Source organism: Cetorhinus maximus, chromosome 30 (assembly GCF_964194155.1).
Source record: "Cetorhinus maximus chromosome 30, sCetMax3.hap1.1, whole genome shotgun sequence".
Lineage (NCBI taxonomy): Eukaryota > Metazoa > Chordata > Chondrichthyes > Lamniformes > Cetorhinidae > Cetorhinus > Cetorhinus maximus.
In genome coordinates, this window is record NC_135908.1 from 4,388,906 (window position 1) to 4,512,018 (window position 123,113).

General features: G+C 46.7%; 1 protein-coding gene across 1 annotated transcript; it reads right to left on the reverse strand.

Annotated features, from left to right (window-relative positions):
* Positions 1 to 3,357: 3,357 nt before the first annotated feature.
* Positions 3,358 to 94,979, reverse strand: LOC144669932 (coiled-coil domain-containing protein 33-like). Its single transcript, XM_078532215.1, has 11 exons — positions 94,959 to 94,979; positions 81,122 to 81,285; positions 48,908 to 49,041; positions 26,808 to 26,917; positions 24,250 to 24,351; positions 21,173 to 21,264; positions 18,526 to 18,646; positions 8,295 to 8,424; positions 5,583 to 5,716; positions 3,919 to 3,990; positions 3,358 to 3,471 (listed from the first exon to the last, which is right to left on the reverse strand). Exons 1-11 carry the CDS (start codon positions 94,977 to 94,979, stop codon positions 3,358 to 3,360), a joined length of 1,194 nt encoding a protein of 397 aa, XP_078388341.1.
* Between the last annotated feature and the right edge of the window lie 28,134 nt (positions 94,980 to 123,113).

A 123,113-nucleotide genomic window follows, 5' to 3' on the forward strand; every position in this document is an offset into this window, starting at 1 on the left:
GTGCAAGGTTACAGAGATAAGGCAGGGGAATAGAAATAGGTAGAATGCACTTTCAGAGAGCCAGTGCAGACTCAATGGGCTGAATGGCCTTCTGTACTATAAAGATACTGTGATACTGTGAGATTTCTTTCTAGTATAAACACCCCCAGTACACCTTCACTTTATGCAGGTTAAAGGAACAAGTGGGTTACTCTTCACTGGATTATCCAACATTTTAACTATTGGCCTTAAGAGCTCCTGTAATTCTTTGCGTTCAAACAAAAGCCAAGTGTTGGGCAACTAAGCAAACCAGATAAGTCGAAAGGTGATTTTGAAAATTGCCTGCTGCAATCCTTCTCCATTCTGCACACCATGGCTGAGCAACATACTGAGCAATTCTCCACAAGGAGGAGGTAGTTAAATATCAGGCCTCAGTCCAATCAGCTCATTATGTATCAGCCAGAAGAAAAAGACACACCTCGGACCAGACGCCTTGGCTGAAAGGCACCAAAATGCAATAACGGGACAATAATGACTTCAAAACAAAAGGAGCAAGAGGCTGGGAATGAAAATGAAACACAGATCATGAGGTCGATCCTCGACTTCGCCGTCCGGGAAGTCTGGCGAAGGGCATCTTATAGAACCCACCAGATTTTTATTCCATTGATTGTTAGCCCGAGGCCAATTCATTGATTGTTAGTCGGAGACCAATTCAACGTGTGCAGTGTCAGCCGCGCCCAATGGGTTGCAATCCTGCCTCTGAGTCAGAAGGTTGAGGGTTCAGGCCCCACTTGAGCATAAAGGTTTTGGCTGACACTCCCTGTGCAGTACAGAACGCTGTGTTCTCGGAGGTGACGTCCTTCGGATGAGGGTTTAATCCGGATCCCGAGGTGCCCCTTCAGCTGGATGTAAAAGATCCCATGGCATCCTTGGCAACATTTATCTCTCAACCAACGTTCTTAAGCAACAACAACTTGCACTCATGTTAACATTGCAAAATGTTTTAATGCACTTAGTAATGGAACTTCTGAGAATAATAAAAAATTTAACACCAACTCATGTGAGGAAGCATTTGGACAGGTGACCCAAAGCTTGGTCAAGGAGGTAGGTTTTAAGGAGAGGTCTTAAACGAGGAGAGAGGGTAGAGAGGCAGATAGGTTTAGGGAGGGAAATGCAGAGCTTAGGAACTAAAGCACAGCCACCAATGATAGAACAATGAAAACAGATGATGTGTAAAATGCCAGAATCGGAGGCTAAAAGTAGACAACCGGTCATTATCATATTGCTGTTAGTGGGAGTTTGCTGTGCACAGTAGGACTGTTAAAATGTAAAACATTTCTAAATGAGAAACTTAGACTACCACATTGTCCCTCGGCTTACATTTAAATGTGCAAAAGCACAGTATAACTTCCTTAATTAACTATTATAATCAGTAGTCAAAAGGTTCCAAGTTCAAGTCCCACTCCAGGACTTCAGCACAAAAACCTAGGCTGAGAGTCAGTGCAGCACCCAGAGGTGCCGTCTTTCAGATGAGATATTAAAAGTGGGTCTTGCCAGTCCTCTCCCAGCACCAGTTGAAGAACCAGGGAATTCTCTCCCGGTGTCCTGACCAATATTTATCCCTTGATCAACATCACTTAAAAAATAATCAGATGACCTGGAATTTATCTTATTGCCGTTTCTGATCCCTTGCAAATTAGCTGTCATGCTGCAATAGTATTTACACTTCAGAGGTGTTTAATTAGCTCTCAAGCTGTTGGGACACTATATAAAAGCGAGTTCATTATTTTCTTTGGTTAGCTGTGGCACAGTTGGTAACACTCTTATCTTTAAGTCACAAGGTTCTGGGTTCAATTTTCACTCCATGGCTTGAGCCCAAAAATCAAGGCACTCTCAATGCAGTGCTGAGGGAGTGCTGCACCGTCAGAGGTGCTGTCTTTCTGATGATGTGCTAAAGGGAGGCCCCATCTGCCTGCTTGGGTGAATGTAAAAGATTCCATGGCATGATGAGGCCCAAATTGGCCGCCGTGTTTCTGACACTGTAACATTTCTAAGCTTCAAAAAAAAGTACTTCATTGGCTGTAAAGTGCTTTGGAACATCCTGTGAAAGGCGCTATATAAATATAAGTCTTTCTTTCTTTCTGCAGGTGTTCTGTCTTCAGCGATTTCTTGAGCCCTGGACTGTATGAGAAAAAACCAGCTGTTGCCTTTGTGCGTGTTCTGACAATTGCTCATCTGTTTTACTGAATGTTTTAAATTACATCATGTGGGAGTGATTGTTTTGTGCCACAAGTGTTTGAGAAATATGATTTTACTTCCTGTGTCAGTTACTCTGACATAGTTATTCTAATATAATTTCTTTTGCCAGTAACTGTGCAACTATCATAAAGGAAGCAAATCATTTTATGGTAGGACCGTCTTTGGCTGTAGCATTCATCCTTGTTCAGTGCAGGATCATTACTAAGATCTGAGACACGTACACAACCGGTTAAAGTGTAGCTGAAGATGTTATGAATTTCATCTATGTGTTTATTTTTTCAATTTTCTTCCTTTTTGGGGTTTTTGTAAATGGATAATTTAAGGATTAAGGCAAGTGCACTACTAGTGGAGTGCTGCACTGTCTGAGGTGCTGTCTTCTGAAGGAGGCATAAGCCCAGGCCCGGCCTGCCCTCCCGGGTTAAAGTAAAAGATCCTACAGTGCTAGTTTGAGATCCCAGTCTGAGGCAGGTACCTGCCTACACCAGATGCTACTCGTACTGTTGGACTGCTTTCACCAATCAGTGGAGTGGTGATTTGTGCCCCCAAAATGGTTAATGTTTTTTTCCTGTGAAGCTCTTCTTGAATAATTAGCAATTAATTGGTAACAGTCACTTGTTAGTACAGAATTTGAATATTGATGAAAAGGGAGATGTTGCCGAAGCTTTTCATCTTACACTCATCAGGACAAACAATTTATACTACAGGAGCAAAGGATGCTGAACAATCCTGAGTGCGCTAATAGCTACACTAACAATCAATTTAAGATCATCAATCGAGCTCGAAATGTGGCTCATTTATGCTTGCTGGAAGTGACATAAATTCATACGCATGGGTCTATTCTCTGCCATCAAAAAGAATATGTTCAAGCCTTGAGCCTTTTTTGAAATACCTGGAAACATGGTGGGGGGCTATAGTTCCACATTGCTTTCTCCATGGCAATGCCTCAGCCAATCAAAGTTGACTTGCCAACCAATCAGCATCCTAAATCATTATGATTGTTTGAAATTTGGTATTCTTGTGTTTGTCCTGATGAGTGCAAGACGAAAAGCTTCAGCAACATGTCTCGCTTTTCAGCAATAATTAATGAGTAATTATTTTCTAACTGAAGCCTTTTTTGGTTTACTTCATGCAGGGAAAGTCATGCACCTGAGATCTTGCTACACAAGACTTGATGGGCAGAACCGATGATGGACCAGCAGCCATGGTGGAAGATAACACCAAGGTTGAAGACATCTGGAGAGAAGGCAGTGAGACAAATTCAGGAGATCAAAGTCTGATGCACATAGGAGGAAGGAAAGACAAAGGAAGATGAGGAGTTCCACAGTCTCAAGATTATGGGAAAGAACAAACAAAAGTAAAAGACAAGTGGATCAACTTTTAACAACAACTTGCATTTGTATAGCTCCTTTCACCCAGAAAAAGCATCATCAGACAAAGCATGACACTGAAGCATTCAAGGATGTATTGAGACAGGTGACCAAAAGCTTGGTCAAAGGGGTAGGTTTCAAGAAATGCCTTTAAATGAAAAGGGAGAGGCCACAAGTGGTTTTGGAGGGAATTCCAGAGCTTTGGGCCCAGGCAGCTGGAGGCATGACCACCAATAGTGGAGCATTTCAAATCGGGGACGCAACCAAATGTAATGACCTTAATGCAAGCAAACTTGTTCTCATTCAAAATTACCTCCGAGCCAATTAGACGGAGAATGAGCCCCACGGTGGGATTGGTGTTGAACGTTGTTCTCAAGTTGCTGCCCTGTGAAGAGACAGAGAATAAACATTGGTATTTTTTGTTACCTGTAATATAAAGCAGTAGGTGACTCCCAAAAAGAGAATAGGCATAGTGTTTGATTAACTCCTTCAAAAAAAAAGGAGCTGGATAAATATCTGGTTGGAAGCAGGATTGAAAATTAAAAGGGAATTCCACAATCCTGGGTTTCAGTGGATAGCTGAGATCACAGGGTGTAGGGAGGACAATACTTTGGTCTAGGTCTAATCTCTGTGAGCTGAGCCCCTTGCTGTGCCTGCAAAATTACACAGGATAGGCATGAGAAAAAATACTTGTGTTTCTAAACAGCCTTATCATTGAAACACTTGAATTTCTTTGAAATGTGGTGACAACTATGTAGCAATTGTGAAGCTCTTGAGACAGAAACAGTTATATATTCAGCCAGAGACATTTAGAATTAGAACTGCACGAGCTGTTAAACATGGATCTTTTATTATCTCTTCTGAGCAGACTCCCTCTGCTGGTACATGTGTGTGTACGGTAGCCTCAAGTGGACAAAATGCACAATGCAACTTTCAATACACTACAGTAATGTGCCACAAAAAGCAGTGAGACAAATGCTCGATTTATCTGTTTTGGGTAGGGGTTTGTTGAGGGCAGGTTGTTGGCTTGGATACCAGGAGGAACTCCTGGTGCAAATATTAATTGTAGAGAACATGTGTTGAGAGTGACTGGTAAGTGTAGGGCAATAGTTACAGGAGAAAACTAGAAAACAGGAAAAGATGGCATCTACAAGTCTTATGAGAAAGTCCATGTTCACCTATAGTTTATACCTGGATAAACATTTTATCAGGTAAGTTCAGGAAGGGCATGGAGTCAGCTTAAAAGTAGTTTTCTCATAAATCCAACAGTTCTCTGCAAGCTGCTGAAAAAAAGAGACATGCTGTCAAAGCTTTTTGTCTTGTACTCATCAGGACAGATGCAAAAATATCAAATTTGAAAGGGAGCAACAATTTAAGGTGCATGAGACAGGTGATCTCATTGATTTTCTCATGAAATATAAACTGTTGCTCCCTTTGAAATTTGGCATTCTTGCATCTGTCCTGATGAGTGCAAGATGAAAAGCTTTGACAGGTTGTCTCTTTTTGCAGCAACACTCAAATTCTGCACTGCCAAACGAATAGTTCACTGCATCTTAACTTGGTTGTAAAAAGGGTGTGAGAGGTGCGTTAGAGTGTGATGCTAGACTCCTCATTCCCTTTCTTTTAACATATAGGCTTCCACCCCACCCACACACTGGTAAGTCCAGTTTTCAACCTTTTCCTGACACCCCCGCACCCTCCTAAAGTTGCTGGAATACAAACTCCACTCCAGGCTGCCCAAAAAGCCATCTCTCACATCCAAGAACAGAAATGAGAATTGATGGGCTATTTGACTGTGTAGGTCAGCATTGCTGAGGTGCTCCTTCTCTTACCTGGCACTTTCTGGGCGGTCCCTATATCAGAAATGACAGGGGTCGATAGATACCCTCCTTGTCTTTCTTTAACATTGCTCCACCTCTTGCACGATGCATTTCGGGACTCATGTCCAATTAACGTCCAAAGAGGAACGACACTCACCTGCACAGGTAGGCCATTGACCCACAATCCACGGCCTCCACTTTCTGCCATTAGCTTGTGGTAGGCGCCCTGGTCCAGAGGCACCACTGAGAACCCCAGTGGGCTACGGATGTACCAGCTGACGGTGTTCATCACTGTCATTGAGAACCATTGCAATAAAACATGTCAGTCACATTCCATTCGGTCACAGCACAAGGATTGTTTCCATGGCAACAAGAGCAGGCCATTCAACAACAACAATTCGCATTTTTATAGCATCTTTAACGCAGTGAAACCTCAGAAGGTCCTTCAAAGGAGTGTTATCAGGCAACATAAAGGGATAATAGAACAATTGACCAAAGACTTTGTCAAGGAGGAAAATTTTAAGGAGTGTATTAAAGGAGAAGAGAGGGACGGAGTGGGTTATGAAGGGAATTCCAGAGTTTAGGGCCTGGACACCAAAGGCAAGGCCAGTATTGTCTGTTCCACCATTCAGAAAACCAATCACCACCCCTGCCTCATTCAGTTAGACCATGGCTGATCTGTCTCTAAACTCCAATTATCTTGGTTCCATATCCCTTACCACTTGCCTAACAAAAATCTATCAATCCCAGTTTTGACATTTTCAGTTGACTCCAACCTCAACAGCCTTTCACAGGAGGGAGTTCCAAATTTCCACTTCTCTGTGTGATGAAGTGCTTATTGACATCATGCCTGAACAGCCTAGATCTAATTTTAAGGTTATGGTCCCCTTGATCTGGACTCTCCTCCCTCCCTCCCTCCCTCCCCCCGTTTCTCTTCCACCCACAGGAACGAAGAGTTTCTTGAAACACTGGTTCTGGGATCACAGGGAATGACTGAGATCTAAGGGTGAATTAATATTGCTTCCGCTTTGCAACTGTGACAGTATAACTCCAGGCTGAGGCTGAGGTACAGATCTCACTTTACAGCGCACTCTGGAGGAGACCTCCTGACATTGCATTAAGTAAACTCCCAGTGCACCATCAATCTGAGGGGGATCTGCCGGACTTTGGGGCCATTTTATAAAACTTTAAGCATAGTTTCTTTTAACAGCTGTGTGCTCAGTGCTGGGAACAAGTACCCACACACAGGACTCTATGCTGAGCGAGCGAATGGAACTTTGCAGCTAACAGTAAAACAAGGGGCCCTATCAGCTGGGAACTGTGTTCTGCAGTTAATGGCCTCAGACTATCTGAACCCTATCACCACTAAAACAGTCCAGGAACAACAATGAAATGAAGCAGCCCAGCTCCCCTCTGAGATCATCATCAAACAGGAAATATACTTTTCTATTAACCCAAGCAACTGCCGAATTCTAAAAATACATTTGTGAAGTTAATAGTTACAAACAGTCAGCTGGTTAGTTGTTTCACCATGTGTCACCACACCCCCGCCTCCCACACACACCCGCACATACACACAGACAGGATTATTCCCTGATGCTAACTTCATTACTCGGGGAATGAAATTGGTTCTGTCTCTGGGCTAATGGTTTCTGTCTAAGAGCTTCTATGAAGTGAGTGACTCACAGGGACCAATCAGGTCCTCACTAACCTGCTCAAACTGGGAATATGCTACGGAAAAGCTGCTTTAATTTGGTGCAAGTTCAAATTCCGGGGAACTGTGAGGCAGCTCTGGGCACTTACGTTGTTAAACCTGGCTCCCTCACATCACGGTGATAGCCACACACAGTTGGGAGCCTCAAGTCTGCCCTGCATTTAGCTGTCCAAATAAACAGGTTAGGTAAAACAGCACATCCACAAATTTAACTGGAAGTGGTATTGGGCACATTAACAAAATATTTGTGAGATTCCTCTCCTCACATGGTGAGATCACAGTGATGTCATGCCCAATGACATCATTATGATGCCATAGTTCAATGATGTAATTGTGATGTCATGCTATGGTAACATCATGGTGATATGATACTTTTGTAATGTCACTGTGAGGTGACATGTGATTGAGGCATTGTGTTTTGATTACATCATGGTGATGTCATGCTCTGATGACATCATCATGATGCCATAGTTCAATGATGTCACTGTGATGTCATGCCCCAGTGACGCCATGATGACATCTTGCCTCGGTGATGTTTTGGCAACGTCATACTCCAGTGGAGTCATTGTGATGCCATGATCCATTAACGTCTCAGTGATGTAATGCCCCAGTGATGTCACAAATTCAGGCATTTATGATGTCCCTAGAACATTGTCATACCCCAAAAAAATCATTTACACACAAAAAAGGCTACCTGACAACAGATGTTTCACAGCACTACAAAGTTCCAGTGACATCATGATTTGGTGACCCTGCCCATGAAGCACTCTGCCCAGTTGGTGATGTCACAGGAGCACAACATCTTGATGACATCACTGAATATTTGACATCGTCATGTCACCTGATCATGATATCACAGAGATGTCTGTGGAGTCGAATATCCAATAATGTCGCCACGCTGAACTAGCAACTGGACCCACTGTTCCCTGAGGCAGATTCAGAGGCATGTGAAGAACTGGACACATGATTCAGGCACAGTTTTCACAACGGCAGGAAAAGGGCAGGAGGGTGGCCCATGGAGGCTGCTCTGACTTGCCTTCCCCAGGGACCTAAACCTAAAGATCAAACTTCACTGAACATTAAGGTCACAAACTGCCTCTGTAAAAGCACAGCTTTACCATTCACAGCTTGTAGTGGACAAAACTGTGCACATACCTGTGGTAATGGAATAATACTCGAGCACGAGTGCCGCTCCTGCAGTGAAGAGGGTAGCACAGTCTCGGCCCTGGAAGAGGAAGGAATAATTCCAGACTGGTTGCTCCTGAGGGACACCTGCATGGGACACCTGCAAAAAAACAAGAAATAAGACACATCAATCATCATAAAAAGAAACTAAAGAGCTTGCATTTAAATAGCGCCTTTCATGACCTCGGGACGTCCAAAGCTCTTCTCAAGCAAATGAAGTACCTTTTCCAAATGTAATGTAGGAAACATGGCAGACTATTTCCACATAGTAAGCTCCTGCAAGCAGCAACGAGATGGCCACATAGATTATTTGGTGATGTTGGTGGATCACATACTGGAGTAAAACCTGGCCAAAAGATCATAAGATAACTACGGAGGAAGAAGAGCATTCAGACAAACTCCATCTGATTGCTTATTTAAATAACTGGAGCTTTTAACCCCATTACTCTGTGCGCAAAAGCACTCCAGTTGTTGATCACTCTCCCTAACACCAGTCCTGAAGTTGCCTTTTACTAGTTTGAACCTTTGTCTGTTTGTTGATATAGCGTTTAATTTTTGAGTGTTTGATTATTTATGTCTGTTCTATGTGCTGTTAGTCAAGCCTGGGTGTGGTTACTGAAAAAGAGCAACTAAACTGAGGGTAAGCTGGAAGCTTGTGTCTGTAGACATAAAGCACTGAATAAAACTCCTGTTCAGACATTGAAACAAGTGTCATCTCTGCACATCTCCAAGACACAAAACACAACAGCTCTATTTTCAAATTTAACTTGAAGTAGTTTTCTGCAGTTACCTTTAACCATCCCGTGTATAATCTTGTACGTCTCTATAATATAACCACCTCTGGGTCACTACAAAGCAAGTTATACCTTCACTTTGCACCAAAAGCCCTGAATCATCCCAGCTTTAGCTGATATTGAGATTGTGGTGTAACTATACTGAATGAGAGGATTTTCGCTACACTTTTTTTAAGAGCAGAAATCACCCCTTTAAAAGCTCTGAAGTCATTCTTCCCATTTTAACTGTGACCCTACAACAGCAATTAGAGAAAAGCAAACAAACGACAAAAAATGAAAAATCAATGTATTCACCGAGGAGAGGCTCAGGGTCGTCACTGCTGACCTTTCTCATCAAACTGCCATCAACTTTGCCGACTGGGACCCCTCTCGGACACTGGGAATGTGAGGCTGCTGCTGACAGCTCCAGAACACATCTCCCCTCAGGTACTGATGAGTGGCATGCCAAATTCTGTCAGCTACAGCTCGCAGGAAAGAGTATGGTTCAGGCCATCAATATACGAACACACGAATTAGGAGCAGGAGGAGGCCACTCGGCCCCTCGAGCCTGCTCTCCCATTCAATAAGATCGTGGCTGATCTGATGGTAACCTCAGCCCAACATTCCCAGGTACCACCCACACCCGCCTCGATAATCTTTCACCCCCTTGCTTATCAAGGTTCTATCCAGTTCCGCCTTAAAAACATTCGAAGGCTCTGCTTCCACCACCTTTTAAGGAAGAGCAAGAGAAAAAGAGGTTTTCCTCATCTCTGTCCTGCCAATATCTTGCCGTGTGCCAGAGATCAAAAACCCACAGGTAACATCTAGCATGAAGTCGGGATAATTTTCCTCAGTCTGGTGGAGCTTCCCTACGTGGGGCTGAATTATCCGGTCCTGTCGCGGAGGGGGTGGGGCAGGAAAATGTAGCGAGCCCTTCAAAAGCCCGTCGACTCTGACGGGACCGGAAAATCCCGCTAGCGGGACCGGCCATAAAATTCCACCTTTGGAGTCTCCCTTGCCGAAAAATTGCTTTGTTCCGCAGAGGGAATAGATTGGGACGTTTTGGATTTGACGAGAGGGGGACTGGTGTATCATCCATTTCAGCCCATAATAAACCTCAGAATGCACGGACAGGTGGAAAAAGGAGGCGCAGCTATTCCAACCCGCCTCTCTGAACATCCTGGAAGCCCCTCACATGCCGAAGTGTTCATAATTGTGCAATCCTTTTATTATTTTATACTTCATTGTTATTTTAATCGTCGTCTATAACTGTGTCGTGAATCATGATTACTTGCTGCATTTGTATCTTCATCGCGATTTGCTTCATGCCTCCATGATGACTTTCCAATAAAGCAATTATCTATCTTTCTATCCACCAATAGCTTGAATTATTTGGAAGTGCAGCCAGTGTTTCTGTGTGGACAGTTGCAGCCGTGCATTGTGCAGCAAGGATCCCACAATTGCCAATGGGGTGGATAGTCAGTTCAGCCTTTTTGTTAGTCATAGAAAATAGAAATTGCAGAAAATTTATGACATGGACCATTCGGCCCATCGTCGTGTTGTTGTTGAGAGCACACATTCCATGGTGAAGTGCCTGAACGTTGTGCGGATGGTGGAGTGTAGTGGTAATGTCTCCGGACTTGTAATCCGGAGGCCTGGATGAACTTGGGGAGGAAAGGGGTTCAAATCCCACTACGGCAGCTGGTGGAATTTGAATTCAATTAATAAATCTGGAATCAAAAAGCTAGTCTCAGTAATGGTGACCCAATTGTTGTAAAAACCCGCCTGGTTCACTAATGCCCTTTAGGGGAGCAAATCTGCCGTCCTTACCTGGTCTGGTCTACAGGTGACCGACTCCAGACCCACAGCACTGTGGTTGACTCTTAACTGCCCTCTGAAATGGCCAAGCAAGACACTCAGTTCAAGGGTAATTAGGGATGGGCAACAAATGCTGGCCTTGCCAGCGATGCCCACATCCCATGAAAGAATAAGAGGAAAAAAAATAAGGAAGATAGGATGAAGAGTTGATAAGGGAGAATAATTCATTCTGTTACACCTGCAAAATAATTCTGTCACATGGTGGTACAGACGCATCTTTGAAAGAATAAAGCCAGCCATTTCCTGACAGGAATTTTGTTTGGAGGGGAGGAGCTAGAGATGGACAAGCAGCTGCCAATCTCCGCAGAAAATACCCTCTAACTGACCTCAGGATGGGGATTGCTCGACATTGTCTCCCTACGTCTTTGCCTGCTTCCCTTTTACTGCACCCAGGGCAGGATTAACTCACTCACTGTACTGATTCAAAGTGATGGATTTGTGCCTCTACCCTCCAAAGTATCATAAATGTCACTTTGCTAGTGAACGAGTCTTTATCAGAGTCTCTGTGAATGACTCTGTGGGGAAACCCTTTGTCCATTCACAGCATCGATCACTATCTCAGCAATCACTGTTTATATCACAACTAGGGAGCTGCGGAACTGTACAAGAGTCACAAATTATTAATTCCTTTTAAAGCAATCCGGATAAATTCCAGAGGACACAATGAGTTGTTCCCATTCCTTTCAGAACCTCACACCAGGACTTTGGACAGCTCTGGAAATGGATCTCAATTCAGTTTAAAAGGGAGAGAGTTTCAGTACCAAACAGTCTGGGTAGATGGAGTTAAGATACAGATCAGCTATGTTCCAATTGAGAGGTGGCGCAGACCCCAAGGGGCTGAATGGTCTCCTCCTATCCCTATTGATGTTAGGCCAATTATTAAGTTTAAAGCTGAGATTAATAGATACTTGTTTACCTTTGGTGGGAAGAGGGGAAGCAGGGGAAGGGGGAGATAGACCAGGGGGAGGGGGAATGGGGGAGAGGAACAGGGGGATTGGGGTAGATGGAGCAAGAGGAAGGGGGGATAGAGCAGGGGGAAGGGGGAGATGGAGCGGGGGGGGGGGGTGGTAGGAGGGGAGATGGAACACAAGGAGGGGGAGAGGCTGCAGGGGGTGGGGGTAGATGGAGTGGGAGAGGGGGAAATGGAGCACGGGGAGAGGGTGCAGGGGGAGTTAAGCCACAGATAAGCCAGGCTCTCATTGCATGGTTGTAATAGGCTTGAGGGGCTGAATGGCCTCCTCCTGTCCCTAAAATCCCTATGAGATTGGTCATTGTAAACTCAGGGTGGTAAATCATCACGCTGAATGCATGACTGCCTGATCCCTAACCTCAGAAATGTTCTCTCTACAGCACCAAGGGGACATTTCACCACCTCCTTCCTGTGACCTCTTTACATGAGATGTGCTTTAAGCAAGAACACAATGATGATTTACCACAGTGCAGGAAAGTGATAAACGACAGTCCAGAAAGATTGACTTATTGAACAGCATCAGCTCTCCTATAGGGCAGGTTTACCAGCATGGAATTCCTGTAAGAAATGTGTAAACCTGAGATAATAAGTGGAATATTCATGAAATCCTTTTTTTGGAAAACAAATTACATATGGACTAGACCAATATCCTGAAAAAGCACGAGTAAGACAAAAATCAATCTTCCCCTAATAATAATTACCACTGGCCTCTTGGCCTCTCAAGCAATGTGTGCGTTTCACAAGAGTATAAATATTGGCCAGTCCTGGCAGTAAAAAAAAAAAGATCCATTTCTGAGACAAAAAGGCTTAGCTGTGTTGTTTTTTAATGAATAATTTGTTGCCGGGTGTCCCTTGGCTTCTCCTGTCCGCTTTCCTGACTGCTTGCCTCTAATCTAGTAACCGGAGGTGACGACTGAGCAGGGAATTACATCTTTCTGGAATGCTGCCATTAGGAGCTGACTGTGGTCGGAATATGAATTTCCTTCCCTCTCCCTCCTTCCACACACTGAGCAGCCGACCACCATCGACTCTAGCGCTGAAGACTGAATAACACAATAATCAATGGAGGTCTACAGTTTAGAGCTTTTACTGTTAAGACACAGATAAAGCAACAAGTAAAAGGAGTGAAAAAACAAAACAAAAACAGAATTACCTGGAAAAACTCAGCAAGTCTGGCAGCATCGACGGAGAAGAAATCAGTCAACGTTTCGAGCCTCCATGGCCCTTCGGCAGAACTGAAAGGAGTGCCTGAGTTAGCTGCTCTCAGCTTGGGTCTCGCAGTGAGCCACTGCTATCAGCCCCTGGGTCCCTCTATATTGACTAGGAGAGAATCAGCCAGAATTCCTGTTTCCGTGCACTGTTGCCTGTTGCCTGGAGGTGCCTCATGATAGCAATTCGCTTCCTGTATCGTTATGTGCTCCTTTTAATTGAAATGAGTTGGTGGTGAAAAGGAGCTGGCAATTCGCTATTGGCCTTTCCACACCACCACCCAAGAGAAATTTATACCCCCCCCCACCACCCCCCTCCCCTCCCACCCACCACCACCTACCCCCCAGCCTCCCCCATGCTCTTTTCAGCCTGGGAGCCTCTGATGTCTCAGTTCACCCTTGCGTTAATAATTCAATCTAGACAGGTCCAGTCATGATAACACAACAATGTTATTTATGAGTTCGCATCTCTGCTGGACACAGCTTACAAGAGTGGCCTGGTCAACATTTTTCCCTTGACCAAAAGCACCAAAACCAGATTCACCGGTCAGCCACAGACTCCCTTGTGTGAGACCATGGGGTACCATCATGCACGATGCAAATGGTAATATTTAAAATTTCAAACCCTCCTCTCCAGTGGATTTGGCCACATGTGTTCAGAGGTTTCAATGGGCAGGTGGAAATGGGAGCCATGTCCTCAGCTAGTGGCTAATCCTGGATCTGTGGTCAGGTGTGATGGATTGCCTGGGCATAGTGAAGAAGGGTGGTCACCCAGGGCAGAAGCACATGCCCATATAGGCCGGATACAATCATGGGCTGAAAGTCTGGAATTTCCAATCTGCATTTCCAGTGAGCGTTGGAGTTGGGCTGATAGTTTGCAAATAAGCAGACAGTTACAATGACATTCCTTTGTCTGCTATTTCAGAAAATTCACTGACCCGCTTGCTTTTAAATGGGTTAATGCCGCTGCTAAAATAGCAGGCACTAGATAGTGTCAGAGCAATGTGTTAAATAGTTGATAGGGCAAAACTTCAACATTGCTGAAAAGATGAAAAAAATGTTGCTGAAGCTTTTTGTCTTGAACTCACTGGGACAAACACAAGAATGTAAAATTTCAAACAATCACCACAATTTATACTAATTACTACACTTTATACTAATGTGCCATGCTGATTGGTTGGCAAGTCAACTCTGGCTTTTTGATTTTATTTATTTATTTTGTTTTGCCTCAGTCAAACAGAGCCGACAGGCCAACCAATCAGCACCCTTTTCTCCTGAAGTGTAAATTGTTGTGATGATTTGAAATTTGGCATTCTTGGGTCTGTCCTGATGAGTGCAAGGTGAAGAGCTTCGGCGGTCTGTCTCCCTTTTCGGCAATAATGTGTTAAATGCTAATATCAGTAATTTCAAGATTCTGTTGCTGAAGTTGGAACATAGCTGACAGGCTGAGGAGTCATTAGGGATTAAGCCTGATCCGGTGTGGAGATTTTTAAAAGGCAATGGCTGGCAACTTGACATAAATAAAATGCTGGAAATAATCAGTGGGTTCACCACCTCTAAAGGTGGGTTGATGTTTGGGATTGTAACTCCTTCCCTGGAACCCTCTGAACCATCATTTCGTTCAGGGAGGGGAGTTGCTATGCTACTTGCTTTGCTTCCAGTTAGCAATTCATCCTGTTGATAAAAGTGGAACATTTGATTCATGAATTCTTTTACACAACAAATTATGATCTGGAATGCACTGCCTGTAGCGTTCAATTGTTCTGTGTTTGATTGTGAGAGTCTGGTAACTGATCTATGCACACTGTGCTTGATTAGTCGAGGCTGGGTGTTGATTCAGAACTAAGTAAACAGGCACCAGAGGAGCTACTAAAGGTTGAGCTGTAAGCATGGGTGCAGACAGTTTGTGGCTGCAGAGATATCTTAAAGCAGTATAAACAAAACCTGTTGCACACTTAGAAACTGGTGTCATCTCTGCATGACTTTAAGACAAATCAAACATTTAAAATATGCAACACTGCCTGAAAGGGCAATGAAAGCAGATTCAATAACTTTCAAAAGGGGGTTGGATAAATACTTGAAAAGGAGGAATTTCCTGGGCTATGGGGAAGGGAAGAGGGGGCGAAATCGGTGGCTCTTTCAAAGAGATGGCACGGGCACGATGGACCGAATCGCCTCTTGTACTGTAAGAATCGACATCAGGATTTCTGTTCTGTCAACGATAAAGTGAAAAATGCTGCAAGACGTGTGTTCAGAGAGTGTCAAACTAAATGGAAACTGTTAAAGACACTCATGGTCTAGATTACTGACGGTTGTCAGTATGATTCTCCTGAAAGATGCACAGGGAAGCAAAGATAATGCTGCATTTTATAGTGACAGAGGGTGACAGTAAAGCCTTTAATTCCCCAAGCTTGCTGAGCAGACAGCAGCACTGTGAAAGTGCTTGGTAGGAGTGTGCCTGAAAAAGGGTAATACACAGGAACATCTGTGTTCAAATTACAGCAATGCAGCTGCAGTCCATAACCGAAACAAACTGGGGCTAAACTCAGGTTTCATTCCTCCACAACAATGCTAATGACATATTCAGATCTGCACCAACAGAATGATAATATCTCCAAACCTCCCTTGGGCAATAAAAGGACAGCATCTGAAGCCGTCCATTTAAAGTAAGAGCCTGTACAAACTGCAACTGGGAATAGTTGTGTCGGCCTACTGTATTGTGTAATGGTTCGATTGTAATGAAGGTGACGTCTGAAGCAGAGCTGTGATCCAGAATTGGCACATGAGCCATTTTATGTAGTTACGGTTGCAGGGTAGACCTTGTATGCAGTCACATTGCCCATGAGTGCAACACTTACCTCTTGTGGAACCACTATCACCCTCTTTTAAACTTGCCCTCTTCTCTGGCTAGACCCCTCCAGCTCTGTCTGCAAGGTAAGTGGTGGTGTGCTGTCATTCCCCAGCTTGCCAACCTCTCTGTGGCCTGCAGAACTCAAGTCTGGCTCCGGTGGCCCCTGCCCTTCTCCCTCCTTCTAATACCTCCCTCACTCCCCCACTGTTAATAAGTACACAACATAACAAGTTAAGAAACAGGAGTAGGCCACACGGCCCTTCAAGCCTGTGCCGCCATTCAGTAAGACCATGGCTGAACTTTGACCTCAACTTCACTTTCATGCCCAATCCCCATATCCCTAATTTCCCGTACTCCTCAAAATATCTATCGCTCCCTGTCTTGAATATACGGAATGATTCAGCATTGGCGTACGGAAGCAAAACATTTGCTGCTGCTAACTGGTCAGCTAACTCTCTCAGCTATCAGCTCTGAAGGAGAGTCATACGGACTCGAAACATTAACTCTGTTTCTCTCCCACCACAGATGCTGCCAGACCTGCTGAGTTTTTCCAGCATTTTCTGTTTTTATTTCAGGTTTCCAGCATCCGCAGTATTTTGCTTTTATGATCAGCTATCTCACTTGGCAGCAAATTAAGGATGGTATTGCCCTGGGAGTTGCCACCTAAAGGACAATATGTACAATCATAGCCCTCTAGGAAAGGGAATCCCAGGCCCCAAACCTCCTTCCACTCCCTTCCTGCCCAAATGGTGGTGCCATGCTAACATTCCAATCACCAATAACCCTTCTAAACCAAATAAGATTGAAGCAACCCAAAGACTTGCTGCACAGATCAATAAGGGAAATACACTAGTGTCGCACCCTTAATCAAAGATTTGAAATGGGAATCTAGAGTAAAGGAGGCAGAAAAAATAGACAAACCATGTTCTATAAAATGTCTAATGGGCCGGTGGGAATTGACAGAAACAATACCTGGTGCTCTCCGGCAATGACAATACATGAGGCCGCCACACACACAAACTACAAAGACCATCTGTTTCCAAGACAGTGTATCAACAATCCCTCTTGCCAAGGACCAATCCCACAATGGGACAAGCTGCCAAAGGAAATAGTCCCAGCCCCATCACTTGAAATCTTCAAGGCCCAGCTTTAGATTATTCCATTTATAAGTTTTCATTACCAGGACTCGTGCCAGCGGGTCATGTCTGGTTAACCAGCACCAGCCACATGAATGTTGCTGGAATACAAAATGTTAGTCTGTGATGCCAACGCATCCAAAGCAAAAATTAAAAACATAAAATCCACCTCTGGCTACTCCAACAACTCAATCTGTCTGGAGAAACCAGAAAGGTGGATTGTCCTCCCTAGAGCAGAGAAGGTTGGGGAGATTTTAAAGGAGTTCTCAAAATTGTGAAGAGCCTTGATAAGAGTAGATATGGAGAGACCGCTTCCAGTGACAGAATGGTCAGTAAACAGAGGAGACAGAGTTAAGATAATTGGCAAAAGGACCAGAGGGGAGGGGAGGAGAAATTTCTTCACACAGCGAGTTATGATGATCTGGAATACGCTGCCTGAAAGGGTAGTGGAAGCAGATTCAGCCATTTTCAAAAGGTAATTGGATAAATACTTAAAGGAAAATAAATAATGCAGAGCTGTGGGAAAAGAGCAGGGGAGAAAGATGAACTGACACAGGCACGATGGGTCCAATGACCACCTTCTGTGCTTAGCATTCAATGAAATTATATTAAAAGCCCATACGGTACTTTTAATGCCGGTACCATCTCCACAGTGTTCCTAACCTCAGATTCTCCAGCCCACCTGCCAACATGCCACTGTCTTCTACTAGCTCAATTCTGATTGGCTCCTTCAATTGCTACACAATAGGTTAACACAGGTCAGCTGACTGCAGTTCAGCCCAATGGACCGATTGGATTAGAGTGTCCATGATTGCAAAGCTCATGAGAAATGGGTTTATAAATTATTTCTATTTCTCTTTTACTCTTTCAGCACTTCAAGAGCTGGCCAATCTCTGCAGAGAATCACTTGCCAACAACAATGTGCATCTGCACAGCACCTTTAGTGTAGCAAAACATCCCAAGATGCTTTCAAAGGAGCTTTATAGGACAAAACTTTGACCCTGAGCCAACATAAGGCAATATTAGGACAGGTGACTAAAAGCCTGATCAAAGAAGAAAGTTTTAAAGAGTGTCTTAAAGAAAGAGAGCAAGAGGTGGAAAGGTTTGGAGAGGGAATTTCAGAGCTTAGGGCCCAGGCAGCCAAGTTGTTTCAACGAAGCAGGAAGAGAGAGTAACACAGTAATCAAAGTGAAATCAAAGGTTACAAAGATACTGGGTGAGAATTTCCATCGGGTTCTCCCATTTTCCCTGCATAACCTCAAGATTCCCCAGTGAGTCTTCGAACCCCCATGGAAATGCCCGACAATTGTGTTTGTATTTGAGCCAGAGTAGTGCCATCTCCACATCAGTCCCAGCCCATTGAGGCATCTTGACGTGAGTCCTACCTGTGGGTGACCTTGGCTGGCGTGATGAGGAACATCAAAAAAGGACCGGTACAGGCTTGGGTACTTTATCACGGTGGCATTAATACCAGCCAGCCAGGGAGACTTCATCAATATTGCGTCTCTGGTTAAAAAATGTACAGATAGATTAATATCTTTACATCTATCATACTTCAAAAAATTAAATGCCCCATTGTTATCCCTCTGGTGACGTACTCCTGTGTGGCTCACACTTCACCATCCAGTTCACCACTCCTAGAGAGGGACGCTTTACAAAATTGACCCTCGTTAACTCACCCCCAATTGTGGGGAAGGAACCTGTCTCTCCTGACACCTGGGTTTAAATCCAGGCTGGTGAACACCAAACTGTGCCGCCATTACTTATTGATCGACTCAAAGAGTTTCCACCAGTCTACTTGTCTTTGATGGGCCTTGGCCCTTCACCTAGTTTCCTCAATTAATATACATCAATCCACAAGAAGACATCATAAATAATATAACTGTGCTTTGCAAAGTAGGCTCCACTGCATTCATTGATTTTAATTGAGAAACTGAGGTGAAGGGCTAAGGCCCATCAAAGGTGTGAAGACTAACAAAGCACTTGGGATTGATTAATAAATAATGATGGAACAGTTTGGATCCTTGCCTGGTATTCAACTCATGGCAGGTTTCCCAATTTAGGTTCCACTATCAAAATCTATATATACAGAGAGAGAGAAAGAGGAACAGAGGGAGAGACAGGGAGAGAAAAACACAGAGAGAGAAGAGAGAGAGATATGTTCTGGATATGATACCTGATCCTGATAAATTACTAAAGTGAATGCTTTAACCAACTGGCGACAATCGTTAAAGTCCTGATTGCAGTTTCACCATCTCCATGGAAATCACTGGAAATATTAGTGTCGATGTGACTCTAATGTGCTCGGGTTCCATGACAACCACTGCCAGTCAGCTAAAACTGCAGACAGAGCAATCTTGAGAACTCTGGCTGTCAGAGATGGAGCTGGTCTCCAGCTGTAAGTGCTGATGGGTAAGTGACGGGCAGCACTTATTTCTTCGAAAGTGCGAATCTAGGTGGGGGTAAAGGGACAAAGGAACCTCAGAGCACAAATGCACCGATCACTAAAGGTTGCGCCACAGGTTAGCAAGGCCATAAAAAAAAAAGCAAACCAAGCACTAGGTTTTGTTTCTATTGGGATAGAATTGAAAAGTAGGGAAGTTATGCTAAACCAGTATCAAATCTTGGTTAGACCACACTTAAGGTACAGCGTGCGGTTCTGGTCACCATGGGCGGAATCTTATAGAGGGGACGGGGGTCTCAGCAACCGCTAGAGAGCAGGTGAGACCCCTGCATTGCCTCTTTTCGGGAAGGCCCGCCACTCAGGCACTCGACAGGCCAGCAGCGCTTCTTCCCCTGGGATCGAATACCCTGGGGGCAGAAGTCCCGCCCACTGAGAGTTGCAGGCCAATCAGAGGCCAGCAGCTCTTACCACACCAGGGGCCTCGGATCAAGGAGGGGCCCAGGTGAGTTACGGTGGGAAGTGGCTAACGGGGTGGGGGTTGTGGAGGGTGGGGCAGGCGGGTGGCAGAAAGGGCAGGGGCATGGCTCTCAGTAGCAACCCCCCCACCCTCCTCCTCGCCCCTTCCCGATGCCAGATCCCTTGATCAGTGCCTTTGAACAAGGGACCACCACCATCACCCCACCAAGCAAACACACCAGGGCTTGCTTGTCATGCTCCCTGCATGGTGAATCCTCCACCTACCAATGGGGCAATGCCAACAGCAGAGGGATAAGGCCCTGAATTAATTGTCCACTTAACAGCGTCAATTGGCGATGGGGCAGAAAGGCCCTCCCGCCATGAACTTAAACAAGGTGGAGGTGAGGAAGTGGCAGCATCTCCACCCACCACTCTCCGGCCTGATTACATGTCATCCCACCACCAAACTCACCAAGTGGTGGGGAGAGCAGGAGATTCTGCCTTATATTATAAATTGTACACAGAGGCAGTGGGGATGGTGCAGAGAGGATTTACAAGGATGATACCAGAAATGTGTGGGTATACAGATCGGGAAAGGATTGACAGCCTGGGCTCCTCCCTTGAAAAAAAGGAAGGCTGAGGGGTGACCTAATACAGACCTTTATAATGATGCAAGGTCTTGATAGAGTCGATACAGAGGGAATGTTTCCTCTTGTGGGGAAAAGCGGAACTAGAGGCCATCAATATAAGATAGTCACCAAGAAATCCACTAGGGAATTCAGAAGAAACTTCTTCAGCCAAAGGGCGGTGAGATGGTGGAACTTGCAATCACAGGGAGTGGTTGAAGTGAATAGAGTAGATACATTTAAGGGGACACTAGATAAGATATGAGGGAGAAGGGAATAGAGGGTTACGTTGGAAGATTCAAATCAGAAAAGATGGGAGGAGTGGAGCATAAACAATAGCATGGACTGGTTGGGCCGTATGGACTGTATCTGTGCTGCAGATCCTATGTAATCTAATGTAAATCACCCCACACTCCGATTTTGAGCATATTACACTTAACTTAGAATGAGCACTGCAGCATTTTTCAGTGTCCAATCCAACAATGCTTGAATGCTACAGTCAGATTGCATCATGTGGATAGAAATTATTGTAATGTAAATACTTACTTGTAGGATTCATAGTCAGGCACTATTCTGGCCACTGCAAGGAGTGGGCCCTTGGAGTCCTTCAATGGATTCTCCACAGCTCGAAGCAGAACCTGAAAGCAACATGAAACCACTTACTAACATTCACTCAGTGTCCTCTTTGTTTTGTTAACCCAGCCTAAACTCCAGAACACCATAGCCCTGTGAGCTCATCACTGCGGCAGTAAAAGCTGAAATTGTCAAAGTTTCACACAAGGTCATTCAACATAAGAGAAAGGTTAATATTCTCTTGCCCAAACCATGAGCCATGTCTCTTTGAGGGGAAGCTAAATGGGCACATGAGCGAGAGGAGAGTTGAGGATATGGTGGTGGAGTGAAATGAAGAAGGGAGAGAGAAGGCTCATGGATCATAAACGCTGGCACAGACCATGTGGGCTGAGTGGCCTGTTTCTGTGCTGTAAATTCTATCAGACCTTGACTGACTGATTGTGTGTTTTTGGCATTCTCTGTTAGATTCCCAGTTGCCCTTCAGCCCATCTACTTGATGGCTGGGATTGGACAGCCCCTGCCGCCGGCAGGATCTTCCGGTCCCGCTGAAGTCAACGGCCTTTTGAATGACTCACTGCTGCATTTCCCGGCCCCAGCCCCAGCCCCGGCCCCGCCACGATGGGGCCGGAAATCTGCGCCTCACCAGTCTCGAGGGAACCGGGTCGTTTGAGACCTGGGGGAGGGGGTCGTTTCTGTTTTTGCAAGTCTCCCCAGGCCCGTGCAGGTGAAGATCCCACGCTCAGGGTTAGGAGCCATGGCCAGTGGTGGAAACCAATGAATTTTTGGTGGTGACGGTGGAAGAGCGAGAACCTCGAGGGACAGCGGCTGAGGATCCTTCGGGAAGAGGACTTGCGTTTCCTTTAAGCACCCATGAGGAAGGCAACTGGAAACCACCTGTTGTATTCTTTTCCTTAGTCATATTGCTTATTGAAATTGGAAAGGGGAGGCTCCTAAGGGCAACTGAAGAGGAAAGCGCAGAACCGTGAGGTGGGGGGAAAGGAGCTGAAGACCTCCCCTTTGGCAATCACCATGACAACTGCATCAATCTATGTCCTTTATGAAGCCCTTGCATACGAGCCCCAATTTTAAGTTGAGGCGCTTTTGGAATGGGAGGGGTTCGGAGCAGATGGGAATTGTCCTCCTGTGCAGAGTCCAGGAATTATTTTAACTCTTTGGCCTCATTTAAATGATGCTGAACTGTCTCCCAAATGAGGCCCTTGGGAGTGGCGGCATCATCAGTGGAAGTGGGAATTGGGATAAGAAGGGATGCCACAGGGACCCATGGAAATAGTGCCAGTTTAAGGGTAGCTATGGGCAGGGGGATGGGTTACCCTCAGATGCAAGAGCTGGAGGGAGAGGGAAGGCAGCAGCTGGGAAGGACCCAAGGACTCTTTATGGGCTAGGGCATCCGGGAAATCCTCACTTAAGCTGTAAATAAAAGAAAATATAACTTGGCATCTCCTGGCCACCCCTCCAGCTTTTCCTGGTGGCACAACCCCTGTGATATCATCAAGCCATGCAATGATAAGTAAGGCCCTTTGCCCGTCTGGACAAACCTGTGTCTAAATTCTACCTAGTTAAACTGATGGAAATGCAGTTCGCTATCCCACCATCCCCCCTCAGCACAATTTGGAGGAATTGACTGTCCCATTCACCTCGGGTATAAAAACGAGCTTGACAGTATGTGTGCATTCAATAACAACTTATACACCTTTAATGAAACATCCCAAGGTGCATCAACACAGGAGCATTATAAAATAAAGTAGGACACCGATCCACATAATATTAGGTCAAATGATCAAAAGCTTGGTCGAAGAGGTAGATTTTAAGCAGTGCTTTAAGGAGGAAAGCGAGGTAGAGAGGCAGAGAGGTGTGGGAAGGGAATTCCAGAGATTGGGATAAAAGCAAAATACTGCAGATGCTGGAAATCTGAAACAAAAACAAAAATAGCTGGAAAAACTCAGCAGGTCTGACAGCATCTGCGGAGAGGAACACAGTTAACGTTTCGAGTCCATATGACTCTTCATCAGAACTCTGATACGGACTCGAAACGTTAACTGTGTTCCTCTCCGCAGATGCTGTCAGACCTGTTGAGTTTTTCCAGCTACTTTTGTTTTTGTTCCGGAGATTGGGACCTAGGCAACTGAAGGCACAGCCACCAAAGGTGGAGCGGTTAAAATTAGGACTTCCTTTTATGCTTCTGTCTAGACGCTTTCCCACCAGCACTTGGTTGGGAATGGCAATGGGTTCTATCCTCAGATTCCCTGCTGCTGAATTGGTGGGAAGGTGATGGACAAGTCTCCCCGTATCCATCCTCGCTGGCCCGGCTCCCTGAAGCCGACGGCAAACTTGGCATCGATGGTGCAGAGCCTGGGGCCATCAATCGCGAGGGTTCATCACCAGCCACACGTAAAAAGAAGGGACACCAAAGGACACCTTAAGCATTTAGCCGAGAGCACTCGATGACTGAATCTGTAATGCTTTGAGTGCCTCGGTTGCCATGGCACTACAGGAATCTGCAGGCAAGGGCGTGGAGCTGTGGCGGGAGTGGGGTGATGGCAGGGGCTGAAATTACACCAGGTACACACACACATAAGAGTCAACGTGCTCATCTCGAACTCTTCCCGCCTGCTGTATTTTCAGGAGCCGTTAACCAAGTACTTGAAATGAAATATAACCTTCGCTGAAACAGGAAAGAGTACTCCAGACCAAGACAAGAAGCAGGCGTGTTTGAATAATTGCATTTCCAGGTTCAGAGCAATTAGCAGCCTCCCTAAAAACTTTATATCTGCATACATTAATATTAAAATCCTTTGAGTGACATATGCTGTCTTTAGATTTCTCAATACATGTTTAGTGTCAGTGCCTCTGTAAGTAAGGTCACTTCTTCAAGTGAATGTTATTATGCACAAATGGAGAAACTAGGTAACCCCAGGAGAACCCCACCCCCACCCCCACCAGATTTGTATCAGAATTCTTTCCACTGTCATCTTTGTTGTTAAGGAAATGAGTGTGTCTTTTTTTCCTGTCGCACACGTTCCAGATCCCACCTCAAAGCCAGTGAAAGCGAAGCCTTCTTGATGAGGGATGATGCAGCCTTTTCGAACGATGGTGATGTACAATCGAACGCCAGACGGGTTGCTGGGGTGGGGCTGGAGTCGGGGGAGGGGTGGGTGGGGAGGTGGAAAGAGACAAACAAGAAATATCATTGTCAATCAGAAGCCAAAGGCACATAAATACTATGGCTACAAAAGCAGGTCAGAGGATAGAAATCCTGCGGTGAGTAACTCACCTCTTGACTACACTATCTACAAGGCACAAGTCAGGAGTGTGATGTACTCTCCACTTGCCTGGATGAGTGCAGCTCCCACAACACTCAAGAAGCTTGATGCCCTTTAGGACAAAGCAGCCCACTTGACTGGCACCCCATCCACAAACATTCACTCCCTCCACCACCGACACACAGTAGCAACAATGTGTACCATCTACAAAATGCACTGCAGGAATTCACCAAGGCTCCTTAGACAGCACCTTCCAAACCCACGACCACTACCATCTAGAAGGGCAAGGGCAGCAGATACATGGGAACACCAGCACCTGGAAGTTCCCCTCCAAGTCACTCCCCATCCTGACTTGGAAATATATCACCGTTCCTTCACTGTCGCTGGGTCAAAATCCTAGAACTCTGTCCCTGACAGCACTGTGGGTGTGCCTTCACCACAGAACTGCAGCCGTTCAAGGAGACAGCTCACCACCACCTTCTCAAGGGCAATTAGGAATGGGGTGGAATGGATAAAATGAATGAATGGATGAAAATGAAAAAAAAACACAGGAATTAATCCTTGTATTAGTTCCAATAGGCGAGCACTATAGTGACAATCCAGGAGCCTCAAAGGTGAAGGGAAAGTATCGTGCAGTCATTAATACTCATTGTGCTAGGAATAGTTGAGGTGAATAGCATAGATGAATTTAAAAGGAAGCTAGATAAATAGATGAGGCAGGAAGGGATGGAGGGATATACTGTTAGGGTTAGGTAAGGTAGTTTGAGAGGAGGTTTGAGTGCTACATAAATGCAGACATGGGCTAGTTGGGCCAAATGGTCTGTTTCTGTGCTGTACATCCAAGTAATGTTGGGTTCCTACGACATGAAAAGAACCCCACCAATGTATGTTCAAAACTTTAACCTTATGGCTATTTTTTTTTAACTGGACTGTTGAACAATGAAAAGATGGCTGCTACAAGTCACCTGATCACAGGATTGGCCCTTTGTTAGGGAGCTATCCCCAGGAGTTTCAAGAACAAAAGAATTCTTCTCTCAGCTTCTGGAATTTCACACTCCATTGTACAAACCCCTTGTAATCATCGAAAGCAGAGGAAGTGGACGCAAACTGCCTCCCCCATCATAGGCCTTTTGTAATTTGGAAAATGCAACTTCTTAGATTACTTCTCAGGTCCCTCTGTAAATGTAAACTCAGGCACACTGCAGGAATCCACAGAATGATCATCGTCTGAAAGATAGTGATCCACTAAAGAAACAACTTGCATTATCACCGCGTTGTTAACATTGCAATCATCCCAAGGGGTTTCACAAAGGAGGACTACAAGCTGGGGAGGAGCAGAGGAGAGGTTAGGGGAGCATTGCTCCCTGACCAGAGAGAGAAGGGAGTTGGAGCAGCAAGGTTTAGGAAGACAGTCCCAGAGTGTGCAGTCAAGACAGCTGAAAGGGCAAGGACAATGAGACCAGAATGAGGAGACTGAAAGGTGATGGCTGGGACATTGGACCAGAGGAGGGTGCAGACGTTGGTGGTGGTGGTGAGGTGAGGTGGGGTGGGGTGGGGTGGGGTGGGTGGTGGGTGGGGGAAGGAGGCTGGGATGGAATTTGTAAATGTGGGTAAGGGCTCTGAATTTTGTATTCAATGCTTTGATGAATAGGGGAATTAAAGATAAATGGAGTGATGGGTAATTCGTGGTTATATGATGAGACATGATCAGTGGGGTCAGGAGGACTTCTGTTCCCTGTTTCTCTTTCTGATTTTATCAGTTACCTTTGGCATTTAAGTGATATTTTTCCTGGGTCATTTTCAATGTGATGGAACAGTTTCATTGCAGGGAAGATTGTAGATGCCATCTTAAATTTCAGTTGGAACATTGCGCTGTAGTCAAGAATACAAAATCAATTGGCAGCTGTTTTCGGATATTCCTAGAGATGGCCAAAGCAGCACTCCCAGTATCGCCTGTATGTAGCAGCCCTGACCTTTCCTAGTGTGCATGGGTTGGTGTTGCATCACACCAGATCCATTAATTACTGGGAACAGTCTACTTCCCACTAGTCCCACTTCAGAACAGGACAAAAGATCTTGTATTTATATAGTGCCTTTCACAACCACAAGATACCCCAAAGCACTTTACACACACTTAGAAGTGTTGGAACTGTTGTAATGTAGGAAATGTTTGGGCCAATTTGTGCACAGCAAGCCACGATAAGATAAGTGGCCAGACCTTCTGATTTTAGGGATGGTGGTTGAAGAATAGTCATTGGACAGGACACCAGGGAGAACACCACGACTCCTCCTCGAATAGTGACGTGGGGGATTTTACACCCACCTACCTGTATCAGCTCGACATGGTAATGATGAAACATCTGCAGATAGGTGACAGGTACACGGTAACTGGCTAATAGTTCCTTGGTTCTGCTGTCTGCAATGTCCAGGACCACCACTGTGGAGCAAAGAGAAAAAGACAAAAAAAAGGGCTGGATTTACATTCACGAAAGTGGTGGGGTTGGAGGCGGATGTGCGGACAATTCCACGCTACTGACCAGAGTGCTGGTGTGCCAGTATATGCCCGCCTCCAAACTATTTTCACCGAGGCGGCTTCCATGGTTGTGGAAGGGGTTGGTAACGACTACCTGCGGCAGGTAGTCATTAAGGACAATTAAAGGAAGTCATCATACCCCGTCTGGAATTTTCCGGATTGCAGACGAGCCTCCCCATTGAGGCTAAAGCCCAGCAGGTGGATGGAGGTGGCTTCCCGGCTGCAGTCTGGGGGGGAGGGGGAGGGGGGTGGGGGGGAGAGGGGTCAGTGATGCTGTAGTGTATTGAAAATTGCATTATGCATTTTGTTCAAAAACCTCAAAAGTTTCATACCTAAAGGCAATGTTTCCTATTTCTCACCATCCTATCACCATTGTGATGTTCCTAGGACAGAAACGGTTATATATTCAGCCAGAGACATTTAGAATTAGAACTGTGTTGTCAAACATGGATCTTTTATTATCTTTTCCTAGCGAACTCCCTCTGATGCTACATATGTGCATGTTAACCTCAACTCGATAAAATGAACAGTGCAATTTTCAATACACTACAGATACCTCTTTTAATTCTGTGGCCCCCAAATCAGCATTGTGGGTGCCAGAGAGTCACAGCTGCATCCACAGGCCATCCTGCAGAGATGTCCCCCCACCCTTTTCATAATGGTGGCTTGGCAGCTGTGTCTTTAGAGGGTACCTCCAGTTTGAGGTGCGCTCCCAGTCTCCCACCTACTATGGCAGCACCCACGTGGGCTGCTGGCTGCCCACAAGCCTTGGGCACTCCCATTGCCCTCCTGGCTGCAAAACCCGTCTGCCATCCTTAATTAGAAGGAGCTCCTGGAGGCAGCTTCTTAATTGGTCACCTCTGTTGTATATTTTATAAATCTTTAAACAATGCAGAGATGACACCAGGTTCTAAGTGTGCAACAGGTTTATCTGCAAGGGTTTTAAAATATCTCTCCAATCGCAAAATGTCTGTACTCATGCTTATAGCTCAGCTTCCAGTAGCTTCTGTGGTGCTCTGGGTCAACACCTAGGCTTAACCAATCAAGCACAAGGAGGTTGGATCAGTTACCAGACTCATATAATCAAACACAGACAATTGACCACTACTGCGTCCTTGAAAATCTCCAGAATTCAGCCCGGCATTGGTATCAGGACCCCCAGAACTAAAATCCCAGCCTAATGTTTCTACCACAAACTAAATCCTGGGCAATAAAAAAAATATGAAGCAACACACACTTAAATCCAAGGAGCTGTTAAGACTATAATGTTTTTTTATCACCATATTACTGATATGAATGGTTCTTGGACATGGAATTAAAAACTGTTTATAAGTTGCACATCCTCACAGTCAACATTAAGATTACAAAGGATGCCTTGCTACATATTATTGGTAGTTGAATCCAGATGTCATGCAAACATGTGGAAATGATGGGCAGAGAAAGACAAGTTGGTTCAACAAGCCCAATCCCAAACCCAACTTCGCATCATTATTTTCACCTCTTTTGAACTTCATTTCACATTATTTTGGTGAACTTCGCACCAAATATTACCATCCAATTATCAAGGAATTCCAAATAGTTCTCTCTCTATTCCATGCTCCCAAGACAAACTGGCTGGTGTTTGGGGTTAGCCAGGCATACAGTGTATTATTTTGGTTAGTTACAGATAGCATAATCTCACACTGTGAACAGTATGTGACCTGGCTTGGAAACAGACTGTTCCTGACCTCTGTACAGAAATTGTACCCTGTTGTATAATTATTTCGACAGTTCCTTACACCATGAAGGGTGGAATTTTGTGCCTTCCCCAGAGTCAAGTTTGGTAGTGGGTGGGGATTCCTGCCCCCAATCCTGTTTAACCCCATGGTGGAAGGGCTATTGTCAACCTTCCACCCTGCCGATATTTGAGGCCCTTAATTGGGCAATTAATGTCCCTCTGAAGACCCTCATCCCACTCGTCAACCAGCATCAGGTGGGGGGCTCACCCTGTGGGAAGTACAACAAGCAAATGCTGTCAGAGTTGCTCGCGGGCTCCCGGGAGGTCCCTTGCTCAAAGGCACTAAGTGCGTGATTGAAGGACCCGACACCGGGTTGCCCTTGCTGCCAAGCCCCTGGCCCCATCCCCCACGAACCCCACCCCCCACCCCACCCCACTCCTGCCATTACTCGCCTCTGGCAGGAATCCAGCAACGATCCAAACCTTGGGTGGGTGTCGTAGCTCCCCGTTGGCATTGATTGGCCAGCAGCTCCTGGCAGGTGGCACTTCCAGCCCCGGGGTTCTTGATCCCGAGGGAAGGCTCACTGCTGACTTGCCAGGGTGCCTGAGTGTCAAGGCCAGTGGCGGGCCTTCCCTGATAGAGCCTGTCAGATCACCCACCAGCGGCCGAGACCCTGGCATCTCCACAAGATCCCACCCGCGGTGTCAGTGTCTCCAATTAGATCAGATTAAGGATACATAGTATTTACAACACAAAAATGAGGCCATTCGGCCCAGCCTAACCATGCTGCCCTTTATGCTCCTCACGAGCCTCAACAGTCAGAACCTGACAATGCATCAATTAAGGACGCAGTTAGATCCAGACTGCAAAGCCCAAGAGTCTGCAAAACTGGGTTTGTAAGTGAGCATGTAATTCTGAACATTAGATTGTTATTCTCCTCATTCTGATTTATTTTTCATTAGATATTGAATTTTCTTGAACCCTGAAATAAATTCACCAAATTCTAGATAACGGAGATAAGGAATCCTAAGCCAGAACACACGGCAGCACAAAATCCCATTTCCCCTCCCCAGTTTCCTGCTTCTTATCTTTTCGGCTGACACAGGACAATGGATGCAAAACCATTGAAACAATCTCTAACACATGGGATTTATTTCTGGAGGAGATGGCAAAGCAGAGACAACATCAATAGCTCAGCAGGAGGGCAGGGGACAGAAGCAACTCAAGAATGAGTTACACATTCCTTAGATAATATCACCAGCTTCAACACCTCTTTGTTCTTTTGTCTGTGACATCTTTTGGTTATCTCCACCTATCACTGGCCCTCTATCCAGCTCTACCCTCCCCCCTTAAACCAGCTTATATTTCACCTCTTTTCTATTTTTACTTAGTTCTGTTGAAGAGTCATACGGACTCGAAACGTTAACTGTGTTCCTCTCTGCAGATGCTGCCAGACCTGCTGAGCTTTTCCAGGTATTTTTGTTCTTGTCAAGAACGAATGCTTCCAGGAACGAATCAAAGAGAAAAAACAAACAAGTGTTTACGAGGCGGCAAATTAACAACACCAGCATTTACATAGCACCTTTCACGCAGCAAACATTACCCTCGGTGTTTCACGGCAGTGTTCTCAATCAATATTCGACAGCGATGGGGTTAACAGGCAAGTGACCAAAAGCTTGCTTAAGGAGGATTGTCTTAAAGGAGTCCAGAGATAGGTAGCGAGAGAGAGAGAGAGAGAGAGAGAGAGACGCGGAGAGGTTTAAGCAGGGGATTCCAAAGCTCGGGGCCCAGGGAGCTGAAAGCAAGGCCACCAATGGTGGGGCAATAAAAATCGGGGATGTGCAAGAGGCCAGAATTGGGAGGAGTCCGGAGATCTCGAAGGATTGGAGTAAATATAGAGATCGAGGGAGGGGTGAGGAGACGGGAGGAATTCGGAATCAAGGATGAGGTGTTGCTGGACCAGAATCCAATGTAGGTCAACCGAGCACGTGGGTGAGTGGCACTTGCTGCAAGTTAAGATACGTGCAGCAGGTTTTTTTTGGATGAGCAGAAGTTTATGTAGGGTGGAACAAGTTAAGAAAAAAATCAGTGATTCTAATGTGACTTCACTTCAAAGACATGGAACAGAAGTGTACCACATCGCTCATTGTGCCTCACCCGATATTTCTCTGAACTACCTCCCTGCCCCTGAGCCAGAAGCTCTGAGTTCAAGCCCTACTCCAAGACCTGATGGAAAGTCTGTCCATAACGTGGCCAAATAGATTGATTATCGACCTGCAAGTCCCTCCAATATACCTATGGCAGGCAGCGAGAGGAGGAGAGTCCCCTGGTCAGCCATGCTCAATGTGGGGTGGCGTCCCTCGAGGGAGAAAAACAGACAGAAGCACGTGTTTCGTCTGCCTCAAGACACAGGAAGTCTTCTAAGCCCAATTCCTATGGCAGTAATTTCCAGTGTGAGCTGTGCTCCCTCTTCAGATCACTGCTCTGCTCCTCTTGCAGAGTCGGTGAGTTCATATTCTTTGTGCAAAGAATTTTCTGCGGCATTTGCCTTTAATCGGCTTAATTCAAATCTTGAGACTATTTCCAGTTGTTTCATAAACAGAAAACGCGGTTATCGGAAAAGCTGTGAAACACATTTCACTCCCACAGGAGCCGACATATAAATAGAGTGTCTATTTTTTATCTCTTTGGCTGGGTGCCCTCTGGATTTATTTGAGAATAAACATTATTTACCCATGACGCTGAGACTTTTACCTCTGATCGAGCCTGATGTAGGGTCAGCAACGCCTCAGAAAGGAATTGAGGTCCTCCCCACAGCACCACTTTCATCCAGATTGTTAAATTGCTCCATTTGACCTTGTGGTTGGCTCTACACTCTCGAGCTATTTATGCATTCTGGACACTGGAGAGGGATTGCTGTGTTCTATTTCCAAAAAACTGTGGCCGGGAATTTTCAAGCGGCTTTTTTCCCCCAGCGGCCTGGACAGTCTCGTTTGTACATGTCAGCACTCAAGTAAGTGTCTCTCCAGTTGTCTTTAAGATAAATCTGTGGGGCCATTCAGCACCAACATGAGTGCTGGTCCTTAGCTTGTTGTCCAAGGCCGCTGTCCATCTTGTTCCACCTCTGTGGCCTTTAGGGTTGCCGACCCTCCAGGACTGGCCTGGAGTCTCCAGGACTGTTGTGTGCAACCCCGGAGAAAAATTATCGGGACATTGAAAACGATTGGGGTTTTATTTTGTAATTTTCTTTGAACAATTCTCTTTACCGGATATAAATGGGGAAAAAACTGGCTGTTTGGCTGACAGCCAAGTATCGTCCAATTGGATAATGAATCTTTTTGCTTTCCAATTGGTGCAGGAAGGCAGTTTGTCACTAGGATGGATGTGTTGGCCGACTAATGGCTGGAGTGTGGGGGCAAATAATGTGATGGAACCTCCAGGAATACATTTAATCACAGTTGGTGACCTTAATGGTTACCCAAGGAGATGCCTGTTCAAACCCTCCCCAACATGGCTGCCCCCTGCCTTTACCACTGGCCCCTGCAGGCAGCTCCTGCTTCCCAGAGGCTCTCAGCATCTCTAATTGGGTGCTGATTATTGTATATTTTATATATTTGATCTTCAAATATATCAGAGCAATGCAGAGGTGATACTACTTTCTAAATCTGCAACAGGTTTATTTACAGTGCTGTAGAATATCTCTGCACTCATGCTTATCCCAGCTCTTGCTTCTAGCACCTTCTGAGTGTCTTTTCGCTTTTCTCTGAGTTCACATCCAGGGTTAACCAAGCAAGCACTGTGAGCATCAATTGCAAACAGACTCACACAATCGAACGCAGAACAATTGAACACTACCCCAATCTCGGCCTCCTGGTGAATTAGGCCATTCGCGCTTAGATATCGTGTCACAGGAAGAACTCAGCGCTGGACCCCAGAATTCACCCAGGCGTTCGATTCCCAACCCTGCATTGAAAATCCAGCCCTTTATTACTCAACCGCATCTGAAGAAATTAACTCTGATCCTTGAGGTTAACAAATCATATGGTCCAACACTTCAGCTACAAGTTGGCAAATTGGGAATCCAAGTATGGTAAATTGCAATTCCGAGCAGCAAATAAATTAATAACAGACACTGGAGAAACTTCTTTAGCCAGAGAGTGGTGAATCTATGGAATTCATTGCCACAGAAGGCTGTGGAGGCCAGGTCATTGAGTGTATTTAAGACCGAGATAGATAGGTTCTTGATTGGTAAGGGGATCAAAGGTTACGGGGCGAAGGCGGGAGAATGGGGTTGAGAAACTTATCAGCCATGATTGAATGGCGGAGCAGACTCGATGGGCCGAATGGCCTAATTTCTGCTCCTATATCTTATGGTCTTATGGTGTTGGACATGTGGTCTCAATATTCATATTCACATGCTGCGTGCACATGAGCTTTAACATTTTTATGAGTTTGTAGATAAAATGGTAAGATTACAAGCAGACAAGGAGGAAGACTGTTGCAATCTTGCTTATTGACTGGATATTTGTTCAGCGAGTATTCACACTTGAACTACGTTTACCTATATTGAGTTTATGCAAGGTCTTTAATACAACTAGTGCTTGTACTTAAAAGGGTGTCATTGTAGGCCTGTGCCCAGTAGGGTTGCCAACCTTCCAGGATTGGCCTGGAGTCTCCAGGAATTGAAGATCAATCTCCAGGACACTGCTGTGTGCAACCCTGGAGTAAAATCATCGGGATATTCAAAAATACATTTTTTTTGTCATTTCCTTTGAACGTTTCTCTTCAGCCGATATAAAAATATTGAAAAATGGGAAGAAGAGGCTGTTTGGCTGACAGCCAAGCATTAGCCAATTGGGTAATGAGTCTTTTTGCTTTCCAATTGGCGTGGGAAGGCAGTCTGTCACAAGGATGGATGTGTTGGCCGATTAACGGCTGGAGCGTGGGGGCAAATCATGTGATGAAACCTCCAGGAATACATTTAATCATAGTTGGCAACCCTAGTGGTCAGTCAGTGATTTCTTTTGGCAAAGGCTAAATAGTGGCAGGTACATGGCTGGGAAAGAGCATTCCTGCCCATCGGACTGGTCCCAAAAGGATATAGACCCCATCTGCTGCCCCATCCAATTAATGCAAACGTTCTGTTGTGTGGTTCGAGAATGCTTCTGTCTTCCCCCAGCTTGGCAAACCTGAATCACAGCGAGAGGTAGAGAAGACACCTCTTCACATTATATCAATGGGGGAAGAGGCTACAGTTGTAAGGAGCGGTTGAAGAAAGTAGAGCCCTTTTCATTAAGAAACCTTAGGCGGAGATCTGATATGAGAATTTTGCGAGGGTAGCTTAGAAAAACTTATTTCCACTGGCCAATGAGACGGGAAGTACATACCATGAGTTCAAGATTAGCAGCAAGAGCAAAAAAGAACAAAAAAGAGTGTTTAGGGCAGATTATTTTGATGCAGAGGATTGTGAAGAGGTGGAATGTCCTTCCAGAAACTTGTGGAAGCAGAATTCATAACGGCTTTTAAAAAGAGATTAATAAACTTTTGGAGGTTGTGGGGAATATTTGGATGGCTCTTTCCTGAAGTTGAATGAATGTGTCTTGTTCTGAAGTGAAAGTCGAAATTCACTGAGAGACGACTGATCTGAGGTTGGGATTGAAGGTCGCTGAATGAGTGTCGCTCTAAATTTGGGCTATTGTCCTTAAACTGACCGGGGTTTTGCCAGGATGTCAGTGGCCCCAGTGACAGGTTGGAAGGCTGGGGTCAACACTGCCGCAGTCGTTTTGGGGCGCCCAAACAGATTTTATGTCCATCAGGGCTCTCGTTGCTTTAAGGGATGAGATCCTGCCTCCCAAGAGCCACTGCTGACCAATCAGAGGGCCAGTGTCTCAGCAGCACCACAGGGAGTGGTGGCCATTCCTGGTACTACAGCCAGCCAGGAGAAGCAGCAATGAAAGCTGGCCTCAGAACAAGGTAGGTGGGGTCGAGGGTCATCAGGGCAGATCAGGTAGGCCCTGGCAGGCAGCGGGGGTAGGGGGATAGGGTGGGCCATGCCACGGTGGGGGGGGTTGGGTGGGGGGTGAGTTGTCATGGCGACAGCCATTGCTGTCAGTGGCGCCTCTGTGGGCCGAGTGCCCAATCAGGAGGGTCCCCCAAGCCCACAGGGAGGCTGCCAAGCCACCTGGCGGAGGGCCAGCCCACTGCTTGTAATATACCAGCAGCATGGGAAGAGGCCCTTAATTGGCCAGTAAATTGGCACAATTAGCCTCTAGGCAGCAGGGCTGTCCTCCACCATCCCCACCACTGGCAAAATGCCATGGTGACTTGAAGGTGGTGGGCACGCCACCCCCACCCCACCCCCATACATTCCCTCCCAATTTTTCAGCCCCTGCTGCCTCCCTTCCCACTGCTTCAGGTTCCATAAAATCCCGGCCATTGTGCGCACTCCATACCAGACATGGCCTGGGAATTTTGAATGATGTTGCTGATTGGAAGGAGTAAAACTTGCAATTAGCAATCACTAACATCACAGTCACATTAATCAGCTCAAAAGCCACACGGAATAAAAAATAATCAGCGCACAACGCTGATTTGCATAATTTATGCTCGGCCTTTCAGAGCCAGCCCCAAAGACGAAATGGAAGGCTGCCAGAACTCATCTCATTTATGTCACTGAACACCAGGCAGACAAAGGTTATCTTCAGTCATTCATTTCAAGGCAGGAGGCAAAGCCAATGAAGAACAATCGACCTATGCTACTCCATTTTTTCATGAGAATACGAGTACAATCTGTTGGCTATCTGGTGCCATATTTGTGGCTAACTTGGCAAAGCCTCATACGACAACAGCTAACAACGGGTGCCATTAAGAAAGGGAGGGGGAGACAAGCACATCTCTCAGTAACATCTTCAAGTGCAAACAAAAAGACTTGCATTTCCATAGCACCTCTCACAACCTCAGCATGTCCCAAAGCGCTTTACAGCCAATGAAGTGCTTTTGAAGTGTCTTCAATGCCGCAATGCAGGCAACCCAACAACCAATTTGCTCACAGCAAGCTCCCATGAACAACAATGTGACCAGAACCAGGTCATCTGTTTTAGTGATGTCGGTTGAGGAATAAATACTAGGCAGGACATTGGGGAGAACTCTGCTGATCTCCCATTGAACAGTGCTGTGGGATCTTTTACGTGTACCTTAAGAGGGCAGGTGGGGCCTCAGTTTAACCTCTCATCTGAAAAAGAGCACAGCATTCCCTCAGTACTGCGTTGGAGTGTCAGCCGAGATTTTGTAGTTAAGTCTCTGGAGTGTGACTTGAACTCACAACCTTCTGCGTCAGAGGCAAGGTACCCACTGAGCCACAGTTCATACCTTAAGCTCATATTCTGGGGCTGCTGTCAGTTCCTGAAATGGAGGAACAGTCCAAACAGGGTGAATTTGTGATGGACCTTTTTTTTGTATGTTTTTGGTTATCAGGTTCGCTTTGTCCGGCCAATACCTTTGATATGAATGCATTAGTGGGTGCTTGGAACAATATAGGCAGAGAGAACTGAACAAACACTGGTGGTTTATTGAAACTAAGAACAGAGCACGAACACCATGTGTGTTTCTTCAATCACCTCCAGCTCTAGACTTAGTTACCCAAGAAGCCCCTGCTGTGAAGTGATTGGTCAATACAGTCACATGGTCAACCAACCACATTCTCTTAAAGGCACATAGCACTCCACTTTACCACAAACTTATATTATGTGGGGCCTACCTCCCACTGGAGGTTAGGGAGGGGAAGCGGTAGAAGTGGCCCCCAGTATCAGCTGAACAATTGCAAGTCAAATTGCAAAACGAAGAGGTAAAAGGAGCAACACGAAATGACTTCAAAAGTGCGCCGGTCAAGCAGATGACGAGATGCTTATCACAAGCCTTCCACTTGCTCCAAGACACCTGCAGCTCCTGGGTAAGGGATGATGATGGTGAGCAGGAGGGGGGGAAGTAAAAACAGCAATTAACTCATAGTCAGACGCAGCCATGCCGAAAAGCCAGAATTAAGCAACAGCTGGCCCTACACGGGAGAGAGAGGATCAGCTGAGATTAGCAGGGTGTCTCAGTGACTGAAGTGTAGCCACGCGTAAAAAGCCCAACTCTCTATCCTCGTGTGTCGGCGCTATCTGCTTCATGGGGCAGATTCTGAGCACGGCCTGGTATTTATCTTTTCTCACGTTTTGTATTATCCTTTACCATCGTGCATCAGTGAACACACAACAGATAAAGGTTCAGCTTCAGCGACTGACAAAAAGATTCTGGATGCTGCTCATTTGTTTTTGCAAAGAAAATCCTGCTCTTGGCTTGAATCTCCTGTTGTGAATCTTGCCTCCCTGATATAATAACGTCACAATTTCAGGCAGAAGAAATTTGGGGTTAGATGTAAAATAAAAACAGAAAATGCTGGAAAAACTCAGCAAGTCTGGCAGCATCTGTGGAGAGAGGAACAGAGTTAGCGTTTCGAGTCGGTATGACTCTCCTTCAGAGCTGAAGAGTGGTGAAATGAGATGGGTTTTATACTGTTGAAAAAGAGGGTGGAGAAAAATAGAGTGTCAGGGATAGAGTGGGAGTCATGGTAGATTAAATGACAAAAATGTTATGGAACACAAGACAAAGGGAGTGGTAATGATATTATTAAAGTTAAAAGCTTTAGTCCAGAGTAGGTTTTAGTATCAGAATAAGGGTCAGCACTGTCTGAAAGCAAAATAGCAGAATGTGTTAATAGTAGAATAAAGGTCAGCATTATCTGAAAGCAAAGTAGCAGAATGTGTTAATAGTAGAATAAAGGTCAGCATTGTCTGATAGTAAAATAGCAGAATGTGTTAATAGTAGAATAAAGGTCAGCATTGTCTGAAAGCAAAGTAGCAGACTGTGTTAATAGGGGAATAAAGGTCAGCATTGTCTAAAAGCAAAGCAGCAGAATGTGTTAATAGCAGAATAAAGGTCAGCACGCTGAAAATGGCAGAATGTGTTAATAGGGGAATAAAGGTCAGCATTGTCTGAAAGCAAAGCAGCAGAATGTGTTAATAGGGGAATAAAGGTCGGCATTGTCTGAAAGCAAAGCAGCAGAATGTGTTAATAGCAGAATAAAGGTCAGCACGCTGAAAATAGCAGAATGTGTTAACAGTGGAATAAAGGTCAGCACACTGAAAATAGCAGAATGTGTTAATAGCGGAATAAAGGTCAGCATTATCTGAAAGCAAAGTAGCAGAATGTGTTAATAGTAGAATAAAGGTCAGCACGCTGAAAATAGCAGAATGTGTTAATAGGGGAATAAAGGTCAACACTATCTGAAAGCAAAGTAGCAGAATGTGTTAATAGTGGAATAGAGGTCAGCACACTCAAAGCAAAATCACAGAATGTCTTAACAGCAGAAAAGGGTCAGTGCTGTCTGAAAGCAAAATATGAGAACAAGGGTTAAATCTATCCTGATCAGCTGGACAAAACCCACAGGAAAGAGTGAAATGCAGATTTTACATTCTGCCCAACATTAACCTCCGTCAGTAAAACGAGCCATGTAACCAATCTATTCAAGTCCCAGACAAGGCAGATTAAGTTAAAATTTCCCCCTTCGTTTGAGAGCAGAATGCACCAAAGGGTTAATTCTACACCTGCCTGGTCCAGGTGCACCATCTTGCCTGCCAGGAGACCTGTAATAGTGCCAGCCTCTTTAACTGAGTGAATGGAAGATCATGGGGTTTGTGCACACCATTTCCTGATGCCTGCCCCAGTGAATGAGGCTCCATGCCTGCAGTGTGCAGTAGCATCTACCCCCTGACCTCAGGGTCAACAGAGGGGAAAGGGGAAATTGACAGATCGGTGTTCTTTCCCCAGATTGACCCAGCAGAGTCTGATCACCTTGCTCCCAAAACATGTACATGAAGTCAAAAGATGGATGCAACTCAAGGTGGGAGGGAAGTTCTATACTTCAAACTTTGGTATTAGTCATGGCTCCATCACTCTCGCTCCTAGATTATGGGTTCAAGCCTGGAGTCTTGAGCACAAAATCTAGGGCTGACACTCCTAATGCAGTACTGAGGGAATGTTGCACTGTAAAAGGAGCTGTCCTTGGGATGAGAGACTAAACCAAGGCCTCGTCTGCCCTCTCGGGTGGATGTAAAAGATCCAAAGACAATACTTAGAGAAGAATGGGAGAATTCTCCCCGGTGTCCTGGGCCAATGTTTATCCTTCAACCAACATCACCAGAAACAGATTATCCGATCATTATTTCTTTGCAGTTTGTGGGAGTTTGCTGTGCACAAAATGGTTGCTGCAATTAAAAACGATTATACTATATCTCCCTGAATAAACCGACCAGCTTTAACTTTAACACAAAGAGACTGGAGAAGCTAAAGCGCTGTTTCCTTGGACCAGAGAAAGTGAATTTAATAGATGTATTCAAGATCATGAAGGGATTTGATAGAGTAAACAAGGAGAGCGGTTTCCATTGGCTGCATTCCCTCAGTAATAGAGGACACAGATTTAAGATAATTGGTAAAAGAACCAGAAAGGAGATGAGGGAGAATTTTTTTTGTGTGTACCAATGCATTATGGTCTGGAATGCACTGACAGAAAGGCTGGTGAAGCAGGTTTAATAGTAATATTCAAAACGGCACTGGGAAAATATGTGAAAGGGTAAACTCTGCAGGGTTATGGCAAAGGGCAGGGGGAGTGGGATTAATTGAACGGAGCGCTCGAAGAGTTGGCCCAGGCATGATGGGCTGAATGGCCTTCTTCTGTACAGCAGTCCTGACTTTTCCATTCCATTCCCTGCTTTAAAAGAACACTAAATACTTTTGAACTAGGCGACCCTAACTTATAAGGGGGGAGCAGTTCGGAGAAGGTTCACTCAGCCGATTCCTGGGCTGACGCAGCTGCCTTATGAGGAAAGGTTGAGCAGGTTGGGCCTATGTTCGTTGAAATTTAGAGGAATGAGAGGTGATCTTAATGAAACATATAAAATTCTGAGGGGGCTTGACAGGGTGGATGCTGAGAGGATGTTTCCCCTCGTGGGGGAATCTAGAACTAGGAGGCACAGTTTCAAAATAAGGGGTTAAGGTGGAGGTGAGGAGGAATTTCTTCTCTCAGAGGATCGTTAGTCTGTGGAACTTTCTTCACCAGGGAGCAATGGAGGCCGGGTCATTGAATATAGTCAAAGCTGAGTTAGACAGATTTTTGACAGACAAGGAAGTTAAGCATTATGGAGAACAGGCAGGAAAGTGGAGTTAAGGTCACAATCAGATCATTATTCAACATTGGTGCAGGTTTGAGGGGCCGAATGGCCTATTCCTATTCCTATTTCTTACGTTCTTATGATCTTAATAGAGAGGCCCGAAGGTAGGAATAGCAAAGGGGGAAAGAAACCTGGGAACACACAGTCAATCAGCGTCTGACAGAGAAGGGTGGTGGGGGGGGAGTTTAAATATCTCCTCCCGTTTCAGATGTCGAAGGAACCCCCGTGCATTTCCTGTTTGAAAGAGACCAAAAGCGAAGGATCATTTGACAATAATAACCAATAAGTTTCTGCAACAGGAGAGAACAGTGTTTATCTCACAACACAACACACGGCCTCTGCAAGCTGACCTTTAAAGAGCTTTATTATTCTTCAGTATGAAAGGACTGTGTTTGTAGCCAGCATCAGAGTAGAGACATTTGTGACAAAGTGCTGATTTCACCCCCCCATCTCAATAACCATGCTGTGCACATAGCAGCAGTCGCTTCCCTGCTTCACTCTAGCAGTCATTAAAGCCCAGATGTGTTGATTTTCTCACAGAGCAGCCTATAATCACACCGCCAGTTTCACCTTTGCTCTCTTCATAATTAGCTGCCAGAACACAAAACCGCCTCTCCTCTTCACAAATTGGAGCATTTTCATATGAATAAATGTATTTAGCTGCAATCAGTTGTCGGGCACTAAGTGCCCTCATCATGTTGTTACAGACAGTTGCATAATGCACTGATTGTGATGGGAGTGTGCTGCAGCGCTGATGCACAACCCCCTTAAATAGCGTCAGTTTCAAACTAGGGATGTGCTAAATGTGCCGGCAGACCCATAGCCAGCATGGAGTCAGCTGTGGCTCAGTGGGTAACTTGCCTCCCAGTTACAGGGGTATGGTTTCAAGTCCCATCTCAAGACAAAAACAGAAACAGAAATACCTGGAAAAACTCAGCAGGTCTGGCAGCATCGGCGGAGAAGAGCACAGTTGACGTTTCGAGTCCTCATGACCCTTCAACAGAACTCAAGACACTCGGGCCCAATACCTGGGTTGACACTCAGTGCTGTACCCGTCGGAGGAGTTGCCTTCCAGACGAGAAGTTAAGCCGAGGCCCTATCCGCCCTCTCAGTTGGATGTAAAAGATCCCATGGTGCTATTTTGGAGAAGAGCAAGGGGGGGGGTTCTCTCCAGTGCCCTGGCCAATATTTATCTCTCAACGTCACAAAAAAAACCAGATTATCTGGTCATTATCACACTGCCGTTTGTGTGTGAGCTTGCTGTGTGCAAATTGACCGATCTAATTCCAGATGTTCCTGCTTAAAATTGAGGATTTTTTTTTTCCCCAGTTGAAGATGGGGGGAAGAATCATTTTGTCTTGACAGTACAGGTAGACCTGGATTTTCACAACTGCAGAGATCCTCTCCAAAAACGGCAGACGAGGCCAAAGTCCCGCCCCAAAACACAGCACCTGCCATTTTCGCGTGGGTGGAATTGGGGCTGGGGTGGGATTTGTGCATCCACATACAGCGAAGGTTCACTAAATTGGTCCCTGGGATGAGGGGGTTTGTCCTACGAGAGGCTGAGTAAATTGGGCTTACATTCTCTGGAGCTTAGATGAATGAGAGGTGATCTCATTGAAACATACAAGATTCTGAAGGGGCTTTCATTTTATTCATTCACAGGATGTGGGCTTCGCTGGCTGGGCCAGCATTTATTGCCCATCCCTAGTTGCCCTTGAGAAGGTGGTGGTGAGCTGCCTTCTTGAATTGCTGCAGTCCATGTGGTGTATGTGCACCCACAGTGCTGTTAGGGAGGGAGTTCCAGGATTTTGACCCAGCGACGGTGAAGGAACGGCGATATATTTCCAAGTCAGGATGGCGAGTGACTTGGAGAGGAACTTCCAAGTGGTGGTGTTCCCATCTGCCTGCTGCCCTTGTCCTTGACAGGGTGGACGCTCAGAGATTGTTTCCACTGGTCGACGGACTCTAAAACGCGGGGGCCCAGTCTCAGGATTAAGGGGCTGATCATTTAGGACTGAGACAAGGAGAAATTTCTTCACTCAAAAGGGCTGTGAATCTTTGGAATTCTCTTACCCCAGAGGGTTGTGGATGCTCCACTGTTGAATACATTTAAGGTTGGGATAGACAGATGTTTGGCCTCTCAGGGAATCAAGGGATATGGGGAGCGGGTGGGAAAGTGGAGTTGAAGCCCAAGGTCAGCCATGATTGTATTGAATGGTGGAGCAGCCTCAATGGGCCATATAAGATACTCCTGTTCCTATTGCTTCTTCTTATAGTTGGCACAGTATGAAACATCCTATGGCTCAGATTCACTTAGAGACTCATATTTCTGCTGTTTCTGAGGGTTTTGATGCAATGTTTGGATTGCAACCCACAAACAGGAACTGGCTTTCCACCCACTTCTCTGTGGCTTTGAATTCATGGGCAGGACCTGAGCCAGGTTCCTTACTTCCTGCACTCCCCCCGAGCGGATTTTCTCATTTTTAAAATTCATTCTTGGGATGTGAGCATTGCTGGCAAAAGCCAGCACTTATTGCCCATCTCTAAGTTCCCTTGAGAAGGTGGTGGGTAGAGCGCATGGGTTAGTCGATGAAGCCTTGGTGAGTTGCTGCAATGCATCTTGTAGATGGTACACGCTGCTGTCACTGTGCGTCGGCAGTGGAGGGGGTGAATGTTTGTGGATAGGGTGCCAATCAAGTGGGGCTGCTTTGTCCTGGATGGTGTTGAGCTTCTTGAGCGTTGTTAGTGCCGCAGTCATCAAGGCAAGTGGGGAGTATTCCATCACACTCCTGACTTGTGCCTTGTAGATGATGGACGGGCCTTGGGAAGCAAGGAGGTGAGTTGCTGTCCACAAAATTCCCAACTTCTGACCTGCTCCTGCAGCCACAGTATTTATATGATTGGTCTGGCTCTCTGGCATCAAGGTGATCCAGCTGTCCCTGGCACTAAGGCTCAGGAAATCTGTCTCAGTAAGGTTTGAGAAATTGGCCAAGGGATGTCAAACTCTCCCTTCCAACTGCTGGTATTCACTTTAGTGAATCTATCCCTTTGGTTAGCGTTTCAGTGGAAACTAACTCTGAACATACAATGATGGCACACAGTGCAGTCCTTTATTAGATGACTGGTCAATATTCTTTGTCTAAAATGACACCTAAGAGGCATTGTACAACCTTGAAACAGTTCCAGCTTCACTGCGCAAACCTTCATTCATCGCTCTTTCAACTTAAATGTCACCGTACCGTTTGTTGACTTGGTCGCTATGATTCCTCAAAACAGAATATCTCCAGCGTGCACTTCCCCATTCACTGCCCTTTGTGCCAGAACAGCTGGGGGGGGGGGTCGCAGCTTCTTTTCTCAATTAGATGGACGGCGTGGAGACATCACCCACAGCATCGGTTGCCAATAACTCCCTTATATACCAGGCGAGGTTGTGTTGGGAGATTTGTAAACCGCGGGCAGGATTTTCAGGTCATCGGGCGGGCAGACCAGCGAGTGGCCGGGAAACAGCCCCCCTCCCTGACCGCGATTTCACGCCGGCCGGCCAATTAACGCCAGCGCCAAAGGCGGGCTGAAAGCACCAGCGCCACTGGGTTGGGGGCGGGGGGGAGGAGGGCGTGTACAAAATCCTGCGCATGCGGGGGGTTGGGGGATGGGGGGTAGCGCGCATTGAAAGCCCCCTGAAGGCGGGGAGCTGAAGAATTTTAAAATCAAAAATAAAGCTTTTAGCAAACCTGAAAAATAATGTCCCCACATGGGACTCACTCACATGAACATAAACAGAATAAAAATGATGTCAAAACGTTTTTATTTAAAATTAATGTCGGAAACCTCATCCCGCCCGTGGGTGGGGTTTCCTCGAAACGCAAAAGGCCCCCTGGGCCGATTCGCCCGCCCGCCAACTGTAAGGCAGCAAAAAAAATGTCTTAGTTGCTGGTTTAATGGCCTTAACAGGCCTCTTGATTGTCAGCAGGCGCAGGGCCGACTCTCGCACACGCCCGCTGAGAGACATCGCGTGAGTGCACGATGATGGCGGGATGCTCGCCTGACGCCATCGCGCGCTATCTTACGCCCAATCGGGTCAAGCGCGCGCCCGCCTGCGGGACACAAAATTCTGCCCCGTGGTTTAGTTAGAGCCTTCCATCAGATTTGGGAAGGGCTGGTCACAGAGAAATAGAAAGAACTTGCATTTCCACAACTCCAGGATGCCCAAAGCTCTTTACAGCCAAGGACATACTTCTTAGTCACCGTTGTAAAGAGTTGGGACTGTTTTCCTCGGAGAAGTGGAGGCTGAGAGGAGATTTGGGATAGAGGTGTTCAAAATCGTGAGGGGGTCTGGCCAGGGTGGATAGGAAGAAACTGTTCCCATCAGTGGAAGGATCGAGAATGTGAGGGCACAGATTTAAGGTAATTAGCAAAAGAAGCAGTGGTGACATGAGGAGAAACTATTGCACGCAGCGGGTGGTTAGGATCTGGAATGCACTGCCCGAGAGTCTGGCAGAGGCAGGTTCAATCAAGGTGTTCAAGAGGGAGTTGGATTATTATCAGAAAAGGAAGAGTGTGCAGGGTTACGGGGAGAAGGCAAGGGGAATGGCACCGGGTGCATTGCTCATTCGGAGAGCCAACACAGACACAATGGGCCAAATGGCCTCCTTCTGTGCTGTGACCGTTCTGTGATTCTGTGATGTAGGAGAAACACGGCAGCCAATTTGGAATTTTTGAAGAGGAGCAAAGATGAATCGGTTTTGAGCTAGAGATTGTAGACAGGAGAATTTGGCACGCCATTGGCGAGTGGGTCAGAGGAAGGAGGTGGGGGTTGAGGAGGTTACAGAGCTTGGGAGGGAGGAAGCCATGGAGGGATTTCAAGGTGGAGGTGAATATTTTGAACTCAATGTGCTGAGGGACAGGGAGCCTGAAAGTGGGCAAGGGGCAGTGGGGTCAATAGGTGAAAGGGACTTTGCGTGGGACAATGAGCAGGATGTAAACAGCAGAGTTCTGGGTGAGTCGCAGTTCATCTAGGGTGGAGTGAGGGACAGCAGGAAGAGGGGCATTGGAAATGCCCAAGCCTAGGGGCGAAGAGCAGACTCGAGGGGCTCTATGGTCAACTCCTGCTCCAATCTCTTAGGCGTTAACAGTGATGAATTAAGGTGGGGATGGAGACAATACTCTGGAGGTGAGTGGGTATCTGTGGTAATGATCTACCTGGATGTGGCATCTGAAGCACAGTTGAGAATGAAACAGAAAACCATGGTTGCAGCCTTGGATTAACCTTGAACAAGCATCCAAGGGGAACGGGATTAGCAGGTGAAGGGTAGAATTTCTGGCAGGTACCAAACCGAGTGGCTTTAGGCATTGGATGTGGAGATGCAGAAAACTTGGCTCTCCCACAGTTTGACAACAGGCAGCAGAGCAACGGTAATGGAGTCAAGGGCAGTGAAGGAAAGGTGCAGCTGAAGAGCATTGGGATAAATTCGAAAGCAAAAATAGAGAGAGGAAAAGAAATGACAAATACATTAAAAAAAACGGTAGAGAGAGGTAGCGATAGAAGATCTAATGCTGGAAAATTGAATACTTTAATGGAAACATTTAAGGGTCGGCACATTTAAATTCCAGTCAGCGTCAGCAGTTTAACAGGTTGAATGGAAAGTCTTTGGGCTAATTAGAAATAGCGTACACTCATTACTGCAATGAACCAATCAGACGGTGAGCTGAGCCATCAATAGCTGCCTTTGAGGCAGACAGACAATCAATATACATCAATGATGCATCAGGGCAAGATGGCAAGGCTGCTTCAGTGTGATGTTAAATCTAACAGAATAAGCAAATTGCCAGGTTTAAGGCTATCAGGGGCAGCGAACCCTACAAATGGAAAATATATTGACACTACAGTCTACTCACGAGATATTCACCATTTACCCCCACGCCCTGCCATTAGACCCCAGCCCTCAAGGGGCCATATGGAGTAGACCATAAAGCCCCTCGAGTCTGCTCTTCACCCCCAGACTTGGGCATTTCCAATGCCCCTCTTACTGCTCTCCCTCACTCACTCCACCCTAGATAAACTGCGACTCGTCCAGAACTCTGCTGTTTGCATCCTGCTGATTGTCCCACGCAAAGTTCCACTCGCCTATTCACGCCACTGCCCCTTGCCGTCCATCAGGCTGCCTGTTCCTCAGCACATTGAGTTCAAAATATTCATCTTCATCTTGAAAGTAATATTTTCAGCTTGATTGGCACTGGCAGCACCTTCCTCCCTGCCAGAGGCCATGACTTGTAAACTGTACTTTTCAGGCAGGGTGTAACACTGATCCAACATCGCAGGATAGCCCGTGACACCTTGCTTTACTTTGATAACCCATTCTTCACCATCCCTAATTTCCCTCCGATTAGTGAGAGTCGCCGGGGTTTGGACCATCCCGACTGGCGCCCTTCCCATTTAAATAGCTGAACATACTAATCCCAGATCCCCAGGGCCCTCCTCCCATCAACCCCACACCCTCTTCACGGAGGCTTCAACCCCCTTTGGAAAGAAATGAAGTGGCGTTTGTGACGAAACAACACAGGGGGCTTGTCAAGAAAATCTCACGTTCCAATGTTGTCCCTGACTTAGGGTCACGGGTCACATTAGGGTAACATTAAAAGTTGTTGGGGAACGGGGTCGGTCCAGGAATCTCCCCTGACCCAAAACCACCATTCGTAAAACATCTGGAGAAGTGACAGAGAGGGCTGCTTCCCAATGCTCTTCAGCCGCACCTTCCCTTCAGTGCCCAGTCTGACACTCCAGTGGAGTACTGAGGGAGTGCTGCCTGTCACAGGTGCCGTCTTTCAGATGAGACAATAAACTGAGGCCCTGTCAGTCCTCGGTGGGTGTAAAAGATCCCATGGCACTATTTCGAAGAAGAGCAGGGGAGTTATTCTGGCCAATATTTATCCCTCAATCAACATCACCAAAACAGATTATCTGGTTATTATCACGTTGTTGTTTGTGGGAGCTTGCTGTGCGCAAATCGACTGCTTCATTTCCTACATTACTACAGTAACTACACTTCAAAAAATACTTCATTGGCTGTAAAGCGCTTTGGGACATCCTGAGGTCATGAAAAGCGCTTTGGAAATCTAAGGCTGGGATTTTCCATGCCCGCTGGCGTTGGGCGTGTTCGGTGGCGTGAGTGGACAGTATGGGTGAGAAGGCCAAAAATTGGTTTCACAACGTTGTAAAACCAGTTTGCGAACGTCCGCTCAGCCCGTCAATAGCAGGTCGCGTTTCCCGCCATCAGACATCTGGAACCTCATTGTAATAGATCAGCATATCATTATAAGGCCAAAAGCATATACAAGGCGTACACTTGGCGAGCTGCACTTCACTCGGGATTTCAAGGTTTATGTACCTACCTTGCTTCGGGCAGCACTCGCAGTCATCAGTGCCAGGCTTCACAGACTGCACCACATCACTTATAGGGGGGCTCATGGGCAGGTCTCTACCTACCAGATCAGCCATAAGGCAGGGGGTGGCTTTTCAATGTCTGCAGGGTTAAGGCTTGCTTGGAGAAGGGGGAGAAGTGGCCTCAGGCAAGGCAAGAGGCTGCAGGATGAGGGCTGTACTGGGGAAGGAGGGCATCCCAGGGTGTGTGTGGGGGGCACATGTTAATCTGTGTAAGTGGCTTCATGATGGTGAGGGCTGAGGAGGCAGTCTCCAGAGGAGATGAGGCCAGATGGAGATGTGAGGGTTTGTGTGTGAGAATAGGTGGTGATGTCCCTTGAACTGGCAGTGAGTGAGATGCCAGTGAATGTGTGATGGGCTTGAGTGTGTGAGTTTAGAATGATGAGATGGTTGCCTTACCCTGGCTGCACGGTTGAGATCATTCATCCCCTTTCTGCATTGGATGGCCAACCTCTTCAGTACAGCATTGGCACTGACCACCACTGCCATCGCCTACCAAGCCGGAGTGGTAATGTTGCTGCCCTCCTGCAGCTAGAGTGGGGTAGAGGACATCACAGCGGGGCCTCCACAGCATCCAAAAGGTGCTCGAGGGCTGCAGTCTTCTTGCCTTTCGGGGCCATGTCTTGTTTGCTGCCGTCCTGGGCTGGAAGCGCTGAGCGAGGCTGCACTTTAAATGTGGTGCCAGGCGTGATGAAGCGGTGAGAGGACGGTGTGGTGGGCAAATCAGAGCCTGCCCACTATGGAAACGGCGCGTTTCCCGGTAATGCATAAGCAACGCGGCGGGTGTGGGACTACACGGCGCGAAAAGCCGCCATTGCAGCCGGCGGGATCCCACCCGCTACCGCACGGTGGACATCTGGGACAATTTCACCCTAAGAGTTTCTTTATTTAGTGTTATATAAAATAATAATCTCCTGATTTCATAGCATGTATTAATTAGACCTATAAGCAGGTCTAATCGCAAAATTCCTTTGCAAACTAGTTAACAGCTTACTGGGATTTGTTGTATGATTTCAGCAGGTTAAGTCCATCCGCGTGACCCTGTTTCTAGTTACTTGCCGGCTTTTTCCAATTGCACAAAACCTAATTTTGCAGTGAGCTTCAATTCCTCTCAGCTTTCTGCCCAGAGCCCATTGAAAAACATCTCAGGACATCCAGTCACAGGGATAAGCCGCAGCTGAGGACAATGGGATGGGACCTGCTGGGGAACGGGGTGGGAGGTTGGAGTATTTTTTCATGACACAAAATCACACAGGAAATGTTCAAAGCTCTTGAGGCCTTATGGTGCCAGATTGTCAAAGTTCTGCAGATAGTTTCCAGGTGACAGAGAAGATGCTGGACTCTCAGGAGACCTGAAGCATCATAAGCTGGAGTAAGGAAGGGTTTAAAACAAAGGATTCCGAGGATTCGGGTATATCAGATGTGAAGGCAATAGGCAATGAATCAATGCGGGGACTGGGAATCTCACCTTCATCCTTGGCATTCTCCTCATCGATCTCCACCGTTACCTTTTCCTCCCAGGATGGTGAGTGAGTCGGTTGGACGGTGGCGTGGGTAACACCCTGAGCTCTTTGCTGTTTCTCTCCATCTGATCCACTCTTACTAGGGAAGAGAAACAAAGTTGAGTTAGAATTTATACCATGAGCATGAAGACTTAGCTCACAGAGTTAGGAGGAGAGGGTGGCATAGTGGTCATGTCACTGGACTAGAACCCAGCGGCTCAGGCTAATGCCCTTGGGACACGGGTTCATAGAATCACAGAATCACACAGTGCAGAAGAGGCCCTTCGGCCCATCGAGTCTGCCCGACACGTGAGAAACACCTGACCTACCTACCTAATCCCATTTACCAGCACTTGGCCCATAGCCTTGAATGTTTCAATTCCCACCACGGCAGCTGGTGGAATTTAAGTTCAATTAATAAAATCTGGAATGTAAAGGTGACCATGGCAAATATTGTCGATTGTCATAAAAACCCATATGGTCACTAATGCCCTTTAGGGAAGGAAATCTGCCATCCTCACCCAGTCTGGCCCATACATAACTCCAGATCCACAGCAATGTGGTTGACTCTTAACTGCCCTCTGCAATGGTCTAGCAAGCCTCTCAGTTTAAGGGCAATTAGGGATGGGCAACAAACGCTGGCCTTGCCAGTGACGCCCACATCCTGTGAAAGAATAAAGAGTGAATCTGGGGTTGTTCTCCTTACAGCAAAAAAGGTCAAGGGGGAGATTTAATAGAGGCATTCAAAATCCAGAAGAAATGTTTCCAGAGGACACAGATTTAAGATAATTGGCCAAAGAACCAGCAGGGGGATTAGGAGTATTTTTTGTTACACAGAGAGTTGTTGTGTTCTTGAATGACTGCCTGGGAGGGTGGTGGAAGCAGATTCAATAGTAACATTTAAAAGGGAATAAAAGGGGAATATTTGCAGGGCTCTAGGGAAAGAGCATTGGAGTAGCATCCATCAACGCTAATGCTGCACAGGATCACTATGAAAACAGGGAATTTGGAGGTTGAAACTGCACAGAAAGTACAACACAGAAACAGGCCATTCGGCCCAGCTGGACTATGCTGGTGTTTATGCTTCATATGAACCTCCACTCACCATTCTTCATCTAACCCTATATCCTTCTGTTCCTTTCTCCCGTGTGTTTATCTAGCTTCCCCTTAAAGGCATCTTTGCTATTTGCCTTCACCACTCCTTCTTATAGCTGCTTTCTTCTCTAAGCATGCTGGTAAGTTGTTCACTATAATGTTTTTTTATTCATTCACGGGATGTGGGCTTCACTGGCTGGGCCAGCATTTATTGCCCATCCCTAACTGCCCCTTGAGAAGGTGCCTTCTTGAACTGCTGCAGTCCATGTGGTGTAGGTACACCCACAGTGCTGTTAGGGAGGAAGTTCCAGGATTTTGACCCGGTGACAATGGGTGCATGGTTAAGCAGTCACTCTGCGGCCCTCAATTTTTCTGGAATTCTGAAGCCCGTGTTGGGGGCCCTGTTGTGTGTGCACATTGTTGCCAGGAGACAGTTGAGGGAGAGGGGGTGTGGGGGGTGAACTCTACTTTCATTCTTAGTGATCCTAGTGTTTTGATGTAATCAGCGCAGATATCCTCCTGCCCAACTGAACACCGAAAAAGACAGTTACGCTGTGAAACAAACTTCTAGCTTCTCCTACACAATGTTACAAAGTCAGGCCACCGATCTGTCTCCAGGGCTGTACTATCCCCTCACCCATCTCTTGCTGCCAGTAGCAGTATAGCTCCAGTCTGAGACACTTGCCCACTCTTTAGGCCTGTTTAACACTCACGCTAACAGAGGTGGCACTGGGGACTGCCAAAATTGTTGATATTTGGGGTATTGCAGGCTTGTGCACCCTCCCCCGCCAATTACCCTCCCGGAATAAATACTGAGGGTTTGGGAAGGGAACAGGAAAGAAAACTCAACGTGGGATGGAAGTACTTTCTACTGAAATTTGCTTTACAATTGTCTGACTTCTCAATAGCTTTGCAACAAAGTCCGGGTTTGATCACATGATTTTCTCCATCAGGGCCAATTATATCGACAAACATCTTATTCATCCTCTGGAGGCTGGAAGCCCTGATCAACTGCAGTAATGACAAAGGCCACAGTGACGTGGGTCATCACCCCACCCCTTCCCCCTTCCTCCTCCCACCCCCCAATCCCTGGTCCTCTTGAGACTCTGACGGTTAATCTCACTGGCTGAATGCAGTGCTTCTCTCAGGGAACAGCATGTGATTAGGTGGCTTCTTCCTGTGCTCTTAAGAGCCATGTGACCAGGATCGCTCTGAAGGTTTATCATTACCACAGGCCTTTGAGGCAAGATGGGGAAATGAGCAGATTCTGCTAAGCAGGCAGAATCAATTCCACTCACACAACCTCATTAAACACTCCGCTTCTCTCTTCCAGATTCTTCATTCTCCTGAAGAGGGACACCAACTGTCGAGTGAGGTGTTGAACTCTGCCGCAGTCCAAGAAGCTTTGGCGGGCAGCAGGCAGGAGCTACCTGACTTGTGCCCACTGAGGATGCTGATGGCATTGGAAACCACGTCGGTCATCCCTGTCTTCCCTAGCACACGTCAACAGTCAGGGTCGGGCTGCCTGACACTCCTGAGTATTACACCGGACCCATGTACGCCTACTGACTTGGCCTGATTAAGGCCCAATATTCGGTAACGGGTGCAAATTCCCGTGCGATCTGGTGGAATTTTTGGTCCATCCGAGACCCCGTCCAGATCCCAGGGAAGGTCTCATTTACCTCTTAGGAGCGCACAACCCATAACAGCAAGGATGAAGAGCTCAACGCATGCAGCCAGCGTTGGCGATGAAAATCAAATGTTTCCATGACTAGCCCGTGCTGGGATCAGCCAAACAGACAAGAAAGAAAGACTTGCATTTATATAGCGCCCTGCATGGCCTCAGGCCATCCTAAAGCTTTTCCGAGGCAATGAAAAACTTGTTGGAAGCGTAGTCTCTGATGTAAGAAACTCGGCAGCCAATTTGCGCACAGCAAGCTCCCTCGAAGCAGCAATCTGACAATGACCGGATGCCGTGGCGTTGATTGAGGGATAAAATACCAGCCCGGGAGAGAAAGGAAAACTCTCCTGCTCTTCTTCGAGGTAGAGGTAGTTGCCCACCAGGGAGGCCCGGTCCTATTGGAAGTTCTGGTGGATCATCAGGACAGCCGGGTAATGCAGATTCCACGGCAAGATTTTTTATTATGGTTTGTCTTCCCGGCGTGATATTTTAAAAGGATATTAGCTCTTTAACAGCTCACTGAGCAGCGAGGGTGCCCTCAGTGCCCAATACAAGTCTGGCCAAGGCATGACAAGAGGTCCTGGGATGTACGTTCTGCATCCTCATTGAGCCAACAGGCACTCGGTTCACCTCACGGCTTCACCAAAATCAGCTCTCTTTCACCAACAACCACCTGCATTTAAATAGCACCCACGCAGTAAAATCGTCTCGAGGCGTTGCACAGGGGAGTTAACCAAACAATCTGACACCGAGCCTCAGAAGGAGATTTTAGGAGAGATGGATAAAATCATGGTCAAAGGGGTAGGTTTTAAGCGATACATCTGAAAGGAGGAGAGTGAGGCAGAGAGGTTTAGGGAGGGACCTCCAAAGCTAAGGCCCCAGGCAGTTTGGCACTTTGTTTCCGCACCGTGTTGCAGATTACACATCAGCCTTTTATAATATTTTCCCTAACCTTACAAAGACCTGGGTGACCAAGCTGAGAGCTAACAAAAAGAATTCTGGTTATTCAGGATTGACGCTGAACATGCCAACCATTGTCATTGTCAAAGGGACAAGTTTACTCACCAGAAACCACTCGCATTCAGCCCCAATATCGCAGTTTTTGTTATGGGCAAATTACTGTGTTTCTCTGCGATCAGTGGAAATGAAATCTCATTACCAGGCCAGGAATGAGGGAGTTTAACAAGCATTTCCCCAACTTTCATTCATTTGTAGATTTAACCCCCCCTCTTTTTCATTATTTTAAACTACTTTATAGTCGAGAAATTGTCCAACGTGATATGAGATATGAAGCTATTACCCTTTGCTTTGAACATATTTTCTTCCTTAGTTTAAAGGAGTAGTTCATTGCGAACAATAATTTGCATTTATGTTGCACCTTAAATGTAAATAAAAGAACATTCTGAGGGACTTCACAGAGGGAGAGGGTGCAGGCGGTTGGGGGGCAGATGGGTATGACACTGAGCCAAAGAAGGCGATGGTTGGAGGAATGACCAAGAGCTTGGTCAAGGTGCTGGGCTTAAAGGAAGAGAAAAAAGGTGAAGAGGCCGAGGATGTTGGGAGGAAATTCCAAGGAGTCGTCATTGTCGGCTATCCCTCAATTCGAGGACAGTGCCTACTCAGGGTCATGAGCTTCTGCCATGGCTCTTCATGTGATTGGACAGGCAGATCCTCAACCTGCAGATCTTTGGGCACATGGGGCAGGACGCCCCATGAGGTAGTGGGATCCGGAGGGATCTGGAGTGCAGGATTTGCCGCCATTTCTTTCCTTCTCTGCCTCATCATTCAGACATTGTAACTCAAAGCCTGATGCAGCTTAATGGACAAGTTGATGCCATTTTGAACGATTGGGAGCAAGCTCCTCCCAGTCGCGAATATCAATGCTTCAGGGAGAGCTTCAGAGAGTCTTTGAAGTGTTTTCCTTGACCTCCCCAGGAATGTTGGCCATTTGAGAGCTGAGGGGTCAGGGCTAGGCGGGGGAGATGGTTTTTGGACACGGTGGTCAGCCATCGAAGTCGATTTTGCAGGAGTCTTGCCTGAATTCTTGTGCACCTGTCTTAACGGAGGACAATAGCATTTGCTCCGATGATCCACCCATTGAATCTGGAGGATACAGTGGAACCATTGCTGATGGATTTTCCCTAGTCTTATGTGTTGCTGATACACAGTCACTGAAAGCCTACGGAGTGGGGTTCCATTAAAATAATGTACAAGATAACTTCAGATGGCACATAGAAATCGACAGACAGGAAAAGGCCTGCTGGCCCCTCAAGCCTGCCTCACACCCAGTGATGACCAGGACACCATGACGAGAAACCCCCTATCGGTACCCCCATTCCCAAGTCCCCCCAAAGCCAACCCAAATACCACACAGGGTAGCCTCCACACATGTATCAGTCTAGATTCAAAAGTCACGACCTTCCCCATTGTAAAAAGAGGAAAATGCAAGTTCCAGAAACTGGAAGGGGCCCTGGGGAACATAACAGGACAGACAACAGTTGCAAAAGAGAAAAGGGGGAGTTAGCATTTTGAGGTTCTTATCAAATCTAACAGAGCATCACAACCCAAAATATTGACTTGTCTTTCCCCTTCTCACAGGGGGAGATGGTATGGTCAGGGGCCTGGTAACCCAGAGGTACAGGCTGATGCCCTGGGGACATGGGCTCAAAACTCACCACAGCAACTGGTTGAATTTAAACTCAATTAATGAATCCAACTAATTAATTTAAAAAAAACACACCATGAGAGCTAATCTCAATAATGATGACCATGACACTATTGTCAATTGCTGTAAAAAGCCACCTGATTCAATAATGCCCCTTTAGGGAAGGAAATCTGCCATCCTTACCCGGTCTGGCCTACATGTGACTCAAGAAGCACAGCAAGGTGGTTGACTCTTAACTGCCCTCAAAGGACAATTAGGGATCGGCAACAAATGCTGGCATTACCCGCGTCAGGAGTTCAGCTCTTTTGTCCATGTTTGAACCAAGGCTGTAATGAGGTCGTGAGCTGAGTGATCCTGGCAGAACCAAACTGAGCATCAGTGAGCAGGTTATTGCTAAGCAAGTGCCGCTTCTGACTGAAGATTGTTGCAAATGCTTCAGCCTTATCTTTTGCACTGATGTGTTGAGCTCCTCCATCATTGAGGATGGGAATATTTGTGGAGTCTCCTCCTCCAGTGAGTTGTTTAATTGTCCATCACCATTCACAACAGGATGTGGCAGGACTGCAGAGCTTAGATCTGATCCATTGGTTGTGGAATCGCTTAGCTCTGGCTATCGCTTGCTGTTTATACTTTTTAGCAATCATGCAGGCCTGTGTTGGAGCTTCACCAGGTTGACATCTCATTTTTAGGTATGCCTGGTGCTGCTCCTGGTATACCTTCCTGCACTTTTCATCGAACCAGGATTGATCCCCTGGCTTGGTGGTAATGGTAGAGTGGGGGATATGCTGGGCCATGAGGTTACAGATTGTGTTCGAGTACAATTCTGCTGCTGCCGATGGCCCACAGCGCCTCATGGGTGCCTAGTCTTGAGTTGCTAGATCTGTTCGAATTCTATGCCATTTAGCACAGTGGTAGTGCCACACAACACGATGGAGGGTATCCTCAATATGAAGGTGGGACTTTGTCCGCACAAGAACTGTGTGGTGGTCACTCCTACCAATAAAGTCATGGACAGATACATCTGCGGCAGGCAGGTTGGTGAGACTGAGGTCAAGTATGTTTTTCCCTCTTGTTGGTTCCCTCACCACCTGCCGCAGACCCAGTCTAGCAACTATGTCCTTTAGAGCTCAACCAGCTCGGTCAGTAGTGGTGCTACCGAGCCACTGCTGGTGATGGACATTGAAGTCCCCCACCCAGAGTACATTCCGCACCTTTGCCACCCTCGGTGCTTCCTCCAAATGATGTTCAACATGAAGGAGCACTGATTCATCAGCTGAGGGAGGGTGGTATGTGGTAATCAGCAGGTTTCCGAGCCCATATTGGACCTGATGCCATGAGATTTCATGGGTCCGAAGTCGATGTTGATGACTCCCAGGACAACTCCCTCCTGACTGTATACCACTGTGCCATCACCTGTGCTGGGTCTGTCCTGTTGGTGGGACAGGACATACCCAGGAATGGTGATGTCTGCGACATTATCTGTAGGGTATGATTCCATAAGGATGACTATGTCAGGCTGTTGTTTGACTAGCCTGTGAGACAGCTCTCCCAATTTTGGCAGAAGCCCCCAGATGTTAGTGAGGAGGACTTTGCAGTGTCGACAGGGCTGAGTTTGCCATCGTCATTTCAGGTGCCTACATTGATGTCGGGTGGTCTGTCTGGTTTCATTCCTTTTAGGCTTTGTTTGATATAATTGAGTAGTTTGCTAGGCCATTTCAGAGAGCATTTAAGGGTAAACCACATTGCTGTGGGGTCACATGTAGGCCAGACCAGGTAAGGATGGCAGATTTCCTTCCCTGAAGGACATTAGTAAACCAGATGGGTTTTTATAACAATCTGCAATGGCTTCATGGTCATCATTAGACTTTTAATCCCAGATTTTTATTGAATTCAAATTTCACCACGTGGCATGGAGGGATTTGAACCCGGGTCCCCAGAGCATTACCCTGGGTCTCTGGATTGCTAGTCCACTGGCAATACCACTACACCACTGCCTCCTCGTATCGAAGAAATTTGCACCTCGATATCTCAGAAGTGACCCTAAGGATCCCCTGTGTGCTGCAGAAACCAAATTCAAAGGGAACTATACAGGGGACATTTACATTTCATAAGCCAGACCTGGCCAACTGGTGATGATTCATCTGCTCAAACAAAGGACCCTGCAACCTCCTTTTAAGACATAATGGTTGGAACATTAACAATCTCAGGGACCCGGACAAAAAGATACACACCCTTTGTCAAAGCCAAAGTGGAGAGGTGGAAATCATGTGACATGGCCCCCTAGCTGGGGGAGCCAGTAATTTTGCCTTGTGGAGCTGCAAAGCTCATTCTGCCATTTTCTTCCATCTATCTAGTAGCAGCACAGAAAAGGGGCTCTGCCCTGCCCCTGCCCCTACACTGTTTCTAATAGACCTTCTGTACCAGTACAAGACTGATTCATCTCTGCATGCCTATCTCATCATGGAAGTCAACTCTACTGGAAAAGTGAATTATCCAGCATCAATTTTCAGCCTGTCAACCTCTGTGAAGGAATACACCATTGGACTTTGATTCTGGATTCTGGACTCACATGAAACAATAATTCTTTTCTCTTTGGTCTTTGTCTTGTAGATCTTTCTTTTCTCTATTCCTCTTTTACTGTACGAGTGAAAAGGAGACAATGTTGCTACCCTCCCCCCACGTTTGAGCGTGTGCAAATAAACTAACCCTCTGAGTTCATCCTATCATGAGTTTACTGTGGGGTTATTCATAGAAATTGGATTACACCAAAACCAAGGGGTTGAGAAATACACCGCCTCTTTTAAAGGGGGAAACAAATCAAAAACCTTTCTGTTTAGGGATGGGCAATGAGAGGAGAAATCAGGGCTGTTTAAATTAACCCCCCTCATGTCCATAACAGCAGCGATTTCCACATCCCATGAAAGAATAAATGCAAAACAAATAAGCATCCTGCTTATTTCCAGTTTTCATGAGCCAGTAACGTGTCTAATAAAGGTCTTGAGGCACAGTTTGTAGCATCCCTGCCTCTGAGCCAGAAGCTCTGGGTTCAAGTCCCACTCCAAGACCTGATGACCAAGGAAGGTGTGTTCATAACGCAGCCAATCCCGGTTGATTATCAACCTGCCTCTCCTTCCAACACACGCCAATGGCAGATGGTAAGAGTGGGAGAGATTCCTGGTCAGCCATGTGATGGGAAGGAAATTGGAGCTTCTACCATCAATATTCATAGCCCCACACTACAACATGCATGTAAAAGTGCACGTTGCCAATAGCAACTCTTGGCTTAGTTGGCTAAATGGCTGGTGTGGATCAGATTGGTGCCAACAACACGGGGTTCAATTCCCCTTTCTGGCTGGGATGGATTCGGGACCTGCCTCCTTGCCCACCATGCGATGACAGTTATGACACTATGGGTCAGACCTGCCATCAGGTGAAGAACTGTGAGTAATATGTCCAGATGAACTCTCAATAGATACCCCCTTTGGTATCTCTAAAAAGCAATCTCTCTTGGGTCCTCCTCATTCACCATCAGGGGGCTTGTGATGTTCCATTTCCCCTGTTACCTGTTTGACCTCTCACTTCCCTGCCCCTTCAAAGCTATCAGCAGATCAAAAATTAATGAAAAGATGGTTGTTATATATTTCTCTCTCTCTTCCCCTTTGAAGCTTTGTTTAGATACAGTCCCTGTTAGCAGCCTGTCCCTGTGTTAATCAGCCACAGTATACACACACTGACTGTTCTTATTACACACCATTGCTGGTCCCCAAGTGATAATTACCCACACACGTAAACCTCGTAAAGCTTTCAGATGCTTTATTTTACACCCATGCGAATTCATTCCTTGTTGTGCAAGCATCGATTTCTCCTCCCCCCCCACCCCCCCCCCCCCCCCCCCCCCCCCAAACCTTTGGGTAATGTTAGAGTAGTGTGTCCAATTCTGGTCCCCACACTTTAGGAAGGATGTCAAGGCCTTGGGGATGGTGTGGAGGAGATTTAGTAGAATTGAACCAGGAATGAGGGACTACGTTAGGCATGATCGGAGATGTGCTGCCTGAAAGGGCAGCGGGAGTAGATTCAATAGTAACTTTCAAAACAAAATTCCAAACAAACCAAGGATGTGAGTTATGGCAAATTCAGCCTCTGAACTTGCACACGGCACACCCCCACTGCCAACCCAGTAACATACACTTTCTTCCCAACCACTAGAACTGTTAACTGCAAGTGAAAATTCCTCAAAATGGATGTAAATATTGATTACTTTTTAATATATATATATGGTTAATAAGCTTGCCTAACTCGTGGCAGAACCATTCAAGACCGTGAATGTCATTATGTTGCAACTAATGGAATTGTTGATTCTTTTTAAGAAGGGGAAACGTTTGCAGGGCTTTGGGGAAAGAGCAGGGGAGTGAGACTCATATGACAACTCTTTCAAAGAGCTGGCACATGCACAGAGGGCTAAATGGCCTCCTTTCGTGCTGTAAGGTTCTATTGAACCTCCCCTTAACCTTCTCCGTCCTAACAATTCCAACTTCTCCAGTCTCACCATGTAACTGAATTACCACATCCCTAGTAAATCTCCTCTTCCAAGACCTCGTATTACATGACCTCCTAGGCCCCTCCGTTAGAACTCAAACCTCAAACCCGTTTACATCACTCAGTTAGATCATGGCTGATCTCCTACATCAACTCCACTTTCCCGTGCTATTCTCATATGCCTAGATTCCCTCAGTGTTCAAAAATATGTTATCCTCAGTTTGAATATACTCAATGACTGAACATCCACTGCTCTCAGGGGACAGAGAATTCCAAAGACCCACAACACTCTAAACGAAGAAATTTCTCCTCATCTCAGTCCTAAGTGGCTGACCTTATCCTGAGACAATGACACCTAGTCGTAGGTTCCCCAGCCTCGGGGAACAGCCTCCAGCACCTGTTGTACTCAAGCTCTTCCTTCCAGCACAACCCATCTTTCTCTATCTCTCTCTCTCCACCAAGCTATTATGCATTTTCAGAAATCTCTTTTCATTCACTCATTTCCAGCATTCTCACTGGCTTTTATACACAGGGATCTATTTGCATGTTGGGTTAGATTGTCACATTATTTTACTCGCTGTAGACGTATTGGGTAAAGCAAGAAAACACTGAGGGCTTCACACGAGAAGGAGAACAATTACAGTGTGAATTTGAAGCACTTTTGGATATTAAATGGAGTGATAGTCAAGCTGCATTCATTCAGGAAAATAACAGATTACTCATAATCCTTAAAGAAGCAGATTCTATCAGAAAACCACATGTCCCTTTTAATTCTTTCGCCACAGTGTGAGAGGAGGGGAGGAGAATGCACCTCGACAATATATACCTCACAATGAGTCCCCATACCACAGGGCAGGATTTTGATCAGCTTCAGGCTGTAAACAGATATCTTTAGGTCGCCTTAATAAGGCGCCCACTGTCAGAGGATGTAGCATCAAAGCATTCAGCTACAAGTAATAATTATTGCTTTTTTCTCAAGGAATCGTGAAAGAGTGCTACAAACATGTCACATCACGTTCCCGTCTTCCTGCTCAAAAGCCTCATTTAACACATCTTTCTGATGGGGGTGAGGGACAGTACACAAATATATTCACCCCATGTCACCCTATTCATTTGCAATCTCTCTACGTCTTTTACCCAAGAGGGATTGCCTGGCGTAATGCCACAATTAACCAGGATCTTATGATTGAATCGTAGAATGATACAGCACAGAGGGAGGCCATTCGGCCCATTGTGCCTGTGCCAGCTCTTTAAAGAGCTGTCCAAATGACAGCAACTTGCGCCTAGAGAATACTCTAACGTAGTAAAATGTCCCCAAGGCACTTCAATGGAGCATTGTCAGACAAAGTATCAATGAGGTTAGTTTTAAGGGGCACCTTAAAGGAAGAGAGCACCATAAAGAGACGGAGCATGTAGGGAGGGTTTTGCATTCTTCTATTTATCACTAACAGACTGATGATACAAGGATTGGTAAAACAATAAGGTGCACTCTTGATTTGAAGATAAGATGACATGCAGATAAGAATAACTGGGGGGCTGTGTAGACACGTCTAACCTGTGGGACTGCTGCTGTGTGCTGTCTACAGAGTACATGAGATTATGAATCACATCCTGTCTCATAGTGGGTAGTGATGGACAGCAGTTTAAATGCATTCCTTAGATGTACATGTACATCATGTCACAACAGAGGGAATCCCAGAGCTTAGGATCCAGGTGGCCAAAAGCAGGACTTGCCAGTAGTGAAATGATGAAAACTGGGGATCCCAAAGGGTCCAGAATTGAAAGAATGCAGATAGGTCAGGTCAGGGGACTGTAGGGCTGGAGGAGATTACAGAGAGAGGGAAGGGAGAGGCAGTAGCTGCTCCATCCTTGAGTATATTTAAGGCTGAAATCGATAGGGTGTTTTTTGATCTCTCAGGGAATCAAGGGATACGGAGAGTGGGAGAGGAAGTAGAGTTGAAGATTGAACGGTGAAGCAGGTTCGAGGGGCTAAATGCTCTATGTTTGCTCCTATTTCTTACGTTAACCTCACAAGGAGCAGCTCTGAAATGCTGTCTCTCACATTGGGCCAAATGTGTTAAGAAGGAGCCACATGCTGGGGGAGGAGGATGAAAATATCGGCCGTGTCTGGATGGATGAGCTAAGGGGATGATCTTATTGCTCATGTGACTTCTGATTATGTTTGAATCATCACTTTGCTGGAAGTTATTCCTGCCTCATTATTTTCTGAATGTTACATGCCCAAATTAGATCATCTTATCTAAGCATTAAATCCAAGGGAAGCTGAAGTAACTCTGAAGCAAGAAATTCCACAGAGCACTCAATTTTCCAAGTAGAGGTGCTGGTGAGGAAACACCCCACATATCAGAAAATAGAAAACTGGGGTAAGAGAAAGAATCTCATTTATATCAGTACGTAAGAGCATACGGAATAGGAGCAAGAGTGGACCACTCGGCCCCTCAAGCCTGCTCCGCCATTCAATCTTCTACCTCAACTCCGCGTGTTTTTTAATTGATTATTTCATGAGCGTTGCTGTCAAAACCGGCATTAGTTGCCCATATCTATTTGCCCTTGAACTGAGTGTCTTGCTGGGCCATTTCAGAGGAGCAGTTAAGAGTCAACCACATTGCTCTGGATCTGGGGTCATGTGTAGGTCAGATCGGGTAAGGATGGCAGATCCCCTTCCCTAAAGGGCATTAGTGAACCAGGTGGGTTTTCACGGCTATCAATGTTAGTATCATGCCCAGTATTGGCGTGTCCTAGTCCGAAGTTCGAGCTAATTTTACATTTTAAAACTCGGCACACGAAAAAATGCGGGAAAAGATGGCTGCCCACAGGTCACTGGACTTCTTTTGTGGATTAGAACCACTCCTCTGTTTCTAGAGGGAACAAAAGAACATTCCAGACTGATGTGACTGAATGCCCTTCCCTGAAACCAATCAAGAGGGTGTTATCTGTTTCGAATGGGTCATTCTAAAACACAAACATTGGGCGCAATCATCCCAGATTTGCACTAAGTGCGGTAGCGAGCGGCTAAAATGGTGTTTTGCCCGTCAGCCACAATGGCGGCTCCTCACGCCATGTTGTCCCAAACCAGGCGCATTAATTATGCGTTCCTGAAAGCCATTTCCACAGCGAGCGGGCTCTCATTCGCCCGCCACGCCGTCACCTTATCGCTTCCTCGTGCCCGGCGCCATATTTAAAGTGCAGCTGCGCCTCTCAGCGCTTCCAGCCCAGGACCTGCTGCAACGAAGACAGGGCCCAAAGGCAAAAGGACTGCAGCCCCCAGGTTCAATGTCAGGTCCCTCGAGTGCCTTTTGGAGCCGTGGAGGCCCCACTGTGATATCCTCCACCCCCACTCTGTCCACAGGATGGGCAGCAACATCACCAATGCAGCACAGGAGGCAGTGGCAGTGATGGTCAGCGCCAACACCCTTCAAAAGAGGACAGCCACCCAGTGCCACAAGGGGATGAATGGTCTCCTCCGTTCTGCCAGAGTAAGTCACTCTTCTCATCGCTCTCAACTCACACACTCACAAACCCATCACATATCCACAGGACCCTCACTCACTACCAGTTCCAGGGACATCACCATTCACTCTCTCACACGCACCTTCATTGTCCTCACCCGTCCATGGGACCACTCACCACCAACACATGCCTGGCATACTTATCATCTGGCCTGGCATGTGTCCTGCCTACACTCTCTCAATCTCTAATCATGCTGGACAAGCTGACACACAACAAAAGGGAGAGGTCCTCACCGACTTAGAAAACAGAGCCATCCAGCTGGCCGGCGACAATCTGAACCGTTCCTGTGCCGGTCAGCGGTACTCTACCAAGTCTTGGCCTTCCAGAGGATGCCCACCAAAGTCATCACAGACAAGGCGTAGCAGTCAGCAGGCTGCCTCCACCTCTGCTGTGGATGTCCAGGGAGCACCAAGACATAACGACAGGGTTAGGAAAGTTAAGAAGATGTAGTTGCACAACCTGGGCACATAAGTTAATCACTTGTACACAATGTTCACTATTGTAAATAAACTTCCAAGAATGTCTCCCTGCCTATGGCTCCTTGGTCTGATGAGCAGTATTCATGTCACTCAGATGTGAAACCTTACTACACAAGATAAAGGCAGGTGTCTCAATCCAGGGCCTCTTCCTGGTGCTTAGTGCAGCCTTCAGACCAAAGTGATGGTCCAGCCTCATGCTCCCTGGACACATTACTGATACCTGCACCTCGATGGTGCTGGTCATTGCTGCCAGAATGTCATGGGCAGGTGTCACAGAGTTCCCTCATTCTTTCTGTGTGTTCTCAGCACCTTTAAGGTGGGGTTGGCCCCCATCTCTTCAGCATCTGAGACCAGTGACTCTGTGCCCCTGAAGGGCTCAGGTGCTGAAGACAGACAAAGTATCAGATTCTTTTAAAGTTTCATGGCTGTATCTCTATGATATGACCCTGATCACAGAGCACAAGTGAGTTGCCCTCAGCCAGACAGGAGTCAGACATTCTCAGAGGCTATGTGAAGATCTATGGAGTGTCCTCACTGCAAGTCATCATCATCCTCCTGGAATTGAGTGACTATTTGGGCCTCCACTGCATCTCCATGACAGAAGCATTATCACAGAGGGTATGTGCGCTGCCATAGGCCGGACCGGAGTCAAACGTTCACAGATGCAATGTGAGGATCTATGGGTTCACCTCACTGCATGCTGTCACCATCCTCCACAAACCTAGCAGCTATGAGGGCCTCCTGAGTGTGCCTGCCTCGTCTGGCCAATGCGAGGGCCTCATCGCCACTTTTGAGGACCTCCTCACCCTCATCACCGTCAATGTCTTCCTTATCAGAGGAGACCTCCAGCTCCTGCATCTCCTCCTCAGCCAGCTCCTCACCCTGTTGGATGGTCGGGTTGTAAAGGGTGCAGCAGACGACAACGATGCACTACACCCTCTGTGGACTGTATTGCAGGGCTCCACCAGACCAGTCTAGGCACCGGAACCTCATTTTCATAATCCCGATGGTCTGCTCCACTAAGTTGCGAGTTGCTGCATGAGCCTCATTATACCATTGCTCTGCTGCAGTCCGAGGGCTCTGCACATGTGTCATCAGCCACAGCCTCTGCGGGTAGCTCTTGTCCCAGAGGAGCCAAACCTGCAGCCTCTGTGGATCCTGGAAGATATCAGGGATCTGTGATCAACTGAGAATGTAGGAGTTGTGCACACTCCCTGGAAACCATGCGCAGACCTGCAGGACGCGTTTGTGGTGGTCTTACATCAGCTGCACATTCAGCGAGTGGAAGCCCTTGCGGGTGACGTAGTTGACCCCTTGTTGCGACAGAGATCTGAGCGCCATGTGAGTGCACCCTGCACCTGTGAGAAACCTGAGATCTGGGCAAATCTAATCGCTCTTGCACCCTGCCTCTCCTGGTTCTGGGCGAAATGCACAAAGTTGTGTGGCCCTCGCAAAGATGGCATCCGTGACCTCACGGGTGCGTTTGTGGGTGGAGGCTTGTGAAATCCCACAGAGGTCACCTGTGGAGCCCTGAAAGGAGCCAATGATGTAAAAATTGAGAGTCGCTGTCACTTTCACAGCCACTGGCAGTGGATGCCCTCCATGTCCCCATGGCGCCAAATCCTGCAGCAGGTGGCAGATGTACCAACCACTTCCCTGGACATACGCAGCCTTCGGCAACACTGGCTCTCGGTCATCTGCAGGAAAGAAAGGCGGGGCCTATAGACCCTGGGTGTCGCTAGGCGTCGACCAGCGACTGCTCACTGTGGCTCTTCAGCAGCGTGTGCAGGAGCTCCAGCCGCCCCTTCTTCCTGAAGGTGCTGTTCCTCCCTCTGCGCAGTCAGGTGCCTCTGCTGCTCTCTTCACCGTCGTCTCCTCTCTCTGTGGTCCACGAGGCATACAGCTAGTTCACCAGGCTCCACGCTCCTGATGTACTCCTCCTGCAGGATGAAAGAGAGAGACACGTGGGTTAGCATGGGTATACTAAGAACGTCCCTTGGTTAAGTCTGAAGGCCCCTTTAATGCATCCCATAGAGTGCTGGCCACCACTTGGATGGCCAGAGTTTAGCACACTGTATGGCTGCCCAAAACCCCACTCACCACCAGCCCACTCCACTGACCAATTGACAGCAACCTTGCCCAATGGACTGCACGCTGTGCTCTCAGCTCAGGCACAGGCATTCTCCTAACCCACACTGCAAGGCTGCGCTGTTAGCTTGAACCATGGGGGAGACTCGGCCAAACCGGGATGATGACATTTCAAGGGGCTGTGAGCCTCCAGCAGTGACTGCTCCATGGCCCAGCTTTAGCAAGGACATTGTACAATGTGCCCAGTCGTCCAACTGTTCTGCAGTCCACTAAAACGTTCATTAGTTGCAGTCTGTGCCCAAGGGGTGAAAAGTTCTGGAGCACTTGGTGGCACTTGCATGCTTCTGCGTTCTTGAGTGGGGAGATAAGCTGGAGGCCCGACTCTACGCAGGTCAATGTGGCTGCATCTGGACTGCCTCAGCTGCAGAGGAATGGTCACTTTATACAAGGTCTCCTTAATGCATGGCCGCTTCCCTCCCCCACAACCCCGCACGTGCTTGTGCACCACCTTCAGCCACAGGGAAGCCCCTGCCCCCACGCTTCCAACACACCTTAACCGTGAACTCCAACAGGAGCCCAGGTGAGCGCTGCACAACGTTACTGTGCACTCACCTTCGAGTTCCCCTCAAAGCGCAGCCCATCAAGTGCACGCCTTATATACGCTGTTGTGCAACACGTGGGCGGACGATCCAGCGAGTGGGGGGGGATGATTCCAGCGGGCTGGCCCTATAATGCAGACGTATTACAATGAGGTTCCCGACATCCAGTGGCGGGAAACGTGGCCCGCCATCGACAGGCTGAGCGCAAACTGGTTTCACGACGTCGGCCTTCTCACCATGTCGTCCACTCACGCCACCGAACATGCCCGACGGCAACGGGCACAGACAATCCCACCCACAGACTGTCTCAAACTGTCAAAGGTGTTAACCCACAACACCGGATGCGCAATCAACATGAACACCCCACCTTGTTTGGGAAAAGACTTTGAACTTGAGAAAGCCACACGGAGATGGCCACATTGTCTTTGCCTGTTCAGAGGATCGGCTCGGAGCTGTTTTCCACTGAAGCCATCAGAAGCACTAGTGCAGCCAGACTGTGAACCAGACTCAGCCTGACATCAGACAGCCAGAGTACATAACCTGTTGCAGTTTAAAGTTTGCCTGAGAACCAACTTCCTAGCTTATTGACTACGAGAAACCTCACAACCTGCTGAAGGAAGAGGGGATTTGCTTTTCGGGTGTTGCCTTTTGCCGAGCCTGGGGTAGACCTCCTAAGGACGAAACCCCCTTCCTTCCTACCCGCCCGCTGCCTTAAACCCACCTCCTCTACCCTCCACTCTGTCCCCCTCCCTGACCTACCCAAACCCTCCATGCCTCAGACACCGGACCTAACCCGCTTCGGGGATCCATGGGCCTCCTCCCTCCTTCTCCTGCAATCCCGGCAGCTGCCGCTGACTCACTTTTGGTGCTGCCGGGACTGAAGGAGGTGCCAGTCTGAGGGCAGGGCTTCCTCCCCAGTGAGGGGCGGGAGTCCCGCTTGACCCTTGTTTAGCCGCCCCGCAGTGAGTGTCATGGCTGTGGGGCAGGTCGTGTGGAGCATGTCGGCTCCACATCACTTTGCCCTTCCAGGCGTTCCCCCCAACAGCCCCTTCACCCACCCCCTCCTATATTATTCAGCCCAAGGATTGGGCACAGGTAAAGGTGATACACATTTACAGACTTCAGTTAGCTCAGTCTCTGGTTTACAATCTCCAGCTCCCCATGTGACATGTGAATGGGTTTGATGACTTAAAGTTGAGGTGAAGGTCTTCTCAAACGAGGAGTGAAGAGCAGGGTATTATCACTGGTTTGATAACAAGCCTAACTGACCCTTGATTACTTATTTGAATATGGTGGGCAGACTGCCGACTTTGGCTGCTGCCCACTGCCCCCCCTCCCATATTATGGGGGTGAGCTCGAGGGTGGGTGGGATGATGATGGGGTGGGCATGCACCCTGCCCAAAGCCCACCTGGTGAGGGCACGTAAAATACAGCCCCTTGTGTGTGTTTATATGAGAGAACAAAAGAGAGAGAAAGGGAGAGACAGCGATCGAGTAGATAACATTGCATTGTGCGGGGTAAGTGTATGAGACTAAATAACCTTCTTTACTTTTAAATCTACAAAAGCTTGCTGCTGAGTTAACTCATTCAAAATGTAATTTATCAAAAAACCCCAATTAGTTGAGGTCCTTACTCCAAGGGTAAGAAAAGACACACCTCATTCCATACAAAACATACTGATCACAGGCAGGAGATTGGCATCCATTCAGTTTGTGACTAGCTTTCAATTCCAGATTTTATTCATTTAATTTAATTTAAGTTCCACCAGCTGCCATGAGGGGGATTTGAACCCGTGCACCCAGAGGATTAGCCTGGGCTTCTGGATGTCCAGTCTAATAATATTACCACTCTCCCACTATCTCTCTACAACTTCCCTGCCCACTCCCCATATCCAGTGATTCCCTGGGAGGTCACTAATTCGTCGACCTCAGCCTTGAATACACTCAAGCATGGGAGGTAGACAATTCCAAAGACTCACAATTTATTGAGCACCTTTTGCAACATCTGACACCCCAAACTTTGAAGTGCAGTTACCATTGTAATATGGGAAATGATTACAGCAAAGTCTCACAAACAGCAATGCAATAGCGGCAAAATAACCCGTCTTTCGTGGCTGAGGGATAACTATTGAGCTCGTCCTTGAAATAGAAGTCCTGTGGAGTTTTTGCATTCTCCCGAGATGGCAGGCGGAGCCTCGGTTGAATGCTTCCTTCAAGATATAGCGCCGCTGACAGTACAGCACTCCCTCAGCACTGCACTGAGATATCAATCTGGATTTTGTGACTTAGTCAATTCGGTCTTGAACCCGCAGTTTTGTAAATCAGGGGCACAGTTTACAGTTCTGAGGACTGGAAAACAAGGGGCCCCTGCCCCTCATAATAGGTTGGGGAGCCAGTTCCCCTACCTTGGCCAGTACTGAGTTAGCTCCATAAGAACAACTGGCAATTTCTCGCTTATTTTAAACGGACTCAAAACATATTCCAAGCATAATCCTCAGCAAGTTACATCATGCCTAAGGCTGCGTAATAGGATTTAAAAAGGGAGCATTCAAGTGTGATATTGTGAATGTAGAATGTGGTGTAGGATGGGGATTATGGGCACTGTGCATGTTGTACAGGATCTTAGTTCGCAAGTTGATGATGCATCTTGCATTACCCCCAGTAAGAAGACATTTAAAATTGGATTGAAGCTGCTCTTCCATGTTTGAAATATCTGTAACCCATTCTTTAAGAAAAACAATCTTTGTCTTGAAAGACAGAAATACTGAAGACCCAAAAGGCACCAAAAACAGTGGCAAGAAACCAAACTTTCCTGTAGGTGGAAGCATTCCTTGGAGGCTGAGAGAAAATAATTCCCACTTCTTCAGAATTCATATCCCATTCAATAATTGTTAAACCCGCCATTGCTATAGGCAGTGCTTTCTGATAGCTCCAATTTTTCCTTCTGCAATAAAAGTGATGAAAGGGGATAGATCTACCTACGGCCAAAGTTATGACAAGCCTGAGTCCTGCTGCACTTTCAGTGTACTTTCTTGTCTTCACTCATTCTAAGGCTACGTTACAACTGTTTTTGAGTGATCGGGGAGCGTTTCCTATTTTCCTGGTCGGGCTCTTAAGGAAAGAGTGAGGGCGAGAGAAAGGAGATAGGAAGGGTGAGTCAGGGAGGGGGAAGGAAATGTAGGAGGAGAGAGGAAGAGCGAGAAAGGAGTTAGGAGAAAGTGAAAAGGAGGGAAAGAGCAAGTGTGAAGGGAGAGAGAGGGGGAGAGTGAGGAAGAAAGGAAGGGGGAGAGAGGTGGGGAGGTTAGGTGGTGAGGAACAGGGAGGGATAGAATGGGGAGAAGGAGTGAGGGAGGGAGGAAAGAAGGGTAATTAGTGGGAGGGAATGAGGGGAAGAAAGATTGGAAGGAGACAGAGTGTGAGAGAAGGCGAAAGTAAAAGGGGAAGGACAGGACTGGAGAGTGAGAAGGAGCAGAGTAAAGGGGGTAAGAGGGAATGATGTGTGAGTGAAGACAGTGAGGGAGAGAGAAGCGTTTCCTCAGTTTGTTAACGTGGGGAAGTTTTGTTGGAGAGAGCTGTGGCCCTTGGCCCAACTGAACACAGATATAGTTTGTGATTAATGTGATTCACCACATGAAGCTAGAGAGAAGGAACAAGCAGCTAGGGTTGCAACTTTTGATTGCTATCCAGTGACTGCCAAATGTGACATTCAGGTGCGTGGTTCTCAAGTGAGAATCAAATTAAGCTCAGGTGTGATGCCTCCCAGGAACGAATAGACTGACAACACTCACCATTGAAGCTCACACACGAAGAAAGGTCTCTCAAGCCAGCTACTGGAAGACTGGCAGACCTAACGGAGCTGGAGTCCCAGAAGAGCCAGGAAAGAAGTTGAAGGAAATTGGAAAGACATTAATAAAATCTTTGGCACTGGTAAACCTCCTGTGGCGTTGCTCACCAAGTGTGAGAGGTTACAGGTTATTATGCACCTACAATACCAGCTGGTGGCCACAGTCTGTAACTACCACCTCACATGGACCTGTTTACATAGGGTATCTCATTATAACTGTTTACATAGGTATCTGTAATGTTAAATGTTGGAATAAAAAGCACAAGCAAGAATTCTAACAATCGAAAGAGAAGTTTCCAGAGAGGAAATGCACATAGTCATGAGGTTTATATAAATAATTAGCCTGGTTAGATTAAATAATTAATAGATTACATGATTATGACTATGCCTGCATTCTACAAAGATAGACTCATTGACTTAGATTTGCTGAGTTGTTGCTAATTGTTTATACACTTTTGCTAAAGTTTTGCTCTACTTGCCATTTATCGATCAGAAGAAATACTTTACTGGAGCTGAGACAAACTTTAAACATTATACTTCATTTCAGGCCACAAAGCCAGCATTCAGATTGACATTTTAATTAAAAAGGTCGAATTTCACCTGGCGCGGAGCCTGCCAATCTCAGAAACATTCCCCTGGCACTGAACCCGTCACTGAAAGCCAACCGTGTCTCTCACCACCAGGCAACAATTCCTTTTGTCTCAGTTGAGGCTTTGTTCTTTCGAGTGCATCGAACTTCCTGTCGGCCATTTAATCTCCCGTTATCTAGGCAGTGGACTTGTTATTGTGAAGCAGCCACGAGGCTTTCACCAACAGAGCATGAATTACTATAACAGATCCGTTCTCTGATTCCCGTTCCCCCCCCCCCATACACAGGATGAATAATGCATGTACTTGTCTAATCAAAACCAACCGAGCCAACCTTTCCATTTCACCTAGGCACCCCCTACCCTTACACACACACGCACATGCACATATATCTGTTTTATATAATACCAAAGATTATAAGGAAAAAAAATGACTACTTCGTTCAATTAAATCTCACTTGAGAGCCGTTCAGAAGAGTTTATCTCTTTGTTTATAAGCTGCACCCCCTGGGGCAATGATTTGTAATGTTTTACAGCACCTGTTCTAGAAAGCGATGATTGCATTTAGAAAAAGCCACACCACTAAAAGATTTATGAGAGTTTGTGCATTGTTAAAAATTCATGATCTGTTGCAAACTGCATCAAAGCACTGATTTCATCAGATTCCAACCAGGGGCGGCTCTCAGTTTCTGAGACCAAACCTCCCAAATTAACCGAGCAAAAAGCTGCATTAGCATTTTCTTTAAATTACGCCTGTGTTGAAAGGTCGAGTTTATTCTTAAAGTTGAGCGCCCAAGTCAATATTAAATTATCCTCATTGAAAAGCAAGGCCTGCGTTTATACGGCATCTCTCCGGGACACCTCAATCTGCTCAAGGAATCGCTTGGGAACTCAGCATTAGAGGAAAATGTGGCAGCCATTTTGCACACAGCAAGATCCCGCAAATGTCCAATCACTCTGTCGGTGGTGGTTGGGGGAGGAATCCTTCAAAAACTGCGAATGGGGTCTTGAATGTCCGCCTGAACCACCAGAATAGGCAGAGGGAGAACTTGTCACTGCATCCCAAAAAGTGGCATCTCTGACAATGTAGGACTCCCTCGATACTGCAGTCAAGATTTGTACAAAAAAACGTGATAATGACCAGATAATCTGTTACAGCGATGTTGTTGGATGGATAATTACTGCCCCAGGACACTGCCCCTCTTTGAAATAGCAGCCCTGGGATCTTTTACATCCACCTGAGAAGGCAAACATGGACCTCAGGTGAATCATCTCATCCAAAAGACGACACCTCCAACGACGCAGCACTCCCTCAGTACAGCACAGAGGTGCCACCCCAGATTTTGTGCTCAAGTCTCTGAAGTGGGACTGGAACCCACAACCTTGTGACTCAGACATGAGAGTGCAGCAGGTCTGACACCCAAGGATCAGTACGGCACATACGAGGTTAGCTACAATTTTGAAACGCTGCCGTGTGGAGCATTTTGTGTAACAGCTAAAGGGGAAAGGCCAACCATTCAATGAGAAGGTGGTCTCTGGTGGTCGAGTGGACTTAACTGGTCAGTTTGGCCTCTTCAGCAAAAATCCTTCGCTGTTGGCTGCATTAGTGAACCAGCCATTCATCATAGACCCTGCCCAATTTTTCCTGGGGCGAGATCACCTTGCTGTCTTCCTGTAATAACCAAGGGATCCTCCAGGGGGTAATGCTCCTAGCTTGTGGAGCCTGTATTAATGGTATGTTGATTGTATTGTTAAGATACACAGATGAAGGGCATTTGGTGGAGGGTTTGGCGGGGGGGGGGGAGGTTGCGGATTGCCTCCTCACCCCACAAAATGACTTTTTGATTCAGCTCGGTAAGCTTCCTTTGGAGTTTTGTTTCTGTTATAGTGCCCTTTTAAGAGTCTATGACTTTAATTTGATTTGTTAATTTGCTCATTTGTTTTAAGTTCATACCCAATAGAGTATGAAGAGAGGCTGTTGCCCCCAGAATGATATTTTAATTTAATTCGGTAAGGTTCCTTTAAATTTTTTCTTTAGTTACAGTGCCCCTTAGGGGCTAGCAATTGGTTTAATGAGCTCTTTTTTACATTGCTTATTTGGTTAATTTATTAAATCAGTACTTAAAAGAGTATAGAGAGATGGCTAGAGTGCTTCACAGCCCCCAAAATGACATTTTAATTTGATTAGATAAGTTCCCTTTAAGAGTTTGTCTTTTGTTAACCCCTTTAAGCAGCTATCACTTTAATATAACTTGTTAATTTGATCTATCAGTCCATTTTATTTCACTAGTTACTCAAACGAGTAGAAAGAGAGACGAATTCCCTCCATGCCTTTTCGTTTGGCACAGAGAGGTTTCCTATACAGCTGCTGCTGCACACCCTTCACGCCCTCGCCCCTGCAAACCATCCAGACACACCATGGCATTGCGTCCTGCCATCCAATGGTGGCGGGCATCCCCAGGGGAGGGCTGCCTACATGGGATTCCTCCCCTCTACCATCGGGGACTTGGCGTAGAGGATGTTGCATGCAGCGGTCCCATACAACCATAGGTTAGGGTGGTTGTCTGTATTTTCTGCAGCCTTGAGGGGTGTCCCATGTATACACAGAGTGCGCGAGGCTGCAGCCCCCTTTTTAGTTCTTTGAGGGGGCTGCTCCTCAAGTTCTGGTTGCGTTTCAGCCCACACTCTTGGTCTTTGGCCCCCAGGTGCAGAGGGCGGACGGGCAAAGAGGAAGACCTCCTTGTAAGCCTGGTCCTGGGCCTGGCCAAGGTGGCCATTAACTGGTCCAGGCAGACGTCTGGCCTGACTGCCTGCCCCTCTCCTGCAGCTATATTTTCTGCCGGGTGTCCCTGGAAAGATGTGTCCACTGGCACGCGGCGTCCACTGGCACGCGGCGTCCACTGGCACGTGGCGTCCACTGGCATGCTTGGGGCCTTCCATGACCAGTGGGCACCACAGGGGCTGAAGTACATCATTAGCCCCCAAAATGACATTTTCATTTAATTTGATAAGTTTCCTTTGGAGTTTTTGTTTCTGATACAGCGCCCCTTTAAGAGGCTGTCACTTTAATTTAATTTGTTAACTTGCCCATTAATTTAATGTTGTACTCAAAAGAGTATACAGAGACACGCAGGAACGCAGGAGGTAGTAAGGAGGAAGCAGACATAATACTGCATTCTATAAATAACCCTATTAGTGCTTAGTTTCATGCTTTACGACCTGGCTTGGGATCAAACTAACACCCACAGAGACCTTCGCCTCTTTGTACCACGCATTCCCAAATTTCTAATATACCCCCCCTACCCCCACTGAGCCAACTGGATAAATTTCCCCTTTAGTGTCCACTTTAAGCACCTCGTGAGTGGCCCCTCAGTTTAACATGGCAAAACAACAACAACTTGTGTCTTTCACAGAGGAACAAACATTCCAGAGAAGTGTACTCAGGTAAAGGTGGGTGTCCAGCCATATGAGCTGACATGAGGAGCGTCTAAAGGAGGAGAGAGAGAGAGAGAGAGAGAGAAGTGAAGAAATTTAGGGAGGGAATTCCAAAGCTAAGGCCTAGACAGCTAAAGACATAGGCTGGATGATACACAAGAGACCAGCCCTTGAGACCTAGTGGTGACCTGCACCTTGGATCTTGCCCTGTCCTCCTAAGATTTGCAAGTAAGAATAGAATAGTCAGCAGAACCCTGACATTGACTGGGTTTCAAGTAACCAACCTTCTGTTTAATGCAATAAGAACAGCAAAAGCTGGAAGCCTTTTGCATTCCTGTTTAATGCAGACTAACTCCTCATAAATCCATGCATCACTGATACTCGAAAGAAACGTGGATAGATTCCAGCCATTTTAATAAGACTGAGGCCAATTCTGCTCAACCCATCCAAGGCACAATGCCAGGCCGGGATAAAGTAATTGCTTATTAATTCCGACATCTAATTTATGAATGGCTGCATTTTACAATAGTTTATGAGCTTATTGACTATGTTTTGCCATGTGGAAATCAGAGGTGACTTCCAGGGTAACAGTGACTTCAAGCACAAAGCACTCCTTTTTCTTACAGACACACAGCACCCTGATTAGAAGATCGATGCCAGGGGTGGGACAACCTTGCAAAGTTCAAAAGAAACTGTATCTGAAAGTGAGCCTCACGTTTTGCCTCGCAGAGTGACAGTATGAGGCTGATATTTGCCATCGGACCTTTTAGAGAATCCAGACCTTCCCTTTCTTTGGTATTCTAACACTGGGCATCACCCATGGAGTTGCTCATGAGTAATCTCAAAATAGGTAGGCGGTTGTGATGTCTGGTTGCTACCCTATCCCTTAAAGACGATCCCTATAACTTGGTACGCCTAATTACCTCATAGTCGTCAAAGTTAAACGCAGGACAATTATAATGGCTTCTAAATCTCAGGCTGCTGTTCAGTGACTTTCTTCCCTTCTCTTTAGCAAGACTGCTTTATGTCTGTGACACAACGGACAAGGCACACGACACACACAACACATACAACACAACACACACATACAACACAAAACACACACACGCACACACACAACACGCACACACACAACACGCACACACACACAACACAAAACACACACACACACACAACATGCACATACACACACAACACAAAACACACACACACAACACACACAACACAACACACACACACAACACAACACACACACACACAACACAAAACACGCACACACACAACACAACACACACAACACAACACACACACAACACACACACACAACACAAAACACGCACACGCACAACACGCACACCACACACACACATACACACACACACACAACACAACACACACACACGCACAACACACACACCACACACACACATACACACACACACACATACAACGCAAAACACACACACACACAACACAAAACACGCACACACACAACACGCACACACAACACAAAACACGCACACACACAACACGCACACACACACACAACATGCACACACACACAACATGCACACACACACAACACAAAACACGCACACACAGCACAAAACACGCACACACAACACAAAACACGCACACACACACAATACACACACAACACAAAACACGCACACATACACAACACGCGCACACACACAACACAAAACGCACACACATACACAACACGCACACACACACACAACACGCACACACACACAACACAAAACGCACACACATACACAACACGCGCACACACACAGCACGCGCACACACACAACACGCACACACACACACAACACGCACACACACACACAGCACGCGCACACACACAACACACACATACAACACAACACACACACACGCACAACACGCACACCACACACACACATACACACACACACAACACAAAACATGCACACATACACAACACAAAACACGCACACACAACACACACATACAACGCAAAACACACACACACACACAACACAAAACACGCACACACACACAACACGCACACACACACACAACATGCACACACACACAACACAAAACACGCACACACAATACACACACACAACACAAAACACGCACACACACACAACACGCACACACACACAACACAAAACGCACACACATACACAACACGCACACACACACAAAACACGGACACACACACACACAACACAAAACGCACACACATACACAACACGCACACAAACACACAACACAAAACACGCACACACACAACACGCACACACACAACACGCACACACACACACAACACGCACACACACACACAACACGCACACACACACAGCACGCGCACGCGCACACACACAGCATGCACACACACACAACACGCACACACACACACAACACGCACACACACACAACACGCACACACACACACAACACGCACACACATACATAAAACACACGCACGCTCACACACACAAAACACGTGCGCACACACATACACATATATCACCTAAAAGTTCTCATGTGCTGCATTATTGTGATGCATCGGCAATTCAAGTTAGTTTATTTATATGCATTTAAGGGGAAGCTAGATTAATTAAAAATGAGGGAGAAAGGAATTGATGGATGTGCTGATAAGTTTGAATGATGAGGGATAAGAGGATGTTTGTGTGGAGCATAAACACCAGCATGATCTAGTTAAGACGAATGGCCTGTTTCTGTGTTGTATGTTTTATGTACGATACAGAGTGAAAGCTCCCTCTACACTGTCCCCATCAAACACTCCCAGGACAGGTACAGCATGGGGTTAGATACAGAGTAAATCTCCCTCTGCACTGTCCCCATCAAATACTCCCAGGACAGGAACAGCACAGGGTTAGATACAGAGTAAATCTCCCTCTGCACTGTCCCCATCAAACACTCCCAGGACAGGAACAGCACGGGGTTAGATACAGAGTAAAGCTCCCTCTACACTGTCCCCATCAAATACTCCCAGGACAGGAACAGCACGGGGTTAGATACAGAGTAAAGCTCCCTCTACACTGTCCCCATCAAACACTCCCAGGACAGGTACAGCACGGGGTTAGATACAGAGTAAATCTCCCTCTACACTGTCCCCATCAAACACTCCCAGGACAGGTACAGCACGGGGTTAGGTACAGAGTAAATCTCCCTCTACACTGTCCCCATCAAACACTCCCAGGACAGGTACAGCACGGGGTTAGATACAGAGTAAATCTCCCTCTACACTGTCCCCATCAAACACTCCCAGGACAGGTACAGCACGGGGTTAGATACAGAGTAAATCTCCCTCTACACTGTCCCTATCAAACACTCCCAGGACAGGAACAGCACAGGGTTAGATACAGAGTAAATCTCCCTCTACACTGTCCCCATCAAACACTCCCAGGACAGGAACAGCACAGGGTTAGATACAGAGTAAATCTCCCTCTACACCGTCACTCCCAGGGCAGGTAGAACATGGAATAGTAAAGTGTAATTCTATGTCATATATTCTGTGCATCATCAAAATGAAACAAAAAGGAATAAATATTCCAAGATCAAACAATACAGATGCTGGAAATTGGACTTGTAAACAGGAAATGTTGGAAATGCACAGCAGGTCAGGCAGCATTTGTGGAAAATGAGAGTAAACAGATTTGAAGCAAGTACTAGTGCCGGGAAAGTAACAGTGGGTGGGAGGGGAAGAACAAAAGGGAAGGTTGTGACATGGTGGAATAAGACCATAAGACATAGGAGCAGAAATTAGGCCATTCGGCCCATCGAGTCTGCTCCGCCATTCAATCATGGCTGATAAGTTTCTCAACCCCATTCTCCTGCCTTCTCCCCGTAACCTTTGATCCCCTTACCAATCAAGAACCTATCTATTTTGGTCTTAAATACACTCAATGACCTGGCCTCCACAGCCTTCTGTGGCAATGAATTCCATAGATTCACCACTCTCTGGCTAAAGAAGTTTCTCCTCATCTCTGTTCTAAAAGTTCTTCCCTTTACTCTGAGGCTGTGCCCTTGGGTCCTAGTCTCTCCTACTAATGGAAACATCTTCCCCATGTCCACTCTAACCAGGCCTTTCAGTATTCTGTAAGTTTCAATCAAATCCCCCCTCATCCTTCTAAACTCCATCGAGTATAGACCCAGAGTCCTCAAACATTCCTCATATGTTAAGCCTTTCATTCCTGGGATTGTTCTCATGAACCTCCTCTGGACCCTCTCCAGGGCCAGAACATCCTTCCTGAGGTACGGGGCCCAAAATTGCTCACAATATTCTAAATGTGGTCTGACCAGAGCCTTATAAAGCCTCAGCAGTACATCCCTGCTTTTATATTCTAGTCCTCTCGAAATAAATGCCAACATTGCATTTGCCTTCCTAACTACCGACTCAACCTGCAAGTTAACCTTAAGAGAATCCTGGACTAGGACTCCCAAGTCCCTTTGCACTCCAGATTTCTGAATTCTCTCCCCATTTAGAAAATAGTCTATGCCTCTATTCTTCCTACCAAAGTGCATGACCTCACACTTCCCCACGTTGTATTCCATCTGCCACTTCTTTGCCCATTCTCCTAACCTGTCCAAATCCTTCTGCAGCCTCCCCGCCTCCTCAATACTACCTGTCCCTCCACCTATCTTTGTATCATCTGCAAAATTAGCCAGAATGCCCTCAGTTCCTTCATCTAGATCATTAATATATAAAGTGAAAAGTTGTGGTCCCAACACTGACCCCTGCGGAACTCCACCAGTCACCAGCTGCCATCCTGAGAAGGACCCCCTTATCCCCACTCTCTGCCTCCTGCCAGACAGCCAATCTTCTATCCATGCTAGTACCTTGCCTCTAACACCATGGGCTCTTATCTTACTGAGCAGCCTCCTGTGCGGCACCTTGTCAAAGGCCTTCTGGAAGTCCAAGTAGATAACATCCATTGGCTCTCCTTTGTCTAACCTACTCGTTACCTCTTCAAAGAATTCTAACAGATTTGTCAGGCATGACCTCCCCTTGATGAAACCATGCTGACTTTGCCCTATTTTACCATGCACTTCCAAGTATTCTGAAATCTCATCCTTAATAATGGACTCTAAAATCTTACCAACGACCGAGGTCAGGCTAATCAGCATGTAATTTCCCGTCTTTTGCCTCACTCCCTTCTTAAACAGGGGGGTTACATTAGCGATTTTCCAGTCCTCTGGGACCCTCCCTGACTCCAGTGATTCCTGAAAGATCACCACTAACACCTCCACTATCTCCATCAGAACTCTGGGGTGTAATCCATCTGGTCCAGGTGATTTATCCACATTCAGACCTTTCAGTTTTCCTAGCACCTTCTCCTTGGTAATGGCCACCATACTCACCTCTGCCCCCCGACTCTCTTGAACTTTGGGGATGTCACTCGTGTCTTCCACTGTGAAGACTGACGCAAAGTACCTATTCAGTTCCTCCGCCATTTCTTTGTTCCCCACTACTACTTCTCCAGCGTCATTTTCCAGCGGCCCAATGGTCACTTTTGCCTCTCTCTTACCCTTTATATATCTAAAAAAAAACTCTTGCAATCTTCTTTTATATTACTGGCTAGTTTACCCTCATATTTAATCTTCTCCCTCCTTATTTCTTTTTTAGTTGTCCTCTGTTGGTCTTTGTAGGCTTCCCAATCCCCTGGTTTCCCACTGCTCTTCGCCGCATTGTATGCTTTCTCTTTAGCTTTTATGCTGTCCTTGACTTCCCTAGTCAGCCATGGTTGCCTCGTCCCCCCTTTAGTATGCTTCTTCTTCCTAGGGATGAATTTGTGCTGTGTCTTCCAAATTACTCCCAGAAACTCCTGCCATTGCTGTTCCACTGTCTTTCCTGCTAGGCTCATCTCCCAGATAATTCTGGCCAGCTCCTCCCTCATGCCTCTGTAGTTGCCTTTATTCAACTGTGATACCGTTACATCTGATTCCAGCTTTTTCCTGTAGGAAATGTAGCAGGTAAGGCGAATGTGAATGTAATGGGACAGATCAGCCATGATCTTATTGAATGGTGGAGCAGCATTGATGGGCTGAATGGCCTACTCCTGCTCCTATGATTTTATTGGACAAGGAAAGAAACAAAAGATTAATCTAGAGATTGCAGTGAATGGCAGCTGCAAGATTAATTGTAAGGAGAATAGAGTGTAAAAGTAGGGAAGTGATGCTACAGTTGTACAGGGCCTTGGTGAGACTGCATCTTGAGTACCGTGCACAGTTTTTAACTCCTTACTGAAGGAGGGATATAATTGCATTGGAAGCCGCTTAGAGGAGGTTCACTGAGTGGATTCCTGGGATGAAGGGCTAGTCTTATGAGGAATGGTTGAGCAAGTTAGGCCTACACTCATTGGAGTTTAGAAGATGGAGAGGTGATCTTATTGAAACATATAAGATTCTGAGGGGACTTGACAGGGCAGATGCTGAGAGGATGTTTCCCCGTGTAAGGAACTCTAGAACTGGGGGACACCATTTCAAAATAAGGAGTCTTCCACTTAAGACAGAGGGCTTGTAGACTTTGGAATTCTCTTCCCCAGCAAGCAGTGGAGGCTGGGTCATTGAATATAGTCAAGGCTGAGTTAGACAGGTTTTTGATTGACAAGGGAATTAAGGGTAATGGGGAACAGGCAGGAAAGTGGAGTTAAGGCCCCAGTCAGATCAGCCATGATCTTATTGAATGGCAGAGCAGGCTCATTGGGCGCATGACCTACTCCTGCTCCTATTTCTTATGATATTATTCATTGCCAACACTTGCTGGAAAGATTGAGAGCAGTGGTTCTGATCTCAGGTCAATGGAAAGAATTTTCCTTTCCTTCAGATGTCTTGTACCTGGCAACTCGGCAAATGCAGGGAAAGAAACAAAGGTTTCAGGTCCATGGCTTTTCGTCAGAAATATTTCAGTTTTTTTTGTTTGTAACATGTGATTTAAGCACATGGACTGCATGAAGGTTAAAAAACAAAAGGCTCCTTTATTTCACCGACATCAAAACTGTATCGTCTGTCGAGGGAAAGCATAAATCCAAGAATATTCACTGCCGATGCTCCAGATCTCTGCCCTAGTCAGGACCTCGGCTCCTCAGTGCAGCACTCACCAGGTGTGTTCGGGCTTGTCCTGCTCCCCTCTCTCTCCATGAGGCTTCTCAGACTCAGGGGTGCTGCCAGTCAGTCCGACTAGGTGCCAATTATCTTTCCTGTCTCTTCAACCACTTTAGGGACCTCGAGCTGCCCTAAGCTACTGCCACTGGCTGCTTTCTCCACCCCTCACCCGTCATCATGTGGCCCTGCCAGATTGTCAACGACACTTCTACCTACAGAGAAGGGCCCGTCGGGGGCTTGGTTCCCCTGCTTGGTGCTCTCCACCACCATTGCCACCTGCTGCCAGAGGCCCCACTACAATTTAAGTACCCAGCATGAATTTTCATGCAGTGGGAATGCATGATAGGAATTTGGCACAGAAAGTCCCCATTGACGGAGGCGGTGGTGGTCATCAGAATATGTAACCCTGTTACACATGGGCCCGCTCACCACATCTCCATTACTCAATGTGCTTCATGACAGAGACTCGTTCGTTCTCTGTCACTCCTTCCAGCAACACTAGAGCTCAGTACTCACGCTGTCCCAAAGGGTTGAGGCACAGAACCATCACTGAGGGCCGGAAGGTCTGTTGCTCCATGCAGGATTATGCTAATAGACTCCTTCCCAGGTCTTGAAACGTGCTCCTCATTGGTTGGAGATGTGAGTGTCGGTTCCATCTTTCCAGGTGGCGTTTCCATTACCTGGGTCAAAGAGAAAAGCGTTAGATTCTTAGGAATTGGACAGACACCCTCTCAATGGTCAGACACGGAAGCCATCACTGCTCCCTCTGGCTAAGTCATCCCAGCACTGTAGGAGGACATTCAGCCCACCGAGTCCATGCCAGCTCTCTGTAAAGCAATCCAGTCAGTCCCATTCCCCCGCTCTATCCCCGGGGCCCTGCAAGTCTATTTCCCTCAACTGTCCATCCGATTTCCTTTTGAAATCATTCACCCTCTCCAATTCCACCACCCTTGTAGCAGCAAGTTCCAGTTACGCAGTCACTACATGATAAAGTTCATCCTCAGAAGACCCGTGTACCTCCTGCCCAAAATCTTAAATCTGTGCCTCCCTCATCCGCATACCATCAGCTCATGGGAACAGCTTTTCTTTGTTGACTTCATCTAAACCTGTCATCATCTTGTGCACCTCTGTCAGGTCTCCCCTCAACCTCCTCTGCTTCCAACCCCAGCTTCTCCAACCTAACCCTGTAGCTAAATTGGCCCAAATGAGATTGGCAAAGAGGAATTGCTTGAACAACAGAGCCATTAAACCAAAGGTGAGTTCCCCTGTAGGAACAATCCCGTTCATCCACCTAAACCAGTTTTATACAATACTTCTTCCAAAATTTCAAATTAGGTCTTGGTGATAACTTGGAGCCTGATCGGCAGAGAACTTTGCTTCCTTGCTGGGTCAGAATGGGGCACTGTGGAATCAGAAAGCATAAGAGATTGTTTCAACTCTTCCCATCACACATCCCCACCTTCCCCTCCCCTCCACATGCCCAGTTTCCACCACTTGGGCCATTAAAACTGGGGCTGAAGTGTCTGTAGTATTAATATGAGGTATTCACTACCACTAAGGCAAGAGGATTTCCATACAACACAAACTACTTTCATTTGTATAGCACCTTCAACATTGGAAAATATCCCACGGAGCTTGACAGAAATCTTTATCAAACAAAATAAGGAGATATTAGGTCAGGTGACCAAAATTTTGCTAAAGAAGAAGGTTTTAAGGAGCATCTTAAACGAGAAGGCAGAGGTTTAGAGGCAGAGAGGTTTGGGGAAGGAGTTCAGGAGCTTTGCGATGGAGTCTGGGATAGAGCCTTGAATACTCGCCAGCAACAGAAAATGATCAAAGCACCTGCGGAATACCGGCTCCATCATTAAATATTCAAACACTCAAGACAGGAACGGCTAATCCACATGTGAGCCCTCACCGTCAAAATACAGGAGAACCCAGTCACAGTGCCCAGGCAAAAACCCCACTTCAGGCCACAAGACCATCACATTCGGTCAGTGCCTGGTTCCTGAGGCTGGGAGGGAGGGAGGAAAAATGAAACAGCTCGGGAAATGGGAAAAGGCCTCCTCTCATGTGCAGAGTTGCTGCAAACCATTTTAATGCAGATCACTGATCTGTTCTACAGCATCAAGGACATCATCCGTTCGAAGCCAGATTTACCCCTAAATTTCAAAACTTCCTGTTTAAGTTCAAAACACAACGCAGACTTCAATGCTTCGATTATTCGCTTACATAAAGGGCTTGCTGATGAATGCATTAAAATGCCTAGAGGTAGTCTCAATTATGACTCAACTACTTAATAATAACCTTCGACTACAGAAACATGTTGGTATTGAGCAAAGATGCGGAAGAGCAAAATAATAATCCACATTCACGTGCATAATAGGACCCTCAAGGTCAGTCCCTTGCCAGAGTGATTACTGAAAGCTCCAACTGAACCAACAGATGCGTGAAAGGACACGGTGAAAGAAACATGAGCAATTTCCAGAGACGTTGTTCCAATTAAATTGATGAGGGGGGGGGCGCAGTGGGGGGTGGGTGGGTGGCAACAGTGGGGTCAGAATTTTTAAGTTGTGCAAGTTGCAATGGAGGCAATGGCGAAGTGGTGTTGTCACTGGAATAGTAATCCAGAGACCCAGGGTAATGCCCTGGGGGACCCAGGTTCAAATCTGACCACAGCAGAGGGTGCAATTTGAATTCAATAAAAACCTGGAAATAAAAGTCTAATGATGACTATCGTCAATTGTTGTAAAAACCCACCTGGTTTAGGGAAGGTTTCCCCCTACTTTAGGGAAGGAAATCTGCTGCCCTTACCTGGACTGGCCTACATGTAACTCCAGACCCACAGCAATGTGGTTGACTGCTAACTGCCCTGTGAACAAGGGCAATTAGGGATGGGCAATAAATGCTGGGCTAGCCAGTGACACCCACATCCCGTGAATGAATTTTAAAAAAGCCAGGTCCGGGTTTGATGTTTGGAAGAGGTTATGTTCCAAGGGAATAGGTTGCGGCGGACACTGACTTGCTGAGTTCCTGCACACAAGAGCTGGACTGGTTTTTGGCTGGAGGCAGAGATACCCTGTTAGGTAGAGCAGAGGATTATCGGGGCCAAAGTAATCTCCTGGACTAGTTCCAATGGGCTGGGTCGGAGAGGAATTTCACTCCGTCGCCCCGAAATTGGTCCTCGATTTTTAATCTCTTTCTTCACCTCGCCCAAAAGATCGCATGGTCTTGGGCAGGGCTGGGGGAGTGTATGGCGCATCCACGAAGCTGAGAGCTACATGGAAATCACATTCGGAGAGGCGGTCACACTGCAGCTTTGGAGCCTGGAGGCGCAGAATGGGAATGGGTGACCACCAGGCAGTCCAAGGAAATTAGGCAGGTAGTGCAGGAGTCTTCTGGGGTCCCGCTCACCAATCGGTCTTCCGTTTTGGATACTGGTGCAGGTGTTGATTCCTCGGAGGAGTACAGTCAGAGCCAAGTTTGTGGCACCACAGGCAGCTCTGCTGTATAGGAGGGGAGAAAAAAGGGGAGAAGAGTGGTAGTAACAGGGGATTTGTTAGTTAGGGGAACCGACAGGCATTTCTGTGGCTGTAGACGTGACTCCAGGATGGTATACTGTCTCCCTGGTGCCAGGGCCAAGGGTGTCACAGAACGGCTGCAGAACATTCTTCTGAGGGAGGGTGATCAGCCAGAGGCCGTGGTCCAAGTTGGTACCAATGACTTAGATAGGAAAGGGGATAGGGTCCTGAAAGCAGACTTTAGGGAGCTTGGAAGGAGATTGAAAAGCATGACCTTTAAAGCAGTAATCTCAGGATTACCCCCAATCCCACATGCAAGCGAATATAGAAATAGGAGAATTGAGTGAATAAACACGTGGCTAGAAAGCTGGCTTAGGAGGGAGGGCATCAGATTTCTGAGGCATTGGGACCAGTTCTGAGGAAGGTGGGACCTGTATAAGCCAGATGGTCTACACCTGAACAGGACTGGGACGAATATCCTTGCAGGGAAATTTGCTAGTGCTGTTGTGGTGGGTTCAAACTAGATTGACAGGGGGATAGGAACCTGAGGGAAAATTCAGACCAGGGAACGGAAGTTGGAGGATTAGTGATCGACTCTCAAAGACAGAAGCAGCACAGGTTAAAAAGTGTACAGCACAGGAATTTGGCAGTGTTAAAAGTTATATCCGTAAATTCAAGGAGTATAGTAAATAAAACCAATGAGCTGAGGGCACAGATAGACACATGGCAGTATGATATCATCGCTATAACGGAATTTGGCTTAAGGAGGGGCAAAAATGGCAGCTCAACATCCCTGGATATAGAGTTTTCAGGCAGGATAGGGAGGGGGATAAAAAAGGTGGGGGTGTAGTATCATTGGTTAAAGAATCAATTGCAGCTGTGAGGAGGGATGATATACTAAATGAAGCATCAAATGAAGCCATATGGGTTGAGCTCAGAAATAAAAAAGGGGCAGCCACACAGCTCGGAGTGTACTATAGACCCCCAAGTAGTGGAAGGGAGTTAGAAGAGCAAATGTGTAGACAGATTTCTGAGTGCAAAAACAATAGGGCAGTAATTGTTGGTGACTCCAACTACCCTGATATCAATTGGGATACGAACAGCGTGAAAGGCACAGAGGGTGCAAAATTCTTGAACTGCATTCAAGAAAACTTTTTTAGACAGCACACAACAAGCCCAACAAGAGGGGGCGCAATTCTAGATTTAGCCTTAGGAACTGAAGCTGGGCAAGTGGATGAAGTAGCAGTGGAGGACCATTTTGGAGATAGTGACCATAATACAGTCAGATTTAGCATCATTCTGGAAAAGGACAAAGATAGAACAGGAGTAAAAATTCTAAATTGGAGGAAGACAAATTTTACAAAGCTGAGAGGTGAGCTGGCGAGAGCGGACTGGATACAGCTATTAGAAGGAAAAACTGTGTCAAATCAGTGGGAAGCATTCAAAGGTGAGATTCTACAGGCACAGTGTAGACATGTCCCCACAAAGAAAAAGGGTGGAATTGCCAAATCTAGAGCCCCCTGGTTATCCAGAAGCATACAGGCCAAGATAAAGCCAAAAAAGAAAACTTATGACAGTCACAAAAGACTTAATACTGTAGAAAGCCTAGAGGGGTATAGAAAGTACAGGGGTGAGGTAAAACTGGAAATTAGGAAAGCAATGAGAGGATACGAAAATACATTGGCAGGTAAAATCAAAGAAAATCCAGTACATTAAGAGCAAGAGAACAACTAAGGAAAGGTAGGGCCCATCAGAGATGTACATAGTAACTTGTGCAGAAAATGTGGGCAGGGTTCACAATGAGTACTTTGTCTCTGTCTTCACTAAAGAGAGGGACGATGCAGACATTCTAGTTAAAGAGGAGGATTGCGAAATAGTTGATACAATAAGCATAGTGGGAGAGGAAGTATTGGAAGGACTGGCATCCTTGAGGGTGGATAAATCACCAGGGCCGGATGGATTATATCCCAGGCTGTTGAATGAAGCCAGGAAAGAAATAGCAGATACTCTGAGAATCATTTTCCAATCCTCACTAGACACAGGCAAGGGTCCCAGAGGATTGGAGGTCTACGAACATTGTATCATTATTTTAAAAAGGTGCGAGGGATAGGCCAGAAAATTATAGGCCGGTCAGTCTGGCTTTAGTGGTGAGCAAATTATTGGAAACAATTCTGAGAGAGAGGATAAACTGTCACTTAGAAAGGCAGAGATTGATCAGGGATAGTCAGCAAGGTTTTGTTAGGGGGAAGATCGTGTCTTACTAACCTAATAGAATTTTTTGAGGAAGTAACAAGGAAGATTGATGAGGGCAGTGCAGGGGATGTTGTCTACATGGATTTCACTAAGGCATTTGACAAGGTCCCGCATGGCAGACTAGTCAGGAAAATGAGATGTCATGGGATACAGGGGAAGATGGCAGGTTGGATCCAAAATTGGCTCAGTGACAGGAAAGAAAGGGTAATGGATTGATGGGTTGATGGATGTTTCCGCGAATGGAGAACGGTTTCCAGAGGTGTTCCACAGGGCTTAGTGTTGAGACTCTTGCTGTTTGTTGTATATATTAATGATTTAGACTTAAAGCATGATTGGGAAATTTGCAGATGACACATAAATTGGCCGTATAGTTGAAAGTGAAAAGGATAGTTGTCGACTCCAGAATGATATCAATGGTTTGGTGGGCAGAGAAGTGGCAAATGGAATTCAATCCAGAAAAGCGCAAGGTAATGCATTTAGGGAGGGCAAACAAATCAAAGGAATACTCAATAAATGGAAAGTTATTGAGAGTGGTTGAGGAAGTGAGAGACCTTGGAGTGCAAGTCCACAGGTCCTTGAAGGTGGCAGGACAGGTAGACAGGGTGGTCAAGAATGCATATGGAATGCTTTCCTTTATTGGGCGAGGCATAGAATACAAAAGCAGGGGTGTAATGCTGCAACTGTATAAAACACTGGTTAGGCCACAGCTGGAATTTTGTGCACAGTTCTGGTCACCACATTACAGGAAGGACATAATTGCTCTGGAGAGAGTGCAGAGGAGATTTACAAGAATGTTGCCAGGGCTGGAAAATTGCAGTTATGGGGAGAGATTGGATAGGATGGGGTTGTTTTCCTTAGAACAGAGGAGGCTAAGGGGTGACCTAATTGAGGTGTATAAAATTATGATGAGCCTAGATAGGGTTGGCAGGAAAGACTTGTTTCCCCTAGCTGAGGGGTCAATTACCAGGAGGCATATATTTAAGGTGATTGGTAGAAGGTTTAGAGGGGACATGTGGAAAAACGTTTTCACCCAGAGGGTGGTGGATGTCTGGAATTCACAGCTGAAGTTGATGTTGGAGGCTGAACCTTGCAACTCATTTAGAAGTTAAAAACAAAAAGCTAAAAGCTACTGCAGATGCTGGAAATCCAAAACAAAAACAGAATTACCTGGAAAAACTCAGCAAGTCTGGCAGCATCGGCGGAGAAGAAATCAGTTAACGTTTCGAGCCTTCATGGCCCTTCGGCAGAACTGGAGCATAGTTAGAAGAAAGGAGAAATATAAATTGGTCTAAGGTGGGTGGGGGGAGGGGGGGGAAGAGACACATTGAGGGTGTGGTGTGATGATTGTGGAGATGAGCAGATAATCAAAAGATGTCACAGACAAAAGGGTCAAAGAGGTGTTGAAGGTGGTGGTCTTTGTCTGAGAAAAGTGCTAATTAAGAATGGAAGACAGGATATTCAAAGTACAGCTCTAGTGGGGGTGGGGTGGAAAGACTAGAGGTTTTAGTTTTAGATTTAAAAATAATGGAAATAGGTGGGGAAAGAAGAATCTATATAAATTATTGAAAAAAAAAGCTGGGGGGGTGGGAAAGAAACGGGGTGGGGATGGGGGGAGGGGGAGTTTAAGATCTAAAGTTGTTGAATTCAATATTCAGCCCAGAGGGCTGTAAAGTGCCTAGTCGGAAGATGAGGTGCTGTTCCTCCAGTTTGCGTTGGGCTTCACTGGAACAATGCAGCAAGCCAAGGACAGACATGTTGGCAAGAGAACAGGGTGGAGTGTTAAAATGGCAAGCGACAGGGAGGTTTGGGTCTTTCTTGCGGACAGACCGCAGGTGTTCCGCAAAACAGTCGCCCAGTTTGCGTTTGGTCTCTCCAATGTAGAGGAGACCGCATTGGGAGCAACGAATGCAGTAGACTAAGTTAGGGGAAATGCAAGTGAAATGCTGCTTCACTTGAAAGGAGTGTTTGGGCCCTTGGACGGTGAGGAGAGAGGAAGTGAAGGGGCAGGTGTTGCATCTTCTGTGTGGGCATGGGGAGGTGCCATAAGTGGGGGTTGAGGAGTAGGGGGTGATGGAGGAGTGGACCAGGGTGTCCCGGAGGGAACGATCCCTACGGAATGCCGTCAAAGGGGGTGAAGGGAAGATGCGTTTGGTGGTGGCATCATGCTGGAGTTGGCGGAAATGGCGGAGGATGATCCTTTGAATGCGGAGGCTGGTGGGGTGATAAGTGAGGACAAGGGGGACCCTATCATGTTTCTGGGAAGGAGGAGAAGGCGTGAGGGAGGATGCGCGGGTTATGGGCCGGACACGGTTGAGGGCCCTGTCAACGACCGTGGATGGAAAACCTCGGTTAAGGAAGAAGGAGGACATGTCAGAGGAGCTGTTTTTGAAGGTAGCGTCATCAGAACAGATGCGACGGAGGCGAAGGAACTGAGAGAATGGGATGGAGTGTCCAGCCCATATCCCGCGCATCCTCCCTCACGCCTTCTCCTCCTTCCCAGAAACATGATAGGGTCCCCCTTGTCCTCACTTATCACCCCACCAGCCTCCGCATTCAAAGGATCATCCTCCGCCATTTCCGCCAACTCCAGCATGATGCCACCACCAAACACATCTTCCCTTCACCCCCCTTGACGGCATTCCGTAGGGATCGTTCCCTCCGGGACACCCTGGTCCACTCCTCCATCACCCCCTACTCCTCAACCCCCACTTATGGCACCTCCCCATGCCCACGCAGAAGATGCAACACCTGCCCCTTCACTTCCTCTCTCCTCACCGTCCAAGGGCCCAAACACTCCTTTCAAGTGAAGCAGCATTTCACTTGCATTTCCCCTAACTTAGTCTACTGCGTTCGTTGCTCCCAATGCGGTCTCCTCTACATTGGAGAGACCAAACGCAAACTGGGCGACCGTTTTGCGGAACACCTGCGGTCTGTCCGCAAGAAAGACCCAAACCTCCCTGTCGCTTGCCATTTTAACACTCCACCCTGTTCTCTTGCCAACATGTCTGTCCTTGGCTTGCTGCATTGTTCCAGTGAAGCCCAACGCAAACTGGAGGAACAGCACCTCATCTTCCGACTAGGCACTTTACAGCCTTCTGGGCTGAATATTGAATTCAACAACTTTAGATCTTAAACTCCCCCTCCCCCCATCCCCACCCCGTTTCTTTTCCCCCTCCCCCCGCTTTTTTTTCAATAATTTATATAGATTCTTCTTTCCCCACCTATTTCCATTATTTTTAAATCTAAAACTAAAACCTCTAGTCTTTCCACCCCACCCCCACTAGAGCTGTACTTTGAATATCCTGTCTTCCATTCTTAATTAGCACTTTTCTCAGACAAAGACCACCACCTTCAACACCTCTTTGACCCTTTTGTCTGTGACATCTTTTGATTATCTGCTCATCTCCACAATCATCACACCACACCCTCAATGTGTCTCTTCCCCGCCCCCCCCCACCCACCTTAAACCAATTTATATTTCTCCTTTCTTCTAACTATGCTCCAGTTCTGCCGAAGGGCCATGAAGGCTCGAAACGTTAACTGATTTCTTCTCATTTAGAAGTTACCTGGATCTACATCTGAAGTGCTGTAACCTGCAACGCTACAGACAGGTGCTGGAAAATGGGATTAAAATGAGGGGGCTAGTTTCTTTTTTCTCTTTTTTAGCCAATGCATACACGATGGGCTGAATGGCCTCTTTCTGCACCACAACTTTTCTGGGGTTCAGTGGTGTAGAAATGATGATGCACAGGGTATCACAACTGGGTAGGGCAGGCTGGGTGGGCCAAATAATCTTTTCCCATTTGACAATGTTCCTAAGATATAGACGATGAATGGAGCAAATCAACCTGGCTTCAAAAAATATTATCACTGGCGTAAATTAGCTGTTCATTATTTTCACACTCCAGTAATTCCTCCAATGAAAAATGTGGAACTAATTTGTGGAGGTTTTTGAAAAGTTATGATTTTTTTTATTCATTCATGGAATGTGGGCATCACTGCCTAGGACCTGCATTTATTGCCCATATTGCCCATCCCTAATTGCCCTTAAGAAGGTGGTGGTGATCCGCCTTCTTGAACCGCTGCAGTCCATGCAGTGTAGGTACACCCACAGTGCTGTTCGGGGTGGGGGGGAGTTCCAGGATTTTGATCCATTTTTAGACAGTGGGTGGGATTTCGTCATAAGAACACAAGAAATAGGAGCAGGAGTAGACCATTCAGCCCATCAAGCCTGCTTCATCATTCAATATGCTCATGGCTGATCTTCTGCCTCAACTCTACTCTTCTGCCGCTCCCCATATCCCTTAGTTCCCCAAGAGACCAAAAAGCTGTCTAGCCCAGCCTTAAATATATTCGATGAAGGAGCATGCACAACCCTCTGGGGTAAAGAATTCCAAAGATTCACAATCCTTTGAGCAAGGAAATTTCCCCTCATCTCAGTCCTAAGTGATTGGTCCCTTATCCTGAGACTGTGCCCCGTGTTCTAGATTCCCCAGCCAGTGTCCACCCTGTCAAGCATCTTCAGAATCTTGAACATTTCAATGAGATCTCCTCTCATCCTTATAAACTCCAGAGAATATAAGCCCAATTTGCGCAGTTTCTCATCCTGGGGAACCAATCTAGTGAACCTTCATTCTGCTGCGTCAAATGTAAATATAACCTTCCTTAAATACAGAAACCAAAACTGCACGCAGTATTGCAGTACTCCCCACTAGGAATTGGCCAAGATGATGGACGGACGCATCTTGTGGTGCTTGCAAGTCTGCATCGCTTGCAGTGAGAACTTCTTCCAGCTTTTCTTCATGGGGGTTATTTAGAAGAATGCCCCTTTGGGATCTATGAAAGACAGGCAGTCCCTGAACCAGCGACTGATGATGGCTGCCACCATATCCTAGCCATATTTTCAGAATTTTTGGCATTCCTATCTCTGCAATCTCCTATAACCCTCCGGGAGCTCGGCGTTCCTCCAATTCTTGTCTATCCTCAGTTCTCTTCCTTACCCCATTAATGGCTGCTTCAGCCATATAGGCTCTAATCTCTGGAATTCCCTCCCTAAAACTCGCCAATGGAAAATCCCTCTCCTTTAAGACAGTTGTTAAAACTTGCCTCTCTGAACTGTCCTAATGTGGCTCATTGTCAAGTTGTTGTCTGGCAACAGTCCTGTGAAAAACCTCAGGACACTTTATGATATTAGTGGCGCTGTATAAATCCATGGGTAGAGTGTAAAATGACGCGCGGTGATGTCAGGCGTGCATCCTGACGTCACCTCGCGCCATCTGGATTTCCAGTTCGGCGGGCGCGCAACCTGTTAAGGCCTGTTAAAAACTAATTAAAATAGTTAACTGAGCTGCCCGTCCAACCTTAAGGTTGTCGAGCGGGCGAAGAGCCCGGGCGGACTCCACATTTTTCATGGAACCTCGTCCACGGGCGGGATGAGGTTTCATGGAGGTTTTTATAAATTAAATGAAGTTTATCGTTAATGTTCCTTGACATGCCCCAGCTCATGTGATATTGTCACATGAGGGGACATGTCTTAAAATATTTTCTTTCCTTTATTTAGCTTTTAAAAACTTTAACTAATCTCCCTGAGGCACCTCCGTGCCTGAGGGAGATTTCTGCGCTCTTTCACGCGCGTGCACGAAAGAGCGCAGACCCTGACTCGAGGAATCCACCCCTGCCCGCAGCTTCTGCCTTAATTGGCCCGTCCACGTAAAATGGCGGCGCGGACCCGATCGGGGGCACCGATTGGGTTCGTGCCTGCTCCCGCCCACCCCCGCACAATCCCCCCGATAGGGGGGAAATTCTGCCCCATGTTTCTGTTGTTACTAGCTAAACGAATAAATGTCACGACAGTGAGGTGGGAAAGACTGCATCATTCAAGTGGCCCAAAACTACAACTTTGCGTAAAGCAGTGGAGGGTAGGTCAAGGAGAACAAAGGCTCAGATCTGGAGTGATTGGCCCAGTTGCAATTGAGCCCAGCTATCTTATTTCTCCACTGGTAGATCTCTGTCCATGGTACTGAGTTGTTGTCCATTGCGATCGAGAAAATGATCAGGTAGTCCTGATGGATCAGTGACTGAGGTGAAAGTGCGAATCAAACAAACGAGCCTTTCCTTACTGAGAGAGCTATGTGGAAACCCAAGACCTTAGTGTAAGAAACAGCCAAAGAGATGGAAAGAGATGAGATAAATCAAGGGGTGTCAATGAGATAAATAATGTGGACAATCAAGAAACTGTGATGCCCGAGGCGTGAGGGGTGCTATGCATTAGTCAATCTCCTATATGTTTGCGCATGGGAAGACATGTTCCCTCTAAGTTGCTAATGGCAACAAGCCAACAGAAGTTAGAATGAACATTGATGGGAAGCTGGCTGGATAACTGAAGTTTCTTACCACTACAGTGTGAGGAGCTTGAAGGCAGAAAATGGAGCCACTGGAATGCCCCGACTGTCAAGAGGGTATAATTACAGTGTGACCTGTTTACATAGGAAATTTCCATTCTAAATGCAGAGTTTATAATGAAAAACAGATGGCACAACAAAGTGACAACAGAAGGTAAGGATGTGTGGACACCGACCTACAAGATGCATAATAATATAAATAGATAATGAATAACATTCAGCCAAATCACCCGATAACCGCCATTTAATGCCATTGTTACAGCACAAGCATGACCACAATGTCAAGACCCAGGCCGGAATTCCCACCCCCCCCACCACCCCCACCACTGTGGCGGGTTCCCCAGCGGCAGGGCCGGTGAGCCATTGAAACCTCCATTCACATCGACGGGACCGGAAATTCCCGCTGGCGTGAGGGGCTGGAAAATTGTGGCCCAAGCCTATTAATGCTGAAATATTCCATTGTGCTACAGTATCATGTTGAAACTTCTAATTGTTTTTTTTTAAACTTGACAATACCACAATGTATATTACGCCAAAAAAAAACCACTCTCCGTATCATTCAGAAGTGGAACATAACAGTAAACTCATATATGATGGCACATTTCTTTCTCAAATAGTTTCATTATTGTTGCCAGGTTTATGTTAACTGGGTTAGGTGGATTAAGCTTACACAGATTTCTGATCCTATTAGCAGTACTAGCATTCCAGTCAAAATGTGTCTGAAGCCCTGACTCATTGCTTCTCCAAACTTCTTCTAATAAAAGTGATCTTTGTTCTCTTGCCGTTGACCCTGTGCTTAACTTAAATCTTGATGGGGACTTTTTCACTGTGGTTTTCAACTGGGGCTCAGTGGATAACACACTTGCCTCAGAGCCAGAAAGTCATGGGTTCCCACTCCAGACCCTTGAATAAAGAATCAAGGTTGACACTCCAGTGCAGTGCTGAGGGAGTGCTGCACTGTCAGAGGCTGACACTCCAGTGCAGTGCTGAGGGAGTGCTGCACTGTCAGAGGCTAACACTCCAGTGCAGTGCTGAGGGAGTGCTGCATTGTCAGAGGCTGACACTCCAGTGCAGTGCTGAGGGAGTGCTGCACTGTCAGAGGCTGACACTCCAGTGCAGTGCTGAGGGAGTGCTGCACTGTCAGAGGCTGACACTCCAGTGCAGTGCTGAGGGAGTGCTGCACTGTCAGAGGCTGACACTCCAGCGCAGTGCTGAGGGAGTGCTGCACTGTCAGAGGCTGACACTCCAGTGCAGTGCTGAGGGAGTTCTGCACTGTCAGAGGCTGACACTCTAGTGCCGTGCTGAGGGAGTGCTGCACTGTCAGAGGCTGACGCTCTAGTGCCGTGCTGAGGGAGTGCTGCACTGTCAGAGGCTGACGCTCCAGTGCAGTGCTGAGGGAGTGCTGCACTGTCAGAGGCTGACTCTCCAGTGCAGTGCTGAGGGAGTGCTGCACTGTCAGAGGTGCCTTCTTTCAGTTGTCGTGTAAAATCAAGGCCAGGTTTGCCTGCTGTCTCAGGTAGACCTAAGAGACACTAGGTGCTACTTTAGAGAAGACTTCTATTCAGTGTCCTGGCCAATATTTATCCCTAAACCAACGTCACAAAAACAGATTATCTAGTCATTATCACATTTCTCTTGTTGGGAGCTTGCTATGCACAAATTGGCTGTGCATTTCCTGCGTTATGACAGTGGCAGTACTTCATTGGCTGTGAAATGCTTTGGTAGTCCTGAGATCGTCAACGGCGCTATATAAATGCAGGTCCTTTCTTCCTTTTCCTTCCACTGCAATTGCCATATGGACAGCATCGCTCGGCGAGGCAAAAGAATTGCATTAAATCCATTTGCTGTACCTTGGCAGTCTTCAAATATATCACCCGGGCTCCATTAATGCTCTTCAAAAGATTCTGGGGTCCCGCCCACAGCGGGAATGGAAGGTTTGGAGAGCCAGCCAAAAGTCCACTGGCTTCGGGTGGCACGGGGAAAATGCCAACCGTGGGCGAGACCGGAAAATCCCACCCGTAAAGTCACAGCCGAAGCTAGTGCCATAAACATCACTTTATCCGGGACTAATTAATAAAGCTGATACCCAAGAGGGAATTAATGCCCCCAACGACTCTGATGATGTACATTGCATTTTCTAACACGAATGGTCACTAAATATGGAGCTTACTACATTACCTGACTCATTTCCTTACGCATAGCGTCCTGTCCCACCTTTAGATCGATTCAGCCACGGCTTTCGAGCTTCCTGACATTTACATTTCTGAAAGGTTTGGAGCCAGCTCCCCTCACTCAAAATTTCAAGAAACAGCGACTCAGGTCATCACCCTCGGGCCATAAAAACAATTACACACAGGAGCGGTAGGGGCATTCAACCAAAAATAAAATAAAATCGGGGTCACGTGGGATTCTGAATAATTCAGCGAAGCCCACAGCTTTCGTGGAAGGAAGCGGAATCTTCCAAAGGCCTGCACACACAACACATGACCACATTCACTGCATTTTGTTAACCGTGCAAACCAGCTTGAGGTTTTATAATGCGCAGCAACAATAATTATAAGCAGATTTAGTGGGCATAAAATGTGCCAACTGTCAGTTGTGAACAATTTCTCAATGATTCTACTGCACCGATTGTTAATCTTCTTGTGTGAGCATTGTTGTACCCCAGGGATAAGTGGGGAACATCTGCAATGACTGCCTTTCCAACAAAATAATCCTCTGGTAACTGGAACACAGGAGCAGGATAGGCTATTCGGCCCATCGAGCCTACTCCGCCATTCAATATGGTCATGGTTGATCATCCACTTCAATGCCTTTTTCCCCCCACACTATCCCCCGACTCCTTTACTTCATTGGTATTTAGAAATCTGTCAGTCTCTGCTTTAAACATTCTCAATGATTGAGCTTCCACAACCCGCTGGGGTGGAGATTTCCAAAGATTCACAACCGTTTGATTGGTAAGGGGAATCAAAGGTTACGAGGAGAAGGCAGGAGAATGGGGTTGAGAAACTTATCAGCCATGATTGAATGGCGGAGCAGACTCGATGGGCCGAATGGCCTAATTTCTGCTCCTATGTCTTATGGAGTAAAAATATTCTCCTCATCTCGGTCCTAAGTGGCTTCTTGCTTACTTTGAAATTGTGTCCCCTGGTTCTAGACTCCCCAACCAGGGGACACATCTTACCTGCATCTACCCTGTCTGAATTTGTAGGTTTCAGTGAGATCACCTCTCATTCTTCGAAACTCTAGAGAATACAGGCCCAGTTTCCCCAATCTCTCTTCATAGGCCATCCCGGGAACAAGTCTGGTGAACCTTCATTGTACTCCCTCTATGGCAATAATATCCTCCCTAAGGTAAGGGGACCAAAATTGCACACAGTACTCCAGGTGTGGTCTAACCAAGGTTCTACGCAATTGAAACAAGGCTTTGCCACTCCTGTACTCAAAAACTCTTGCGATTATATTTCAGCTGCTTAAATGTGCAATAACATGTATTTAAAAGAAGAGCAATCAGTACTGTACTGTCCAATTGTTCTATGTTTGATTAAATGCATCTGTTTACTATTGATGCTCACTGTGCTTGATTTGTTAAGCCTGGGTGTGGACTCAGAGAAAAGTAAACAAATTGTAGAAAGAGCTGGAAGCTTGTGCTGAAACATGCAGTGGACATTTTATAGCACTGTAAATAAAACCTGTTACACACATAGAAATTAGTGACATCTCTGCATAGGTCCGAGATATAAAATATACGACAAATAGCAAAGATGTGCGATATTAAGGAACAGTTTCAAAGGTGCTTAAGTTATGAGGAATGATTAAGGAAATTAAGCTTGTTTTCCAGGGAGATGCTGTTGGATGGTTCCAAGATCATCATCAGAGTTGGGAATATCGATCCAGGAAAATTGAAATGCTATGGCAACGGATTCAAATCCTGAGGATGTAAGCTAAAATGGGAGAAGTTAGGGATAAGTAGGGAGGCTGGGAGGAACTGTTGCATCCAAAAGGAGCAGTGCAGACGTGGGATATGTTGCCAGAGATGGGCACCAAAACAGACAGTATACATTGGATCAGAAACAACGTAAGTTATTTTTTTAAAGAAAGCAGAGATCAAGTGATCTGGAGGGAATAGGAGTAAATGGCCAGATTGTTCCACCTTCTGCCGTCCCTAGAAATTCTTCTGTTGCAACATGTTGCAATTAGTGTCAGTTTGCAAGACTATTTTTATTAGGCTGCATATTGTTGAAAAGAGAGACATGTTGCCAAAGATTTTCGTCATGCACTCATCAGGACAAACACAAGAATGCCAAATTTCAAACAATCACAAGAGTTTATACTACAGGAGAAAAGGGTGATTATATAGCGACACACCAAGTCCCAATCTGATGATTGGGTGATTTTCCCCACCGATCAGACCTGGAGACCACACTGCTAAAGTGACTAAGATTAATTTTATGCACATAATTTGTGTTACCTAACTATCCTCCAGTGACTGCATTTTCTGGAGCAATAATCCTGCTTTTATCGGGAGACTTTGCTGCGGTTTAGGGGGGTGGGGGTGGGGGTAGGGGTGGGGTTTGGGGGTGGGGGGTTGGGGTGGGGGTGGGGGGTTGGAGGTTGGGGGTAGGGGTGGGGGGTGGGGGTAGGGGTGGGGGTTGGGGTGGGGGGTGGGGGTGGGGAGTTGGGGTGGGAGTGTGGGGGTGGAGGTTGGGGGTGGGAGGCCAGTGGGGATGGGGGGTGGGGGGTGGGGGTGGGGGGTGGGGGTGGGGGGTTGGAGGTTGGGGGTAGGGGTGGGGGGTGGGGGTAGGGGTGGGGGTAGGGGTGGGGGTGGGGGGTGGGGGTGGGGAGTTGGGGTGGGAGTGTGGGGGTGGAGGTTGGGGGTGGGAGGCCAGTGGGGATGGGGGGTGGGGGGTGGGGGTGGGGGGTGGCACATTTCAAAATTTATCTCACTCAAGGGCCGAATGAGCAAATTTCCAAAAGATAAAGTTTGGCGAACATTAAGCATGAATTTCAAAAAAAAATTGAGGTATGAAAGCAACTTGCTGAGCAAAAAATAACGAGTAATAAATAAAGATGCGTATTAGAGTGTAACAGGGTGAGAGTGTGTGTGTCTGGCTCACTCCCAGTCTCAGGGTCCTCACTCACTCACCTTCACCCACTCAGAGTGGATGAGAGTTCTCGATGGTCTATGAGGTGAGGGTGAATGAGAAACCTGAGACTGTGACTGAGTTAAACTAATGGACACACCCTGCCCCCCTCACACTCTCTCTCAACCCCCCTCACACACTCTCTCGCCCCCCTCACACTCTCTCTCAAACCCCCTCACACTCTCTCTCAAACCCCCTCACACTCTTTCTCAAACCCCCTCACACTCTCTCTCAAACCCCCTCACACTCTCTCTCAAACCCCCTCACACCCTCTCTCAAACCCCCTCACACCCTCTCTCAAACCCCCTCACACCCTCTCTCAAACCCCTCACACTCTCTCTCAAACCCCCCTCACACCCTCTCTCAAACCCCCCCCCCCACACTCTCTCTCGCCCCCCTCACACTCTCTCTCAAACCCCTTCACACCCTCTCTCAAACCCCCTCACACTCTCTCTCAAACCCCCCTCACACCCTCTCTCAAACCCCCCCCCTCACACTCTCTCTCAAACCCCCCTCACACCCTCTCTCAAACCCCCCCTCACACTCTCTCTCGCCCCCCTCACACTCTCTCTCAAACCCCCTCACACTCTCTTCTCGCCCCCCTCACACTCTCTCTCGCCCCCTCACACTCTCTCAAACCCCCTCACACTCTCTCAAACCCCCTCACACTCTCTCTCAAACCCCCTCACACTCTCTCTCGCCCCCCTCACACTCTCTCGCCCCCCTCACACTCTCTCAAACCCCCTCACACTCTCTCTCAAACCCCCTCACACTCTCTCTCAAACCCCCCTCACACCCTCTCTCAAACCCCCCCCCCACACTCTCTCTCGCCCCCTCACACTCTCTCTCAAACCCCCTCACACCCTCTCTCAAACCCCCTCACACTCTCTCTCAAACCCCCCTCACACCCTCTCTCAAACCCCCCCTCACACTCTCTCTCGCCCCCTCACACCCTCTCTCAAACCCACCCTCACACTCTCTCTCGCCCCCCTCACACTCTCTCTCAAACCCCCTCACACTCTCTCAAACCCCCTCACACTCTCTCAAACCCCCTCACACTCTCTCAAACCCCCTCACACTCTCTCTCAAACCCCCTCACACTCTCTCAAACCCCCTCACACTCTCTCTCAAACCCCCTCACACTCTCTCTCAAACCCCCTCACACTCTCTCAAACCCCCTCACACTCTCAAACCCCTCACACTCTCTCTCAAACCCCCTCACACTCTCTCTCCCCCCTCACACTCTCTCACCCTCCTCACACTCTCTCACCCCCCTCACACTCTCTCACCCCCCTCACACTCTCTCTCACCCCCCTCACACTCTCTCTCGTCCCCCCTTGTACTCTCACTCGAACCCCCTCACACTCTCTCTCAAACCCCCTCACACCCTCTCTCAAACCCCCCCCCTCACACTCTCTCTCGCCCCCCTCACACTCTCTCTCAAACCCCCTCACACCCTCTCTCAAACCCCCTCACACTCTCTCTCAAACCCCCCTCACACCCTCTCTCAAACCCCCCCCCACACTCTCTCTCAAACCCCCCTCACACCCTTTCTCAAACCCCCCCCCCACACTCTCTCTCGCCCCCCTCACACTCTCTCTCAAACCCCCTCACACTCTCTCTCATCCCCCCCTCACACTCTCTCTCAAACCCCCTCACACTCTCTCTCATCCCCTCACGCTCTCTCTCTCGGCCCCCTCACACTCTCAACCCCCTCCCCTCCCCTCTCCACCCTCCCCTCCAACCCACACTCTCTGTCTCTCACACAGGGTCCAGTCACTCACTTCTTTAGAAGCCAGTGGGCCCCGCTCCCACTGCCTTGTGCTCTGCTCCGGCCCACTGAGCCCCACTCTGCACACCTAGACCCCGCTCCCCGGCATCTCCACTTCCCAGGCCTTGGCTCCCCGTGCCCTCAGTTCCCAAGCCCCCACTCCTCAGCTCCCCAGAGACTGAACTCATCGCCGCTGGTTTTTGCTGCTCCTCCAATCGCAGATTGTTTCTCTCCCACAATGGCTGCTGATAGGTTTATTAGTGAACCTATCAGCAGCCAATCAGTGGCAAAAGTGGGAGAGAACCAGCCTGTGATTGGAGAAGTAGCTCCATGCAGAATTTTCCATTAAAACTTACCTGTATGACCGGAATTTTGAAAACTGGCTCTGGGGGCATAGAGGGGCCTGTGGGCCATATGTTGGACAAGCTTGCTATAAACACTTAAAGCTTTCTTATATTACAACAGTGACTGGATATAAAAGTAGCAAAGTTTTGCTACAATTGGATAGGACATTGGTGAGACCAAATCTGGAGTACTGTGTACAGGTTTGGTCTCCTTGCTTAAGAAAGGAAATAATTGCATTAGAAGCAGTTCAGAGAAGGTTCACTCCACTGATCTCTGGGAGGAAAGGGTTATCTTGTGAGGAAAGATTGGACAGGTATCCATTCGAGGTTAGGAAATTGAGAGGTGATCTTATTGAAACGTATACAATCCTGAGGGGACTTGACAGGGTGGGTGCTGAGAGGGCGTTTCCCCTTATGGGAGAGACTAGAACTAGGGGCCACAGTTTAAAAATAGGGGGTCTCCTACTTAAGACGGAGATGAGGAGAGTTTTTTTCTCTCAGAGGGCCGTTGGTCTGTGGAATTCTCTTCCTCAGAGAGCAGTGGAGGCTGAATCGTCATTGAATATTTTTAAGTCTGAGATGGATCAATTCTTAACTGACAAGGGAGTGAAAGGATACAGGGGCTAGACAGGAAAGTGGAGGCTACAATCAGATCGGCATGATCTTATCAAATAGCAGAGCAGGCTCAAGGGGCTGAATGGCCTATTCCTGCTCCTAATTCATATGTTCATATGTTCATTAGCTATAAAACGATTTGGGACATAATGAGTTGGTGAGAGGCGCTATATAAATGCACGTCTTTCTCTATAATACATGAATATTTGCACAAAGCAACTTCAAAACTTCAAAATAGTGAACTCATTGCTTTGTGCAGATGTGCAAAAGTCAAATCATAGCAGACTGATGGCTTGTGGGATATTCTCAATATGTTACATCAAGGCAGTGGACTCCTTGGCGATTCACCACTCAAAATCAACTGGTATTATGTAAGATCCTACAACCTGCTTCAATACACAGAGGGACTATATGGCAGTGTGAAGGCTGTTAAAAAAAGTGAGCCATTCTCCATAGTGTATAAAATAACGGCAGTGAATTAATGTTGGTAATCCAATTTATATCTTCACATCAAACAGCTACTCAAGTATCACTCTTGCACTTTATGATGCATTTTGAACCCTTTTTACTGCCTCATAATCCATTGCCATACTTTCCAAGCACCTTCTCGATGCTTTCCTGAAAGACAATCATTCTTTTCCTCTCCACACTCACAAATTGCCAACTCTAGTTTGTCCTTAACGTGTCATTGTACGCAAAACCAGTATCAGTGTGTTCCATAATTTACATCGTTGAAACCAATTTGAATTTGAGGAAATATTTTAATATTGACAATAACCCTGAAAAACTCTCATATTTATTAGAATATAAATATAGAGTCACAGGCATCTAAGATAATGGGAGAGAGAGAGACACAGACAATCAGAAATTCTGAAACTATTCTTGACTTGGTAAAGCAAAGAAAGTGTACAAATGCGATTCAGAAGTAAGTATCTTACCTACCCGTAATAACAGGTCATGTGGAAAAATAATAGCAGAAACAAAGATTCAACGTCTCATTCGACATTGGTGCAGACCTGAAACTGCTTTAGACTGCTTCCACTTTGAATTCCCAAATCGTTTTGTAGCCAACGAACATACGAATGTCTGAATTAGGAGCAGGAGTAGGCCATTCAGCCCCTCGAGCCTGTTCCGCCATTGTTGACTGATCTGAATGTGTCAACATCACAGACTAACATCTGTATTCCATCCATGTTTATTCATGGTTAGCGCTGGTTAAACAGACATGACCTGCTGATATGGTAGTCCTAATAATGAAAAACTTATAAGTGAAATTAATCCAGGGGTGGGTATTGAAGATTTGAAGTGTTAACCTATCCTCTCTGTCTTTTGTAAAGACGCAGCTGCGATCAAATTTTCAAATTTGGTTCGCCAAGGCTTGCGAGAAGTGCTACCTGACAAATCAAAACCGGGCATGGCTTGACCAAAAAGATCCAGCAGGGCCTTGCAAGGAGGCCTGACATCAGACGCAAAGACATTCGGTGGTGATCAGGACAGTATGTATCCTGTGGAGATGAAAAGACAATCAACCTGGTGATCGCAGGATAAAACTGCTGATGAGTAAAGTTGTATCGTTCTTGTCATTTTAAATTTGTTTATGGGATGTGGGCATCACTGGCTAGGCCGGCCATCCCTAATTGCCCTTGAGAAGATGGTGGTGAGCTGCCTTCTTGAACCGCTGCAGTCCATGTTGTGCAGGTACACCCACAGAGCTGTTAGGAAGGGAGTTCCAAGATTTTGACCTAGCGACAGTGAAGGAACGGTGATATATTTCCAAGTCAGGATGGTGTGTGGCTAGAAGAGGAACTTGAAGGTGGTGGTGCTCCCATCTATTTGCTGCCCTTGTCCTTCTAGGTGGTAGAGGTTGCGGGTTTGGAAGGTACTGTGGAAGGAGCCTTGGTGAACTGTAATACTTGATTGAGACTTGCAGGCACCTATTCCAATAAGAAGATACACCAAAGATTGAGAACTGTGGGGGATGCAAACTGCAAAGAATACCATCAGAGAAGGAAGGCAGTATGTTTTGAAGCAGATGGATGATGTGTATTTGATTAACTAGTCTTGCTCGAAAGGAACATTCCAGAATGCCCCACTGAAGGTGTAAAAGCTGACACAGAACAACATAAGAACATAAGAAATAGGAGCAGGAGTAGACCATTCGGCCCCTCGAGCCTGCTCCTCCATTCAATAAGATCATGGCTGATCATCTTGTGTTTCGATTTCCACATTCCCATCGAACCCCGATAACATTTGGTTCCCTTGCCTAACAAGAATCTATCTACCTCCGCCTTAAAAAATATTCAATGACCCCCACCTCCACCACCTTCTGAGGCAGAGAGTTCCAAAGTCGCACAAATTTCTCCTCATCGCTGTCCTAAAAGGGCGACCCCTAATTTAAAAATAGTGCCCAACAACGATCAGTGCTGGCCCTTATGGTTGATTAGAAAGGGAACAAAGGGAAGAGAGAAGCAGCAGCTCAGTCAACTGACTGACTGTATTCACACCTTGAGTGTGAATGGAGCTAAGGGGAACGTTCAGCCTCAATAGCGTAAGTTACTCCTCCTATGTCTGGATACTAACATTTGAACAATGACCAGGATTCTTTTGGGGGGCAGGTTGGTATGGGGGGGAGGGGGTATGCATAAAATTGGACACCACAGCAGTGGCACCTTGCCCACTACCTACCCACCAGCAACGGGGGGAAGTTGAATTCCACCATCTGCCGTGTTGCGATTTGAACCCAGTTACCCAGAGCATTACCCTGGGTCTCTGGATTACCAGCCCAGTGACAATACCACTACACCACCACCTCCTTAAGTGACCAATTAAAACTAAGGGCTTCCTCCCGTTGCCGTTGGGATTTTACCCATTGTCAGGGCAATGGCGGGGGTAAACGGAGGTGGGGGTTTGGGAATTAATTTGGGGGGGGGCCCTCCTTGCTGTGCCTTGTTGTGGGTTGGGAGGGGTGGCTCCTGAATGGGCACTCTGTGGCCAAAGGAGGACCCCCTCAAGATAATTGCCACCCCGCTCCTGTTCCCCCCCACCCCACCACCAGCCCTGACTGCCAGCCTGGCCTTGGCGCAACCCCAAACTTATTTTATCATGGTGCCCAGAATCGTCCCAGATGTCCACCGTGCGGTAGCGGGTGGGATCCCGCCGGCTGCAATGGCGGCTTTTCACGCCACGTAGTCCCATACCCGCCGCATTGCTTATGCATTCCCGGGAAACTCGCCGTTTCCATGGTGGGCAGGCTCTGATTTGCCCACCACATCGTCCTCTCGCCACTTCATCACGCCTGGCACCACATTTAAAGTGCAGCCTCGCTCAGTGCTTCCAGCCCAGGACGGCAGCAAACAAGACATGGCCCCGAAAGGCAAGAAGACTGCAGCCCTCGAGTGCCTTTTGGACACCATGGAGGTCACTGTGATGTCCTCTACCCCTGCTTTGGCCACAGGAGGGACAGCTGCATTACCACTCCGGCTTGGTAGGCGATGGCAGTGGTGATCAGTGCCAATGCTGCACAGAAGAGGTTGGCCATCCAATGCAGAAAGGGGACGAATGATCTCATCCATCCAGCCAGGGTAAGGCAACCATCTCATCGCTCTAAACTCACACACTCACAAGCCCATCACACACTCACTGGCATCTCACTCACTGCCAGCTCAAGGGACATCACCACCCATTCTCACACACACACCCTCACATCTCCATCTGGCCTCATCTCCTCTGGAGACTGACTCCTCAGCCCTCACCATCTTGAGGCCACTTGCACAGATCAACATGTGCCCCCACACACACCCTGGGTTACCCTCCTTCCCCAGTACAGCCCTCATCCTGCAGCCTCTTCCCTTGCCTGAGGCCACTTCTCCCCAATTCCCCAAGCAAGATCTTGCCCTGCAGCCATTGAAAAGCCGCCCACATATGGCTGGTCTGGTGGGTAGAGACCTGCCCGTGAGCCCCCCTAAAAATGATGTGGTGCTGCCTGTGAAGCCTGGCGCTGATGACTGTGAGTGCTGACTGAAGCAAGGAAGGTGCATAAACCTTGAGGTCCCGAGTGAAGTGCAGCTCGCCAAGTGCACGCCTTATATACGCTGTTGTGAAACATGTCGGCGTGTTTTCATGCCGTCATGGGCGGACGATCCAGCGAGGGGATGAGTCCGGCAATGGCCTTACAATGAAATGCTGATGCATTACAATGAGGTTCCTGATACCCACCTGCCAGGGAACGCGGCCCACCATCGACAGGCTGAGCGGTCTGATCGCAAGCTGGATTCACAAATCGGCTCATGAAACCAATTTTTGGCTTTCTCGCCACCAAACACGCCCGACGCCAGTGGGCATGGAAATTCCTGGTCGATGTCCCTTCAGTGGTGACCGCCTATATTTCCAGCAGTGGCCACTGCTCCTTGTGGCGCTGCTGGGACAAGGGAGCTGGCTGCCATTTGATTGGCTAGCAGCTCTCGGAGGCAGGGCTTCCTCCCCAATGGGGCAGCAGTCTTGCCCTGAGCTAATTAACAGCTTGACAGCCATAAAATTGTTGTTTTGTCTGATTTATCTTTAAAATGGTTCAACATTACCATCCCCAAAACCACATAAAGCTTGATAAATGGTGTATCTGGATTGGGCAAGTCTGATGTACCTGATGGTCTTTCTGTATCCTTGATGTAAGGCCCCACGGAAGTCTAATGGGCTATCAATGTATTTCTGGCCTCACCCCTCCCTACCTCTGTAACCTTCTTGACAGGGTGGGTGCGGAGAGGATGTGTCCTCTTGTGGGAGAATCTAGAACTAGGGGGTCACTGTTTTGAATCAGGGGCCCCCCATTTAAGACAGAGATGAGGAGAAATTTTTTTCTTTCAGAGGGGAGTGAGTCTCTCTTCCTAAAAAGGCAGTAGAAGCAGAGTCTTTGAATATTTTTAAGACAGATTCTTGATAAGCAAGGGGTTGAAAGGTAATCGGGGTAGGTTGGAATGTGGAGTTGAGGTTACAATCAGATCTACCATGATATTATTGAATGGCAGAGCAGGCTCATGGGGTGAGTGGCCTACTCCTGCTCCTAATTCGTGTTCGCATGTCCTCCAGCCTGCACCAACTCTCCAAGATCCTTGTGCTCTTCCAATCCTTGCCTCTTTTGAATCTCCAATTTCCATCGCTCCACCATTGGCAGCCATGCCTTTAGACCATAATCACCGGAATTCCCTCCCTTAACCTCTCTCTCTCTCTCTCTCCTACTTTAAGATGCTCCATATCATCTTTGCTAAGATTTTTGGTCATCTCTTTGTGACTCACTTTCAGGTTTTGTTTGGTAATACTTCTATGAAGAACTTTGGGACATTTTGCTTTCTTAAAGGTGCTATTTAGTTGCAAGTTTTTGTGGATCTTCCAATTTCTGTTTATATTTTTTGCTGAACCTCAGCAATTATTTTTTGGTATTCGTAATCATCATCCCCTTGAAATATTGTCCTTAGTTCTCCAGCAGGACCTTCACTCCTGCTTTACTAATGAGTGCGAAACTTCATCATCAAATACTAGTGTGTTCTGAGCATCACCATTCTCTCCCTCATTATTAGTAATCATTAGTACACACATCTATCGCAACACTTGGCACATTGTACACACAGGGCTCTTAATTCTCTATGGGAGGAAATCATCTCTCCGAGGACGCCTGTGTGAAAATACAATCTGTCCGAGTGTTAATGAAACAAAGATTGAAGTGCGCTGTGGCAAATTAGTTAGTCAGATGGTGCTGTCTATCTGCTGATTGCTCGAGGCTGACTGAACACCATCAACAGATGGAGCAAATCCAAACTGGTGTCTTAGGGAGATTCCATTTTCACTCTGACTGTGCTGCCTCTTCAACGTGTGTCCAGACCTGCCTTACCTCCACATGAACGCAAAGGCTGAGGAAACATCCGTCCAATTTGTACAGCCCTATTAAACACAGCGTTGATTAACCAAGTGTACACCAGTGCTACAAATGGCTAAATCACACTGGGTTGCAATTGTACTACCCCACATAATGTATGTATGTGTGTGCGTGTGTGTGTGTGTATACAAGCACGTAAGTGTGTATACTTTTCTCCAAGTGTGTATGTGCATCTCTGCATGTGTGTGTGTAAGGGTGACTGTGTTTGTGTGCGTGTGTATGTGTGTGCGTGTGTGTATGTGTGTGCGTGTCTGCATATGTGTGTGTGTAGGGGTGACTCTGCATGTCTGTGAATGTTTCTGCAAGTGTGTATATGTATCTCTGCATGTGCGTGCATGTGTGTGTTTAAGGGTGACTCTATGTGCGTGTGTCTCTGCATATGTGTGTGTATGTCTGTGTAGGGGTGACTCTGCATGAGTGTGAATGTTTCTGCAAGTGTGTATATGTATCTGTGCATATGTGTGCGTGTGTGTGTGTGTAAGGGTGACTATGTGTTTGTGTGTGTATGAATGCATGTGTGTGTGTGTGTGTGTAAGGGTGACTGTGTGTTTGTGTGTGTATAAATGCATGTGTGTGTGTGTGTCTTTCTCTCTGCATGTAAATCCGTGAATTTGCCTGTGTACATGTGTGCATGTGACTCTGTGTGTGTCAGTGTGTGAGTGCATGCGGATGCATGTGTGTGCCTGTGTCCATGTCCCTGTTTGTCTGTGCGTGTGCATATGTTTATGTAAGTCCATGTCTGTCTGTGTTTGTATATATATGTTAGGTGGGAATAGACTTGGGCTCAGCAGTGAAGCCCTCTGCAGTCAACCAGCCTGCTGCCACTCACTGTCAACGCTCACCAATGAGAAATGGCCACTTAGGCAAGACACGGGAGCATGAACAACGTCCTTGGAACATTTGCAACGAGGATTCCTCCGGGAGAGAGAGAGACAGGGGAAAAAAACCTGCCAAAGCAAATTGGTGATAATTGTGATTCTTCTTAAGAAAATAGATGATGGGTGGATTTTCCTAGGTGTAGGTGGGGTACAGCAAACTGGGATTCGGAGGATCACACAAACATGTAAAGGACCCTTAAACGAATGAATAGGGATTTACTCCAGTAAGGACATTGTCTCCTCCCAGCTGAGAAAATAGGAAAATCTGCCCCTGCGAATTCCTTTCTCCGAGCAGTAATTGTATTTGCATCTTGTTTGAATATTGTCACATCTCCTTTAAGGGACATAAGATGGATCACAAATCACAGAGCCATTGCAAATCGTGCTGTCTTAATATTTTGTCAATTGACTGCATTTGCAGCCTATTTGTTTCATGACTTTAACCAAATCAATCCAATTTACCTTGACAAATACTATCACCACTGCAATGACAGTAACAGGGAGATAAAGGCAAACAGAAAATTACAGTAATTGGAATCACAAAATGGCAGCTGCTATTCTTTAGCCCCCAAGGTCAGCAAGAATCGAGCAGCTTAAAAGAAGCCCTTTAACGTTTAACAAGCATTCAAACTCATCCTCACTGTTGTTCAGGTTTGTGAATTAACATTCGCCATCATTTTATCAAGTGTGAAGGAACGCTCAAAACGACACACGCTGCTAACAAAGAAAGAGAAGAAATACTTGCATTTCAGCTTTTCGCCCGCTTCAGGACCCCCCCCCCCACCAAAGCATTTCACAGCCAATCAGGTACTTTCAGGGGGCAGCTGTTGTTGTAATGTCGGAAACACGGAAACCAAATTCTGCACAGCAAGCTCCCGCTAAAAGCAATGAGGTGGCGGCCAGGTAATCTGCTTTTACTGATGTTGGTTGGGGGGATAAATATCTGGCCACCGCACCAGGGAGGATTCTTCCATGCAAGAGTGGCATGGGATCAGTTACATCCTCCCAAAAGAGCAAATGGTTTGACGTCTCATCCGAAAGGCAGCAATTCTGACAGTGCCGCACTCCCTCAGCATTGCTTTGCAGTGTCAGCCTAGGCTTTTTTGCTCAAGTCTCTGGATTGGGCCTTGAACTCACAATCTTCCCAACTTCCTTGACCCCACTACTGGAAGCCGTGCCATCAGCTGCCTAAGCTTTAAGCTTTAGAATTCCCTCCTCAAATCACTCCACCTCTCCATCTCTCTCTCTCCTCCTTTAAGATGTTCATTCAAAGCTAGCTCTTTGACTCTTGTCCTATGTTAATGTCTTCTCTCTTTGGCTTGACATAAATATCGTTTGTCTGATTAATGTTCACGTCAAGTACCTTGGAACATCTCAGTATGTTAAAGATGCCAGGTAGATGCAATTTGTTGCTATGTTAAAGCAGAATGATTTCCACTTTACATCATTGTGAAGAACATAGTATAACCCCATCCCCACCTTAAACATGCACTATCTCCCTCACCACTGCACCATGGCTACAGTGTGCACCACCTACAAGATGCAGCAATTCACCAAGGCTCCTTCGACAGCACCTTCCAAACCCATGGCCACTACCGTCTAGAAGGACAAGGGCAGCAGACACATGGAAACACCACCACCCGGAAGTTCCCCTCCAAGCCACTCACCATCCTCACTTGGAAATATATCACCGTTCCTTCACTGTCACTGGGTCAAAATCCTGGAACTCCCTCCCTAACAGCACTGTGGGTGTACCTACACCACATGGACTGCAACAGTTCAAGGAGGCAGCTCACCACCACCTTCTCAAGGGCAACTAGGGATGGGCAATAAATGCTGGCCCAGCCAGCGAAGCCCACATCCCGTGAGTGAATAAAAATTACATGCAAACTGAATTTAGGCAGTTAGTCTGACAGAGGGAGGCGCACTGAACTGTGATTCCACTTTGTGTTTCAATTACCGAGGTAAAGTCACCAGGAAATAATTTACTCTTTTCCATCCAAAGACTGTCTTATATTAATCCACTGGTGGAGATTGGCAAATGCCTCCGAGTGTGGCCAAGGTCAGTGAATGTCGGTTTTGAGAAAAGAGCGGATAAAATTGTGGGATTCATTCACCCTAAAGCTCTGCAGAATCCCTTCTTAAAAAAAACTAAACTGGATTTTATCCTGCAGCTTTGAGCATGTCCGGACTCACAGCGGGATTGAGGGAGGGGCTAATGGTGCAGAACGATCAGCTGAGAAGCCACAACAACACTGCTGTGTGTAATTGACCTGACATTGTCGCCAACACTGAGATCACAAGGCAGGTTAATGACTGCAACACACATTACCGCACAATAAGTTTGGTGAAAATTACATGTGAACAGGGTTTCGTGGGCAATGATTCCACAAGTCTCTACCCAGACAAAACAAAACTCCCAACAATACAATTAACATGAGTGGCTTTTGACATTCCGCGATGAATCCTGTTTTCCAGATTAAGTTCTTCTTCAGCACAGCAACAGTTTGAAATCATGTTTCTCTGAGATGGGTGCAAAGGACTCTTTGCCCATTGGGAACCTCAAGCTCTCTGCCCACTCCCTTGTCCCTCACCCACAGGCTCATAAAATTCAGTGTGTGGTCTGCCCAGCACCTACCTGTCTCCCATTTTAAGAAGGAGGCCTTGGCCCATCCTTGGGCCTATAGAGGCCCTCATGTGGCCAATCAATGGCCATCTAAATGCCTCACACTAAGACAGGGGGAGGCCCATGCCAAATGGGTAGCCCGGCAGCTTTAGCTACGTTGGCTAATGTTGGGCAAGGGGCCAGGTACCTCCTTTAGGGGTCCCTTGTGCCTCCCCCCTACAAGGTCATACCCCCTCTAACCCTCCCCCCATGGCCTCTCAAACCCGGCTCCTCCCAGCCCCCTTACTCCCCTCGCTGGGCCTGCGAGCCAGGCCCCATCAATACCCTGGACTCACCTTCAGTACAGCCTCCATTAACTCCTCTTCTTTGGGGACTGGCTGTAGTCCCAGCAGTGACCACCACTAGAACATGGCGCTGCTGGGACTACAGGGCTGCTAGCCATCCAATTGGCCGGCAGCTCTCTAAGGCGGGACTTCCTCTCCGGGGGGTGTGGGGGGGGGGGGCAGAAATCTCGCCCTTAACCTATTAACGCCCCACCAAACGTTAAATAACTACAGGGCAGCTGGTGTTGGCAAGGGTTCCCTGCTGAATCGTCGGGTAGGGAAAACCTGTCACCCAAAAAACCCTGTCTATAATTTTGAACGCCTCTGTTAAATCTTGCTTTAACCTTCTCTGCTCTAAGGGGCACAATCCCAGCTTCTCCAGTCTGTCCATGTAACTGAAGTCATTCCTCCCTGGTATCATTCTGATAAATCTCTCCACCCTCACCAGGGCTTTAAGCCACATTTACAAGGAGCAGCAAGAAGCTAGGCCGTGGTGGTCACATGTCCAGTCTCGCTACTTGCCAAGCAGCCCATGTGTTTCCCATGTTCCCTTTTCCTCTCTTGATGGGGTTGACACTGGCTGGGGTGCTGCCGTCTCCCATCTCTTACTCTAATGGCCTTACTCATGCACGGGCCTAGACAGAGGGAGGCAGTCAGCTATTCCACTGTGAAGACATCATACCCAAGTTGGATCATTCCCAAGACACACCTTACCTCATACCAAACGTAGGCAGTATTAACATATATGGGCCCCACCCCAATAAGTTTGATGTCCACATTAATAAGCCATGGAGAATCAAGTTAAAACTCACTTGCTATATAGCTTTATGGTATTGTCACGTGGAAATACATTGAATCCACAGCACAAAAACAGGCCATTCAGTTCAATTGGTCCACGCTGGTGTTTAAGCTCCACATGAGTCCCTTCCCACCTTACATCCCATCAATATATCTTTCTATTTGATTCTCCCTCACATACTTTTCGAGCTTCCCCTTCAAGGCATCTATACTGTTTGCTTTTTCATCTAGTAGTGAGTTCCACATTCTAATCAAATTCAGATGTTTCTCCTGAATGCCCTCTTTGATTTTTCAGTGATTATCTTACATTTATAGCCCCTTCTCCACAAGCGCAAACATTATTGGAGAGCTGAGGTGATTGGCTAAGGTCCACAATGCAGGATAACTCCAAGATTGAAGAGGCAATTCGATACATACTGGGCAGGTGATGTCCATCTACAAGATGCACTGGAGAATTTCACCAAGTCTCTTACAATCACACCTTTCAAACCAGACAAGGGCAGCAGATGCATAGGGACATCATCACCTGGAACTTCCCCTCCAAGCCACTCACACCATCCTGACTTGGAACTATATCGCTGTTCCTTCATTGTCGTTGGGTCAAAATCCTGGAACTCCCTCCCTAACAGCACTGTGGGTGTACCGACACCACATGGTCTGCAGTGGTTCAAGAAGTTGGCTCACCACCACCTTCTCAAGGGCAATTAGGGATGGGCAACAAATGCTGGCCTTGCCAGCGACTCCCACATCCCAGGAACGAATAAAAAATGCCAACCTTGAGTTTAATAAGGTTGCAAAAGAAAGAGAAGAGAGTAAAGCATTTCTAAAGAAGATTGGCACACACATATTGCATAAAGAGCTTGATAGTTTCATTGAATTTAAGGGTGTCATCCGATCGTAGAATTCAGATGGCATGAAGAAATGTTCTTGCAGTTTAACATCACCTGAACCCCTCAACTGGATTATTGTAACTCTCTGGGGAGATCACAGTATCCAAAAGACATGTGTGTGTCCATCAGCCAATCCTGCCTTGTGTAGATTTATTAACTGTCTTCATTCGACATCTTCATGCAGGCTGAGATCCAATCAGCAGCACAAAAGCCTGATCAATGAAGTAATGTCTTTTAGATCCATTAAAGATGCCCGATAGTATTAAAAATAAGAGCAGAGGAAGCTGAGCCAATGGTGTATTAGCTCTCTAATCCTTTACCTTTGGTACCTGTGCTTGAACCCAAGTTAGGGTGACAGGATGAAATCTCTCTCTCTCTCTCTCTCATCTTGTGTCACACTGTCAGTGGGTAACACTCTCGTCTCTGAGTCAGAAGGTCGTAGGTTCAGCTGTCACTCCAGAGACTTGAGCACAAAAACAAGGCTGACACTCCCAATGCAACACTGAGGGAGTGCTGCGTTGTCAGAGGAGCCGTCCTTTGGGCAAGATGTTAAACCATCTGCCCTCTCAGGTGGACACAAAAGATCCCGTGGCATTATTGCAAAGAAGAGCAGGGGAGTTCTCCCCCGGTGCCCTGATCAACATTTTATCCCTCAGCGAATATCACTAAAAACAGATTATCTGGTCATTATCACATTGCTGTTTGTGGGAGCTTGCTGTGAGCAAATTGGCTGCCACTTTTCCTGCATTACAATAGTGATTACACTTCAAAAGAGCTTGATTGGCTGTAAAGCACTTTGAGACGTCCTGAGGTTATGAAAGGCACTATATAAGTGCAAGTTACCAGGGCAAATTAAACAATTTGAAGTGAAGTTATAACATGGTCGTGCAGCTCAGGGGCGGGATACTGAGTTCGGTAGGCGGGCGTGGTCAGTGGGCCTGGGAGCGGCTGGGAAATGGACCCTCCCCTCCATCGCGATTTCACGCTGGTGGGCCAATTAAGGCTCCTTGCTGGTCGGGAAGGGCCAAGCGGGGACAGGGGGTCCTGTCGGCCGTCGGGTCCAATGGAGACCCAGTGGCCAGTTTAAAAACGGCCCAGGCAGCCCTTGGAAAGCTGCCAGTGAAGAAGACATCTTCGGTCTTGTCAACAGGAAATGATGGCTTCCAGTGCGGCTGCAGACACCAGGTGGGAGGGCAGGTCAGGTGGGCAATCACCCCCCCACCCCATCACCACCCCCATTGGTTTTCGGATGAGTGCCTTGTGGTCCTCCTGGAGGGGGTGGCTGCCAGGAGGGACACCCTTGTCCCCAAGGATGGAAGGTGGAGGCCATAGTCTGTGTGATTCACTCAGGGAAGGTCTGGTAACAATCCCTTCCCGGTTCAGGCTGTGACCTGCTGGCTCCAGAGTTATACTGCAATGTGCGCATTGCAGGGCTACCATTAATAATAGCAATCCATGCTCTGAGGTGTGTGAACGGCCGCTTCCCGTGGGGGCAGTGCTCGGCAAACAACCTCACTCTCTTCTGTTTGCACAAAATCATTAATCCTCAGAAATATCCATCTGCATCCTTGGAATTGAAATCAATAGCACAGAAAACACCACATCCCCCTTCATTGTCTCCCGGGAACTGGTGCATCAAATATTCAACAAAAGCCTTCCCAATTAAGCAACTGTCAGGAATGAAGTACCTCCTTTGCATGTATTGAAGCCTGAAGCGGGGGAGTTTTACTATGTCCGGGTGCAACAATTAGTCAAAAATCACCCTTTCCTTGTGCTGTCTCATTACATTCAGCCAATATGATGGCTCAGAGGTATTTACGATTGCAGCAGCCCACAGTGTACTCACACCTTAATGTTAGCATTACAGCCAACCTGTGTCTGCCTTACCAACATTGGAGGAAAAGGAAGATTTATTTCTGTAGCGCCTATCACAACATCAGGACATCTCAAAGCACTTTGTAGCCAACGAGCACCGTTTGAAGTGCTGTAATGTAGGAACTGCAGCAGCCAATTTGCACACAGCAAGCTCTCACAAACTTCAATGTGACAATGAACAGATAATCTGTTTTTTAGTGGTGCCGTCTGAGGGATAATTATTGGGAAAAATATCCCCTGCTCCTCTTCAAATAGTGCCATGGGATCTTTTACTCCCTCCGACGAGGGACCTCGGTTTATAATCTCCTCCGAAAGGCAGCACCCCCAACAGTACAGCACTCCCCCTCCGTACTGTGCTGGGAGCACTGAGCTGAATTTTGTGCCCAAGCCTCTAGAGTGGGACTTGAACCCGCATAACGGTTGTCTGGAAAGGGTAACAAGTGAAAGGCTGCGATATGGTGACACCAACATGACCTGAGCAAGACTGCCAATTTAGCGCCAAATTAGAAGCAACTTGATGCCTTGGCCAATCGATTTGGCCATTGAGGCTGAAGCAACCCATTTCATATAGAATCCTGACAACCAACACACGCAGAAAAGATGAAGAAGACAGTTTTGACAATTATACGTTGTGAGACTGATACAGACCCAAGTTAGAGTCAATCTTTCACTGACGGTAACCTTATTTCTAAGTGGCGTGATGCCCCAACTTGAATCGTCACAATATTATCTGCAGACACTATTGATTTTGCTCGGCATTCAGAGCCTTTTTGATTTCTGAAAAACAATCTTGAAACAAATACATTGAATGGTTTCTATTCAGAGCAGCAGATCAATTGCTAACTCGTCCTTTCATCAGCGCTCTTTGCAAATGGACGTTAAATTGCCTTTAGAGCGTTGGACTGAAATATTCTGCTCGTTCTTTTGAATGCTGCATGAAAAGCCATTTTCAGAAGGCCCGAGGAGCAACAAAAGAAGATAAAAGGATTCTGGAATAATGACGCCCAAAAATGGAGGGATGTGAAACTCTCCCACAAGACGTTCTGATTCTTCCGATCAATAAACCAGACAAAAAGGCAAAGGGAGACTCTCAGCAAAGTAATCCCCAGCTCCCTAAATCATGCATGAAGCCTTCAGTCATAAGGGGAACTCACAGTCGTACATGGAGCTTTGTGGATCTGACATGAAAATCTTGGTCATGTTTGGAACTCTGCGTATCGAGCGTCAGACTCTGTGTATTGAGTGTGGAACCTTGTATGTTGAGCGTGGAACTCTGTATTTCCAGTGTGGAGCTTTGTATGTTGAGTGTGAAACTCTGTATGTGAAGCATAGAATTCTGTATCAAAAACAAAAATAGCTGGAAAAGCTCAGTAGGTCTGACAGCATCTGCGGAGAGGAACGCAGTTAACATTTCGAGTCCGTATGACTCTTCATCAGAACTGAGGAAAACTAGAAATGAGGTGAAATATAAGCTGGTTGAGGGGTGGGGGGGGGGGGGGGGACAGGTAGAGCTGGATAGAGGGCCAGTGATAGGTGGAGGCAAAGAAGAGATTGCCAAAGATGTCATAGACAAAAGGACAAAGGGGTGTTGACGGTGGTGATATTAGCTAAGGAATGTGCTAATGGGGACATTAAGGGTAGAAAGCAGGACAAGCAAGTGACAGATGGCCCTAGTGGGGGTGGGATGGGGGGAAGGGATCGAAATTCTGTATAGTGAGTGTGGAATTCTGTACATCGAGAGTGGAATTTTGTACATCAAGTGTGAAGCTCTGTATATGAACATAGAATTTTGTATATTGAGTGTGGAATTAAGTATATCGAGAGTGGAACTTTGTGTATCGAATGTGAAGCTCTGTATATGAAGCATCAAATTCTGTATATCAAGTGCAGAACTCTGTATATTGAGCATGGCACTTTGTATATCAAGTGTGAGGCTCTGTATATAGAGTGTGGAGCTCCCAGAGATGTTAACATCTCTGACATGACCACCTTGCTGGGACCTTTGACCCATGATTCCACTTACTCACCTTTGTTCCATGTCCCTTGATTCCCTTACCTCACAAAAACCTAGTGACCTCAATCTTGAAAGTTACAATTGGCCTGGGAAGAGCATTTTGGGAAGAACCCTCCAGATTTCTTTGTGATTCCCGGTTTCATTCCTGGTTCTAATTTAAAGATTACATCCCCTTCATTCACGATTTGCCCACGAGAAGAAGTCGTTTCCCCATCGAACCCATTTCACGTTTTAAACGTCCCTCAATCTTTTATACTCAAGGGAATCCAAGCCTAGTTTATGCCACAAATGTCACACTCGCGGTATAACTCCAATCTATGTGGCCACTTAAACATGACTTGCACTCAGATTACTGCCTGCAAATGAGCGGGCAATTTATAATAAATGTGCGTTAATATTGAAATTTCCTGACAGAAGAATGAAAATATTTACTTGTAAAGTTTGATAAATTTATTTATAATTGTTGTTTTAAAGCGCCAGACTCTTTCGTTTCTGTCTCTGATCTTGTTTGTCATCAATGTGAAATGACCCTTTTAAATCTTTGTTGCTGCTCCCTAAACACCTTGTTATAACTGTTGTGTTTCTGGCCCCTTGACTGTTCAATGGAGCATTGTCCTCCTGCTAGCAGTAAGTCTTAATAACAGCTCAGGACACGTCAAAGGCAATGGCTTGTGACTAACAATCTGAAATGTCTAGTAACTCAGAGCCCCCTACATGCTGTAGGTGACAGGTTGAAGCTGACAGGCTGAGATTAAGGGTATGCAGGAGGGTGATTTTCCCACTGATTGCCATCAAAGCCTTATTTATCAGCGACTCAAGGGGAAAGAACAGTAATAATCGCACAATCAGCCCATGTGACCCATTTTACACCACGTAACAGAATCGAGATGCTCCTTAAATGAGTTCAGTGTCCTTAGCTCAGCAACCCTCCCTCGTAGCTCTGTCACAGCATCAGTCATGTCTCAGTGGGTAACACGCTTACCTCAGAGTCAGAAGGTTGTGAATTCAAGACCCACCCCAGAGACTTGAGCACAACATCGAGGCTGACCCTCCCAATGCAGTGCTGAAGGAGTGCTGTATGATCAGAGATGCTGTCTTTTGGATGAGACATTAAACCAATTAAGGGCCCATCTGCCCTCTTAGTTGGTAACTGGATGGACGCCAGTTGGTGAAGTTAAAACTAAGGCACAGCTGCTTTCTTTGCTGGAGAGAGTTTACTGATTTAGTTCACAATCAACACTACTCCAACCCCCCAGTATCCCAGCTATCCCCATTTGTAGGTGTACAAATACCTACCACCTGTTCCGCAATGTAATTGTCATTAAGCCTTAATGTAATTAGTAAGACATTGGCATCCGATGAACATGAAAGATCCCATCACAATTTCTGAAGAAGAGCAGGGGAGACCTGGGTGTCCTGGCCAATATTTAATCCTCAGCCAACATTACCACAAAAACTGATTATCTGGGTCATTTTCACATTGCTGTTTGTGGAAGATTGTTGTGCAGAAATTGGCTGCCATTTTTTTCCATGTTACCACAGTGAGCACACTTCAAAAAGTACTTCGCTGGCTATAAGACACTTTAGGGCATCATTTCAAAGGAAGAGCAGAGAGTTCTCCCAGTGTGCTGGCCAACTCCCTCAACTGATATCAGCTGGCAATTCATCTCATTCGCCGTTAGTGTGGGATGCGCTGTAGTCAAATTGGTTTCTGCGTTTCCTAGTTTGCAACGGTGACCACACTTTAAACATAAGCACTTCATTGGCTGTAAGGCACTTTGGGATGTCCTGAGGTTGTGACCAGCGCTATAGAAATGTAAGTCTTTCTTTCAGCTGTGTTCAAACTGCCTAGCACCAGCCACTAAACATTACAGGTTCCAGGAATGTGGGAACCATACCCCAGTGGGATTAAGTACATTCGGAAAGGTAGAAAATAGGGAAAAGGAAATTGCCGTTTAAAATAAATGTTTTCCACATTTATTTTAAAGTCTAATTTCAGGTAACCACAAACAAGACTTTAATAAGATTCCGACTACACACGTGATAGTTGTAAAAACACATTTTATCAGTTAAACATTTAATTATAAATTAATTTTGATGCATTCTCATACTCACAGGCAATGTAAGATGCAATCTAAATATTCCACTCTGATGATAATGCCTCAATTACAGCTCTTTTCCCCAGCCTCGAGCATGGTTAGCAACATGTATTAGTATGAGCTTCCAAACTGAGGTGAGAGAGGGTAAGGGATGAGCGGGGGATGTGTGATCACTACAAAACCCTGTGGTGTAACACTCTGTTGATTGGTCCTAGAGGTGATAATGTAACACAGTCGGAGGTGACTTCCTCTGCTCCCCCTCCCCAGCACTCTACCTACAAACTAAGAGCTTGTAGATCTCGAATACACCACAGTTCATTCATTATTTTCAACATTTCTCCCAACCCAACTTTCGCTTCTAATGGAGGTGTACCAACAGCAATGAGCTGCAGAAATTTTTAATCCCTGCCCTGAGGCAGCTACAGTGCCAGTACCACTGCCTTAGCTAACATCAGCCAGGTCAGCATAGACTAGGAATCGAATTGGAGACTGAACAGACTCTGAGGTGAGCTCCCATGTATCCTCTCCATCACCAAACCCACCCACTCGCCTCTAGCCTCTGGGACAGAAGGTTCCAGGTATAAGTCCAACTCCAGGATGTGAGCACCAAGCTCAAGGCTGACACGTCAGTGCAGTACGGAGGGAGTGCTGCATAGTCGGAGGTGCCATCTTTTGGATGATTTGTTAATCTGCCCTCTCAGGTGAATGAAAAAGATCCCATGGCACTATTTCAAAGAAGAGCGGGGGAGTTAACCCTGATGTCCTGACCAAGATTTATCCCTCAAGCAACATCACAGAAACGGATTATCTGGATATTATCACCTTGTTGTTTGTGGGAGCTTGCTATGCACAAATTGGTTCCTACATGGCAACAGTGACTACACTTCAGCAAGTACTTCACTGGCTGTAAAGCACTTTGAGACACCTGGTGCTCGAGAAAAGCGCTATTTAAATGTGCATTTCTCTTTTCTTTACCTTCATTACATTGCCTGCCTCTGCCCCTCCTCAGTTCATCTGCTGAAACCTTCATCCATGCCTTTCTTACCGCTAGATTTGACTATTCCGCTTGTCTCTTAACTGGTCTCCCATCTTTCACCCTCCATAAATCTGAGCTCATCCAAAACTCTGCTGCCCAAACCCTAACTTGCACCAACTCTCGTTTACCTAGCCCCCAGCTTTTCTCGCTGACCTGCATTGGTTCCTGGTCTATCAACGTTACGGTTTCAAAATCCTCATCCTTGTTTTCAAATCCATGGCCTCACCACTCCCTATCTCTGGAACCCCCTCCAGCCTCACAATCCATTGAGGTACCTGCCTTCCTCTGATTCTCACCTCTTGAGCATCCAACATCGGTGGCTGTGCCTTCAGCTTCTAGGGCCCCAAGTTCTGGAATTCCCCTTCTAAACCTCTCAGTAATTCGAACTCTCTCTGCTTTTTTTAAGGCACTCCTGAAAGCCTATCGCACACCTGTCCAAATATCTCCTTATGTGCCTTAGTGTCAAATTTGGACTATGCTCCTAGGGAGTGCCTTGGGACCTTTCACTACGGTAAAAGTGCTACCTAAGTAGCACTACCATCACTGAATCTCCCACTAACAACATCCTGGGGGTTACCATTGACCAGAAACTAAACTGGACTAGCCATATAAATACTGTGGATACAAGAGCAGATCAGAGACTAGGAATCCTGTGATGAGTAACTCACCTCCTGCCTCCCCAAAGCCTGTCCACCATCTACAAGGCACAAGTCAGGATTGTGATGGAATACTCCCCGCTTGCCTGGATGAGTGCAGCTCCCAAGACACTCAAGAAGCTTGACACTGTCCAGGACAAAGCAACTCATTTGACTGGCACCACATCCACAAAAATTCACTCCCTCCACCTCCGACGCACAGTAGCAGCAGTGTGTACCATCTACAAGATGCATTGTAGGAATTCACCAAGGCTCCTTCGATAGCACCTTCCAAAACCCACAACCACTACCATCTAGAAGGACAAGGGCAGCGGATAGATGGGAACACCACCGCCTGGAAGTTCCCCTCCAAGCCACTCACCATCCTAACTTGGAAATATATCGCCGTTCCTTCACTGTCGCTGAGTCAAAATCCTGGAACTCCCTTCCTAACAGCACTGTGGGTGTACCTACACCAGATGGACTGCAGTGGTTCAAGAAGGCAGCTCATCACCACCTTCTCAAGGGCAACTAGGGATGGGCAATAAATGCTGGCCCAGCCAGCGAAGCCCACATCCCGTGAATGAATAAGGAAAATATTTATAGCTGTTGGTTCAATTATTCTCTGGATAAACCTAGCAGGTCATTAGGGTCACATCACATTGACAGATTTTAAAAAGGGTTGAAAAATTAAATCACAAAAGAGAATGAAATCACCTTCTGCAACCAGTACAGAGAAATGAAATTACTCCACATTGCCTATCAGTGCAGCAAAAGGGCCAAATCCCACTTATAACTTCACTGGGAGACATTTTCAGAGATGAAAAGATGAGTTAGGTCCCTAAAGACTACACCATCCGCGAATCAAAATGTATTCATTTCTAATATCCTCTAGCTTAATAAAATAAAAACAGGCTATAGAACAGCTGCAGCGATAAAAGAACATAAGAAATAGGAGCAGGAGTAGGCCATTCGGCCCTTCGAGCCTGCTCCGCCATTCAATAAAATCATAGCTGATTTGACCGTGGTCTCCACTGCAATTTCCCATCTATCCTCCATGACCCTTGACTTCGTTGCCAATCAAAAATCTGTCTAATTCAGCCTTGAATGTATTCAATGACCCAGCCTCCACTTCTCATTGGGGAAGAGAATTCCAAAGAGTAATGAGCCTTTGAGAGGAGAAATCCCTCCTCATCTCAAATGGGAGACCCCTTATTCTGAGACCGTGCCCTCTATTTCTTTTGATACATTCACGGGATGTGGGCTTCGCTGGCTGGGCCAGCATTTATTGCCCATCCCTAGTTACCCACAGTGCAGTTAGGAAGGGAGTTCCAGGGTTCTCACGCCAGATTCCCCCATGAGGGGAAACATCTTCTCAGCATCTACACTGCCAAGCCCCTCAGAATCTTATATGTTTCAATAAGATCACCTCTCATGCTAATCTCCCCTGAGTTTAGGTCCAACCTACTCAACCTTTCCTCATAAGACAAAACTGTAATGATGGAGTTGGCCTGTTATCTACCAAATGAACCTGAAGTGATTTTTATCACAAGGCAGGATAAAGATGCCTTTTATTAAAAGAAATTTTATCTATCAGTCAAAGGTTGTGTGGACAGCAATAACATTGTATTTTACATTAAGTTAGTACAAATTATTTGAATTATGGAACTTATCACTTGTGCTTCAATAGATAAGACACTTTTTCCAGAAAAGAGTTTATTAAAGTTGCATTGGTAGAATTCCTGAGGCTTTAACTAATTGTGTGCAGCAACACAATGTGCAAGTTGCCTCCTGTCCATCACCATTCTTAAGAGATTCACTAGTTCACTCATGTGCACTGGATTTCTGATGTTCAAGTCTCCTGACATGGTTAAAAAGCTATTAACAGCCCCCAACACCATGGCAACAGGAACATCAGAAAAACATTCCGAATCTTCAACATGAAAGACTTGGAATTATTCCCTATGGAAAAGTGGAGTTCACAATTCCGTGATCCTAATATAGCAAGGTTACTGGAAACGAGGCAACAGTAGGTGCAATCTTTTGCAGAAGATGTAATCCATGATTTCCCTTAACTTGCTAGATATCAAAATAACAATTAAGACATCAACAAGTTCCTTTTAACTTAGAAAAACATCCTGCAGGGCACTTAACAGAACCATAATGAGGTCAAATTTGACACAGAGACGCATAAGGAGATTTTAGGACGGGGGTCAGTTTGAAGGAACAGCTTAAAAGAGGAGAGAGAGTTAGAGAGGAAGAGAGGTTTATGGTGGAATTCCAGAGTTTAGTGCCCAGGCAGCTGAAGGCACAGCCACCAAAGCTGAAGTGATGAGGATTAGGAATGTGCTAAAGGTCAAAATTAGAGGAGAGCAAGGATTTTGGAGGCTGGAGGAGGTTTATTTTTAAACGGGCTGTTGGCATTGCCATTTATTGCCATTTATTGCCCATGAGAAGGTGGTGGTGAGCTGTCTTCTTGAGCCACTGCAGTCCATCTGGTGTAGGTACACCCACAGTGCTGTTAGGGAGGGAGTTCCAAGATTTTGACCTAGCGACAGTGAAGGAACGACAATATATTTCCAAGTCAGGATGGTGCACGACTTGGAGGGGAACTTCCAGATGCTGGTGCTCCCATCTACCTGCTGCCCTTGTCCTTCTAGATGGTAGTGGTCGTAGGTTTGGAAGGTGCTGTCGAAGGAGCCTTGGTGAGTTGCTGCAGTGCATCTTGTAGATGGTACACACTGCTGCTACTGTGCGACGGTGGTGGATGGAGTGAATGTTGAAGGTGGTGGATGAGATGCCAATCAAGTAGACTGCTTTATCCTGGAACATGTCAAGCTTCTTGAGTGTTGTTAGAGCTGCACTCCTCCAGGCAAGTGGAAAGGATTCCATCACACTCCTGATTTGTGCCTGGTAGATGGTGGACAGGCTTTGGAGAATCGGAAGCTGAGTTACTCTCAGTGGAATTCCCAGCCTCTGACCCGCTCTTGTAGCCACAGTATTTATATGGCTGGTCTGATTCAATTCTGATGATAATGCCATTGAATGTCAAGGGGCGATGGTTAGATTCTCTCTTGTTGGAGATGGTCATTGCCTGGCACTTGTGTGGCACAAATGTTACTTGCCACTTGTCAGCCCAAGCCTGGATATTGTTCGGGTCTTGCTGCAGATCAACACAGACTGTTTCAGTATCTGAGGAGTCGTGAATGGTGCTGCAATCATCAGCAAACATCCCCACTTCTGACCTTATGATGGGAGGAAGGTCATTGATGGAGCAGCTGAAGATGGTTGGGCCGAGGACACTACCCTGAGCAACTCCTCGGCGATGTCCTGGAACTAAGATGATTGACTTCTAACAA

Bases quoted from the DNA above. Each gene is read 5' to 3' on its own strand.
- LOC144669932 (XM_078532215.1), bottom strand. From the start codon at position 94,979: ATGCGTAAGGAAATGAGTCAG. The intron at 21,265-24,249 runs GTGGGATCTGGA...TGTTGCTTTCAG, and splicing joins TCGCTTTCACTGGCTTTGAG to GTTCTGCTTCGAGCTGTGGA. The intron at 5,717-8,294 runs GTATGTGCACAG...TCTCAATGACAG, and splicing joins GTATTATTCCATTACCACAG to TGATGAACACCGTCAGCTGG.